Here is a 144179-nt window from a genome sequence, read left to right as displayed (position 1 = left end):
TTCTGGATCTCTCTCTTTTTACGTGTATGAACTGAGGAAAATGGCTTAACTTCTATCGCTCTCTGCTTCCTCCTCTGTCAAGTGGAGATAGCAATAGTACCTTTATCACAAAGTTGTGAGGATTAACTAAAATGATTCCTGCTGAAATACAATTTAATTGAATTCCAATTTACAATTTAATTTCCAGTTTTGTTTTATTTAATACTTTTTTATGTTCAATGTTTATGTGAAATGTTTGGAAGATCAGAATGAGCAAGGAAACTTGTTGATTTAAGGTAATAACAGGGAAGAAGTTTAATACTATCCTGCTACAGTTTGTTGTTACTGGGTCCATGAGAATGCCATGTGCTGATTTTTTTCCTACAAAAGAGAGCTCCTCCTATGTTTATTACAGAAACTCATAATTGAAAGGAGTCTTATAGGCCATTCAGGCCACCTGCCCATCTGATGCTCAGAACCCCACTATGGCACTTCCACCAAGGGATCAACTAGCCTGTGCCTGCATATCTCAAGAGATATTATTCCATGTTAATTACTTTTCACAGTAATAACAAAAATGAGTGAGAAAGAGAAAAATTTCCCTCATTAAAATCCAATTGATTATGGAAGAATACGTACCACTTTTTCAGGCTTTAATCAATGAAAAATTAAATATTGATTAAAGGATCGGTTGGTAAAGCATAGAATCAGATCTTTATTTGGAAATTTTAAAAAGATGAATAAATCTTAACTGGACAATAAACTATATTTTCCAAGTAGGTTTTGTAGTCAGCAGATACTTTGTTCATTGTGGGAAAGAAAGATGGGGATGTTTTACAAATCATTCTTATTGTCCAATGGGTCAATCTGTTTAAGTATTATGAATCCTCTCCTTTGTCATTCCTTTCATAAGACTATATGCCTTATAAAAGCAAAGTCTGTGTCTATTTTGTTTACTGATATGATACCACAATGCCTAGAATAATACTTGACTGACATTCAGTTCAATGGTACTTGACAAATATTAGTTGAATAAATGAATAAATTAGCAAATGAATTGAAAAGTGTTAGAGGATGAGAGCAAGGAGGAAGGAGAGCTCATAAAAGTCACTTTACTTAAGATTGCTAAATTTAGAAAACTAAAAGAACCTTTTTACACCAAAAAAATTTTGGTGTATATCTGAAATTCAAATTTAACTGATCATCCTGTATTTCACCTGGCAATCTTAAACTTAAAAAAGAAAAAAACTAAACAAAACAAAAAAACTAAGGATGAAATTATGTGAAATCATCAATATTTAGCCATAATAAAGAAAGAAATTTTCTTCCAGAACTATGAGAATAGATGTAAAAAAGTCCCAGTAGGAGGCAGGGCAAGATGGTGTCAGAGTAAGTGCATGTAAGTGAGGACAAAATCCTGCCTGAGTGAGCTATTTTGGGAACCCACAAAGCAGGAGGCTTCTGGACACTGATCTGGAGAGAGTATGACCAAAAGAGTGATTGCTCAAGGTAAAACTGTGGATTTCTGGGGCTTGTGCCTGGAGCTGTGGGAAGGCTAAGTCCCTCCCATAGAGCAAGTAGCCATGGCATTCCCCAAACCCTTCCAGTCACATGGTGGCATTCCCCAAACCCCACATTCACCAAAACCTGCAATCCCTGAACTCACATTCCCCAAACCCTGTGTTCCCCAAACCCACATTCCCTGTACCCAGTGCTCCCTGAACCCCAGCATTCCCTGAGACTGCCAGTCTTGGACAAACTCCAAGAGTGGGAGGGTTCTGGTGAAGGGTGCAGAGGTGTCCAAGAAGTATGGGTTCAATTGTTTGGAACCCCCTTTTTGAGCTTTGAGGAGCATACCAACTAGCTTGAGGAGAAACTAGGAAGAGGTGAGAGGCATATCTGCTAAGGCTGCCTGATTTACCTAAATGCCCTGGGATAGGGAAAATTAGTCTGGAAGAAGGTGGAGTCAGGCAATTAACGAGTCTTGTGTAACACACTAAGGGAGTGGGACAGTAGGAGGTGCTTGGTAGGTTTCCAAGAGTATATTTAGAGTTCCCAGCAAGGTGTGAGTGCTCTCTCTCAAAGAGACTAAGAGTCATTATTTTCTGTGGTGAGTTGGTTCACCAGAGTCCCATTTCATGTGGGTTTCCTGCTACCTGGGAGAAAAGGACGTGAGGAAGGGAGAAAGGGGTAAGGACAGACTCCTAATCAGTTTATTCAATTGCAAAGAGGACTCCTTACTTGTGGGCTTGTCTGTTTTTTTGTTCTGTTTTGTTTTGTTTCTTGTCTTTCCTTCCCCTTTATCCTCCCACCCATTTCTTCTTCATTTGTTTCTTGTTTGCTGTGCTTCCTCCTTCTCTATTTCTTCTTTTCTGTGTATACTGATTTTGGCTACCAATGCTATCTCTCTTCCTTCCTACATCTTTCTGTCTTCCACTTTCCATTATTGCTCTTACATTCCACCTCTCTTTATTTAGCCCCCAATTTTTCTGACTTTTTATTTCTAACACTTCTATTCTGTTTTCTATCTTTTATTAACTCTTTATGTTATCATACTTTCTTTTCATTTTCCATCTCTCCTTGTCATGCTGGCCTTTTAATTCATACTACATTCTTCTTCATATTCACTTTCCCATTTCATTGTAGGTACTCTACTTTTTTATTCCTATAACTCTACACAGCTTACATAAGTTTCATATTCTTTCTCCTAGGTCTTTAATGGTTCTTCTGCTAACATTTACTATCAATATTACAATTATACTTTTTCTTTTCTTACCTCTTTTGCTTTCCCTGGCCCTAATCTGTTTCCTTCAAGGGAACTTAGAAAACAGCAAGGAAATAGAATGAGAAGAACAAAGTGTCAAAGAGAAAACTTAACATACACACAAAAACAGGACCTAAATAAAATCCGAGACCAGACAGAGAAACTAATCAACTGAACAAACCCATCAAGATAAAATGATGACCAGAAAGCAACACAAATTATAAATCATACCAATAATCAGAAAGACATGGCCCAATCCAATGAACAAACTAAAAACCAGGAAAAGGAGCAGAACATCAAACAACTAATCAAAGCTCTCCAAACAAATATCATGGACCAATATAATGAAGTGAAGGAAGTGGTTAAGGATATTAAGAAATCACTTGGAGAGCATACTGAAGAAATGGTAAACATACACAAAAAGGTAATGGATATGATGGTGATGAATGGCACAATCCAAGAAATAAAAAATACACACTCAGGAAATAACAGCAGATTTGAAGAGGCAGAGGAAAGAATTAGTGATGTGGAAGACAATATATCTGAAATCAAACAGTAGAATTGATTGATAAAGATAGAAAAAATCTAACAGGGAATTTGGGATTTGAATGACAATACAAAAACCACAAACATATTCATTATAGGCATCCCAGAAGGAGAAGACAAAGAAAGGGGACAAAAGAGGTGTTGGAAGAAATAATGGCTGAAAACTTCCCAAATGTATTGAGGAATATGAATGTGCATGTCCAGGAAGTGTAATGCACCCCAAACATTATAATTCCCAACAGGCCTACCCAAAAATATATACATGTCAAATTATCCAATGCTCAAGACAAAGAGAAAATACTGAAAGTACCAAGAGAAAAGAGAACCATCACATACCAGGGAAGCTTAATACGAATAGGTGCTGATTTCTCATCTGAAACCATGGAGGCAAGAAGGCAGTGGTATGACATAGTCAAGGTACTAAAAGAAAAAAATTCCAGCCAAGAATACTCTATTCAGCAGAGCTGGCATTCAAAAATGGTGGAAAGTTCAAAATATTCACAGGTGAACAGAAACTAAGAGAGTATGCCAATAAGAAGCCTGTCCTTCAAGAAATACTAAAAGGAGTTCTGTAGGAGGAAAGAAAAGAACAGGAGAGACAGAGTTTGGGGAAAGTGTAAGAATAAAAGACACAATGAGAAATAACAACAACATATGACATACGCAAATCTAAAAAAAATATGATTAATGTAAGTAATTCCTTGAGAGTAATAACACTGAATGTTAATGGATTAAACTCACCAGCCAAGAGACACAGATTAGCAGAATGGATAAGGAAATATGAAGCATCCAAATGCTGTCTACAAGAAACCCACCTTAGACCCAGGGATTCAAGGAGGTTGAAAGTGAGTGGCTAGAAAACTCTCTTACAAGCAAACAATAACCAAAAAAGGGCAGGAGTAGCTACACTAATATCAAAATGCAAAACTATTGTGAGAGACAAAGATGGACACTACATATTAGCAAAAGGGTGATCTTTCAAGAAAAAAAGGACAATCATAAACATTTATGCACCTAACCAGAGTGCCTCAAAATACATGGGACAAACACTAGAAAAACTAAGTGAAGGAATAGATGTCTCTACAATTATAGTGGGGAATTTAATACACCATTATCACCATTAAACAGAACATCTCAACAGAGAATCAATAAAGAAACAAAGGCTTTGAATAATATATTAGAGAATCTGGACCTAATAGACATATACGGAACACTACACCCAAATACAGCAGGATATACATTCTTCTCAAGTGCAATGGGTCATTCTCTAAGATAGACCGCATGCTAGGCCACAGAGAAAGTCTCAATGAATTCAGAAAGATTGAAATCATACAAAATAATTTATCTGACCACAGTGGAATGAAGCTGGAAATCTGCAAGGGCCAGAGACCAAGATTAGGCACCAAGATATGGAAATTAAGCAACATGCTCTTAGACAAACAGTGGGTCAAGGAGGAAATCTCAAAAGAAATCAGTAACTACCTTGAAACCAATGAAAATGACAATGCAGCATATCTAAACTTATGGGATGCAACAAAAGCTGTACTGAGAGGAAATTCATAGCCATAAGTTCATACATCAAAAAAGAAGAGCTAAAATCGAAGATCTAACTGGACACCTGGAGGAATTAGTGAAAAAACAACAAACTAAACCCAAAGGAAGAAGAAAGAAAGAACAAAGATCAAAGCAGAACTAAATGAAATAGAAAATAAGAAAACACTAGAAAAAATAAACAAAACAAAGAGCTGGTTCTTTGAGACGATCCATAAAATTAAAAAACCCTTAGCTAGACTAACAAAGAAAAAAAGAGAGAAGATGCAAATACACAAAATAAGTAATGAGAAAGGGGATATCTCTACTGACCACACAGAAATAAAGACTACCATAAGAGGATACTTTGAAAAGCTACAAAAAGAAGGACAACTGTAGAGGAAATGGACACATGTCTAGAAATATATAAGCAATCTACATTGATGAAAGAAGAAATTGATGATCTCAAGAAACCAATCACAAGTAAAGAAATAAAATCTGTCATTAGAAACCTCCTAACTGAGAAGAACCCAGGGCCAGACGGCTTCGCAGGTGAATTCTACCAAACATTCCAGAAAGAACTAACACCAATCTTGCTTAAACTCTTCCCAAAAAATTGAAATGGAATGAACATTGCCTAACTCATTCTATGATGTCAAACAGAGACACCACAAGAAAGGAAAATTACAGACCTATCTCTCTAATGAATCTAGATGCAAAAATTCTCAACAAAATACTTGTTAATCATATTCAACAACATATCAAATGAATTATACCCCAATACCCCAATACCAAGTGGGTGTCATCCCTGGTATGCAAAGATGGTTCAACATAAGAAAATCAATCAATGTAATACACCACATAAAAAGATTGAAGGAAAAAAAATCACATGATAATATCGATAGATGCAGAAAAATCATTTGACAAAATACAGCACACTTTCCTGATAAAAATACTGCAAAAGATAGGAATAGAAGGAAACTTTCTGAACAGGATAAAGAGTTATATGTGAAAAACCAACAACTAATATCACATACAATGGTGAAATCCTAAAATCTTTCCTTCTAAGATCAGGAACAAGACAACGATGCCCACTATCACTCTGCCTATTTAACACTCTGTCAGAAGTACTTGCTCTAGCACTGAGACAAGAGCCAGATATAAAAAGCATCTAAATTGGAAAGGAAGAAATCAAAATTTCACTATTTGTAGATGACATGATCCTATACATAAAAAGCCTTGAGAAATTTACAACAAAGTTTCTAGAACTTATAAATGAGTTCAGTAAAGTTGCAGGTTATAAGATCAATGCACAAAAATCAGCAGCATTTCTGTACACCAATAATGAGCAATCTGAGGAGGAAATCAAGAAAAAAATACCATTTACAATAGTAAATTAAAAATCAAATACCTAGAATAAATTTAACTAAAGATATAAAAGACTTATACACAGAAACCTATACAACACTGTTAGAGGAAATCAAAGAAGACTTAAATAAATGGAAGAATATTCCCTGTTCATGGTTAGGAAGACTAAATATCATCAAGATATTTATCCTACCCAAACTGATCTACAGATTCAATGCAATCCCAATAAAAATCAACACAGCATTTTTTAATGAACTGGTTAAACTAGCTATGAAATTTAATTGGAAGGGAAAGAGGCCCCAAATGGCCAAAGATATATTAAAGAAGAAAAATGAAAGCAAACGAATTACACTACCTGACTTTAAAACATACAACAAAACTATAGTGGTCAAAATGGCATGCTGTTGGTACAAGGATAGACATACTACCAATGGAACCAAATTGAGAGTTCTGATAGAGAGCCTCACATATACAGTCATCTGATATTCAACCAGGCCCCCAAGCCACTCAACTGGGAGAGAATGGCTCCTTCAACAAATGATGCTAGGAGAATTGGATATCCACATGCAAAAGAATGAGAGAGGATTACCATCTCACACCTTATACAAAAATCAATTCAGGATGGATCAAAGACCTAAATATAAGAGCAAAGACCATAAAGACCTTGGAAGACAATGTAGAGAAGTATCTACAGGACCATGTAATAGGAAATATCTTCATGAACTTCACACCTAAAGCACAAGCAGTGAAAGAAAAAGTAGATAAATGACCTCCTCAAAATAAAAGCCTTTTGCACCTCAAAGGAATTTATCAAGAAAGTGAAAAGACAGCCTACCCAATGGGAGAAAATATTTGGTAACTACATATCTTATAGGAGACTTATATCCAGCATATATAAAGAAATCCTATATCTTGAAAATAAAAAGGCAAACAACCCATTCAAAAAATGGGCAAGAGATTTGAACAGACACTTCTGCAAAGAAGAAATACAAATGACTAAAGAGCACATGAAAAGATGCTCAACATCACTTGCTATTGGAGAAATGGAAATCAAAACTATAATACGATACCATTAGACTAGCAGCTATTAAAAATTAGAAGACTGCAAGTGTTGAAGAGGATGTGGAGGAATGGGAACCCTCATGCACTGATGATGGGAATGTAAAAGGATCCAGCCATTCTGGAGGACAGTTTGGTAGTTCCTCAAAAACCTAACTATAGATTTGCCATATGACCCAGCAATTCCACTGCTGGGTATACACCCAGAAGAACTGAAAACAAGGACACGAACCAATATATACATACTAATGTTCATAGCAGCATTGTTCACTATTGCCTAAAGTTGGAGTCAACCCAAAGCCCATCAACAGATGAACGGATAAACAAAATGTGGTATATTCATACAATGGAATACTACTCAGCTATAAGAAGGAATATAGTACTAACACATGGGATAACATGGATGAATCTTGAGGACCTTATCTTGAGTGAAGCAAGCCAGGCATTGAAGGACAAATACTACATGACCTCTCTGATATGAATTAAACAAATCAAGCCATCTCAGAGAGACAGAGCCTGGGACATAGGCTTACAGGAAATGCAAGGGAGGAGAGGAAGGTTGTGAACCAACTCTCACATGGGCAAAATCTATGATAAAATGGAGGTAAGTAGTTGTGCAGTGAAGGGGTAAGACGGGGACATAGGGATACTATTGGGTTGGGCTTTGCAGGCTTGAGGGGGGCCTCGGTTGGGAGGTTGGGTCACATGATCCACAGAACTGGGGGAAGGGTAGGAGGGGAGCAGGGGAACATGGGAGATTGTCAGGTACTTGGTTGAAACTATAATTTGAGAAAACTCTTTAGAAAATATAATAAGAAAGGGTTACTGATTTAAGGTGTTTGACAGGGGGCATTTGGCACAGGGTGCACCTGGAGCAGGCTTCTAGGGAGTGTGTGAGTGCTCATCTTGTCAGTGTGTTACATCAGTGGGTAAAGATCCGTACAAGTGAGAGGGTGTTATGCCCCGATCCTGGGGTGGCCTGATGTTCTCAAACAGAGGAGTGGGTGTCTCTCAAGAGTATGGGTGGCTCCCAATGGGGGAGGACAGACTAGTGTGTCAAGCCCTCAGCAATGTTGCAAGTATCTATGAATCTTGTCCTTCAAGCAGTGAAGCTGAGTTGTCACTGTGGGCCCTGAGGGGAGAGGGAAAGAAGAATAGAGTAGTTGGAAGGGGGGGTAACTGGTGAGCAATGGAAGTGTTCTGCATGATCCTGCAATGATGGATACAGGCCATGTTAAATATCACCAAAATTTATAAAGGTATATAGTCTAAAATGTAAACCTTAATGTAAACCATAATTTAACCATGGTTAGTAGTTTTGTTTCAATATCTGTACATCAGTTGCTGCAAAAGTAACCTCCACACGTAAAAAGATCATTGCTAGGGAAGGGGGAAAAGGGTTTGATGTTGGGTATATGGGAGTCCCCTTTGTTCGATATGTGATTTTACTGTGAACTAACTTTTTTGAAGACATAATAATAAAATAAAATAAAAAGTTTGTAGACACTGAGGAAGAAATGGGAAAGATTGCCTTGCCACTGTACATACAGGGCAACACCTATTACAGTGATGAAAGGTAAACATCAAAAAAATTTTAATGATATTTTTCATTTTTTAATACCCCAATTTCTTTTTTACTTTAGTTTTTCTAAATTTTTATGTATTCTATTTCTAATCTTTAAAACTATCATTACTGTTTCATTTTCCTATTAACTGAATTTGGCAATATGTTAGAATTCATTTTTGAAGAAGTTTTGCATCACAGAGGGGTTCAACTATGGCAGGGAGGAGCACTGATATTGGGTGTCATTGATGGCGGATGCATGGGTGGGAGGGAGTTCTCAAAGCATGCATATAAGGTACATAGATACATTCGTATGTTTGTTGGGTCTTGACATAGAGGTAGAGCATCACATGACAACTGAGGGAGTGCTGAGTTCCCATTGTTGGAAACTCTGTTGCACTCCCCAGTGGAGCAGCAACAATCTCCCAAGTACAAGGGCAAAGACCAGAGAAGAAGGATGTTCCAATGATGTGCCCTTGATATTGATGACTATGCTTATGAGCCTGTGTGCTTAAATTTCAACTAGGCCTAGAACTGCAGAGTGCCTAAGAGTTACTTCCTGAGAGCCTCCACATTCCTCAAATGTGGCCACTTTCTAAGCAAAACTCATCACATAAATGCATTGCCTTCCCCCCAGCATGGGGCATGACTTGTGGTGATGAGCCTGGCACTGAGGGATTACTGCTGAGCACCAGCGGGTGGTGCAAGTAGAAAAAGATCTTGAATAAAAAGGGGAAATGGTAAAGACAAATGAGTTTATATGGCTAAGAGACTTCAAAGTGAGTTGGGAGGTCATCAGAGGGGTCACACTTATGCATGTCTCAGTAGGATCCCAGAGACAACCAAAGTAGATATAATCCCAGTGGTGCTCCTGAGGGCTATGGAGACACCCAGGTCCTATGGTCATGGCAGACGGCTCTGGAGTTCAGTGCCTTGCTGTGGGCCCTACTTTGGAATTTGTGCTCCTGAGTCTGAAGGAGTTGGACACATATGTGACTTCTCTACACATGCCTTTTCTGTCACTTTTACTGAAACTGTGGTTGGTGTTGGGGTGGTGTAAGCTCTGGAGACTTTATTTTCTGGACTACGTGCCAGCTGGGCCCTGCGCCTCAGCAGAGTCACAACATCTACACTCTGGTTCACTGGTCTTACCCAGATCAGCTAACAAGAAGGTGAGTACAGTCAACCACCACACCAGGGAACCAAGAGAGTCTACAGCTGCAAGCAGGAGAATCCCATCCATTAGCCATGTGGGGTCTAAGCCCCCTCTCAATTTAGAAGTGGAGTGGACATCATCATTCTAGGGTCCTCAGGATGGAGGAACAAAATATGGATTAGAGTGGACTTGCTGGTACTCTACTGTAGAATTATTGTGACTCTAGCAATGGAAGAAATTGTATCATTGATGTGGAGACAGTGGCCGTGGGAGTTGCTGAAGGAAGGGAGAGGGAAAAAGAGGTGTGTTATGAAAGCATTTTCGGTACTTGTAATAGTCCTCAATGATATTGCAGGGATAGATACAGGACATTATATATCCTGCCATAACCCACTGAATGAACTGGGAGAGAGTGTACACTACAATGTAAACTATAATCTGTGCTGTGTAGAAATGATCCAAAATGTACTCATTAACTGCTACGAATATACCACACTAATGAAAGAAGTTGTTGGTATGGGTGGAGTGGGGTGTGTGGGGAGTGGGATATATGGGAGCCTCTTCTATTTTTTATTGTAACATTTTGTGTGATTTATGTATCTTTCAAAAAAAGATTTTAAAAAGCCACAATATATTGTATTTAAAAGCAAGGCAAAATTTTAAAACAGTAAAAAAGTTAAAGGTAAAGCCTCTTTAAAAACACAGTTTTGGTGTTTACAAATCTTGTTGACCTAGAAGATGTTATGACTTATTCTACCATGTGTATATGTGGGTGTGTTTTGGGATAAACTCAAAAGCAGCTTGTAAGTGTTTTCCGTATTTTGTCCTTTACCTGGAGGTCATGAGAGGTGGGTTGTTGCTGGTGGTTACAAGCATAATTTTACACTTGGGGTTTCATGATGGCATCTTAGCATTATTACATCAAAAGCAAGATAAATACTGATTCATCACAATGCCAAAACATCAAACAGAAATTCTTTTATTCCCCACCATTGAGAACCTATTGACTTGACAATTCTCTAAGTGTAATACTTAGAAATAACCCTGATCTCCTAGGTTGGCAACTTCTTACTGATCCTTTGAGGCTCAATTTAGTAATTGGCAAAAGTTTAAAATATTCACTATTTGTGAAATTACATGGCTCCCTAACAAGAATATAAACTCCAGGGGTATTAAGAGCCATATCAGAATTATCTACATTTTGTATACCTGAAATTTAGAATGGATCCTGGTATATAATAGATACTCAATTATTTCATTGAATAAACCAAATTTTAGGATAAATGAAACAGAAATAAGAGTGTCACCATCTTTTCTACTTTTTTTAGTTACTTCTCATCAGTATGGTTTTCTTGTCCACTCACACTTTCTTAATATTTATTGAGTGAATAAATTAATGAAACTCTGGTGCCTCCTTTTCTTCATCTGTTGAATGGAGATAGTAATTGTACCTATCCCATATTATTGTTATGATGATTAAATGGGTTAATGCAAGTGAAGTGCCTAGAACAGCATCTGGCACATAATCAATGTTAGCTAGCTAGCCAGCAGGAGCAGCATTATTTATAGGTGGCCTTTTTTCAGAGAGTTTCAGACTCTGGAGTTCTTTTGTCCTCATAGTCACTCCTCCAGTTAGAAGGTTGCCTTTAGTCAGGCCTCAGGATGGACTCTTCTTTAGAGTTTTAAAAGAAACATCACCCCTTCTAGAAGAGTCTAGCCTAAAAAACTTCCTTGAAAAGCAATATGTCCTATCTATGTTTGCTTGAGTATACATTTTTTCTCCTACTTCCCACTTCTTTAGAATTGTCGCTTCATCATTCTTCACAATAGATTAATTCTGTTTAACTGTGCTGCCTGGTCCCTTAATTTTCCCCCTTTCATTCTCAAAGCCTAGTGTGAGGTCATTGTCTCAGCTGCTTTCAATCAACCTACATTAATTGAAAATGGGGAATGATCCCACAGATTGACTTTTGCAGACAAGATCTGTTTTTCAAAACAGAATGGTGTGTATTACAGCAAGATGCCATGGAGTAAGGAGCCCCTAGAATCAGCTTCTGCTACAGGGCATTTAGTAAATACCCACAGCTCTCTGGAGCTAGCAGAAGCACCTGTTTGGGGGCTCCAGGAGGCCAGAAGGACATCCTGCAACATCCTTGAAGGAGTGGAAGGAGAGACTGCCCATCTGCAGAAAAGACTCGTAAGTAAAGCACTCCATGCTCCAAAGGCTGGTGCCCATCCTCCACTGGAGGCACAAGCCACCTCAGAAGCTATTCCGTGGCTGGATTGAAAGCTCCACTTCCCAAAAATGGGGGAGGAAGAGACAGTTGGGTACCAACTTCAGCTACTGATGAGTAAAATTCAGTGGGCTAAAGTATAATCCTGAGAATCCTTAAGTTTGAGCCCGTCCAAGTCAGAAAGAGGCCGGAAGCTGCCATTTTAACTCTGCACCTGGCACAAGGGGAAGCGGGGCAGACTGAAAATCCCAGTGCTGGGGGTGACTGGCTCCTTTCCATTCAGGTCAGATTATAGGTCTAGCCTAAGACCCAACACCACCTCCGACAAGGAGGAAGCTGCAGGGACCTGCACCAGTCTCTCCGGGAAATTGCCAGCCAAGCCGTGGAGGCTAGTGATTGTCCTACTCTGGTGGGGCAAGCCACCCCAGGAGCTGTTCTGTGACAGGAATTGGAAGCTCCATTTCCCAAAAACAGGGGAGGAGGAGATGGTAGACTGCTCATTTCAGCTACTAATTGGTAGACTCAGATGGCTAAGGAATAACCCTAGGAACAACTGCGGTGTGAATTTGTCCAAGTCAGAAAAAGGCTGGTGGCTGCCATTTTGACTCAACCCCCAGCCTGAGGGGAGGCTGGCCTGACCAAATATCACAGTGATGGTAGAAACCGATTTCTTATCTTACATTTGGTGTATTTTTCCCCCAACAGACCTTAGTATTATTTTTTAAATATATTTTTCATGACAGAAGTTGTAAATGTATAAAACAATCATGCACATGTGCAGAATTCCCAAACAACACCCCTCTATCAACACACCACTTTAAATCATACTGCCAAGCTATAGTGGTAAAAACAGCATGGTACTGGCATAAAGACAGACACATAGATCAATGGAACCAAACTGATGGCTCAGAAATAGACTCTCACATGTATGGTCAAGTGACTTTTGACTAGCCTGTCAAGCCCTCACAGCTCGGGCAGAACAGTCCATTCAGCAAAATGGTGCTGAAAGAACTGGATATCTATAGCCAAAAGAAGGAAAGAGGACCTCTATCTCATACCTTACCCAAAAATTAACTCAAAATGGATCAAAAGCCTAAAAATAAAAGCAAGAACCATAAAACTTCTGGAAGAAATTGTAGGAAAATATCTTCAAGACCTGGTGGTAGGTGATGAGATTCTTAGTGGCGATAAGAGAAGGATTGAGATGGAGTACTGATGTTTAATGTATGTAGAAGTTTTAATTAGCTTTACTGTAAAAGTGTGGAAATGTATAGAATGGATGGTAAAAATAGTAATAGCTAGTTTATACATAGGGATGTGGAAGAAAATGGTAGTCTAGGGATATAAATGCCAATTGACAGAATGCTAGAGAATAATTTAGTAATTGACTAGCACAGTAAACCAAGAGGTGGATGAGAATTGTGGTTGATGGTACAGATGCAGGAGTATACTTTGGGAGCTAGAGCAAGTGTATATCACTACTGCAGGGTATTGGGAATGCAAGGTAAAATACAACTGGAATGACCTATGGACTGTGGTTAGCAGTAATAATACAATATTCCTGCATCTATGCCAAAGATACTGTATTGATAATGGGGCAGTATGGAAAATGTGAGCCAATGTTTGCTATGGACATGGTAACAATCATGATATTGTCTTATCTGTAACAAATGTTCCACCACAGTGTGGTGTGTTGATAGAGGGGTGTTGTTTGGGAATTCTGCACATGTGCATGATTGTTTTATACATTTACAACTTCTGTCATGAAAAATATATTTAAAAAATAATACTAAGGTCTGTTGGGGGAAAAATACACCAAATGTAAGATAAGGACTATAATTAGTAGTAAGATTTTGACAATATTCTTTCATAATCTGTAACAAACATCTCACGAAAATGCAAGGTATTGGTGGAGGGTTGCTGTATGGGACCCCTGTATGATGTTATGCAAGTTTTCTTTGTAAGTTCACAACTTTTACTATACACTTAATTGTTTATGTATGTTCATATATAAATGACATAAAGGTAATCATAATAGGGAGGGTTGGGGGAAAATACTTTGGTTAGTAGTAATATTTTGACAATGCTCTTTAATTATTAGTTAAAAACGTTTAACAACAATATAAGGTATTGCTGGTAGGGTGAGTTATGAGAGACCTGTATGATGTTATATATGTTTGTTTTGTAAGTTCACAACTATTATTATACACTTATTGTTGATGTATGTTTGTGTGTGGATGATATATTTCAATAAATTAATTTTTAAAAAAGGAAGGAAAAAACAATACAAAGTCTTAAGCTATGTTAACTATTTTTTAATTATTATATTAGGACTCCCTATCATCTTTTGCTTGAATAACAAGCCCAGATTATGTTTAGAATGTGCTATGGTTTGGGATATCTAATATACTAAACTGGTTAAGTTGGTTTTTCCTGCTTAGCCACATTAATCTGTAATTGCTATATGAAGTTGTTACAATCTTCTCCCCCCATATTGCCAATACACCTTTCTGAATCACTTTGCATAATGGGTAAAGATGTGAGACTATTTCCTTTAGGCTCTCTTGCTAGAGCAACACAACTTTCTGATGAGATCATGTTCCAGTTCTACTTGGTTCCCTACTTGCTGCCTTTCTGCGATCCAGGGGTGGCAAGCCAGCCTCGGATGAGTGCTGCCCAAATTCCCATAATTCACTTACCCTTTAAATTTTCTTCAACTACTATTATCTCTTGCAGTGAATATGAAAACATATGTAATTAGCCTTTAAAAATATTTTTCAATACTAATAAAATTTCCTTTTTTATAAAAATATATAACAAATGTATCTCTTCGCTCTTTTAATTATCCATACTCAAAATAATCTAATTCAGTGGTTCTTAACTTAGATTTTGCAGCCTTTAAAAAAATATATATAAGAAGTGGATGTGGCTCAAGCAATTGAGCTCCCACCTACCACATGGAAGGTTCCCGTTTCAGTGCCTGGTGCCTCCTAAAGAAGACAGAGAGCTAATGTGATGGGCAGGCATGGCAAGCTGATGCAACAAGAGATATGAGAAAAACACAATGCGAGATACAACAAAGCCGGGTGTGGAGGTGGCTCAGGAGATTAGGCACCTACTTTCCACATCAGAGATCCTGAGTTTGGTTCCTGGTGTCTCCTGAAAAGAAGACCAGCACTCAACAGCAGACACAGCAAATGTGAACAATGGGGGCATGGGAAGAAATAAATAAACTAAATCTTTAAATATATGTGTATAGACATCCTGCCTGACTCCCAAAAAGTAAACAAAGCTTCTATTCTAGGAAAGTATGTTCTTTTTAAACCATGAGATCGTTCTGTATCATCCTAATTGAGAATTAATTCAACAATCTTGTGATATTATTATTGTTTACTACAGGCTGAAGATATTTCTTGAAATATACCCAGCTAGACAATAAAGATTAAAGCCAGAATCGAGTCTCATTTCTTTATAATTTAGCACATCATCTTACAATTGGGAGTACCTCCTTCTTGGAAAGTCTTCATATCTGGTCCAAAATGGTAATGTTGGAAACTTGCCTGTGACCCTCTTTGGTTACTTGAAAATATCTTCTACATGAATAATGTTAGGGTTCTTTAGTCTTCAAATACTTTTTTGGTGTGTAAGAATTCTGATTTGCTGGATGATGAAGATGAACAATCAATGTACAGTTACATTATGTAAATGAAGTTCTTGAGGTTAATTATGAGTAATCATTTGCGCTGTGATGAAAAGATGTATTAATATGGACTTTAATGAATAGTTTTTATTCATACACTTTTAAGATAACTTGCAGATTAAAGGAAAATTGAATGAATAACTGCACTTTAGAAACTTTCTTAATCCTGAACATATTGTATACATTTTAAATAATGCTAGACAGAAGATACTATATCATAATGCACCAATTATCCATTTTAATCTTAATAAAAATTCAGAGAATTTGCTAATAAATATGCATGATGATTAAAAAGATAAATTTCCAATTAGTTTTGGAGCCAAACTTTCAGAAAAATCTTAGTAGGGGGGAAATATCCTCTCTTGGAAAGGATGTGTTCCTATGTTTAAATAACTGTGACATGGTGTCTGAGTCATATAATGTATATTAATATCTATATGTCATAGGGATATCTTAAAGTCAAATGTCATCTGTTGAGTCCTAATATCTACTCAAATAGAAGTTAATAACTCTATTATTCAGGGGCCTATTTTCCAGTTAATGAATTATTTATTTCCTTTATTTTGAAGAGGTCATTGTAGCTATCATTACCAACAGAGTAATCAAGTTCCAGAATTTGATGATAATACTCATAAGATATTTAAGGACGGAAGAGGGGCACTGGGTACAAAACCACATAATTTTTAATTTATTGAACAGCCTCTTTATGGATTACTTTTTTTTAAAGATTTATTTATTTCTCTTCCCTCTACTCTCCCCCCCCCCCCCAGTTGTCTGCTCTCTGTGTCCATTTGCTGTGTGTTCTTCTGTATCCACTTGCATTCTTGTCAGTGGCACCGGGAATCTGTGTCTCATTTTTGTTGCGTCATCTTGCTGCGTCATCTCTCCGTGTGTGTGGCGCTACTCCTGGGTAGGCTGCACTTTTTTCATGCTGGGTGGCTCTTCTTATGGGACACACTTCTTGTGCATGGGACTCCCCTACATGGGTCACCCCTGCATTGCACGACACTCCTTGCATGCATCAGCACTGCGCATGAGCCAGCTCATCAGGGTTTGAACCCTGGACCTCCCATGTGGTAGGCAGCTGCTCTATCCACTGATCCAAATTCACTTTCCTGAATGGATTATTGCACAACATAAAATGAATCCTTGAAGAAGCCCCATGTGCCTTTAGTTCGAAATGAAATACAACAGGTAAGATTTTTGACAATATTAGATCTAGGAGAGGGGTTGATGTCAAGAACAGTAGCCAAGAATTTTGCTTGATATCATTAAGAAACCAAGGTTCTGGCTGCCACTGGTTAAGTTTGGCTGCCCTCAGCTCACCAATTTTCAGGATGACTTAAATTTTTCCAAATAAAGAACATTCTGTTCAGCCCTTCCCCATGGATTAAATTTTGGGACAGAAACAGTAGATTTAGAAGCATTTATCTCTACAATAAAGAATCTTGAAATGGTTGTCAAAACATGTTTCCAAAATCTGAAAAACTCTTCTGATTTCAAAACTAATAACTGAATCACTTAGTACAGTCACCACTAAGTATAGCTGAAGTGCAAGATGTTCTTTACAGATAGAAGGCAGTACCATGAGCAGATGTTATTAATATCAAGTACCAATCCAATTCAGGGAAATTCTATATGCTCAAGACTTCTGTGAACAATGTTCAGCTAAAATTTCTCAATAATTTACTTATTTTGAATGTTGAGAAATTTTCAGATAGATTTTATTACCCAAAATGGCAACAAATAGACTAATATCCTGTGATTTTACATCATCTAGGTTTTACATCATCCTTCTTAAGCCATTTTATCAATGTCACCTCTTAGCATATTTAAACATTAAAAAGAGGGATTTGTAACCACATACTAGAAACATTCTTATTGCAATACAGCTCCATTGGACTTAACTGACATAATGAACAGAGTAATTGAATAGTTAAATATGTTGGTACAGGCTTATTTTGGAACTCTCAGCACTTCGTCTGTCATCATCAGAAAACAAAGTTGTTATTTTTTTATTTTACTGCTATAAGTATGCTAACAGTTACTTAAAATATGTTTCAATTCTTTGTATGTTAGCTGATTTCACTTAAGACATTTACTTGTGAGTGATAACAATGTTGGTCTAACCGTACAGACAGCATCCTCCATGGAAGCAGAAGTAGAATGACAATTGTTGGTTTATGATATGGAAAGAAGAACTCAAAACTAAGTCACTTTTCATCCATCTATAACAAATTCTATTGCTTGGACCAACTTAAGCCTACAAAATATCTGTGACAATTGTCCGATGCAGTTTGGACTACTCATAAAGAGCTCTATCTTTTAAATTATTTTTCAGGGAATACTTCTTTTAAAGTTGGTAGACAGTAACTAGAGATGGTTTTATAGTTCTATTATCCCAACAAAAGTACATACTTAAAGGCAAGAGTGAACTATTAGTTTAAAATTACAGTAATAAAATGTGAATGACATCATTGTGCAACTCAAACAATTATCAAAGTTCTCTAGACATTATTGCTAAGGCATTTAAGAAATAAATTATTGTGACTGTAAATCTAAAAGTGTTCTGTCTCTCAAATTTCTAAAACAGTGGCTACAGACAGGTATTTGGGGTCAAATTACAAATTCTTAAGTTAATTTAGAAGAATCAGATAAAATTAAGAAACTGGTAAACTGAAAAGATAATTATTAACAAGAAGAAACTATTAACACACATCTTTCAAGACACGGAAACCACCACAGTTATCATCTATCTCCTCTTCTAACTCTGGAAGAGAAGAAATTTATTTTTTTCTGATTCTATCTGAATTCATGCCTTTTGGAATGATCAGTATCAATGTTTTCCTAAGTGCCAGTCTGCCTGGATTTTGGTGTGCTCCTCATACTACCAAGTCCACATCCCAATATTCTTGCCTTATTCTCAGTCCCTCAGCCTAAAGCCTGTATATAAAATTGGCACAAATACTTTATTGTCTAGAATCCAGGGATCATAAACTCATAAACCATCAGAAACAGGAAGGTAGTACTAATTTATAAAGCAGTCAGAAGTAAGGAGAAGAACCTATGGTAAACTGTAAAGTAGATACCTATATTGAAGCATTACAAACTCAAATTATTTTTTTAAAAAGACTCTGAGCTAGCCTAGCAAGACTGATTAGCAGGCTGGCTTCAGCCCAAGCCCAACTGATCCCATGTTGCAATTTGTAGTCTAGATCAGTGGTTCTCAAGAATGGCTGCTTATTATCTATAGGGACCTGGGTTCTAAACTCAAAATCAGGCATTTAAAAACCAATTTTATATATTTTTTCTAGTTCTCAAATATTACTGTTTTTTAAGTTCCTTATTATTTTTAATAAACTCTCAAATTAAAAAAAAAAAAGACTGGTACAAATTAAAGTCACTTCATGAATTAAAACAAAACTAAACTAAACATGCCAGGTCCTTCCCCAGAAACTGGGGTCAATTGGTCTAGGCAGAGAGCAGGCATTGCTATCTTTTAACAAGTTCCCTAATTAACACTAATGTCCAGCCAAAGCTAAGAACCTGTGGTAGAAATAAATAGATTTTATTGTATCACATGAAGAATACAAGTTTATCTGCTTGGATATTATAGGTCAGTATCAGTCTGATAATCTACATATCCACAGTAAATCCAATTCAATGAGCTGTTTTTTCAAATGCATTTGAGAGATTTCCCCAGGCCATCTTCACTCATACGTTTGTAAGTTAGTTAGCTATGGTTAGACTGTTACTTCAGAACAAAACCACTGAAACTATTCTGGTTACAACACAAATGAAGGATGGAACTACTTGATTTTCATGAAACAGAATTGTGTTCTCAGGAAGCAGATGTAGCTCAAGCAACTGGGCTCCTGGGCAACTGGTTTTGATCCCCATGGCCTCCTGGCAAAGGTAAGCTGGCCCACGTGGCAAGCTGGCCTGCACAGTGCTGGCTCATGAGGAGAGCTGGCACAGCAAGACGATGCAACAAAAAATAATAATAAGAGACTCAGCAGAGCAGGGAGCTGAGGTGGCACAAGAGATTGAGCACCTCTCTCCTACTCCAGAAGAGTCCAGGATCAGTTCCTGGTGCCACCTAAAGAGAAAACAAGCAGACACAGAAGAACACACAGCAAATGGACACAGAAAGCAGACAATGGGGGGTGAAGGGAGATGAAAAAAAAAGAATTGCATTCTTTTACTCACAAATTAAGTCTCTTGGTTGACTATGTGTTATAACCAGCCAAACTAAAAAGCTGTTAAAAGGGCTATCTTTTAAAAGAAACATATACAAACAGATGCTTAATAAACCAAACACAGGCTTTTTTAAATTCCCGAGCCTATACTCCTTCCTTTATATTTTCCTTCAATTAGGAAAGGTTATATTATGAAGAAAATCCTCTCTCTCATGATGCTTAGCATAAAAAATGTACTTGATTTTCTTCTTTGCCTCCTCATCTTTTCATTTATTGAATTAATGTTCACCATAAAGTGATAGTCCTAATTTTAAGTGCCTGGCTCAGAAGCTAAAAATAAAACAAAATAACTTGTATCAGAAGGTTTAAAATTTGGAAGAAATTTTTTTGTGACTCCTCCCATCAATTAATAGAGTCTACCTCCCCTTTCCCTGAATCTGGGAGGCTGTGTGACTGCTTCAACTAATAGAGAACAGCAGAAGTCGTGCAAAGCAACTTCAGGACTAGTCATAAAAGGCCAGCAACCTCTGCCAGGTTTTCTTGGAATGAACAAGCATGTGTTGAATGCCTGTTTTGTGTCTGATTTTAGGTTAGCATAATACATTGCATACATGCCTCATCAATCTATGGCACATCATAGGTCCCATTAAAATTAATTCTTGAATATGGTTGCCAACTTCTTGCCTGTGTATTCAGGAACTCAAATACTTGACCCTTCCCACCCCTTTAACAACAAAAAGGGTTTTAGTATGCACTCCAATAGCATTTTGAACTGTAACTCCCCTCTATCCTCTGCTATTCTGAATTCTACCTTCACCATCGCTGCTAGTCTGATTGCCTAACACTGGCTTCTACTCCCGTTACTATGCATATTACTTCCTGTTTATTTGCAATGCCCATGTTCTCAGTCCTCACCTGACATGATTGCTTGTTCTGTCCTGCTATAGGTAATTCAACTGGAAGAGGTAGGGTCCCATAGCAGGATGACATGGTCTTCTTTACTGGTTAGACTAAGCTCACAATATACCAAATAGACTCAAAAGTTATAAAGCTGAATACAAAAGTGTATTTCTTGATCATGTCACAGGACTAGGTGGGAGAGCATGTTGGTGGCAGCCATCTTGCATATAGTCATTCAGGGATTAGGACTAATGAATGTTTTACCATCTTCAGCATTTGGCTCTAAGGTATCCTGGGAGAGGTCTCCCTTTCAGGCATCAGGAAGGAGAAAATAGTATGGATGAATACCATGTGAGAGTTTTATGAGCCAGGCCTGGAAGTAGAAATATTACATCCTATCATATTTTGTTGGAAAGAATTCAGTCACATGGTAACACTTAATGATAAGGAGAGCTAGGAAATGTAATAACTACTTGGGAAGTTACTTTCCAGGAACAATTCATGAATTTTTGCTGGATTTTTGGCTGTGCCTGCCATAGCCCATAGTGTTTTAGAATATAGTGAAAAAGCTCTTCCAGTCCATATAAAGGATCTTTCAGGTCCCCAGGGTCTATACAAGCTTCCAGAATAGCTAAATAGAGTTTGATTTCAGGACCTGGTGCCACACCACACCCAAAACTACCCTTGCATTGTGATGCTCAGTCCATGTTGCTGAATTTGCAAACTCTGCAATGGTTTCACGTTCTCGCTGAACCCTGGCTTTTAGAGCCTTCCATTTAACCATGAGTTACAAATGAATGTTTAACATTTTGGACAAAGTAAAGTTTTCCACTCACAAGAAAACCCTTCAACCAGCAATAAAGTCAGTGGGAGCAAATAGATAGTTTCGGTAATAGTGTTGCTTTATCTTTTGACCGGTTATACCCATACCTCAACTCCAATCCTTCTGGGATCCTGGTTAGGAATCTGAGATAAGTCTGACCACTGCCTGGAATTTCTGTAAGATTAGAGAACAAAGAAGGAAATTCCAGATAAGAGGTAAATCTTGAGTAAAGATTGACAGGAATTCATTCAAAAAATTGATTCACTCATCAAACATGTACACCTCCAAAGCACATAGAAAAAAATATGAATTTGCAATATATAAGTCAGATATAATACTCTTTACATTAGCTATAAATTACCTTAATGTAAGTACTATTTGTTATTCTTTTGATAGCCTTCAGAGCATTGAGTACAAAGCTAATTCCTCTAAAATTTAAGAGAACATCTAGAACATAAAAATAATACTTGGAGGGGAACAGGTGTAGCTCAATGGCTGAGGGCCTGCTTCCCATGTATGAGGCCCCAGGTTCAATCCCCAGTACCTCCTAAAAATAAAAGAAAACAAATAAATGAACAAATGAAAAAAACCACTTCTCATTGGGGAGCAGAAATAACTCAGTGGTTGAACACCTGTTTTCCATATGTGAGGTCTTGGGTTCAATCCCCAGTACCTCCTAAATAATAATAATAATAACTCTTAGAAACTTTATACTCTGATTTCATTGCTAAAGAGTTCTTAAAATCAAGATCAGAAGTAAGATTAGAACAAATGCAAGTAGATTATAATATTTTCAAGATGAACTCAAGAACAGAAAACTAAAAATAAGGGTGAAAATGAAGATAGTGTATTTTAGAATTGTAACCATAAGAAAGATTCTAAGTTTTGTGCATCTTAATCTTCAAAACACTGGTTAAGCAATGACATTTTGGAAAGTCAATAAGTGGCAACTTTCCAGTCCACCTTTCTGAAAGAAAGGCTGAACAAGCCTGACTTAGCTGGCTGAGTTTGAGGGGCTGCTTCAGAAGGTAGAAGTGCCTCTTGATTACATCTGTGGTATATGGTGCCAGAGTCCAAGTACTAATTTGTGTTCCAAGTAGAGATGCCACATGTCAATTTGGAGAAATGTGCCCAAATATACTGTTAAACCAAAGAACCCTGAAGTGCAATGCCAAGACAGACAATAAATAATCCAGGAAGTCTACACCAAGAAAAATAGGTCAGAAGGAGACATGGGAGATAGTGTAGAAAAATTACAATTATGAGGGCCTTTGGTATCCTTTTTCTAGGTGGGGTTTAAGGTGAGACAAGCCATTGTATTTAATGGACCTAAGACAGAGCACACAGTAAGCACATTTGCTTTAACCAAGTTAGCTAGGATAGAAATTAATTCCATCAGAGAAGATTTCTAGAAATATGAAATACATGGTTACAAATATAACTTGACTTGAAAAAGCAGATAGGTCTTGACTTTTCCTACATCTATACTTTACTGACTCAATTTGCTATTTGAATTTTGAATTTTAACCATTACAGTCATTGGTGTAGATTAAGCAATTATCACCTGAAGATTAATATTAAATCTAAGAACTTTGACAGGAGACTAAGTCACTACTCCCCTTCTGAAACAATTTCATTGTTTTTCACCCAACAAAAAGAAGAGGCCTAAAGAGTAAAGGTCTGATTATGACAGGTTGGGAATTTAATAGCATTATTTATTTTTAGTGCAACTTGCTTCCCTGAAATAGACCCAGAGACAAGAATCCCTGTGCAAGTGAACCAGTAAGGGAGTGGGAAAAGTAAGACTGGGTGGGAAGTGCAAACAGGAGCACAACTTCAGACAAAGCATCCTACCCCAGAAGATAACTGCAACTTGATTCCATTAGAGATATTTGGAATATAGGCTATACCTCCAAATTGTCCTACCCTGAGGTAAGAGAGCTGGCTTTCCTACTCTTGTGCTGCACCAGACCATTATTAGTCAAGTGTTACTCCAGGCTGACAAAGACACAGCCATGTCCAGCTCCAGGCAGAAGGAGGCAGTCCTCCCCTGAACACCAGGACGGGTTGTTGGAAGCAAAAGCACAGCAAACTGGCAATGGGACTCACAGAAACAGTCAAAGGTGTCTGAGGACGTCTGGGTCAGGGATTGACTATGTCCATTGTGGTGGCCTTAGAGGTGATTTTCATGTATGTATATAAATTTGGTTTCCTTAAAACAGTTTTTGTACATGATTGATTAAATATATATTGTTGTAACAAGAAAACATTGTATTAAAATTATTATGGGAGAGCATTTAAGTCAATCACAACAAAAATTAGAAATAAGATACTGTAATTACCAATCATTTGCAAAATCCATAAAACTAGAGATAAAATTCTTAAGAAAAACACAAAAAGAAATGTAACAAAAACTATCTGGGATGACAAATAAATTGATATAACAAGATAATTTTATAATGATTGAACATAGTGTAAATCCACCCATTACCATCAAGGCAAAATGGCATGGATTAGATTAAATGGAAAATCCAGCACCATTTCCTGCACACCGGGCAGACCAGAGCATCTAGGAGAACCTTACCAGAGAGGACAGGCTCATCCATTTGAGTGTGTGGGTTTGAATCTCTGCATTTCAACCCAAGATCTCGAAATGCAATGTGAATCCCACCCACTGGACTGTAAAGTTTATGTGGGTAATTTTGGAAACAATGGTAACAATACTGAATTGAAAAGGGCTTTTGGATATTATGGCCTAGGCTGAAGTGTGTGGTTGCTAGAAACCCTCCTGGCTTTGCTTTTGTTGAATTTAAAGATCCCCGAGATGCTCTCCAAGAACTAGATGGAAGAACACTGTGGCTGCTGTGGCAGAGTGGAACTGTCGAATGGTGGAAAAAGAAGTCGTAATCAAGGCCCTATTCCGTCTCGGGTGTAGCCCTGATCATTATCAAAGGATAATGATCCACCTCGGCCGCATTTCTCCAAGGAGAAGCTTCCTGCGCAGCCAGAGCAGGTCTCTTTCTAGAGATTGGAAAAAAAAGATCACTGTTTGGGGGCAGGGGGATCACAAGCAGTCCTGATCCTTCTGTAGGTCTCCAAGGCATTCTAGGTCAAACGAAAGGAAAGAGAAATCAGTTTGCAAGAGGAGGGGTGTACGGGAAATAACTTCATTTGACCGCAGTATGTATAGAAATTCAACTTCTGGTTGAGACGTCATAAGCGTGGTGCATTTTTAAGATGTTTCAGCTGTTAAAATTTGCTTACTGTTTCTTATAACATGACACACATGAAGATGTAATTCTCTATGGTCAGAAACTGATCATATGAGGCGTGTTGTTATACCAAGAATTTGTGATTTTACAATGTTCCCTTAAGCAAAATTGAATTGATTTGAATTTTTAGTCTTGCATAGACTGATAATAAACTTCTAAATCATGCCCAGCTAAATAAGTTGTAATGTTTTAATACTATGGAAACAAAACTGGCAAAAATTAAGGTCTTTGGTTTTGTCCTTAGCTGGAATATAGTATGCAATTGTAGTTAAGCAGTCTTTAAAAGCAGCTATGAACACAAGCCAGCTGTTTTAGAAAACTCAAATCTGCACTATTAAATTATAACAGAGGTTTTTAAAACTCCAGCTGGTCTTCACATTGGGCAGAGTTGCCTAGTTGGTGTAGAATCTATTTCAAGAAAGTTACCTTTGCTTTAGGTCTTAAGTTCCTTTTGTGATTGCTATGTATGAGTATATAGATGTTTAATAACAGACTTAATTGAGATACCATTACCGTTTTAGGGAACAGTGTGGAGCTGTACTTTGAATTACTGTATAGGATTTCTTTCATGCTGTCATCTGTAATATGTTGTATGACATTAATGTTTTGATTACAAATTGTTGCTTAACTTGAAAACCTGCTTTTCCTTGCAAAACTCAATCTGTGAGCTTGGTACCAAGTCCAAGGTATAACATTCCTATTGGAAGCCATACTTAAATTTTCTTGTAAAGTGGTTTTGAACTAATAAAATATTAGCATAATTGTGTAATATAGTCAGTCAAATCCACGGTTACAATTCTGGTACCATGGAAAGCAGTTGGTTACACAATTCTTACTTTATAACAAATAATAGAGTATGTATTTAATCTTTTGAAGTGAAGGGAATTTTTGGTAGTCACCCAAATGATTGTTAGTAATCCATTTCTTAGGAGTAGAAGCCAGTTGAGGGTGCATGATGGTAACCAATATTTTAAAGTATAGCAAGTCTGGTGCATTGTAACCAAAGTAAATTGCCAATAAAAAAGACTTTTATGTTAGCATGAAAACCTTTTCAAAGTTCAAAAAATTGCTTACTTTTTATATAACTTTAGCTATTGCATGGGAATTCTAAACGGATTCATCCATCCATCATGATGTAAAGTTCACAACATAGTTTAGATGTAACAGTACAGAATCGAATCATTTGGAGACATGCATAACTTTGTTCTGAGAAATTGAGAAAATTGTAATATGCCACATTTTTGTGCAATTAGATTAAATTGTAATGTAACATAAAAATAAAAACTAAAATCCAGCCACATATTACCTACCATATAAATCCAAAGCAGAAGGATTCAGAGAGTAAATAAGTAGTTGGAACAAGATTTAACAATTAAAACCATACAAAAATAAGATAGAATTGAAAATATTAACTTCAGAATGAATTAATCAAAGAAAAAAATTAAACTATCTAGGGACAGTAATTGCATTATGATAAAAGGTATTATTAGTTATGAAAACATGGCATCAATAAGATTTTATACTTTAAAAATAGCTTTACAAATGTCATATAAAAGCTGTAAGACATTAAAGAAGCATTCAATAACAATGATTTTCCAAGTGGGATTTATAATCAACTGTACCTATCTATAACAAATTAAGCAAGAACTAAAACAATCTAAGAAGAAAAAATACACCTCAAAATAATCATTAGGTATATGTGTATAGCAGTTTGATATAGTTATGAATTCCAAAAATAGCTATTGGATTATTTTTGTAAACTGTTATCTGATTAAATTATGATTAGGGCTTTTATTGGGCCACATCAGTAGGGTTTTGATAAAAGGCATGGCAAAAGACAAAGTTGGAGGCTTTTTGTCTGGAGTTTTAATGTTGGAGTTTGATGCTGAAGTCTTAAGCTGGAGCCCCGGAAAGTAAGCCCACAGAGGAAAAAGAAGCAAGCCTCAGGAAGAGAGGAACGCTGAGCCCAGAAAGAAGCAAGACCTAAGAAGTGAGGAACCCAGGAAGCCTGAACCTTGGCAGATGTCAGCAGCCATCTGGCTCCAACGCATGGAAATAGACTTTGGTCAGGGAAGTAACCTATGCTTTATGGCCTGGTATCTGTAAGCTCCTACCCCAAATAAATACCCTTTATAAAAACCAACCAGTTTCTGGTACTTTGCATCAGCACCCCTTTGGCTGACTAATGTAATGCATAAAATCTTTTATACCAAAATAGTGATTACAGCTTTATAAAAAATGACTTTTCTTTAGAAAGTGTTTATCAAGCAGCAGTATGTGCTTCTTATCACAATTGAGGCAATGCAAGGATATAAAGAGAAAATAAAATCTAAATCTCCCCCAAACTTTCCTCCATTTATACTCCCTCAAGTAACCAATGTTAAAATTGTTAGTTGTTTATTCTTAACATCTTTACCATATTTTCACAAACATGGATGTATATGTAGGATTTGTTTTTGTTTATTAAAAATGATAATATTATACACAATACTTTTTACCTTCCTTTTCTTAATTAAATGTATTACATGACCATCCCTCTAGATAATTATAAATGTATATATTATATACATATAAATATAAAGCTCATTTTCAAACCAGAGAAAAGTGCTCAATAATTAGATGACCCAAAATATATTGTCATTTCCCTGTGAATAATGAACATTAAAGATGATTCTTTTTCTATGACACTGAAATAAGGCTACACTAAAAAATCTTGTACCTATGTCCTCCTATGCTTTATCTCTTTTATTTTTTATTTTTATTTCTTTATATCTTTAGGGTAGGTACCCCAGAGTGGGATCTCTGGGACACAGAATATGCATATTTTTTATTTTAAAAGGTAAAAAGTCATGCTTCCTATTTCACTGAGAAAATAGAGTCTATTTTTAGATAGACTTTTTAAATTATATTTCTTTTTTAACTTTATTTTGTACATTTAATAAGTGAAAATATAAACAATTAAAAACTGAAAACAAAACAGTTGAATAAAAACATACATTTCTCCTTTAAATGTACTGGACACATATAAAATTTTTTTGAATCATATAATATTTTACACAATGTATTTGGTTCATGGTAACACAATCATACAGTATTTATCCTTTTGTGTCTGGCTTGCTTTGCCCAACATAATGTCTTCCAGGTTCATTCATGTTGTTATATGTTTTACGACTTTATTTCTTCTTTTCTTTTTTTTGTTTTTGAATAATTATTTTAATTGTCTTTTTTGAAAAGATGCATAGATCACAAAAAAAAAGTTACATTAAAAAATATAAAAGTTTCCCATATACCCCACCCCCCACCCACCCACACTTCTCCCACATCAACAACCTCTTTCATCATTGTGGCACATTCATTGCATTTGGTGAATACATTTTGGAATACTGATGCACTGCATGGGTTATAGTTTACATTGTAGTTTTCACTCTCCCCCAGTCCATTCAATGGGTTATGACAGGATATATAATGTCCAGCATCTGTCCCTGCAATATCATTTAGGACAACTCCAAGTACCTAAAATGCCCCCATATCACATCTCTTCTTCCCTCTCCCTCACCTCAGCAACTACAGGGGCCACTGTCTCCACATCAATGATTCAATTTCTTCCATTGTTAGAGTCACAATTGTTCTATAGTAGAAAAATACCAATAAGTCCACTCTAATCCATATTTTATTCCTCTATCCTGTGGACCCTGGGATGGTGATGTCCACTCCATCTCTAAATCAAGAGGGGGCTTAGATTCTACATGGTTGATGGGTGCTATTCTCCCACTTGCAGTTGTAGGCACTCTCGGTTCCCTGGTGTGGTGTTTGACCATCTTCACCTCCCTGTTAGCTGACCTGGGTAAGTCCAATGAACTGGAGAGTAGGTGTTGCAGTAGGCTCAGGGCCCAGAAAGCACATGATCAGTCCAGAGACTCAAGTCTCCTGAGTATACATCAACCCCACCACAAACCAGTAAAAGTGACAGAAGAGGCATGTGTAGAAAGGTCACATCTGAGTCCAACTCCATCACACTCAAGAGCACAAATTCCAAAGTAGGACCCACTAACAAGACACTGAACTTCAAAGCCATCTGCCTTGACCATAGAACCTGTGTGTCTCCATAGCCTTCAAGAGCACCACTACCAGGGTTGCATCTACTTTAGCTATCTCTGGGGTCCTCCTGAGACATGCATAAACTCAACCCCTCTGATGACATTCCAACTCATTTTGAAGTCTCTTAGTCATATAAACTCACTTGTCTTTACCATTTCCACCTTTTATTCAAGATCTTTTTCTAGTTGCATCACCAGCTGGTGATTGGTAGTAATTCCTTGGTGGCAAGGAGGCTCATCCCTGGGAGTCATGTCCCATGCTATGGGGAAGGTAATGCTTTTACATGCTGAGTTTGGTTTAGAGAGTGGCCACATTTGAGCAACATGGAGGCTTTCAGGAGACAATGCTTAGGCACCCTGCAATTCTAGGCCAAGTTGAAATTTCAGGCACACAGGCTCATAAGCATAGTCATCAGCATCAAGGGCTCATCATTGGACCATCCTTCTCCACTGGTCTTTGCCTTTGCACTTGGGGGATTGTTGCTGTTCCATTGGGAAATGTGACAGAGCTCCCCTGGGTAGGAACTCAGCACTCCCTCAGTTGTCATTTGTAACTCTACCTACTATGCAAATACCCAACAAATATCTGAATATTTTTATATACCCTATATACATGTCCTGGAGAACTCCCTCCCAACCATGTGTCCCTCATCAGTAACACCCCATACCAGTGTTCCTCCCCTTTGATTTGCCATGTGACCCAGCAATTCCACTGTTGGGTATATACCCAGAAGAACTGAAAACAAGTATACAAACCAATATATGCACACCAATGGTCATAGCAGCATTATTCACTATTGCTAAAAGTTGGAATTAACCCAAATGTCCATCAACAGATGAATGGATAAGCAAAATGTGGTATATACATGCAATGGAATACTACTCAGCTATAAGAAGGAATACAGTACTAACACATGGGATAACATTGACGAATCTTGAGGACCTTATTGTGAGTGAAGCAAGCCAGGCATTGAAGGACAAATACTACATGACCTCTCTGATATGAAATAAGCAAATCAAGCTGTCTCAGAGAGCCAGAGACTGGATGATAGGCTTACAGGAAATTGTGGGTGAGGGCTTCTGATGTTGGAGTTTTGATGTTGGAGTTTTATGCTGAAGACTTAAGCTGGAGACCGGGGAAGTCAGCTCACAGAGGAAAGAGAAGCCAGTACCAGGAAGAAAGGAACCCTGAACCCAGAGAAAAGCAAGCCTCAGGAACATAGGAACCCAGGAAGCCTGAACCCTCACAGATGTCAACAGCCATCTTGCTCCAAATAGATTTTGGTGAGGGAAGTAACTTAGCTTTATGGCCTGGTATCTGTAAGCTCCTGCCCCAAATAAATACCCTTTATAAAATAAAAAAAAAGTAATTGTGGGGGAGAGGAAGGTTGTGAGCTGAAGCCTATATGGGCTAAATCTATGATAAAGTGGAGGTAAGTAGTTGTGTAGGAAAGGGATAAGACAAGGGCATATGACAATAGACCTTTAGCAAACAAATCTACTACCCATCATTATCTGTACCATATACCATGTCTTATTTCACATTACAAATGAAATGTCTATTCCAATCCCCTCACATGTAAACTAGATCTCATTCCCCTTTTTGGAGCCAAGGAAATTTTTTACTTCAGCAGTTCTCCCCTCTTTCTCTCTGTCCTACACAGTCCCAATTTTTCCATTTGCTCAGGAATAAAAAGAATGTTGCCATTCTTGGCTATTCTTTCTCTCATTCTACACAAACATCAGCACCTTGAATTGATTATACTTTAATATATATCCAGGATACAATCACTTCTCCTCACCATCAATATTACAATGTTCAGCCCAAGGTAATATCTTTTTCTCTGGATTATGGCCTTCACTGCCAAAATAGTCTCTCTGCTTCTAGCTTTGTTTCCTTGCAACTATTTTCAACAAACTATCAGAGAAATTCTTTTTAATTAATTTTGTTTATTTCTCACCCCCACCCACACACCCTTGTTGTTTGCACTCAGTGTCTGTTCATCTCCTATTTTAGGAAGTAGTGGGAACTGAACCCAGGACCTCCCATGTGGGAGAGAGATGCCCAATCACTTGAGCCACATCTACTCCCTGCTTGTTGTGTCTCTCATTGAGTCATCTCATTGTGTCAATTTATTATGTCAGCTCACCATGTCGGCCCATCACATCATCTTCTCATGTCAGTTCACTGTCTTGCTCACTGTCTTGCTCATCTTCTTTAGGAGGTATTTTCTTTAAAAAAAGAAAAGAAAAGAAAAAAAAGGAACCAACCAAACAAAAAGGCAGGACTCGGCTCCCTCTCAGCAGTTCAGCATGCGTTGCAGATTGACGGGAGGTCTGTTTCTTCATACCGGCTTCGTCTGTGACTGTGATTTGTTGAGGCACCAGGAATTGAACCTGGGACTTCCCATGTGGTGGGTGGGCATCCAACTGCTTGAGCCACACCTGCTTCCCTCTATTTAATTTAAGACAAAGCATATCACTCTTCTCAAAATAACAGTCATTCTTCACTTCCTTCAGAGTAAACGTCAAAGCCTTTACTCACATGTACCATGGATCCTGCATCACCTGCCTCCCCCCAACACTTTACCTCTCTGGCCTGATCTCTTGTTGCCCTTTCCCTTCACATTCTGTTCCAGCTTCACTGGGCTCCATTTTTTCTTTCAAATGTGCCAGGTATGCTGCCACTTCAGGGTCTTTGCATGTGTGCTTACTTTTGCCTATAAAAATCTTCCTCCAAAGTTGAATATAGACTTGCCAGGAGATCCAGAAATACCATTGCTAAGTAAATTCCCAGAAGAAACTGAGAGCAGTAATATGAATGGATATCTTCACACTAATGTTCATAGTGGCATTATTCACGATTGCCAAAAGTTGGAAACAACCCATGTGTCCATCAACTGATGAATGAATGAACAAATTGTAGAGTATACACACAATGGAATAAATTGCAGCACTAAGGAGAAATGAAGTCATGAAATATATGACAACATAGATGAACCTGGAGGATGTTATGCTGAGTGAAGCAAGCCAGACACAAAAGGACAAATACTGTAAGATTGCCCTATTTTGAACTAAATATATTATGTGAAATATGAATATGGATAGAATTGCATCTATAAGACCATTTCTCTTTGAAGTTGAACAAATGTTAGTAGTGCAAAATGTTAATATCAGACAAGAAAATGCATTAAACTAAGTGAAGGAGACCAGATACAGTGTATTACATATTGTATAATTCCATTTATATAAAATGTAAATATAAATCAATTTATAAAGATTTGAAGGAGATCAGTGGCTATGTAGGTCTGAGGAAGGACTGTTAAGGGGTGTAGAATCTTTCTTTTTGGAGTAATACATTTGTTCTAAGATTTTTGAGATGATGAGTGTACAACATTGTGATTATACTAAAAGCCATTGATTATACACTTTAGCTAGAACAGCTGGAAACAGCAGCTATGTACAGTGGGGGAAGCATAGAGGGATTGAGAGGTGAGGAATTTTCTTGTTTGTTTGTTTATCTGTTTCTCATTGGCATTAGAATTCTTACATTGTATTATTTTGTTGTTCTATTTTCCAAGATTTTTATAATGAAAAATTTTCAAACATACTGTAGCAAAATAGAAGAAATTTTACAATAAACATCCCTACATCCATCACTTATATTTAACCATTAATATATTACTGTACTTTATTTATATGTCTCTTTTTTAAAAATTATTTTTAATGTTTTTTTGAAGATACATAGACCACAAACAAATGTTACATTAAAAAATAGAAGAGGTTCCCATATACCCCACCCCCACCCCCCATATCAACAACTTCTTTCATCATTGTGGCACATTCATTGCATTTGGTGAATACATTTTGGAGCACTGCTGCACTGCATGGATTATAGTTTACTTGTAGTTTACACTTTCCCCCAGTCCATTCAGTGGGTTATGGCAGGATATATAATGTCCAGCATCTGTCCCTGCAATATCATTTAGGAAAATTCCAACTCCCTAAAATGCCACCACATCACATCTCTTCTTCCCTCTCCCTGCCCTCAGCAACTATAGTGGCCACTTTCTCCACATCAATCCTATGGTTTCTTCCATTGCTAGTCACTATAGCTTTATAGTAGAATACCAGTTAATTCACTCTAATCCATATTTATTCCTCCATTCTATGGACCCTGGGATGCTTATGTCCACTCCACCTCTAAATTGAGAGGGGGCTTAGATCCCACATGGTTGATGGATGAGATTCTCCTGCTTGGAGTTGTAGGCACTCTCAAATATGGCCACTCTCTCAGCATGTAAATGCATTACCTACCCCCCAGCATGGAATATGACTCCCAGGGATGATCCTCCCTGGTGCCGAGGGATTACTACCAACCACTAACTGGTGATTCAACTAGAAAAAGACCTTGAATAAAAGGGGGAAATGGTAAAGACAAATGAGTTTATATGGCTAAGAGACTTCAAAATGAGTCAGGTCATCAGAGGGTCATGCTTATGCATGCCTCAGCAGGATCCCAGAGACAGCCAAAGTAAATGCAACCCCAGGTACTAGTGCTCCTGAGGGCTACAGAGACACACATGTTCTACAGTCATGGCATGTGTCTCTGGAGTTCAGTGCCTTGTCAATGAGTCCTACTTTGTAATTTGTGTTCCTGAGTGTGATGGAGTTGGACTCAGATGTGACCTTTCTATACATGCCTCTTCTGTCACTTTTACTGAACCTGTGGTTGGTATTGGGGTTGAGGTACACTCAAGAGACTTGAATCTCTGGACTGGCCATGTGCCAGCTGGACCCTGAGCCTCAGCAGAGTTGCAACTCCTACTCCCCTATTCTTTGGACTTACTCAGGTCAGCTAACAAGGAGGAGAAGATGGTCAACCACCTCACCAGGGAACCAAGAATGTCTCTATCTTTTACTTACTTATCACATATGTCTCTATCTCTCTTACCCAGCTACCAACCCAATCTCATTTTTTGATGCATTTCAAATTATATTGCTGACATCAGGTTTAATTCGCATTTCTCTGAATTCTGATGATGCCTGTATATATTATTTTAAAAGGTGTCTGTTCAAATCATTTGCCCATTTTTAATAGGTCTGTTTGTCTTTGCTTATTGTGCTATAAGTTTCCTTTATATGTACTAGATATCAATCCACGTAAGATGAATGGTTTTGTACATTTTCTGTCAACCTATGGTTTGCCTAGTCATTTCTTCAATCATATGTTTTAGTAAGTGTAAATTTTAACTTTAAGTAAAGAGTAATTTAGCAATTATTTTATAGTTATTGCTTTCTGTAACTTAAGAAACCTTTGCTTACACATACTTCATGAGAAAATTCTCATGAATTTTTTTTTTCCCTAAAAGCTTGATGATTTTAGCTTTTACCTTTAGGACAATAATCCATCTTGCTTTCATTTTAGGATATGATTTGTGATATGGTGGCTTAGTTTCCTAGGGTTACCATGAAAAAGTCATAAACTGAGTGACTTAAACCAACAGAAACAATTGCCTTACACTTTTGGAAGTTAAAAGTCCAAAATGCAAATCTGTAGTATGCTGTCAATTTCTTACCAGCAATCCATAGTGTACTTCTACTTGTACCAGAACTCTGCCTCTGTTACAAGACTATCATATCCCTCTATCTGGCTGTGTCCAAATTTCCTCTTCCTGTGAGGACACCAATCATATGGTATTAGGACTTACTATGGAAGAGTTTGCAAATTTTTATTAATAAGTCTACTGGCATTATTATTTGGATTGCATTGAAGTTATAGATAAAATTTGGGGGAATTAACATCTTAACAATGTTGAGTCTTTCAATTCATGAGCATGGTATGCCTCTCCATTTATATAGGTCTTCATATTTCTCTCAAGAATCTTTTGTTTGTTGTTTTCAGTGTAAAAGTTGCATACATATGTTACTTAATTTACCCCTAAATATATTATGTCTTGTGACATGATTTCAGATGGATTCTTCTATATATATATTTATATATATATAATTTAGTTTCCAATTGTTTGGATGGCTTACGAAAGCGTGGTCGATTTTTGTATATCAGCCTATTATCCTGCATCATCATTAAATCAACTTATTAGTTCTAGGAATGTTTTGTAGGTTCTTTAGAATTTTCTATATAAATAATCATGTTGCCTGTGAGTGCAATTTTATTTCTCCTTTCTGACCTCTATATCTTAAAATTTATATTCTTATGTTACTATATGACTAGGACGCATAATCCAAAATTTAATAGCAGTGATGATTTGGAGTATCCTTGCTTTGTCCCCAATATCTGGGGGAAAATATGCATTATTTTACCAGTGAGTATAATGTAGCTGTAGATTTTTATACATGGTTTTTATCAGACTAAATAAAATTCCCTTCTATATCTAATTTACTGAGAAATTTTTTTCATAAAGGTATTGAGTTTTATCAAGTGCTTCCTCTGCATTTGTTGAAATGTTCATATGATTTTTCTTCTTTAGTCTGTTACTGTAATGATTTACATTCATTTATTTTGTAAATACTGGTATTCCTGGGATATATTGGAACTAATGAACCTGGGATCTCATATGTGGGAAGCCCGTGCTCACACTGCCTTCCCTGAGTTGGTTTTTTGTTTGTTTTGCTTGTTGTTTGTTTTTGTTTATTCAGGAGCCTCCAGGAACCGAACCCAGGATCTCCAGTGTGGGAGGCAGGCACTCAGCCACTTGAGCCACATCTGCTCCCATATGCTAATGGTTTATAGTCATTTTGTGTCTATATTAATGAGGGCTATTGATAAACAGTTTTCTGTTTTGTCAGACTTTTTGCTGGTCTCATAAGTTAGGAAACATTTTGTCTGTTCTTTTTCATGACATATTTTGTGCAATATTGGTGTAATTTCTCTGTTAATATTTCTTAAAATTCATCAATGCAACCATGTAGGCCTGTAGTTTGCTTTATGGTACAATTTTTTGATTGCTTTCATTTCTTTAAGAACTATGGAGCTATTGTTCATACTAGTTTAGGATTCACTGAGCATCTCTGAATCTATAAATTTGTGTCTGACTAAAATTGGGAAAATTTTGATCATTGTATTTTCTCTTTTATCACATTCTCTCTCTTCTCACCTTTGGGATACCAATTACACGTATTTTATATATTTTTTGAGATTGTGCTCCATGTCCCAGGACCTCTTTTTATTTTTTAAATCTTGTTTTCTCTGTTTTTCAGATGGATAATTGCTATTGATCTATCTTCAGATTAACTAATTCTTTCCTCCAAAATTCCCATTGTGTTGCTTTAAGTTTTACTGAGAAGGTTGAATTTTTCGGTTCCAATATTCTATTTTTTATATAGATTTTAATCTCTTTGCTTAGTTTTCCTACCTTTTTATTCATTATGAGCATATTTTCTTTGCCATATTGAACATAATTTACCTCATTAAAAGTAACTCCTTTAAAATCCTTCTATGTTACTACAGTTGGGTCATCTTGGAATTGGTATCTGTCGAGAAATTGATTACTCTTGAGAAAGGATTTTCCTGATTCTTCATATTTTGGGTAAATTTAGCATGTATACTGGACATTGTGAATCTAATTTGTGGATTCTGTTGTATTCCCCTGACTGATTAATTTGGTTAGACTCTACTGGAAAAATCTGCAGTAACTCAAATCTCAGTTCAGTTCTACTTTAGCTATAGTCTGATCCAAACATGCCGTTGTCACTGATCAGTGGTAGAAATGTGCAGAGTTTATACAGAGAATTTGGGATACCATTCTCTGACTTTCCTCTTTTAAGAATTGCCTTTGGGGAAGCGGACTTGGCCCAGTGGTTAGGGCATCCGTCTACCACATGGGGGATCTGCAGTTCAAACCCCGGGCCTCCTTGACCCGTGTACAGCTGGCCCATGCGCAGTGCTGATGCCCGCAATGAGTGCCCTGCCACGCAGGGGTTTCCCCCGCTTAGGGGAGCCCCACGCACAAGGAGTGCGCCCCATAGGGAGAGCTGCCCAGCGCAAAAGGAAGTGCAGCCTGCCCAAGGATGGTGCCGCACCCACGGAGAGCTGATACAACAGGATAACGCAGCAAAAGAGAAACACAGATTCCTGTGCCACTGACAACAACAGAAAGCAGACAAGGAAGAACGCACAGTGAATGGACACACAGAATGGACAACTGGGGCAGGGGAAGGGGAGAAATAAAGAAAGAAAGAAATCTTTCAAAAAAAAAGAATTGCCTCTGGAGACTCCCAATCCAGTTCCCTCCAGTTCTCCCAGTGCCAAGGGTCCTAGCAGCTCAGCCAGGCTTGGCAAAGGCTCTCAGTGCACTGCTGCCAAAAGTACAGCCAAGATTCCCAAGAGGAAGGTCAACTTGGCCAAAACGGCCAAGAAGCAGGAGCCCAAGAGGAGGTGCGAGGCTGTCAGTAAACCTGCTCCTGAGAAAGTGGAATCAAAGCCAAAAAAGGCAGCAGGAAAGAATATACTTTCAGTCAAAACAGTGCAACCAAAAGGAAAAAGGGGAGGGAGCAAAGAGAAAACAAGCTGAAGTGGCTAACCAAGAAACTAAAGATTTACCTGCAAAAAATGGAGAACTTAGAAATGAGGAGTGCAGTCTCTGATGAAGCAGGCAAGAAAGAAGTCAAGTCTGTTAATATTGTACACCATGTCTTATCAGTGGTCCCTGCTTCTCCCTTCTTGAATAATCCAGAGGAATATTTTTATCAGCTATTTTGTAAATCCAAGAATTTTAATAGCTCTAGAATAGGGGTTCTTGACCAGGGTTGCGCGAGCTTGAATTGAAATTCAGTTCTTGTGGGGATGTGTTGTTGCAGGTGTAATAAATTTATTAAATATTACACAGTATAGTGTGGACTTAGTCAGGGGTCCATGGTTTTCACCTGACTGGCAAAGGGGTCCATGGAACAAAAAAAGTTTTAACCCCTGTTCTAGAAGATATAGTTTTAAGGAGATTGGAATTCCACCTCATCCCATTTTTTAAACATAAATGCTTTTTTTTTAAAAGAGGGGAAATCATTTGCTGGTTGTTTATTTATTGGTACAACCAGAAAATATTGGAATATTGAATTATGGGAGGCTGTTACTGTCTTGGATGTCAATTTAACATGCCATGGGATAGGGGGTTCAGTCTTTATACCCTATAATACAATGCATAGTAAATGATGACTTGGAGTCAGAGTCTTGCTTTTAATATGTGTTGAACATTTTGAATTGCATCTATTCCCATGTTTTTAGAATTGTTTCTTAAATCCACTCCCTGATCTTGGTTCTCCCTGTCTGAACTGTGCACTCTGTATCATCCTTGGTTGTGGCCATCCAGTTTTTCTAATAACTTTGTTATGTGCTGTGAAAGAGTGGAAATGTGAGTTTGTGGTGTGTATGATATTAAATTGTGAATTAGTGGGATTGAAAGGTGAAACAGCTCATCAATATTTGGAGATATTCGTATTTGATATACTCTTAAAGAGTATATCAATTTTATGCTGGAAAGTCACTGAAATAACTTTAGAAAAACAACTACATGACTTTTTAGGTTTTCAGTATGTACATTAAGAGATGCATACACAGTGTTCATAATGTCTGTGTGCTAATCTTCAGAACAACCAATAAAATCTCTATTATGGAAGACTTTGGTTTTAAATTAAAGTTTTAGCCACCCACATGGACACCAACTGCAGCCTGCCCTCAAGCTAACTCCCCTTGTAGACACTAGCTCTGTCACAGTTCCAGGGACCACCTCTACATTTGAACAACAGTTATCATAAGAAAAGAGGCACTTCTTTCTGTCTTTAAGGAAGGTAGCCAAGAGCCCTGCCTTATGCCAGAACTGTATTATATGTCCATTCTAAAACCAATCACCGGCACAGACAATGGTATGTTATGTTTGTCTCTATGTTACATGATTTTGAGGAGGTTAGTGGGTTCACTAATGAATAAGTGACTGTCACAAAGGAAAAATGTAGTAATAGTTCTTGGATTGTTAGCCAACAGCATTTTCTACATAAACCTCTGCTTCACAAAACTCCAGAGGATACATGTCACATGAATTAGCACAGGAATGATGGTAGAAGGACTTGCCATTTTAATGCAATGCCATTAAAATTTAATACTAGGTAGTTCTATAAACATGGAATTGGGAATCCATAAAGTGAAAATCAGCTTTATTTCAATCTAACTGCAGAGCCAATTGAATGGCGGTGAGATTAGTGTTGGTTAAGAATTCAAGATACACTCTAAACATGGATATATGTGGAACGAAGAAAACATTCTGGAGCAGAGGGCAGAAAAGAAGAGAATAGAGTAATGTATAATTATATTAAGGAAAAAGTGTGGACAAAGGGAACTCATTAGGCTACGATTATCCAAAAATACCTATGATAAGTTTATTCAAGGAAAAAAAGCAAATGAAGTATGTTAAAAATAAGAAACAAAACAAACTTCTCCTTTTAAAGAAATATTTCTTGAAGAGGAAAGGAGCAAAATAGGCAGGGATGAAGTGCAATTAGTTCAAGACTGAGGATGATATTAAGAGTTAAGAGATCTTTCCACACAGACTAAGGGAATACCAAGAATTATTTCCTTGAGATAAATTCCTAGAAGGGAAATTAGCCTGTCAAACATTATATCATTTTTCTGCTTATTTGTGCAGTTTTGTGGCAAATTCTTATCATCAATTAATTCATATTGATTCATATCAATTAATTCATATTGACTGGGAATTTCCCACTGCTCAGATGATTCAAATGTCATTGAGGACTCTCGAATATTAAAAATATTGATAAAAACTCAATATCAAATAAAATAAATAATCATACAGTGGGTCCATCCATTAGTGTTGCCTACTATGTCTCTTGATTTCTTATCTTTAATCAAGTATCTTGAATTTGACTTATAATCCTTTTCCATCTTAAAGTATCTAGATTTATGGTATTTAAAGAAGTCTGCATAAGACTTTTTGAAAATTTACTTATTTGAAAATTTACTTTTCCAAATTTCACATTTATCCAAGTAGGGTTCTCCCAAGAAAAAAAAAAGTCACAGAATATATGTATATTGCATATATATGTAACTCTTAAGATATTTATTCTAGGAATTGGTTCATGGGACCATGGGATTGGCAAGTCCAAATTCCATAGAGCAGACCAGAAGTTGGAAACTTAATGAAGGTGAAATTGAAATCTCCAGAAGTCACAAATTTTAAACTCCCTTAAATTGTGGGGGAGAAGCAGACTGGTTGAAATAGTACTAGAAATCCTCCTTTCTGACTGCTGAAATCCTCAATTCCTGCTCTAAGGTCTTCAACTGATTGGATGAGACTCCCCTCTTTGCTGAAAGCAATCTGCTTTGTTGATTGTAGATATAATCAGCTTTATATGCAGTCAATTGACTAATGATTTAAATTCATCTACAAAATATCTTCACAGTAATAATTAGGCCAGTACTTGCTTGGTCAAATAACTGGCCATCATAACCTAGTCAAGTTGACACATAAAATTAACCATCACATCTACATTTGTATTTACTTACTATATTAGCTTTCTAAAACTAGCAACAACAACCTTTAAATTCTCTTTACTGCAAACTACTAGAACAGTGAAAAGATAATGAAAAGGTGGGATACACAGATTCTCTAGGTTCTCTTACTAATTAGTTGGATAATCCTGGGAATGCAATTTTTTCCTTTATAGATCATAGTTGTCTCTTGTGCAACTTTAGAAAAAAATTGAAAATGGGGTTTGGTATTCAATTAGTTTTTCAGATCCATTATTCCAAGATTTCATGGAATAACTCAAAAGTGACATGCTCAGGCTTTCTCTGACAAATACCATCCATTTTTACTATTGCTATAGTGCAATACTAGAGCAATATATCTTCCACTATTCTGTGTCTCATAGGTTAGGAAATTTTAGAGTTGAAATGTGACTATCCCTTTGCTTAAATAGTGGCCTTAGGCTACACAGCTTTTCTAACTTCCAGGTCCAGTGCTCTTCCTTCTTTTCCTATATACCTGAAAATGTAATAATTAAAAACTATGTAAACCTGACAGACAGTACGAATTAGTCTCTTCTCCCTTCTGTGAACATTGTAGAAGATACCAATAATGGAGATAATTAATGCATATTTTATCGAGCTTTTGTCCTTTTGCGTATCAATTGCATCCTGAATAAACTCAGCTGTCTTCAGTTATATGAAGGTTTAAAAAGTAAAGGTGGAGACATTGTATATTTTCCTCTAAGAAGAAGTTCCAGGAGACATGAGCTTGTCACAGAAAAAAATCAGAATAATATTTAACAGCACATAGCTTACATGGTATCCATTGAGCAAAGACTAAGTTGAGTTTCAAAAAATTGTCCAATTTAAAACACAATACCTTCACACTTCATACATTTTAAGTTATTTTATTATCAAAAACACATACTGGTTAAAGAAAGAGTCTCTCATCCCCAGACAAAAGCATGTAATTCTTACTAACTGTAAGTATATCCATACCATAGTTCTGAGAATAAAACATTACGGTTAGCAGAAAACACTGGGTTCAGTACTTCTAGGTTCTTGGCTACGTCGCATAAACAAATTTAAGGACACACCACAGGGCAGGCAACCGAGTCTAGAGTTTATTGAAAAATAGTGAAAGGAAAAGTACACACCCACATGGCTGCCTGCTGTGCCACTGGGTGAGGTGTGCCCTCGGGGGCCCAGGGCGGGTCTTTTTAAGACCTTTGCTGCTTAAAGCTACTCGCTGTCCTGATTGGTTGCCTTTCTACCTTCCCTGTTAGGTTTCAGGGAACCAATAGGAAGGCCTTTTTGTTTGGAGTTATCGGGGCTTCTTTTGATCCCGGGAGTTTCAAATGGGACCTCGTGCCCAGGGTCTTTGTCGGGCTTATCCGCTGTGCTGGTGAGGGCTTTGTTCTCAAGTAGCTGCCTTCCCTAGGGGCTTCCCTGTGGCTATGTTCTGACCAGAGGGTCCCAGCTGTTATGGTTTTATTCTGTCCAGGCTTCCCTGTTTCCTGTCCTAACCTGCCTCATTACAAGCAAATAAAGTGAATGATTTAGGTAAGAGGTCTTAAAAAGACGCTACTCTTGGAAAATATGTTCAAATGGGGCAAATGCTTTCTTTTGTACTACTATTAGCTAAGCCTCCAGCTCCTTCCACAGGAACCTCCACAATCCTAGAATTGAGGACAGTACCTCCTCCACTTCTTTCCACCAAACAGAAAAGTGCTTGGGCTCAGTTCAGTCTTATTGCTGGTTTAAGGAAAGGCAGGACGGAGTCCCCTCCCTGCTCCATTTCCCACCAGCAGAGCAAGTCCACCCCTACTCTCTTCTTTCAGCCCCACCCTCCCTGTCCCAGCTCCACTGGGAAGGAGTCGCCTGTTTGACAAAATCACATTTCACCTTTTCATACACCCTCAACTGTAATTCTCTTCTTACAGCTTCTGCTCTTTCCTTATGGAGGTTGGGGTACACGGAGCTTTTATCTTGCCCTTCCACCAACATCTCCACATAAAGTCAGCCATAAGTTTCCTATTCTCCCTAATAACCACTCGCCCTTCCTCAGTAGGGTGACTTAGGAAAATTCATTTGCTAAAAAAGACAATTCAAGCAGGGAAAAAGGATTCCCTCCAAATGACGGAAGCAAATATTTTTGGGACCAAAAAAAAAAAGATGTAAATGAAACTGGCTCCCAAAACTTTATACAACAATTAATTTCTTCCTAAAACATTTATCTGCTGTCACGTGGATAGAGTCTTGTGTATTTTGAGTAGGCCTAAAAGGGTAGTGTTTATCAATAAAATGTTCCTAAGAACCAAAACTAATTATATTTTATATTGCTAAATCTGGAAGTTGCTTTATTTGAAAAAAAAAAATCTGAGGTTTCTATCTTTACCAAATATGTGGCTTCCTTGCTGTCTGTATTTCATTTCCCTTGCTTATTTACAAAAGATAAACTAGTCACTTTTTCCCCCTGGCTTTACTTAGTTACTTTTTTTTTTTTTTTAAACTTTATGGGCAATTTTAGTTTGGATTTTGATGTCGGGAGATCCTGTCTTTAGATTGGCTGCATCTTTGTCCTAATTTAAAATTTGACCTAATTTAAAAATGCATTAGCTAAACATCATCTGACAAACAAAAATACCCAAACAGTTGAAAATGGCAGCAGAATTTTTTACCTGAATTCTAATTCTTAAGTAATGAGTAAATACAGATTCCCACCCACTCTCGCCCCTATCCTCTTTGTTCTCTAAATAAAAAAAAAAAAAATTGAATTGGCATCATGCCTCAGGTCTTTAGCTGTCAGATTGAGGTCTTGTTTTAAGAATCTTCACTGAAGGAAGTTCCAAATGTTCACTGGGAATGGGAATGCCGTCAAGGAACTTGAAAAAAATCTATTCTCAGCTAATTAGGTAGAATCTACGCTCAGCTGTCCAGCCTCAGGTTTCTCAGCAAAATACTCCAATTATTCTTCGTCTTGGCACAAAGGTAGCTCAGGAGTCAGGTCTCCTCCCCAAAGGAAAGAAGGAGAAGGGTAGCTTGACTCAGAGCACGGCCCCCAAGTCGGGGAAGAAGAGCTCTCTTTACTGTTCCTGTTGAGAGCGTTCATAATCAAAGTGAAGATAAAGTGTGCAGAACAGACTCCTGCATTTGGGAAAGGGTCGAAGAAATAGAAGAAATCCTTTTGAGTAGTTTAGTATCTATCCAGAACACAGAACTTTCAGGAAAAGAAAACAATAAAAGCAGACACCTGAGAGAAAAAGAAAAGAAAAATATCAAAGCAAAGTATCACTGTCCTTACCCCCTTAGAGCCTCCCAACACAGATCCTCCCAAAGTTTGTCACTTGTCATCTCTGAGATTCAAATACTCAACCTGGGTCCCCAAGGCTTTTCTATACACAGGATCATGTGGGAAGCTGGCTTTGCTGCTTTTGGACAAGTGACTTCACCTTCCCGGGCTTTGACATAGATGTCTGAGGTCATTGCCCCTTTCTACTTCCTAGTGCCTCTAGGCTTGTGAGACTCATTAACAAAGAACTCACATATCTATTATTGTAACACTTGAATTTCTTTGATACATCAAATGTTTATAGGTTCTTCTGATTAAAACAGGATATTTTCCCTGTTCTACTAAGCAATTCTTGTACTAGTGTTTTTGTCAATCTAGAATTTGACCTCTAAAACAGACAGAATCTACGACTAATGAATGTAAATAATATTAATCTGTTATATGTATATACTGAACTGGTGCAAAAGCTCTTTATATAAGTCTTTGAACTTTTTAATTTTTTCCCCCAATCAATTCCAAATGATCTGATTGACTTTATTTTTTTAAGAATTCAAAACAAGACTGGACGTCTAACACATCCTTGCAGATGTGTATTGTGTAATGAGGGTAATTTCCTACAATCTAAGTCTCAAATATACAAAATAAGAGATTAAATCACTTCTCGTAAATATTTCCCTATTTTTACCCACAGCAAGTGTAGGTAAAACAGTAAAAACAATACCAGCAAGAACAAAATATCCAGAAAACGTCCCTATCTGGTCCTATAAAATTGCAAGAATCCACCCACAAATGAGCATGACTTCAGTTGTTAAAAGAAAAATTTTAAGTTAGCCAAAGAAATATTTCTAAGTCCTCTCTCCCTCCTCATATAAATTTAAATATGCCAAATCAAAATAGTTGAACCTCCTCTGATGACTGAAACAGGAATATGAAAGTCAATATTTAGACCTTAGGCCAAAAGGAGCCATTCTATATCCTTGAGTAGCGATGAATTTTAAAGCGGATTTTTTTTAGGAGGTATGGAAATTGAACCCAGGACCTCATATATGAGAAGCAGGTGCTCAACCACTGAGTTATACTTGCTCTCCCTAAATGGATTATTTTTGAACTGCTAGCCTGACAGAATTTCAAGTGAGATGCTTTCTTAATTAAGGGATAGATCAATATATTCTCAACCTCAAGGACATGATGTAAAAGGACACATTAAAAAGGACCCTGGAGAATTTCCCAAACAGCTCATGCTGAACAGCCCCAGAAGTTCTGATTTATCCCTATTCTCCCTCCCTGCTTCACACTCTGAGAGGAGGCTGAAAATCCTTGTGATTTACGAGTTTAGTGTACATGTTATAGTTCATCTTCACCAGCCTTGTCATTCTAAGCAGCTCACTTTGCCTTCCCAGGCCCTTTAAAAAAAAAACAAACAAAACCAACAATTACAACAACGACAAAAAAACCTGGTCAGTCGATGTTATAAGACTGGGAATTAAGGTATTTTCCGGTTGTAAAGACTCAAAAGTCTACAATTGTTCAAGGTGATAAATGAGAAGAAGAAAGAGATTCTAACCTTGATCTGGGCTTCATAGGCTCTATGCTATATTGATTTCTATAACATGTCATTCATGTGTGAAATTTGCCTGTGGAATTATCTGGACAGTGCTCAATGTACAAAATATCTGTATGTATAATTCATCTTGGGATTTTTGGTACTGTCCAGCTTGTATGCCTTTCTAAAATTCAGAGCTGCTAGCCACTCCATTTAAAAATAATTTATCTTTAGAAAAAAAGCAAGTGTCCAAATGACAGCTGTCAGTATGCTAAGAAACAGTGCTACTAATTTCTCTCCTTCCTTTCTACACAGAATACTAAGCTGAGACCAGTATAACTACTCATAAATAATTTAATGATTTTAAAGATTTACATGATGCAACATTTAAAGTTTTCATAGTAAACTGAAAAGTAGAAAGTTCATGTTTTAATATAGAGCTTTTTACTACATTTTTCTAAAAAAGTATGTCATTTTTGAAAATAACTTCCTATTTAGTGAGATCCTTTTCTACAACTATTTATGTAAAAGTGTTTTATTGAACATTTAGCAATCAAAATAATTTGCTCTTTGATTTTGAACTTCAAAATCACCAGCTAAATAAAAAGCTATGAAATATCATCAAAATCCAACACTAGATTGTTTATTCCTTTAAGACAAATACCATTTCTTATTATCTTTCGTACAATTTGAAGAACGTAGCATCTTGCCCAGCCAGCACTGTGCGCTCTACAATGTGCTTTGTACTGAATTGCACATCCTCACTATCATGCATATGCAAAAAAACATATTATTTGGCACTAATGACTTACTGAGGATGGCAAATACCACAGTCATTCTTCTGACTAGGATGCAGAATTCACTCCAGTTGATTCAAGAGAAGGGACTTTAACAGTAACTAATTTAAGAGGTATAGTATAGATGGGATTAAAGGAAGGAGCAAGGGATGGTAACACAGACGATCAAGAGATGAAAGCTGTTACCAGTCCTTGAGTTTTAGGGTGACTGGAGGAAATAGTACCATAGCAACTCTAGTGATAACTGGAGTCTTGAAGAAGGGTCCACCCAGCAAGAAATGTAGACCTGGAGGGACATCGCCACTGCCAGAGAAATGGCACTGAAACAAGAGGAGAGGAAGAAATACCCAGAGTTCTCTTCCTCCTGTGCTCCAGTCTTCTAAAGTGGCCATTCTCCCTTTCATTAAACCAACTGCAAGCCATCTAGCAAAGGAGCAGGGTGATGCACAAAAGTCAGCACAGAGCTGGGCAGAGAAGGGCAGAGGATGGCTATGGGGACCAATCCAAGGAAAAAAACCTGCAGGAAATTCAACATTGCCCCACACAATATTACTTCTGTTCATGCTAATTCATAAAGAACACATCCTTTTGGCCAAAGTCAAAATTTGACCAAAAATAGACAGAAATTTGTCAAATAGAAAGAAGGGTATTATGGGCTAAACCAAGTTCCCCAAAAACATTATGTTCAAGTTTTAACCCTAGTCCTAAACATGAGACCTTATTTGGAAATAGGGTCTTTGAAGATGTAATTAGTTAAAATGAAGCCAAACTGGATTAAGGTCCATCCTAATCTAGCACAACTGGTGTCCTTAGAAAGAGGGGAGAACTGGACACAAATAGGCATAGGGAAGAATGCCATGTGATAACAAATAGAGATTAAAGTGCTGCAAACCTTAGAATGCCAAGTATTGCCAGCCACCTCCAGGAGCCAGGAGAGAGGCATGGAACGATTTTGCCCTACAAACTGCAAGGAGCATGACCCTTCCTCCAGAACTTCCTCCAGAAATGCTGGACAATGCATTTCTGTTGTTTTAAGCCACCCAGTTTGTGGTACGTTATTATAGCAGCTCTTGGAAATTAAGACAATGGGTATTAGATCAAATTATATTTGATAGTATGTATGTTTTCAATAGGAGGTACATAGAACATAAGATGGATTAGGATGCTCTTATTGGCAAGTTATTAAAATAATAAGCTAGAAAGCATAAAATATGGATCCAGGAGTCTGGGAGCAGAAGGAAAGGAGAGCAGGTCAGAGGAGTTGGCAAAAAGGACATGGCTACAATCCCAAGATTGCAAGAGAAACACAGTGAGAAACTGTGTGCCAGAGAAACAAGAAAAGATCACATCTTGTTCCTTCATGAAGTAGTGAGTAGAAGTCACAGTTTTCCTCAAATTAATTGTAGGGAGAAGTATAACTAGAGAGAAATTTCAGGGGTTCTCCTTTCTCCTCCCCAATTTCTCCATCTGCTTTCTGAGTACCCATCACTAATTATGAAGAGCTTAAAATCATTTACCCATTCATTAGTTCATTCATGCTCTTTGTAGGGCATGTTCATCTCTCTTATATATAGGCAAGCCCTGTATCACGAACAACACCTAGCTGGAACATTGTAGGCATTCAATAGGCAATTAAAAAAAAAAAAAAAAAAAGAAATGAATGGACAAAGAAATGAACACACTGTAAATGTCTGTTGGGGTAGGAAGTTACAATTTGCAGTAATACATTATAACTTGCCAATTAATTCATAGGCATAATTGACTGATTTGAGAATGTAGAAGGTGGTACACATCTACAGATGCTGGAGAGACGTAAAACAAACAAAACTCTTCAGAAACTCACAACTCTGTCAAGGGAGGGTCTGTTTACTATCAGCTGGGAGAGGACAAACAGCAGCTTTGTGGAACTATATTGTGTTTGGTCCCAAGATGCAGAGTTCAGTTTCCAGGAATATTTTGATGATTTTTTTTTTTTTGTCTTCAGAAAATCCTTTTCATAATCTTGGTCATGTTTCTTTCCCAATTACAGATCACTAAATCTATATTTGAGGACTAACAGATGGAAAATTCACCTTAGATACAAATTTTGAAAAAAAATACTTTAAGCAATTACCTATGCTTTAAAATATCACACTACTATATGTAAATTTAATATTAGAACACAGAAAGCTGAGTTAAAGTATAAATTTACATGTTTTGGAAGGTGCTATATATTTCTAAACTCAGACTATTAAAAAAAAATTCCTCCAATATCCTGGAAATCTGTGGTATACATCCTTTGCCATACCCATATCAAGATTCATTTTGGCTCATTAAACATTCAATATTGGTCAATTTTATTACTTTGCTCCAGCTAATCTATTGTACCAAAGCTATCTGGGCTTCCCCAAACTAAAGTCTTCTAATCTTTCTCCTCACATCCACGCTGGCATCCCAGAGATATCAGATCGATGAGTGGAAAATGACAAGAGAAGAGGAGCAGAGAAGAGGAGAGAATGCACAGGACAAGTATTGGGAAGTATTGAGGATAATGGCCTAGGATCTATCACCGCAGTTCTAGATTCTATTCTAACACCGAGTGACCTGGGTATTCATTTGGAAAACAAGAGGGTTGGATTCAGTTACTGACGAGGTTCCCACTGGCTCTGAAGTATTGCCTCAGTAAAAAAAAATTAAGAAATCACCTACTTTATTTTCCTCAAAGGCAAATAAATGATTACGGGCATCATCTCTAGCTGCAGCCTGAGAAGAACACAAGTCCTAGAGTGGCTTAACATTAGTATCTCCTGCATCCAAAAGGGAAAAGAGCCTGGGACACATGCTTGCAAAAGCTGCACTACATCTTCAAAACAAGGGCTGCACATGTTTAAGTTGTAGAACCATCTAGCTGACTTTTGACCTGACTTAATATTCTGAATTAGCTTACTGAGACTGCCAATAACATTACACCTAATAGAACACACATCTTATAACCAAACTACAGATAGTGCTGAGTAACATAAAGAATCCAGGAAATCCATACTTAAAATGTAAACTGCCCAATCAGAATAGATATTGAAAGATCTGGTCGCACATAAGCAAATTCCTTTTCTGAGGTTCAGTAGCCACATTTTAGGATTCTTCAATGATTGCTACTACGGTCTTGCTTTAAAAGGTCCCAGTAATTTTTCAAAACATTGCACTTAAGAAAAGGTCATGTCTATATCCCCCAATAAAGATTTAGCCTGATATTACTAGATATGATTAGGACATAAAAATAAAGCATGCCTTCTAGAGATTGGAGAAAACGAGAAAACAGCCTTTTAGAATTAGTAGGTACCACTATAATCTGAAGCTTGTACTGTCCTTTTCAATCCTAGCAGAGAAACAATTAATAAAGGAACCCATTAAGACCTGATTATTGCTGCTAAAAAAGGAAGGTTGAATTTCAGTCCTTTGAAGTAACTGAGAATGATTCAGGCCTCATTACAGAGATATAATCTACATTCATACATTTATGTTAGTGATTCAAATCTATTGAGAGAGATTGAATTCCGTTAAATAGTGCATCTTTCCTGTGGAACTTTTCTCAGGCTTTCTCTGGCTAACCTAAGAGGTGACCTAACAATGCAAAGTAGTGGGGTATTTAGGGATTCAACTGTGCTATAAAAGAAAGGCTGTACAGAAAAGAGAAAGAAGAATGAGATATAATCTAAAAAGCTATGTCAGCTTTTCCTTTGGGCTGTTTTGTAAATGCCCTTCCTGTCATCACGCTGTACAGAGGAGCGGTGAAGGGCTGTAGGACTTTTAAACACTGCACCTGCTGTAACCAGATTTTAATATGGAAGGTTTGAAGATGTCTATTTCCCCCATTTCAGATAGAATAAAAAATAAAACTTCTAACTAAGTGACCTGAGTAGTTTCTTCTGCAGGAGCAGAAAGTTGGTAAGCATATATGTGGGAGTCTTAGAGAGAGAGGCTACCTTGGGGAGGGCGTCTATTGTAATTTTTTTTTTTAAAGGAGAGATCCTAAACTGACATCATTAATGTTGGTTCTCAGTGTAGAAAAACCAACCCCAAAGCAAGAATTTCCTATGTTTTCTAACTTTTTGCAATAGAATCTTCAGTGCATGGTTTTGTAGAACACAATTAAAAACCAAAATGAAAAAAGCAACTTTGTAATTTTAATTAATTGTTAGTTCAAACATTTGGATTCTGCCTAATGATTGGGACAAACCCAATTCTCTTAGAAACACTATACTCTTTCTGGCATTTGTCAGCTCAGGTATAAAACTGTGAACTTGAAAATTGAAATGAGCATTGTGGGTTCATTTTTAAATCTTCATGCTTTAATTAAAGAGCAAGATGTGTTAGACAAGCTCTTTCTTTGCTTAACTTTCCAATTAATAGCTATGGAAATCAGAGCTAATTATATTAAACTTACGTGTCTACTGTGGTGTTCACACTATTGAGCCATTCTGAATAAGTTTTGAGTTATAAAAACTGCAATTAAAATTCTGATTCTGATAGTAAATTGTTTTATTTCAAAGGCTCTGAATGCATAGGAAAATATAACAACTAAATAATGTAATTGAGAGATCATTTTTAATGCCCATCTTTAAAGGCAGATTTTTACTTTCTTTGTATTTTTCCTATCCAAAATGAAAATTGAAGCCAAATGCATGTTAGGGATTCTAGTTTGCTTTATGCATATTCTTCTTACTAGTTCCCATCAAACTTCAGTCGCAGTTGTTTTAACTACCAAATTCATCCTGATGTGCTTTCCCCTTTCATACTGGTTCACTATATTGTGTTGAACCATATGACAATGACACCTTGCAGTAAAAAAAAAAAAAAAAAAGACTGCAAATTATCTCAGTTTCGTACGTTTCAACTTAATGCAAATGTCCAACTGTCTTATATAGCATCTCACAATGCATCTTTAGGCACCCCTTCCGGCAAGCTTTCCCTGTTTAGAGTAATTCCTAAAGACATGGTCCTTTAAGAAGTCTCGTACTCATATTGGAATGAATTATCACAGTAATTCCTGCTTTGGGTCTCTTAATTCTTGGCGGAGGTTTGTCTAGCTTGGGAGTTGTTTCTGTCTCTACCTGGACTGTGAGCCAGTTTTCTGAGCGGTGAGGGGATGGGGGAGAGGTGGTGGAGGAAGAGAGTGAGATGCGAGCGACTGACAGCGCAGCTCTTTTGTAAAACAGAGCCCTTTAAACATTATATTTGAAGATAGAAAAAAACGCTCCTTTATAGAAAAATGCAAAGGAAACTGCACAGAATATAAAACAGACAGAAGATTTTTGGCCAAATTGTATGGTAAAAATCTTTGTAATCTCAATAAAGTGCGTTCGCTTTGAAGTGCACGCGTGATTCAGTAACTGATTCATGTTAGCAATTAGAAATCGGTCATTTGGGTCCTTGATTTCATTTGCGCCAAAAGAGAGGCAACTTTTAAGGGTGACGATAAATCTCCCTGAGCTTAAAAGACAGCAAGGGCCAAAGTGTGAACTTTTTACTTCAGCAACGGAAGCGAGAAATCAGTGATTCATTAAAGCAGAGACCTCCTTGGAAGCTGGCAAAAGAGGAGAAAAGGAAGCTAATTATGTCTCCCTTTTCTGTGCTCGCTCCGGCCAGTTTATAATCTGCTGCTTTGGAAAGTTTATCCTCAGCATCTTCTGCTTTTCCCTCTTTCTGAGAGAGGGGGAAAGAAAAAAAAAAAAAAAAGTCCGCCAAGCACCAGGCTCCAGGTGGCTCTCACGTACTTCACTGCCAATAGGAAAAAAAAAAATCCTACTCTGGAAAACAAGTGAGAAAGGGGCTCCCCAGGGGGAATTGGTTTAGGCTGGAAGACGGCAAAATTAGGAAGGCTCGAGGATACGACCCGCGCCGGTGGCCAGTGCCGCGAGCCCCGGGACCCTTTAGCAGCAATTAGCTAGCGGGAGCTGCAGGCGCGCGGGAAGGCTGCGGCGGCGGCGGCGAGGGCGGCACCCGGCAGCCCCCGAGCTCCGTGCAGAAGCTTCTCGCTCCCCTGCTCTCCAGCCCCCCTCCCGGCCTCCCCCCACCCCCCCACTCTCTCTCCCTGGAGTTCCCAGCAGCCGAGGGTTTCAGATGTCCCACCGCCGTTTGACCCCCTCCCCCCGCTTCTCCACCCCTGCAAATGAGGTTTGACCAGCAGAGGCAGAGCCCACCTCTGGCTTGGAATCACTGACATTTAGACTCCGGGCTCCAACCTGTTTACAAGCGGACCTTCCAAAGGCAGGGGGTGGGGGAATAGAGCCAAACAAAACACCGACCGCCATCCCCCCCAAACAAGAAGTGACTTTCTGGAGGCTTCAAATCAACAGGCACCACCAAAAAGAGAAAGCAAGAGGGAGAAGAAAACAACGGCGACCGGGGCGCTCGGGCAGCTGCCTCCCGTTCTGACAACTCCAGAGGGAAGCCCTTTCAGAACTGCCGAGCAGGCTGGGGCTCTGCAGAAGGGACCAGAAGGTGCCAACCGCGGAGGGGCGCAGACAGCCCCCCAGACCCCCACCCCACCTTCTTTGGGTTTTGTTCATTGTGCTGTCATCTGCTTTTCAGACCTTTTTTTGCCTCTAACATGGTGAAGAAAGGAGTGAAGAAGAGAACAAAGTAACTCCTGGGGGAGCAAAGAGCGCTGGTGACCCTCAGCGCCACCGCCGCTACCAGTTCTTGCGGCCACCCACGTCCACCTTTCGCAGGGAGACTCGGAGGCGCACGGCAGGGGATCCGAAAAAGGAGCCAGGAGAGGCAGCCGGCCCTTCCGAGGAGTTATGGATGTTGGTGCATTCACTTCTGGCCAGATCCGCGCCCTGAGGGAGCTAACCAGCAGCCGCCACCTCCAGCTCTCTCCTTGCCTTGCACGAGGTCTTACCCTTCCAGTATGTTCCTTCTGATGAGACAATTTCCAGTGCCGAGAGTTTCAGTACAATGTGGAAATGGATACTGACACATTGTGCCTCAGCCTTTCCCCACCTGCCCGGCTGCTGCTTCTGCTTCTTGTTGCTCCTCTTGGTGTCTTCCGTCCCTGTCACCTGCCAAGCCCTTGGTCAGGACATGGTGTCACCAGAGGCCACCAACTCCTCTTCTTCCTCTTCCTCCTCGTCCTCCTCCTCCTTCTCGCCTCCTTCCAGTGCGGGGAGGCATGTGCGGAGCTACAATCACCTCCAAGGGGACGTCCGCTGGAGAAAGTTATTCTCTTTCACCAAGTACTTTCTTAAGATCGAGAAGAACGGGAAGGTCAGCGGTACCAAGAAAGAGAACTGCCCGTACAGTAAGTAACAAATGCGTGCTCCCTTCCTTCCAATTATCCACCCCCACCCCACACGGGGGGGAAAATCTCTTCCAGATGTGGCCAGCTAAATATTTACGTCCTCAACCCCTGTAAAATGATTAAGTGGAATACTTTCACACTAAATCACAACCGCCCCCCCTCCCCCGCCCCGTGTATATACATCGTGCTGCCGCACCCCCTCCCCTCGGTGCGCCCCCTGCACATCCTCCACCCCGGGTACACCCTATCCGCTCCTTCCCTCCAGCTTGTCACTCGCGGGACCACGCAGGGCGCCCAAGAATTGTTGCAGTCCACGGATGTCCCCCTCTCACCACCGCCCTTCCTCACCTCATCCCAAGGTCTCCTTTCCTTCCCTTCTGTAAATGGCTCGAGTAAACACATTTGGTTTCTTTTCGCTGGCAATCTTGTTAAGGCAGGCTCCTCAAGCTGAAAATAATTATCCGCTGCCGATTATAGGTATATGGTAACTTTAAGAAGAAAAGTCAATTTCACTCTCCCCACCCCCGTCCCTTTACCCCACCACCTCTAGATAGGAGCGAAACCCATTTGGGGGGTGGGAGTAAGTGGGAGGGGGCTCTCTCATGTTGGTTTGAGTGATTTTCAGCTCATGAAGTTAGTTTTTCAGGCACCACCGCTGCTATTTGTCTTCTGCCTGCCTTCTCTCTTGGTAACATGATGCTCTCGCGTCTGCATTGTCAATAGCATATGCGCTGCTTTGTGGTGTCCTGTTGTACTGGCTTCTTCTGAAACCTCTCATACTGCAGAGCCATACTACTACAGCATTGTAAACATCTGGGACTAGATTCACACAGACCTCACACAAATCTCGTTGTCATTCTTCTATTTTCAAAGCAAAAGTCATATGTCTGTTTCCATGACTATACTTTATCCCACAGGGTGAGCTCCTCTCACTACAAATTATGCCCTAGATCCTTTGGATTGCTTTCTTTCCTCTTTTCTTTCTCTCTCTTTTCTTCTTTCTTTCTTTCTTCTTACGGAGTGTGGGCTGAATAGGCGGAGGGAAAACAAGAGGAGAAGGAGTGGATATTGTGGCTCTTCTTAAATCAGTCCAGCAAAACCAGATTATGCTGCTGTTGACTTCCTTTCCTAGTAACTTTCAAGTACTGAGACTTATTCATCCTCTACTGATTGTTACTTGAAAGGATCCTGAGGCTGTGTAATGGCACATTGAAGACAGTAGGCAATGACATTTAAACATCTTTAGTGGCCATTTAGCTTTATCTCAATGGTAAATTCAACAGACTTTTTTTCCATCAGTTGTTTGGGAATTACAAGAGGATATTTGCCAGCCAACAAAATGTATGGATCACACATTTCAAATTCCTTGTCCCTGAAAGCACCAAGTCCTTCTGGGAATGATGGTTGGCCAGAATTTAGCACTTTATTTTTAGATAAAGATTTACAAGAATTAAGACCTAGTTTCTTCTTTGCAGACTCACCTACACCCAACTTTAGCATCTGTTCCTCCTCAGCTACTGCTTTCATTTACTAAAACTAGCAATATCCTTAAACGCAATAAAATCGTTTGGCGTATTTTGAACCGTTCCATTTCATGTTTTATATTAGAGATGTTAAATAGCCCATTATTCATGTTTTTCCCTATTCTGATTCATAGAATATGACAAATGCCATTAATGATGAAGACTTTTTTTTGCCTGAGAGTCATTTGTTACCTAGAATTCATCAGATAATATTTATAGCCTTCATGGTTGTTGATTGAAAATGTAATACCTTTGCTTACTTCTAAAACAAAATAATTGTGGTGTCATCCAGTTGGAGAATGGGGAAGAAGTCTTCCAAACACTTGTTCAAAAGTGAGATGGGAATTTAAAAAACAAGAATTACCATGGACTGAAGTTCCTCATTGTACTTTTAGTTCATGGATACGTTTCAAAGTAATATAATAAAATTCCAGAGTGTTAACTATGAGCAAACTTTCTCTTTTTAAAATTTTGATGCTAACTTGATTATGCCATCTCTCTATTTTAAATGTCTCTATGATGTGATGCAAGAAGGACCAATCTGTGCTATGTATACAATTTAAATTACTGTTTTTTATAAGATGATCACTGTGTGATTAACTATTTACTATTATAAAATGGTTTTCCAGTGCATGCATTGAATTATATTTCTACAAAACAAAAACTATCTGCAAAGAGAAAATTATACAATTTATTGGATCAAAAATTCGCGTGGAAAATTTCCATCCTAACTGTTCAAAGTATACAAATATCTCTTCCATATGACAAAGTGTACAATAGCCCTCATTAAAATTAAAATCTAAATATCTTTTAATGTATCTAATATATAATGAAACAATCTTGATCAATGGTTAAAAATGAAAGTGGGAGGATCTTACTCTGTTAAATAATGTCAAATCATAAATATTTTAGGCTCTCTAAGAACATCTGTATCAAAACATAGCAAGTGAAAAATGGAGGTTCAAAAAGTCTTAATTTACATGTGGCCAAATAATCAGAAGGCTGCTACAATTTCCTGCAGGACTGATTCATCTGAGGTATATGGTATCATTAAGATACTGTCTAAATATTGTATAATTACATGTGAATAAACTTTTGCCATGCCTACAGGGTAATCAACCAGCCAGCCCACCAAATGGTAGCCTGTTAAATATTAGGGTATCTAACCTCTGAAGAGTGTCAGTTCCTTTTCCAAAAACCACATTTCAGTAACATTTTCCTAAATAAGTTATTAATTACTCTCAATACACAAGCTGTTCTTTTGAGGTTTGTTTATTTGAAGATTAATTTTCTTTGTTACTTTTGACCCTAGTTTTATCACTGCTAAAATACAGTAACAGCTTGTCTAAGAGGTTATATGCTTGTGATGTCCTGGGTAATTAAACAACTGTTTTACTGGCTTTTTGCCAACAAAATGCTAACAAAGGAGAAGTAAGGAAAGCACCCATAAGCATTTTTAACTTCTGCCTCCAAAACTGGTTCCCAGAAAATAAATGGTTCTAATAACACCATATATGTTAAGAAGAATCTTCTGAGTTTTGGTGATTATTATAATTTCTTTATTGAGAAGGACATTTTTGTTTGCGTCATCATTATATGAGAGTAGACTAAAGGTCATAGAGATGAATTATGTGCCTTCTGTTAAAAGTCTAAGAAAGCTTGAATAATTTAGAATAGCTGTGGTATATCTGTCATGAGATATGCGCAGGATCATGTAGGTTTTATGTTATCAATCTTTACATCTAGAGCTTTGTCCTTGAAACTTTACCACTCAGCTCCAGTTCTGGCCTCCTAGAAAGGCTGGGTACAGCTGTTAGGTGCCCTTGTAGCTGGGACTGGTGGAGCCATTTCTGGAAGTGAGTAAAACAGCTGTGGGCTTCTCCAGTGTTGTCACTTGTAGAAAAGGGGAGTCTAGTGAAAAGAAAATGTACTCCTAAATTTGGGAATGCCAAGTATGGACATCCCCCAACCAGAAAGCCACAGAGCTTATTGGCCTTTCTGGGGAAGGAGTCTGGGAGACAGTAGTGAAATCAGATTTTACTGAGTATGTAGTATGTGCCCAAGCTCTTTATTTATTTTTATTTTTTTAAAAGATTTATTTATTTATTTCTCTTCCCTCCAGTTGTCTGCTCTCTGTGTGCATTCACTGTGTGTTCTTCTGTGTTCACTTGTATTCTTGTCAGCAGCACCAGCAGTGTCTCTTTTGGTTGCATCGTCTTGCTGCATCAGGTTTCTCTGTATGGTACCACTCCTGGGCAGGCTGCACTTTTTTTCATGCTGGGCGACTCTCCTTATGGGGCGCACTCCTCATTTAATATCATAAGTTCTATGATGTAGGTATAGCTATCAACAGTTTTCAAAAATGGACATTAAGTCAGAGTAAAGTAATTTGCCCTATTCAACTGGCAATTGGCAGAGTCATAATTCAAGCTTAAGTCTATTTGGTTATAATTTCTTTCCTTATCTCTTCTACCTCTCTGTTGCTGACACCATTGATAACCGGTTCATTAGAATTAAACTCCACAAAACTCTAAAAAACAAATTATTCAAAACCTTCATTGTTTCTTGCAAAGAACACCAACAGTTCTTCAGAATGAAATTGGAACAGAAGTAAAATGACAGTAGAACAGAAATGAAATATGCCAATGATACATCATTGCAGATACTCACTTGGTATCAGGTAATGCTAGTGAAACCCCGGTTTGGTATTATGTTTGGGGATATAATTACTTATGGACACAAAAAATATACATACATCAATCTCACTTATGTTAACAAAGGTCATTAGGAATACATGACTATTTAAGAAAAATCCATGAATGTAATTGTCTATAGTAATTGTTTACAGCTGAGGGCCAAATGTTTAATTGTTCCCATGTGTAATAAAATAATCTTATTGTAGATACCAGTGGGAAATCAGGCTGTTGCAGAAACTCTTGATACATGACTCTGATATATAATATAAAAAGCAAAATCTGAGACACCTACAATGCTGTTAAGAAGGATATTTTTAATTTCCTTAAAATGAGTCTACAAGTCAAAAAGGTGAATCAGTACCTAAAAATGATAGATGGTTGTATAGGTTTAAAGGTTTACATTATTACTTTTTAATCAAGACTAGAGCTTATTGTAAGATAAGTTAAATGCAGTGAGAAAAACAATTGTTAAGGTAAATATGGACTCAGATGTTATCTCCTAATAAATACTTGAGAGTTTTCTGGAAAGCAAACCTGTACACAATTTCTGACTTCTACTAGTGTCTTTTTTTTTTCCTCCCCTGCCCTGCTGTTTTTGCTGTCTGTGTGGATTCACTGTGATCTTCTATTTCTCTTTTGTTTTTTCTTCTTGTCTTTCTCCTCTAGGATTCACTGGGATTCGATCCTGGGGACCTCTGATGGGGAGAGAGGTTCCCTGTCAATTGTACCACCTCAGTTCCTGGTTTCTGCTGCACTTCACTTTGACTCTCCCCTTCGTCTCTCTTTTGTTGCATCATTGTCTTGCTGCGTGACTCACTTGCACAGGCACTGGCTCACTGCCTGGGCACTTGGCTTGCTGTGCGGGCACTGGGATCACTGTGCAGGCACTGGCTCACTGTGCAGGCACTCATATGGACACTCGGCTCACCACGCAGGCACTCTCACGGGCACTCAGCTCACCACATGGGCACCGGTTCACCACACGGGCACTGGCTTACCACACAGGCACTCACGTGGGCACCCAGCTCGCCACACAGGCACTTGGCTCACTGTGTGGGCACTTGTCTCACTGTGCAGGCACGCTTTCTCTTCTTTTTTCACCAGGAGGCCCCAGGGATCAAGCCTGGTAGGCGGAGGCCTTATCACTTGAGCCACATCCGCTTCCCCTGTTGTCTTATTTAAATTGTGGTTGTTTCTTGAGTTTGGTTGCACAATTTATAGCCAGCAGGGTTTAATCATGAGCATCAAGGATTTATGAAGATGGAAGGCACTGTATTTAATGTTTACATGACACTGTCCTGCTACCTTTATTGCATTCCTACCATATGGACCCTCCACCTTGATTTTTTTCAAAATCATAAATCCATTAAAATGCACAATTTGAGAGGGTTTCCTCTTCATAAACCTGATTTATAACCAACTACTAGAAGAAACAAAAACAACAGTTGGCTGGAATTACATGCTGGTATTGTGGTATGAGAATTCAGAGAAACCAATCTCTAAGTCTTGGGTATTGCAATAATCTATTATCCAAAAGTACAGACCATTCTTAAAAACATCTGTCTTCAAAATGATATTTAAGCATGGAATTTTAAGAAAAGAATCATATAGAATCAAGGAAGCCTCATTGTATGCATATTTTCTTCTACACTCTTACTATCCAACTTAGAGGGAAAATCCTTTTTCCAGTGCATTTCTTCAGTGTGCAATGAACTTTTAATAGAATAGGAATGAGCACTTTAAATTCCTGTACAATTACCTTAATCTTCAGAGGCAAACCCCATTTATTATCCAAAAGTCTGATTTCCACAAGCCAAAATGTTGGGAAAAAAGTTAACAGCTCATTTGAAATAGAGCTAATGTTCCTCACATTTATGAGCTGCCTATGAATATCTACATCTTTTCTGGGCCTTAGATGCCAGTTTGCTTATCCAAAATTGTATTACGAATGCTATTTCTTTATTATGTTTCAGAAGGAAGAGTAATACATGTGTTCAAAATGATTTTAATCTACCTTAACTTTAATTCTGTGAACTTTCCAATGAGGAGTAATTCAGATGATGTTTTTAGTATTAGTTTCCAACATTTGCCAGCATTCATTTTGATATTTTCTTAATGTAGGCAAATTTTTAGTATTTTGCTCCAGATTAAAGATCTTTTATAGTTCTCCAGTAAGATGGGGCATAAGATTCATGTTTATGTAATTGTATTACAGTTTTATCACATTCTAGAAATGTAACGAACCTCATTTGTCTCAAGTCCTTTACGCAGGATTATCTTAATCTTTCATATTATAGCAATATGATTCAAGATCACTTCCATTTGGCATTTAACCAGTGGTGTTTATTACTTGGTTTTGTAGATTAAAAATATTTATTTTTCATTACCTGCACTCCTTTTACCAGTGTGCATTACCTTTCTCAGTGCCATTCAACCAATGTAACAAAGGATAACCTAGTAATGTGCCTTGAAATTAGTGAAAGAAAATACATCTGCATCTTGGGAAGCCATCAGGGGCACATTAATACTGAATTAATGCTAAAAACAAAATGCTGATGCTTTACAAAATTGGTTTAAAACCAAGTATTTAATTAGTACAGATTTTGTGCAAATTGCAAGTTTCACGATATCTAAAAGGGAGCCAGGTTACCCACAAAATAATGGTCTTAAAGGCCTCCATACTTTTAAACCAGGTCAGTTGTGTTCTTTCTTTGAACACTGTGTTCTAATTGGAACAATAATTCAAAGAAGACACTCTGAATAGATTCCCATGTAAGGTGGACAACTGGACAGTGACTTTTTACTGCTGCTAACACGTGCATCCAATTACCATTTGATAGATTCATAGTGCTAGCAGTTAAGCATTGCCTCATTTTATGTTTCACCTAATAATTCTTCAACCTAAAACTGTCTACCTTTACCTATAGCTAATCTGTCAGTATGTGTGGTGTTGTCATTAATGAGGAATTTTCAAATGTTTGACAATAATGATGATAATGAGATATTATTATATACAATGAATGATGCTAATGAGATGTTAATGAATCATCTAAGTAACCATTACAGAAGAGGTAAAGTATTAATAAAGTTGACATGCCACCAACTCCAAATAATTGCCAATTAAACATAATCTAATAATTTCTACTACAACTATAACTCATTTTGAATCGCATGGGTTAACTGCAATATTAAGAAGTTTTTTACAAGAGCATCTTTCTATTTTTTCCTAAAATTATTATTACTTTCTTTCAGGGGACTTGTGCTAATAGACTATACTAATAAATGTGTTGGTTCATCCTTAGGCTTTTCTGAGGCATTGCCCTTGTATTGAAAATAACTTGACGTATACAAAGTCTTTAGAATTCAAGGCTCATCGACTTCTTTCTAATAGTTCTGTCTTGAGGGAAATATACATCTGTAAGGAGAATTGCCCATCTGTGACAACCTGCCTTTGAGGTGTTACCAATCCCTGATCTTTTATCCCCCCTGTTCATGACTATACTATTTTCTCCTCTTCTTCTTGTTCCCCTCCCTTTTTTCTGATTTTTAAACTCCCTGCATACTTTTGAGACCAGGGAAAGTCATCCATTAGTCTTGCTGAGAACCACAGGTAACATTCACAGGCAGGGGCCTGGACCTTTTTGGATGTTCACCATTCAAAATAGTTTATATTTAGTACATAAAAATCTTCAGCAATATAAATTCCACATACTCCATCAGGAACCTCCTATTATTTTGAATCACCAATGAGTTCTGTCTTGTCTCAGCACTCAGGCAAATTTCTTACAGCTCCACCTTTAGTGAAGCAGATGAACCACTGATAAGCACCCTTTGGAGAACGGAGGCTGATTATTAAGTCATCGTTCTGCATTTTTCCATCCAGACTAAATATTCTGCTCCCAATAACTCTCTTTACACGTTCATTTTATCTTTCTTTTAGACCATTTTAGTACATTCAACACTCACTACCTACTCATTTTCCTTATCTTTTTGCCTTTGTCTAAACTCCTATAAGAGAAAGAAAGTGAAGATGATGTAGGAAATCTTATAATTATTTCTCTTCTACTTTAGTCATCACTTATTTCAAAGAAGAATGCTGATTTGGGAGTTGTTGACACTCTCAACTTCCAGAATTTCACTTAGATTATCAAGCTTCTCTGTTAGATTTTTTTGTCAAATGTAGGTTTTTAAAATGAAATTGATGTTTCCATTAATAGTGATCATCAGCAGGAAAACAATGTGAAAAATCATGTATATATACTCCAGGATGACCCTATAGTACAAATACCTAGATCTTAGAAAGATATTGAGACTCTGGAGTTAAAATCTTAATACCTGAAGAATGTTCACATACTTCTTTAAAGGAAGAACCTGTTGGCACTGACAGATGAATTAGATTTGTTTTAATTATATACAAAATATGGCTCTTTTCATAAATTAAATTGATCATGGATACTGTCATAATTATTAAAAGCTCAGTTTCTTTATTAAATTGTTTTCAAATTGTATATGTTTTCAAAGCTTAAATAGCTTTGATATAATTGTTTTAAAAGAAGAATTAGTAGTCTATAAAATGAGGAAAATGGTAGCACAACACTGATTTAAATATTAATTATGATCTAAAGAGATCATAATTAAAGTGAGATATTTTAATAACAGTACTTAATGCAGTAAACCAGATTTCTAGGGAATTTTTTGTAATATCTCTGTAGAAGGATGTTATTCCATAAATACAAAAAGAAGTGTGAGGGATGTTAGTTAGGTTATAGTAGAAAAATTAGATCAACAAAACTACAGAGCATTTTCAGGTCCAAAACTGCTGGCATCCAGAAGTAAGAGAGAAAGTAAAGAACATAAAATGAGAATATTAGAAGTCAAAGGAAAAGTAGAAAAACAGAAGAGGCCACAGCATTTAGAAACATACTGTGAAAAGAGGAGGAGATGCTTTGCTGGAGTGAGGAAGACAAGGGTTTTTGAACTCTAGGAAAGAGATCAAGCTAATAAGTAGCAATGCAAAAGGACTGACATGACAAGAAGGGTGTCAGGGAAATATAACCCAAGTCCAGACATTCGACTGGATGTTAAATTAACTGAAATGGGAACCCACGATCCAAGAGGAATCCCATAGAAGGAATCTCAGTCACGGTATCTAAGTAAAAAAGGCTAAGCCCGAGTTCCTGCCAAAGAGGCAGTTGATAAAGTGATTAAAAGTGTGAGCTTTGATTCAAAGTGATTAAGAGTATGGATCAAGATTAAAAGTAAGCTCACAAGCCACATATCTGAGACCCCAAACTGCCAGACAATAGTGTACAATTTAATGCAAGCCCTTATCAATAAAACAAGGATATTAACAATACCTACTATTTTCATTTAATCATTTCTTAATTTATTCAATAGAAATTTATTTAGTGATTCACTAGATACAGTGGTGAAAAAAGGTGACATTTTTTGCTCTCACAGAGTTTATACTCTAGTGACAGTGTCAAAAAACAAACAAGTAAACAAAGAGCTATATGACAAAAAATTGCAGTAAGTACCATTGTACTTACAAGGAACAAGGGTGTTGTAACAAAAAACAACTGGGGAACTATGCTAAACTGTGTGACTGGAGAAGACTTTTCTGAAGAGGTGGGAGAATAAAAACAACACAGAGGGAGCTTGATGCCTCTGAGGAAAAAAGAAATGATACAGTGGGTCCATAGCTTGGTAAAAAGATGGGAGAAGATTGAGTTGCAGGTAAGCGGTTTACATGGTGCCTGACACATAATAAGCCCTCATCAAGGCTTATACATAAAGAAAAAGTAAATATGGTACTTCCCCTAGTCTTAAGGGAAAGTATCAGGAAACCAACTAACAGATTATTTGATGCATGAAAATTATTATTGGAATTGAAGAAAGAGGCAGGAATGGAGAATCTATTGGCATTTTTGGAAAGGGAAATATTAGAACACCTGAAATTATTTAAGAATTGAAATTGGAGTGTTCATAATGTTCTGAAGTTTTGGGGAAAGAGTGGAGGCCTGGCTCTCTAAGAGACTGGTAGCAGATATTTGAAAATGGAAGGTTACTTGAGGAGAGAATGAGGAGCTGAAAATAAAGACGATAACAAATCTTTACAGAACGCAAACCACAAAAGAGAAAAAGAAAGAAAAAACACAAACCACAAAAGAGCAAAAAAAGAAAAAGCAAGAATAGGAACAAAACAGGTACCTGTGGAGATCTTAAGAAGCCACATGTAGGATAAAAGGCAAAAGGAGAAAGGTCACGTAGTTTTTACATACTTAAAAGCAAATCTGATATTTCAGGTTATGATGTGGTTTTGAACCAGGATTATCATGGATTCTCAGCTCTCATTAAATTCCATAGTTAAGTTTCTCATCCCATGACTATGAACTATGAACTTTCTGGTCCATACTCACTTAAGGGTTTGCAATCTAGAAGACAACATAAGGCAGTTATACTAACTGCCTATTAATCAGGCTAAAAATTAAGTGAAGAACAACCTCTGAGAAGCCTTCCTGCCCACTCAGCTGTTCCCTCAAAATTGGGTTCATTATCTCCTCCCCAAACACACTGTATCTAACTCTATTATAACACAATATTACACTTGTAATTGCTTATCCATCTAGTTTCCTCATAGACAGAAAGCTCTGAGAACAAAGACCATAGAACACTGACTTTTGTGTGCAAGCACTTAACTGTGTCTGGCATATACTAGGTCCTCTATATGTATTCAGTAAATTACTTTTCTTAATCGCATGACCTTGATCAAGTCACTTAGACTCTCTGGTTCAGTTATCCGGTCTGGAAAATGTGGTTCCCACCCTATTTACCTGAAAATAAATGATGTCCTAAAATTCCAATTCTAAGTTCTACAATTCTGAGAACTTGGAAAATAAGTTGTAGGACCATCATTACTTAGACAAATATTAATTCCTGAAACCCATACAAGCTTCTGAATGAAAATTGTATGTTCATTGAAGTGGATTGTTTTCCATTTCTCCCAATTAGTCTATTTAGAGTTACTGTTAATTATATTCAGTTCAGGTAAATAATCACCTTCCTCCCTTGTAAAATTTCTGCTGACTGTGAGGTAGTTTCTGGTTTCAGAGTTTCACTTGAATTCGGGGATAATTTGATGAAATTTAAGAAATCAGTGATTCCTAATGATTTATTTAGAGAAGAAGAATGTACTACAAAGAATGGGGGTAAAGAAAATAGTTTGTAGTCTTGGATGGTTCAAAATATTTGTTGTGCGATCTTAAGCAAGACATGTACTGTGTCTTGGCCTCAGAATATTAATCTATGAATTGATTGTATTGATCTAAATTATTCATTCTTTTCACAGCACTATGAGAACAAATTCCAGCAGCACACTTAGAAGAAAATAATTTTAGTCGGCTGAGTAATGGCCACCCGGAGATATCAATTTCTAATTCCCAGAATTTCTGAATGTTACATAATATGGTAAAGTTTTCGCAGATGTGTTAGTCAAGAATCTTGAGATGAGGAGATTCTCCTGGATTATCCAGGTAGAACCTAAATGCCATCCCAAGAGTTTTTATAAAAGGGAGGCAGAAATATTAGACAGGCCCGGAAGGCAGAAGGTGATGTGAAAATAGAAGCAGAGAGAGAGATTTGAAGATATGCACTGCTGCTTTAATGATGGAAAGAAGGGGCCACGAGCTAAGGAGTATAGTTCCAGAAACTGGTAGAGGCAAAGAACAGGTTCTCCCCTAGAACTTCCAGAGGGAATTTGGCCCTACCAACACCTCGATTCGGTCTAGTGAAACTCTTGTTGGACTTTTGGCCCTCAGAACTGGGAGACAATACATTTTTATTGTGAGATGTTACCAATTTTGTGCTAATTTGTTGTAACAGCCCTAGGAAACTAATACAGTAACTACGACAGCTATCTTTGAGGTTCCAAATTTTAGTTGAATCTATATTGATGAAAAGTTTAAATGACTATATATTTAAATATTGTGGTTTAAAAGTGTATAATTTAGATGCACATAGCACATTGATCTGCTGGGCACTACAAAATCAAAGGTCTTTGTGATAAAGAAGGTGGTCTGTTTTCCCTTCTTGTTATAAGGTTGCTCTAACTAGTTTAATATGTCTCTTTTCCTCTTCACTGTACAAGAGCCATTCTCCTGAAGGAACAAGATAAATCTATGGGACTTTTTCAATTTAAAGAGGCCCTATTATATTTAAGGGTGAGTAAGGACCTATTTAATAATCAAAGTTAGTGAACATTTGCTCTTCTTGGAAAAAATATACTGTGTCATCTGTTCTGTCTAAATATAGATGGAATTTATATAGTATCCTGTATTTAAGACTCACACATCTCAAAATGCTTTCATAATAATATACCTTTCTTAAAATTTATTATCATAACTGTTTATATCACTTAAAACTTTAAGTCCTGTGTGTGTGGGGGGGTGTTATTCTAAAAGTGGCATTTCCTCTTATAGAGAATTAGCTTCTCTCACAGTAGTGGTTGCTATGAAGTTGTAGACAGTTCATAAATGTTATGTTGTCATGTTTTAGGGTAATGGGGCTTTTGTCATGCTGGGGCTGACAGTGACAGTCCTAATTTGGAGTGTTACAGAGCTCATTCCTTTTTCTTCTTAACACTCATTGTCAACTGAGCACTGGGGTATGGTAATTTCCCAAGGGGAGTAATGGTGGTGATTCTGGGAAAGGTGAGTGCAATTAGGAATAGGGCTCTAGTGCAGGGCAACTGTGAAAAAAAAAATGACCCAAGATTACTTTGAGCACAGTGAGTGTGTTGGAGATAAGGATCAATCTTACCAACCCTGGTGACATTCAAAGATTTTCACTTAGATTCTCTGAGGTTGGGCAAAGTAGCATAGATGCTTGCAAATCTAAGGTAGTATTCTGAAACTTTCTTAGCAATAGGATGGTTATGGAGACAAATTTAAGTTCTGGTTTGAGATCCAGTCCCTACAATTTTTATTTAATAAAGATAAGATTCATAGAAACAAGCACTTTGGGAAGAGATTTCAAGCAAAGGGAGAAGGAAGCGAGGTTTGAAATAGGCAATAATACCATATTCCTAAAGTTGGGTCTAAAGTCCACATGATCTGAATGAACTGTGGTGCTTATTCAAAATGAAGATTACCAGAGCCCCATTCCAGAAGCAATGCATGGGGGGGGGGGGAGAGGGGAGAGGAGTGGGGAGGGGACAGATAAGGAATCTGCACTTTAATAAACACTGGAACTTGCTTTTTTTAACTTTTTTAAATTTTGAAATAAAGTAAAATTAATTTGAAAGTTGTAAAAATAATACAAAACAATGTCGAAAACTCCAATATATCCTCTACCCAGATACCCAGATTTATGAACTTTTAACATTTTGCACATTTGTTATATCATTCTAGTATCTGTTTCTCTATCTATCATCTATTTATTTTCTAAATATTTGAGAGTAGATTGCATACATCATGCATTTCCATGCAAATTTTCTAAGAACAAGGATATTCACTTATGTAACCACATTAAATGCAATTATCAAGTTCAAGAAATTTAACATTGATATAAAGAGTGCTGTCTATATTCCTATTATTTAAATTTTCCCAGTAATGTTCTTTTGGGCATTTTCTTCTCATATTATTAGAACCAGTTCAGGATCTTTATAGCATTTAATCTTCATCCCCTCTTTTATGTCTTTCTGATTTTAAAATTGTGGTAACATATATACTACATAAAATTTCCCATCTTAACCACTCCCAAACATACAATTTAGTGGCATTAATCACATTCACAATGTTGTGCTACCATCACCAGTAACCTTACTGAAAGTTTTCCATCACCCTCAGCAGAGACCCTGCCCCCTTTATGCATTAACTTTCAATTTCCCCCAACCTCATAACCTGTACTCTACTTACTGTCTCTGTAAATTTGCATATTATAGTTATTTCATGTAAGTGGACTCATGCAGTATCTCTCACTTTGTGTCTGGCTTATTTCATGCCATGCGATGTCTTCAAGGTTCATCCATGTTGTAGCATGTATCAGAGCTTCCTTCCTTTTTACAGCTGAGTATTCATGTTTTGTTTGCCTATGTTTTCTTCTAAGAGTTTTATAGTTTTAGTTCTTATATTTAAGAACTTGATTCATTTAGAGTTAATTTTTGTATTTGTTTCATTATTTGCATTGTGGGTATCCAGATTTCCCAACAAGATTTGTTGAAGAGACTATTGTTTTCCTATTGTGTGGACTTGGTACTCTTGTCATAAATCCATTGGCTGTATGGGTTTATTTCTGAACTCTTATTTCCATTGCATTGGTCTATGTGTCTGTCCTTGTGCCAATACTACACTTTTTATTACTGTAGCTTTGTAAAAAGTTGAAAATAGGAAGTGTGAGTCTCTACATTTGTTATTCTTTTTCAAGATGGTTTTGGCAATTTTGGCTCCCTCCCCTTCCATATGAAACTGATGATTAGCTTTTCCTTTTCTGAAAAGAAGGCTGTTGGAATTTTTATTGGAATTGCTTTTATTTATTTTTTATTTTATTTTATTAATTTTAATTACTGTGGTCTTTAGCACCAATATTTCTATTTGGTTTCTTTTTATGATTTCTACCTCTTTACTGAAAATCTCTTTTGTTCATCTATCATTTTCTAGATTTCCTTTAGTTCTTTGTTCATGTTTTTCTTTAGTTTTCTGAGCATATTTAATACTATTTAAGATAAATTTTTAAAAGTCTTCTCCTGGTATGCCCAAGGTCTTGTCTTTCATGTAGGTAGCTTCTAATTTTTTTTATCTTGCCCCTTTGAGTGGACCATGGCTTCCTGTTTATCTGTATGCCTAGTAATCTTTTGCTGCACACTGGACATTTTAATATTTTTATGTGTTATCTCTGGAATTTAGTTACTAAGATATAAAAACTTAAGGGAGGAAGGGTCACCCTTTTCGGTCTTTGCACATTGGTCCATGTGAGTTCTCTCCTTCAGATTAGCAATCTTAAAATTGGCTCCAAGGAAGTGGATGTGGCTCAAGCAGTTGGGCTCCCACCTACATGGGAGGTCCTGGGTTTGGTTCCTGGTGCTTCCTAAAAAGAAGACAAGCACACAACGAACAGACAAAGAGAGCAGACAGCAAGCACAAAACAGTGAGGTGGGGGTTGGAGAATTAAATAAATAAAATATTTTTTTAAAAATGGCTTTAAGGAATAGCCCAAGGCAAAAGCTTAGGATCCTCCCCGTCTTTTATGAACATATGTCTTGTCCTGGGCATGTGCATGTGGCTTTAGGAATTCCCCAATTTACATATATTCAGTGTTCCCTTTTCCCCTAGGACATAGCTTTTCCTCTCTGTCCCAGGTGCTATACTGTGTATCTTAAAGCTGGTGAGCCTTTGCTATAGGCAGCTGTAATTTGATTGCCTTCTTGCAGTGTGTTAGCTGCCCTGCAGCTTTCTTCTAGGTGCTGAGCAAGTTCTAGGATGGTGAGCCTGCAATTAGTGTCCTGTTTCAGTCCTGCTGACTGCTACCGACAGACTGGTACAGTCGTACATCCTTCCTAGTATATGGGACGAGGAACCTGCACCGGGAGCAGGGGCTGGCTCTGCACTGAGCCGAGGAGAGGGTGAGGAAGGTCCAGCAATGGTGCTATGAGATTTACCTACCATTTTTAAGTTGCCTTTTTCATGAATCAGTGCTTGCCCAGTTACTGCAAACCTTCAACTATTTTCCACAGCTTTGAGAAAGATGTTTCTGTCTGTGTTTGCTTGTTACTTAAAACTTCTGTGGGGGACAGAACCCTGGAGTATCTAACTCTACCATCCTGGTGATGTCAGCCCCATTGAATTTTCCCCAAGTCATTCTTAAAGCCAGCTAACTTCTAAGAAACAGTAAAACTAAGGGTGACACTAAATTAAGTGTGGAGGTGATAAGAGGAAAGGCCAAAGGTGTTTTGAGCTTGAGATAATTTGAACTATTTGGCAGAATGAGTTTCATGCACATATTTCATGTTTGCACATTTCTTTTTCTGCACATATTCTGTGAAATGAGAAAGTACCAGCATATTCTGTACCGAGGAAGTATCTTTTAAAAGTAAATGAAAACATATGCTAATGTTCAAATGCTCCTAATTGGTGAAAGAGATTTTCTGATATATCTGAGATTAGCTTAGTTTCCAGCTCACTATTTTAAGTGTCTGAGTCTATCTGTGTTAAATCTGGGTTGAGGGGAAAAGATGTGATATCCTTCTAAAGCTATCTGTTTTCTCACCACGTCAGGTTGCTCCACCATACTATTTATGAGGAAGAGTTTGGGATGCTACAGCAAATGACAGTTGTGTAAACAAACTTCTAGAGATTCAGGGCTCCTCCCTACCTTTTTTAGTTTTTTAAACCACAGGAATTTGTGCATGACTGCCTCTAATCCCAAGAGTGTTGGCAGGAACCCAGCCCTCAACGTGATCACTTGAATTTGTAGCACAGCTTCCAAAGCAGGAAACCTGAAGATATATTGATGAGATTTTATAACTTCCTCAGAAACTATCCTCTAAACTCTTGCAACTCCATAATATCTTACTCTTTTCTGAGAGGAATTCCTCTTTATTGTGAGGTATTCCTCTGTTCAGCTGTGAAATTACTCACTTTCAGTTCCTGTGTATGACCCTTTTCTCAGATGGTTGGAACTAACACTAAAATAAAAGCTGTGATTACGTTCCTCTTGGGTGTTCCATGTGTATGCAAATTTATAGGCTCCCTTCTGGTGTTAGTGACATTTCTTTACACCTACATATGATACCATGTACCAGATTTACATCTCATATAATTCATGGAAGGTTTCTTGCACAGTCGGGGGAATGTGAATCTGGAAATGTTAAGAAAGAATTAACAACATGTAGCACACCCTCTGATACATATTTTTTTCTCTACATGTTTTCCTTTTTAAATATTTTTTCTTTGTACTTAAAGCTTCCAAGTCATTTAATAGATTAATCAGAACATGAGCTCAGCAACATGTAACCACTGACATTGACCATAATTTATGAGCGTGAGGTGGTTATTGTACTGAGCAATCCAAAAGGCCTTATGGGGGGTTGAAATTATTTCTTGTAGCCTGCTTAGCTCTGTCATATGAGGCACTTGGCCAAATGCATTTCTGGCCTCCTATTTTGTTCTCCTAAGATGTTTCGAATTAGTTAAGTTGGAATTTAAATTCAGGTCTGGGTGGAGGTCCCATGCAACACAATGGGAACCCGAGGCCAGAATGCATGAGAGAAAAATAGTGTTACTCATGGGTCCCAGAGAGAGGGGTGCCATGAGGGTTTGACAGGAAGCACAATCAGCTCAGTTGACCCAAACAGCAGGTGGGGAGCACACAAGAAAAGCAAGAGGGATCTGTGGACTTGTGCCTTTGTTGTGGAACAGGAGTCGAGTTTAGTAGAGTCCCACAGGAGTTAAGGATTGGTTAGTAAAGGAAGCGCACAATGAAGGGGAAAGGGACTGGGGACCAGAGGGAGGTGGGGACAGTTAGCTTATCATTTGGGAACAACTGCGAGTTTTGAGTGAGGTGTGTGGGTGGTAGCTGCAGATGTGATTTTGGACTCTGGGAAAGTTTATGCTCCAGGGCTGGAAAGCTGCTTCTTAACTTGTCCAAAGGTTATTGTTGAAGTAAGTGGCATAGCCAAAGTAGGATGGATGCCAAAGCAGAACACACAAATTTTTCGGTAGTTATAACAGATGACATCAAATTTTTTCAACTCTTAAAGAATCTGATTGGCTCACTGCTGATTTTATTCGCCAGAAAAATGTCATTCATCAATTGTGAGATTATTTTTCCTTTTTCATGTAAATGATTATTGAATAAAAGCGTGCTATGTTCTAGATCATCCTACCTCCTCATGTCTTTGTTCAGTGGCTAATATTCCAATTGGATGCATAAACTTTTCAATTAGTGATACATGATATTTGTTATAAAGAAATAATAGATTTGGGGAATAGAAATGAGAAAATTAAAGCTTAAAATAAGTCACATTATTAAACTCTTTCTTTATATTTAAAATAAATGAAGTATTCAATAATATCATTCCTATAATCTTTTAGATTGACTATAAGAAAGATCCTTGTTATCCTGTGTTGATCATGGAATCATGGAAAAATGTCTTGAGGCAGTTCAGTTTTAATCAATACCTGGATTCAAGTGTCATTGTTTTATTAATTTTGGATGTCAGCATAATCTATTAAATAAATAGATAAAGATTTTTTTAAAAATCTGTGTGAGGATTTATTAGGCAGTGTTGAATGGTTGAATATTCTCAGCTTCCAATGTGTATCTCCACGGTTCTTTATATTATTTCAGCTCTGTCCTCAGAATGGGATAAAATAATAACCAACAGTACTGAATATTTATAGTTAGTCCTAAATTCTTCACATGTGTCCTAGTTTAATATTCACAACTTTGGGGTAAGGATACTAGTGTCATTTCATTTTACAGATGGAAAAATTTGAAGCCACTGAGAGAATGAGTAACTTAACTGAAGTCATGAAACTGCTAGGTGATGGAGCTTGGATTTGAACCAAGGTAGTTTAGCTCCAGTGTGCTATACTATTTTGCCCTACAAAAAGAGATAACTAGCCTAATTTGAAATCCTTTAATCAATCAAAGGCAAATCTGGCATGCTGGTACATCTGCAAATTGAATCTTGTAGCCAGAATTGTATTATGCAGTATTCCATGATGTTTTAACTGGACTTTGCCTACATAAAGACCAAAGAATATCTTTCTTTGGAATTTATAAATTTGTGCCTGTAGCTGCAAAAATCTAACTCCTGACTGCTTTTATCCTAGCACTTATGATGATTGAAATAGGAACATATAGACAAAATTATATCTACTTTTCATTAGTAATCTTTTTAAAGGATGATAAAATGAAAATTGTTTAAAAATAAACTTTTGTAGTATGAATCTCTTTTTCTATTAGTTGTTTTACTTGAAATTCCTGATGTCACTTCTTTAATATCAAAAATGATACTTTTGACCTAATCACATGTCAATTGAAAATATTTATTTTGCTTCCTTGCACTTTGAGAAATATTTGTCTTGAGGCCAAACTGCCTGGAGACATATACTTTCAGTAGGAAAGCAACATTTTAAAGAAATTTACTTAGAAATGTTGATCTTTCCCCTTTTATTTAATTTCCCCTTGTTCCCAAGTTAAAGACGTGTTAAAGAAAGTCCTTCCTATTAAACTCCCACAGCTACATGTAGCCATTTCTAAATCCAACGGATAATTTATAAGTGGTCAAAGTATTGGATCAAATGAAAGGTTTATCTCTCTATCTTAGTAAATGCCTTCCCTAATGAATTTCAACCAAACTAACCTAGAATCAGCTTTTGTCATACTTCATGCTAATGATAGATTTGCTTTTTGCTTTTGAAGGCGAATTGATATTCACAAATCATATGTCACAAGCCACTAAAAGTGTCAGAATCCCACAGCAGGCCCTTGGTGGCTTGTTAATCTCTCCTGTTTAAAGGAAACAGACTAATTCACTTAAATATAATGAAAGCCATGCCTGCTCCAGCCTAGTCCCTCAAAGAGTATCAGCCCAAGCAAGTCCTGCCTTCTTTCTTCACCTCCTTCTTTCCTGGCTCTGACAATTAAACATGAAACTAAGAAACAATCATTTCCTTAAGTGTTGCCATGCCTGAGTTATTTCAGATGTCATGTGTGAGGAACATAGGATGCTTTTTTTTAAATTGAAAGCTATTCAAGAAGGTATCCCTGCCTACCTCTCAACATTGTTCTCCAGAAAGCATAAAAGATAAACCAGAATGTTAAATGGGAGGACCAGATGTATATCTAACCTTTTGCCCTCATTATTCTAATTGGCTTCCATTAGGGAGAGGGAGGAAAAAGAAAATAGTACAAAATAATTGATACAGAGGTGAGAAGTGAGCTTTTACACTGGGCTGGCTAAAATCTATGTATATTATAATCAGAATGATGGAAGAACAGTTTCAAAAAGATCAAATAAAAGTGTTTGGTATAATCCAAATGGGACAAAGGGAAATGCTTTATCCTAATTTTGTGCACCCAGAAAATATCTAAATGTGGGCAATTGTAGCCCATCTACACTATTTTTGATATTTCTCATACATACATTTATTTTTATACTTCGAAGGTAGAGCCACTGTTCTCCAACTCTTAGAGCTAAATATACATAGTGCACACTTTGGCTAATTATGTTTGTAATTAGCTCTCCCTTTTACCTTGTGTATGTTTTTTCCTTTAATAGTATTAATCAATATTAGCTATATGTTGTTCTCCACTCTGAAACTAATGGCAATATGTAGCAAGGTTAGATCTTCCTATCAAATACCGTAGTGACAAAAGAAGGAACCAGAGACTGGGATGAAAACTCCCCAGGATGAAACAGATTTTTACTTTCAATGTATGTCCTAATCAGGGCTTAGAGTCAAAAGAGTGAAAATCTGGAGCTAGGATATTTAAGGGAAAAAAAACAATTTTCATTACAAGCATGCTGTACATGTTAGTCATAGCTCAGAGAGGAGTAGGAATTTTATGGAGCAAAAAAAGGGAAATGAAAGAAAGTTTTGAATTTCCTTCCCAAAGTATTTTAAAATAGCATTACAGAATCAGGATTTATGAAGAAAGGAAGATAATGAGAAAAAGAGTGATTTTTCTTTTGACAAATTACTTGAGAACTGAATTGACCAACAGGAATGGGGCATGAAGAAACCAAAGGGAGACAGCAGATTGAAGAGCTCCCAAATGTGGCAATGTCTGGAATCTTACAAAAGAACCTGCCAGAGTCTGCTGACAGCTGATCGTTGGGATGTAAAGTCTGAGTGGAGGTCTTAAATATGGAAGGAGCTTTCGGAGACCATTTAGGCTACCTCCAATCTCTCTCCACAAGCCACACTCCATCATTTCAGATGTCTCTCATGCACACTGATTTTGACAATAGTCATCATAGTTGTAGAATCTACAGTAGGCATTAATATTCAGTTCTAGGGTTTGGCTATTATATCTGGATATGTAATGAATTTTTTAACTAAAGCACATGGTTCTCTGATTGTAAATCATTTCTTCTTGATTTCTCCTCACTGATGATGGGAAAGAATTGACTCTAAACAACCTACTTAAATAGATACATTTTCGATGTAAAAAGCATCCACAAATATTATGTTCCCAGACTTCTATCTTGAGTTCCTTGAATCAAAGTGATTCCTATTGTGGTTCAAATCCTAACAGCTTTATCAATCAGGCCGAGTAGGTGAGAAAATTAACCATATTGCATCTAAAGTGGAATTCTTTTCTTCTGGTTTCTAATTCATATTCTTTCCACTGCACTGTTGTATTTCTCCTAAATCAGAGTTTCCTTCCTGTGGTACTATTGATATTTTTGACTGGATATTTCTTTATTGCAGGATGTTGTCTTGTATTACAGGATGTTCAGCAGCATCTCTGGTCTCTACCCAGTAGACACCATTAGCACTCCACCCTTGGGTTGTGACCACCAAAAATGTCTTCATACATTGCCATAGGCCATGGGTTAAGAGACTGACAACCTGGTCACAGTTTGACAATAACTGTATTCAATTGCTAAGTAAGATGTGCGTCTTCCTATTAATATACATAGAATTATTGAGTTAGCATTTTTTTTTTAATAACCATTGTGCTTGTGCATTCACAGTGGTTATAATCTGGTACCCTCCATTAGTAGTCTAAGGCCTTTATTTGCCCATTATAAAGTAATATTCCTGCCTTTCCTTTAATCAGAGTTACAGTAAGAAATGTTATTTACTTTTATTTTTCCTTAAATATTTAAACTACAAAAGAAGAAAATGTAACTCAGATGACCTTTAGAAGTTTCTTTGCCATCTAATCCATGGTCTATAACTAGGCCCTGAGACCTGACCTTGTCTATCTTTTTTTTTGCAGTGCTTCCTGAACCTGCCAATTAATATATGTATACTGAAATATAAAGTGGCATGGTGAACTCTAGAATGCAATACAAATATAAGAAAGTCATGTTTATACAAGGGCTAATCGTTGCCTCATAGCCACACCATGTGGTCCAAGTTTATCTTATTTGTGTTGTTTGGGGGTATATGAGAGAGCTGAAGAGACATAAAATATGATGGAAAATGTATCCGATGAACAAGAAAATGCCTAATAAAAAAAGAATTAAGGATTCCCATAGACAAAAAGTGTATACAAAATTAAGAGTGATTTCAAGTGGCTATGTAGCCTGTGACACCCCTCCCTCTGAGTTAAAATAAATTTCCTGGTGACATAGAACATGTACCAGATTGCCAAAAATTACTTTCTTCATATTGAAAAGAGGGTCTTATTAATCCACTGAAGAAGATGTTGTCATTGACCAAGCTTTCATCTATCCATTCCCTTTTTCCTACTTAGAAATCCACATTGTATGTAACCGAGTCCTTCATGTTATATTTTCACTCTTCAACAAGTGTGGGTTTTTTATTTGGTACTATATGGGTGTGTAAGACATTTGTTGTGAAACTCCAAATGCTGTTAAACTTGCTTGGTCCAACGTTCTCACAGAAAATTTGGAGAAGTTAGTATTTACTTGAAATGTCTTCAAACCTTCCAAGATATGTATTTGAAATTTCTATTGATTTCAAGTATGCATAATGACTGAATCTTACTGGTTCACTGTGAGTATAATTTGATTATTTTCTGAAAAGTTAAATTCTTGTTGTCATTACTTCAGTTTATCTAAGTCTGCCACATGTGAGTTACTGAAAAGGATTTTCTTGGTGACAGTTGCAATTAGCTACTAAAAGAGACTATGTTTAATTGAGATTCACCAGTTATTTTGTTCATGTGAGTTAATGTGCAACTTAAAGGACCATAGTCTTTTGTATCATAAGTTGAAATGTATATTATTAGTCAATTAAATGATAGAAATGTAGAGATCTGAAGCCAGTGAAATGAAATATTTCTTATAACATGTAATGTTTAGATAAATTATATTCATCTATTATCTTTCCCAAAATGAAATTAGAAGGAAAATTGATGTAGTCATGGGATACTGGAAAAGTTATAGAGTACACATATCCAAGAGTACATCCATTAGTCAGTAAATTTTTATTGAATGCCTGCTACATTCTGGGCTCTGTGAAATGTTTTGGGGACAACAAAATTAATATTTAATGCCTTCCACATGGAACTCACAGTCTGAAACCAGAAACAAACATATAAACACACTGTTGCATAGGACAAAGTGCTAGAATAACAGTGCAATGAAGGTGTTAATCCTATCTTAGTGTTTTGGGTGGGAACACTCAGAGATGACTGATGTCAAACAAGTTTCTCCAAGTTTCTATTATATTTAACAGAGTAGAAAGGATATATAGAATATCTCCAAAAGATTAGGGACATTTCAAGTAGAGGGAGAGTAGCACACATAACAGTAGAGACAATTGAAACAGTTTGGCCTACTTGGGGAACCAAAATAGATTTGATTTAATATTCTCTAACAGAGTACACATTGAACACTTGGTAGCATAGAGAATATGATAAAATTCATATGAGACCAGTTACTGTGAATAATCTTTGTGTTGTCAAATATGAGGAAATAATAGGAACAACTGCTGTATATGCTGGATTATAGGAGTTTTACATACGATTTTATAGACCCTATCAAAATTAGCATGGAACAGGTGATATTATCTCAGTTTGTAAGAGGAATTAAGATATAGCTTGCCCAAGTTGAAAAGGATGGTGTGTAGCAGAGCCTTGATGCCAAGTTAGTACTTCTTGACTCCAATAATGAAGAGTGGAAGAGTGTCTTTCTTCTAGAGTGCCCCATGTGTTTTGTCTGGTTTAGTAAGAATTCTTAGACAGTATAGTCTCTGCATGGGAACTTCAGAAGTGGAAGTAGGAGTCATAAAGTCATGGAATTTGAGCAAAATTAACGTAGATTACTTTTTTGGTAAAAGAGCAATTGAGAGAAGTGTAGGAAATGGTTTTGTGTGTATACATATTTGAGAGAGAGATTTTTGCAAATATAGATGAATCAGAAATGGAGACTTACAAAACTGTGGAGTAGACAAACCAAAATCAGTGAAAATTTGCAAGCAAGCTCACAGAAGTATCAAATGCATATTTATTAAGTGCAATATAATAATGAGTTTGTAAGGCGCAAAGAATCTATAGAAGCCCAATGTTTCTGTGTCTTGCCAGACTATGTAAGACAGACCTCTCTCTCCTCCCTGGCTCAGCTCCTAAACAGAGCTATTATCTGGGGAGATAATTCCAGATGCTACGACTCCTTCCAAATTTTTATTTAATGATCAGTTATCTGGAGTGGAACCCTTATTCCCCCTTGAGCTTTCAGAGTGATGCACCAAGATTTGCTCTCTTAATTAACTTTTCCATGCACCCAGTAGTTTTTGGAGGCGGTCAGACTCAAATCTATGACATTACCCCTGGGGAAAAGAGGAATGGGTAGACCCTTTGAGTGGCCTTCAAATGCCTTAGCATTAAAACAGACAGCTCTCATGAGTGTATGAAAAATCTCAGCTGTTATTTCTCCAACTTAAAAATTTTTGAACTTAGAAAGCAATAAACTACGAGCTAAGATTGAGGGAAATTCTGTAGGGCAGCAGAAAGTGCATTTAGCTGAACAAGCTAACTGTCATTATTCCAATCAAGATTCCAACACTGAAGAATAATCTTGACACAGAGTTGCCTCTGCAATTCTTTCTGTTTAGAATTTTAATTATTGCTTGTGAGTGTCTGTAGTACTAATGAGACACTTTAGGGTACTTTAGTTTATGTTCTATATTGGGTCAATGAGATAACTAGGAAGGCATTCATTCAAAAGAGTTAGAAGCTGGCTAGGAAAATTTTGGAATTCACCTATGCTTTCAGCTAGAGTAGCCCTCCTTAGAAGATCCAATTCTTGAAATATGTAAAGACAGAATATTTTCAAGATAAATTCATGCCATTAATATTCTTGACAATCAGTCACTTGGTGATTGGGTTGCTAGAGGTGCCTGGCTGCTTTAATGGTGGTGATAATGATTGCCATCATTATTAATGTGTGCAAATATTCATTAAGTTCCTACAGGTCTAACACAAAGAGGCATAAGATTAAAGCCCCCATGCTTGAGAGTCTTGGACTCTAATTTAAGAGACAAGGCAGGTAGGATAATGATAAGTATAAAAATCAGTGGGTATAGTGGAATGGCATATAAAATCCATACAGAGACAGGTGTGAAGAGCCATAGAGGTAGACATGCTGCTTTTTGAAAGAAGCCTGGAATCTAGAAAAGTGGCTGAGCTGGCAGGGAATTCAAGGTAGCAACAAAAGTTTAAGTTAAAAAGGTGGATGGTTGTTCTAGTTTGTTAAAGCTGCTCAAAGCAAATACCATAAAATGGATTGGCTTTTTACAGTGGGAATTTATTAGCTTTTGAGCTTACAGTTCCAAGATTGAGAAAAATGTCCAAATTAAGGCATCATGCAGCAATGCTTTCTTCCTGAAGACTGGCTGATACCGACCTTGGACTCCTTTCTACCAGGGCATGGCACATGGCGGCATCTGCTGGGTTCTCCCTTCTCTCCTGGGTTTCATGGCTTTCAGCTTCTTGCTTCTGTAGCTTTCTCTCTGTCTGAATTTCTTCTCTTATAAAAGATTAAGACACACCCTGAATGAGATGGTCACATCTTAACTCAAGATTCTACTTACCAAAAGATCCTACTTACAATGGGTCCACACCCACAGGAAGAGATCAACTTCAAGAACATACTTTCCTGGGTAATACATACAGCTTCACACCTTCACTCTGGTATATTCAGGTATCAAGGACTTGATGCTTGTGGCAGAATGAATGGTTGCCACAGGTTAGGGAGAGTAGGAGCAGATTACCAGAAAAAGCTAAATAGGCATATCCAAAGGTAATAGGATCGCAAATATCAAGCTAAGTAGGAAAGCTCAGTTAATATATTAAACGTCTTGCCCTTCAAAACTAATTTTCTTGAATGGAGAATATTTTAAGCAATTAAATGAAATCTGTTTTAATTAAAGATGATTCTTACGTGATTAAGATAATGTTATTTTATAATGGAATAATGAGTTGTAATATTTGGACTTCAAAGTTCACCAAGTGAATCCTGGAAAATGCCATCCCACGAAGCCATGATGTGCTATTTTGAACTAACCCATCAAGTTAAAATGTTCAATGCAATTAATTTTTGTGGTTTTCAGGACTGTGAGAATTGGGATGACTTGAGGGGTATCCTTTAGAGTTCATAAAAGGATAGAAGTATTCCAAGAAGGTGATTCAGTCCAAGAAGATGGCATTTTCTAAACAATTACAAAGCATGTATTTTCAAGACAGAATTAGGTTTTCCAGTCCAGTGAAATTAGACTATCATTACCTAGCCAGCACAAGCCATATTGGGAATAAAGAAGCAAGGTAACCAATTATTAAGAAGTATTGTTATATGCATAGCATATGATTTACATATATACTACTATTGTATCAACCCCTCCAATCAGCCAATGGGCAAAGTGTCATTATCCCCACTTCATAATTTGGAAAATAAAATTTTGAGAAGTTAAGTCAATTTAATGAAGTTACTCAATGTATGAGTATTGGATTTAATATTTCAGCCTAGTCTTTCAGACTGAAAAGTCCAATATGCAACAATTAACCTATCATCTGTCAGAATTTTTGAATAAGCATCTGATTTTGCTCTCTATGCAGTGTGTGTCAATATAATTTTTCCTTACAAAATCCCTTATCCAAAGATTGCAAGTTGAGAACATACCTGATAGCAAGAAGAAAGCCCTCAAGAGCTCATTAGTACCGGAACTAAATATAAGCTCTCTGCAAGGTACTGTGGGTGGTTCAAAAGAAGTGCAAGAGGATACCCCATCTTTAAGGGACTTAGAATCTCATGAGGGGGCTCACATTGAGATGTAAGATAGCAGATAACCAAAAAGGTATGGGGCCTTGCGCATGGTGAATTTTGAGCATGTGTGTGCTGCATCACACAGAGAATAAACGTACCACAAATGCAGAATCTTTCTTGGAGAATAGTATTCTGAGATATGAGATCTTCTATTTGGGGAGGCTAATCCTAGTAATTACATAATTTTCATTTTTTACCTTGACTTTAGATATATCAATAAGATACATGTACTACTAACTTTTAGGGTTGTCATGGGTGGAGAATGTACCCTTAAAACTGATGTATGGAGATAATATGTATCACATGGTTTCTTCCTGTCTATATGCCTGGCTTTAATCACAGATTCTTCATGAAATGTTGTAATCCTGGGTTGAGCAAGCTGTTGGATTCTTCTGCTGTATGGGCTGTGGATTATAGGTGGAACTACATTAGGAGGCTATTGAGGATAATTATTTCTGAAAGTTTCCAGTACAATCCACATCCACTGACACTCTGTGCAGACTACATAAACAATCTAAAGGTAAACCTTCATTAGCAAGGTTAGAAAGCAACTAGCTGTCTGTATTCTATAAAGTCCTTTTGTTTTTTCAGAGCTTCTGAGTCAAGTAGTTCTGTTTTATTGAATGTGTGCTTAAGCAGTTGTATACTTAGTAAAGCAAATAATTAAGAGCCAAAAAGATTCTATCTTAAATATAAATTCTGTATCTCTAGGAATAGTTGTTTATTTAAGAGTATGTACCTCAGGACAAAATTCCACCGCACCTCAGGGAAAGCATGCCAGCATTTACCCAGAATTTCCAACTACCTGATGCAGCACTAGGAATCACCATGACCTCAAGAAGTTTTATAAAGAAATTAGTCAAGGAGTATCTCCCCTGGGTATGTTCTGTCTTATGTGCTGGAAACGTCTGCAACCCTGAAGCCTCATAATTCTTAATGAGCCATAATACTCTTATCTGTAACACTGTACCTAAACAAAGGGACAGGAGAAAACACTTTGGGCCCAGGTCCAAGCTGATCTGGAAAAGCCTTTGCCCCAAAAAAAGGCCCCCTGATTAAAGTCTCTCAGCCTCTGGAGTAGGCTAGTTCCTCTTTCCTCCTTGGGCTCTGTGTTTTCATCTTTTAACGTGGTGGATTTGGTCAATTCTGGAGGCGATGAAAGGAAATGTAATTCCTGCAGGTCTTCCTAAGTACCTCTGTGGCAGAAAAGATTAGGAAGCTTTAGGGTGGGAATTACTTTGTGTAAATGGAAAGGTAGTGTCAGTGATCTAAATGGCATCCCTCACCTACATGTATAATTTTTTTTTTTTTAATAATCCTTTTTCTATCAGTTTTGGCAATTGAAGCAGGAAGAGGTGAAACATTAGATTTTTGAAAGTAAAGTATATGGGGGGGGGCGGGAAAGGGGGGAGGCCGGTGGGAAGGGTTGTAAGGTCACCCAGTTAGTCTGAAGCGTATAATTCTCTTCTCTCTCACCTCATTCTTGTTTCTACAGAGTAGCCGTTGGGTAATACTGCATCAGTTTGATAAGGCTCCCTTGCCCTTCCTAACAGCTAAAACCATCCTGGACACCTTCTCATGGACACTCTCTCCATTAAAGCATCGGAGAACTTTAAAACTGCTTTTTAAATAACAGATAAATTAACAATTTTCTTGAGAAATACTTTGCACTAAAACAGTCTAACTGAGAAACACAAGTGATAATGTCATCTAAAATCCTTACACTGAATAAAGACCTGGAGCATTTCTGCCTCCAGAAACATGCTCAGAAAAGAACACTGGGACACTGATATTAGAAAAGGAACAGACACAAACTCTATTACTTTTGGCTGCCAGTAAAAAGCTCATTTTGTTTACATTATTTCTCTCCAAAGAAGACAAGATGAGATTGCCATTATCCAAATGTTGTTCAGTGTTTTCCAGCTCAGTTTTTGAGCTAAAGTAAGAGATTGCCAAAAATCATGTTTACAACATTGAATGTATTGTGTAATAATGTGTTAGGTAGATCAGCTAATAAAATTACTTATTCTAGACTTAAATCTAAGTTGAATTTGGGTTTAATTCTATTCGTCAAAGGGGACAAAGAGAGCTGATTTTCTGATAAACTGAAACACATCCAATTTTTTTTTTTTTTTTTGATAAATAGGGGGCAAAATCCTTTATCTAGATATCACCCAAGGGAACCATTCTCTTTCAGTGGGAGAAGCTGGCCTATCTCACAGTGAATTGTTAACAGTCATCTATTTAATTGATTCTGATTCCCAAATTTGTTAAAACTCAATTGGCAAAGAATATTCTTAATTCTCCCTGTTGGCTGACCTCTGGACTTATAACTGGAATGGAGCTGGTTAAAGTTTAGAAATGGAACTGAAATTAAATCCTTAGATTCTCATCATTGATCTCCTAGGGGACTTTGTAATAATTTCACCTCCCACCCTTTCCTGACACTGAAAGTTGTATGATCAGCATTCCCTTGTTAAAGTATTAATGGACCAAGCCTCTTGGAAATGGCAGTCATGTGCTTTGAATATCTGGCCCAAAGTACCAGTTAGGATCATTTATCTCAATTTACTCTATTTATAAAATGCATAATAGGAAAACTGGATCATGATGACTTAAATATAAATGCTCCCTGTCCTGAAAAAAGCTTTGCAGAGTCATATATAAGTCTTCTCTTTCATACCATTTTGTATTTCTATTGTCATTTTAGTTTAGGGAAAGTATTGTGGGAAAGTATGGACAAAGGATTCTGCTTGTTTTTGTGGTACCATCTGCCCACTAGCACCTAATTGGTTTTCCTTTGTTTTGAGCTCCAGAATCTGAGATACTTGTTAAAGTTCTCTGCTTCCTTAATAAATAGTGCCATTTGTATATAAATTATAAATAGATAGCAGGATATATCCACACTGAGAGTCTTCAGAAGGGTCCTGTTCTACTTCAAAATCTTTTTTATATGCTGATTTCTCTTTTGGTTAACCTGATTCTTTCCGTTCGATCCTTTATTTTATCATGTTGCAAACAATCACTACCCTGTGTAGAACAGGACCTCACTTTGACTTTTCTATGCATATCCTCTTTAGAAGATCATTTTTAATATTAGGTTAGGGACACTAAATACCAGGGAAATGAATGTTCTTGTAAGTTCTATTTTCCCTTTCATGCCATTTAGACCATGCTTTTATAGTACACGGATGCGTAATTTAGAGACAGGGTACATGAAAAGAGGACAGTCACTGCCTTTTTAAGGTCTGAGTTTACATCAACATTGCAAGCCAGATAGAGATCCTAATGAATGGAAATGGGAACTGGTATTACAACGGTAGTGAATCATGAAAGCTAATAAAACCAAGATCCTACCAAAGCTCCATCTGGGAGTGAGGGTTTAAGGAGCAGGCAGGAATGTGTACTAATTATCAGATTGTTAATATGTTACATGTGTTTTGGAGAGGAGATAGTGTGACTAGGAGCAGGCAGTAGTTGAACCGGTAGCCCTGGGTCTTATCCATCACAGATTTAGTATTAAAAGTCCTGCTGCGCTATAATTCTTCTAACGCAACAGATTCCCCTATGTGACTGGGTGCTACAACAGAACAGAACCACTTTCAGAGGTTTTCATGCCTATGTGAGGACCAGGGTCTATCTGGATACCTGCTGAGCAGGATGGAACGTTTAAATAAGTCAGTTAAGTGATGTGTACAGATCTGCAGTGAACAAAAACTGGGGGGCTCTCAGGGTCTTCAAATGCAATTAGATTTAAGATTATTTGATTATTTGACTTACAAAAAAAAATAATTGTTTCGTATGGGAAATTGGAGAGTCAGGGAAGATTTATTATATATAATATAATCAAGATTAGACTACATTTAATGATTTAGAAAGTACTTATAATTTAAAACAAACCTTCCTCTTAGCCATTGTGAGAAATGCCATTAATTAAAATACTAAGGCAATACATAAGCTAGATAAAAACACTTTCATAAGAACTGCAAACACGGGCAGTTAATGTGATGCTAACTCACTAATTTTTATATAAGAGTTTTTCTTGAAAAGGAGATCCAAATGTTACTAGAGATGCAACTTAAGAATCCATTAGGTTCTTTGTTAAGTCGTCCATTTTTTCTGTATTTTTTAAGAAAAGGGAAATTTCTAACATTCTAAAGATAGAGTAAATATATTTTAATTCATATAAACTAAAAAAAAGAAAAGAAAAAAAAAGAAAAGCCAGAGAGTTACAGCTTATTATCCACCATCTTATCTTACAATTTGCATTGTTGTTAGTTGGATGGCTACCAACATAAGAGACAAAAAATAGAAGAAAAAAATCCTCAAATTATATATGAAATAATAAATGCATATACTACTATTTCATTTCATTACAGAAATGAAAACATATGAGACAACTGGATAAACTAGTAGTGGTATTTCAAACCTAGCTCCATTCTTGCAGGGAAACAAGAGCCTTTTTCTTTATGATAAATTACTAAGTTTTCATTCCCCAAGAATGACTTAGAACACAGTTTTTTCTTTTCATCTCAAAGCTAGTAGGAAGAGATTTCACAGCCTCTGGTAGCTTTCCTAATTCCAGCTTCTTCTGGTGAAGAAAAATTTTCCAGATACATCCCAATTTTACTAAAAGAATCTTCTAAATTTGGAAGATATTTGAGAAGGTATCATTGTGATATGAAAGTTCCCTCAAGTTTTCTTTGATTTTACACCCCACCAAATTGCCAAAGGATTTCAGGCAACTTAAAATTAAATATATTGCAAATCAAAATCAGTAAAATAAGGATATAAAAATAGGAGTTGTATAATGAGGGTTTAGGTGCAATAGTTTTGTTGCAAACTGTGCTAGGAGTTGCTATTAAGCATTACATTTAACTCTAAAAAAGCTTTTGGAAATATAAAAAAGAAAGAACTGTGTTCAAAGCCTTGTCCCAAGAAAAGGACTTTAAGCATTGATATGACTCTTGGAAATAATCAAGTTAGGCATAAGTTCCTTCTGTGGCAGGTTTTACATTGTATACAAACATCTCTCTTAGTGAACTCTTCAGCTCCGAAAGGAGATTTCAATGACATCCTTGGTCCTTATTTCAGAAAAGCCCCTCAAAGCCTTTCCCTTTCTACTGGGTCAACTGCATGGCATTATCTTAGCTCTTCAGCCCCAATAGAGTGGCCACTGCTGAATGACGGTCACCTGCATAAATGCCAATGTAGCCCCAAATGCTTTCCTGTTTTGTGAGCCATGATTCTGATTAATTTAACCTGAAAAGGAATCACCAGTGATAGAATAAACAATTGATTATTTTACCACTAAATTCAAGTTAAAACACAGTTTCCAGTGGTTGGAAAATTCAGAACTTAAAAGTAAAATATTCAAATATAAATCAGTAAATATTCAACTTTCAGTGTTTTGTTTTTTTTTTTTAATTTGAAGAACATACCTGCACTACATCTTTTGGCATAAAATATTAAGTTGAATCATATGCTATTGACTATGTTCATCCAATTTTGATCTACAAAAATCGGAACTTATATGGTTCAATCCAGATATCTCCAAATATCAAACTATTAATAGTGACAAAATGTAAACAGAAATGCTAGTATAGAAATTAGTCATAGGTAACCTGGATGTCATCCTTCCTTAAAAAGAGAAGATTCTAGAGATGAGGCTGTCCTGGAAAGTATGTATTTCTAATTTTCAGAAAGGTGGCAAAATATGGAAGCATATATCTCTGTTTGATAAAACAAATTAAACAGTATTTTTCATCATCAAATTCAGTTTTACTTATTATTCTCAAACCCTCAGAGGTTTTTCTGTTTTTAAATCTTTAAAAAACCATTTAACTTTAAGAACAAATCAGATCATATCAAGTCATATAAAGCAGAGAAAGTGACATGAATCTCAATAAAACCCTTAATCAAATCACTGACTCATTTTATCTAACATCTTTTGTTGCATGATAAATAAAATTATTTCTTTCAGTAACAAAGATAACAGAAACAGTCATATTTTAAAGCCTATCTTGTGCAACTTCTTAGTATACATTGAAGGAGATGAATTAGAAGTTTGTATCATGGATTATCTTCTCTCTAAGAAAGAGAATCATCATGTTTTGTATGAAGAGAACTGAAACTTTAGCATAGATTAAGTGCAATTAGCTTATTTTTATTCATTTAACAGTGCCAGAATAAACAGTCTGAACCTGAGAAGACTGATTTTAACAAATGGACATTTACTTATTTTAAGGTTTTTAAAATTTCTTTGACAGATCTAATATAGTATACATAAAGGTTCTCATTGAAGATTATTTTCTAAACTCACTAGTGCCAGTTTAGAAACATAAAAAGATGTTTTCTTAAGTGTAGATAGTGTCCATATCAATATTGTTTTTTTAAAAAAGCTTCTTGGTTTAAAACCAAGAAAGAACCATAGTAATTTGGTAACCTAAAACTAAAATACTAATTTATTTTTCAAACAATGAACCATAAACAGAAAAAAAAGAGTAGCCTAAATAGTTAAAATATTCACAACAATCTTAGAAGTTCAATATTCTTATTACTCAATTATCAGATGAACAAATGAGGCCTAGATTTTCCATAGCTAGAGGTGGCAAAATTAGGATTTGAACCCAGATTTGTATGAGTACATGCTCTTAACCACTTGCTTTCCCTCTCTTCATATGATTTCCTAAAGCAGACTTTATCGGTCAAATGGTATTCACATTTTTAAAGTTAAAACATATTTCCAAACAGTTTTTCAGAATTTTTTTAAAAGATATTTAACCAGAGCAAAATTAGAATATCAAACTATTTTCAAAACCAAACATGGATCAAACTGATATGACAGCGACACATTGACCAAGTCTAACTTGTGTTTCTTAAGTCCCAGCAAGGGGAATAAAATGGCTTCTCTAAGGGTAGTGAGGTTGTACATATATTAAAACTAAACACCTGGTTTTTATAGGTGTTTTTATATAGTTATTTTATATATGCGATTTTTCTTCGGGAGAGTTTTTATATTTAGTAAAATATAGACATTTATAAAATCTATATACATTTTTATATTTTATAAAATATAGATATTTTATAGATATATGATTTATCTTAGGGAAGAATTTACATTATTTAAAAGTTAAGGCATGAAGACATAATCTGTAAAGTGATGATGAAAAAAATGAGATAGCTAAATTGCTTTGCATTTAAACTTAATAAAAATTTAGCTGCTGGGATAAGTAGCAGAACAGGAAAGAAGGTTGAAGAAATAAATGAGGAAGTGGAACAAAATAGGAGACAGAAAGTATGGAGATGAGCTTACAATGAGAAATTTGCCCAGTAGAAAGTGGAAGGGGCAGGCAGTGTGACCAAAGTGTTCTGGAAAATATGCACATCTTTTATTTAATCTTAAATTATTTACACTGCTATGATCTATATCTCCTCCCTAGTCCCTAATGTTCAGCAAAGTTAGCTACACACAGAAATGCTTTGAATGAGTTTTCAGAAAAAATATTACAGACGAGAAGCCCAAGTTCCCGATGCAACCAGTGTAAAGCGTAAAGAAAGGAGTCATGGAAAGTGAAACTGAAATTTTAGTGGACTCATAAGATTGGGAGATGACTTCAAATAAGAATTTAGAGCCAGAGGTGATGAGGAGATGCATTAGATGCCAAGCCCCAGGTCATTCCATATGTAGGGATTCAGAAAAAATACAGGACTCCCAATTAAATATGAGTTTCAGATAAGCAACAAATGATAATTTAGTGTAACTATGTCCCAAATATTGCATGGGACATATATACACTGAAACACAATTATTATCTGAAATTCAAATCAACTGAACATTCTGAGTTTTTATTTGCTAAATCTGGCATCCTACCCCTAACAACCTTCAGCGATAAGAGGAAGGATACAAATTTCCATCTTATGTGATACTTAGAGGTATGGAAATTTGAATTCAATTTTCTTCACAAGTCAGAGGATAAGGTGAGCACCAAGTTGCACAGTTAGTGTCAGAATGATTATAAAATCCAGATCCCTTGTTAAGTACCCTTTTTCCTGTCCCTAGTTTTGCTTCCATTTATGGCAGGAGTATTTCATTAGTAAGTTTTATTAGCTTTCACTTTGTTTAATACTTAGAGAATATTTTTTTCCCTACTATTACTAGTGGCTTCATAAAAGAAAATTACATTTTAAATAACTCACTGCTAGCCTGTCCTTAAATGCACAACTCTTTAGGATAGTTGATACTTGCTTAAAGAAATGCTGCAAGCCTAACAATGCCGTGTTACGCGCTTCTTCCATGGTACTGCTAGTAGACAGGTAGAATCCTTGAGAATGTCTGTTAACCATTTTCGTATTTGTCAATGTTTTCACTCACGCACGGTTCTATTTACATTTTAATAGTAATTGTCTCTATATACTACATATATATTGTATTGCCAAATTATAATGGTATTAGGAAAAATAGCATGCTGAAGTACAGTTATATGGAAGACTCCTATATTTATCCTCTAAATTCAATAAAAGTAAAAATATAGTTCCAAAGTAAATAAAAACCTTCAGCCAGAGCCACTGGGTCCCATCCAATAGCACAATGGAATCCTGCAATAAGGGATGAGCTGAGTTTAATTCAACAATTATTGATTGAGCACATACCACAAACTACCCTTTGCTCTGTGCTAAGGTTACATGTAAGTCCATCTCCACCAGTAGGTATGATTTATTCATGTAGAAGAATGGGCAAGGTAAAAAAGGCACACAGAGAAAAGAAAATGATTCTCAGCAACAGAAGGGGGGTTTTTGGGGAAAGGATTATGAGCAGCCCTTTCAGGTTATTGATGGATGTATGGGGTTTGTTAGACACGAAAAGGGATTGCGTTTCAAACCAGCTTTAATGTGTGTGAAAACGGGCAAGGACATTGGTGTCACCTGAGTGTCAAATATGAGGTGAGAGCTAGACTAGGCAGAAGTAGCCACCTCATCCAGGGATGCTTACACTTTCTCGTGATGGTGACACAAACACCAAAAGGTTTTCAGCAGGAGTGTATGACCTGATCACATAGGTAACTTGGAACAATGACTTTGACAATGACACAAAAGATAGTTTTGACTAAGGCAGGAGTAGTCCCAGAGGGTCTAGGAAGGAAGCTGTTATAATAGTCTGAACCAGAGATATTGTGATACAGACTTAAGTTCAGCCAGAAGCAGAAGGGATAGATTCATCCATTCATTTGTTTATCCATTTTTCTGCAAATATTTATTGAACAACTGCTAAGTGCTGGGCTCTCCTAGGCTTGTATATACAAGCAAACAGACAAAGAGGCCCCCTCCCTCATGGAGCTTACATTGTAGAAAACAGAAATAAATTCTGCAAAAGTAGATACATTAGTAAATAATAAATGTATATAATTTTAATTTCGGGTTTGAAGAAACAGAATACAGTGCTGTGCTAGAACCATATTGTTCAAACTGGTAGCTACTAGCCATATGGAACTATTATTTAAATTAATTAAAATGAAATAAAGCCATTGGGTTCCTCAATAACACTAAACGTATTTTAAGTGCTCAGTAGTCAAATCCTGGACATCACAGATTATAGAAATTTGTATCACTGCAGAAATTTCAGGATGGAGCTTTTAAAAGGCAGATTATTATATAACGGTATTATGAGGAGGTATTATTTGCACTGAGACCTGGACGATGAAACAGAGCCAGCCATATTAAAATCAGGGGAAATAAAGCTAAGGCAGAGGAAAAACAAGTATAAGAACCCTGAAGAATGAAATCAGTGTACCCAAGAAAAAAAAAGAAGGTTGGAGAATAGTGTGTGAGGGAGAAAGTGGTGGGAAAGTTTACAAAGTAGATTGCGGTTCTGTAAACTATGCTAAGGAGTCTGAAATTTATTCTAACTTAATAAGAAGCCAGCAGAGGGATTAATGTAGGTGAATCACATGATATAAATTATGTTTTTAAAAAGGAACTGACTACTTTGGGGATGAAACATTGTTGGAGGGAAAATGAAAGCATCATTCAATTGAGAAAAGAAATGGTGGGTTTGGATAGCACTGACATTGGAGATGTAGAGAAGTGATAAAGTCAAGATATTTTGGACATAGGAAAAATGAATCTCCATAGTTGACTATAAAAATGGGTGGGAGATACGGAGGTGAGAGAAAGAGTGAATGGCATTGCTTTTTAATAAGTTGAAGAAAGCTGTGGGGTGAGGAACAGCCTTGGGAGGAAAAAAATCAGGTGTTTAGTTTTGGAAGTAATAAAATCACTATTAAAATTTCAAAGGCGGTTGTAAAGAAGTTAGGGATTGTGAGCTTAGGGAAGAAGTCAGCACTGGAGACTTATGTTTGGACGTCATCAACATGTGGACAGAAATTGAAGCCACGAAACTGGAAGAGATCACCTGTGGCAAGGTAGAAGAGAACACACAGGTCTGAGGCCAACATTTGTATATTGTGAAAAAACAGTTCCCAGAAATATGGAGAATCAGCTAAGTCATATGCCATGGAGAGGAGGAGTAAAATGAGAAGTAACAGGAATATTGGAATTTGGCAGTGTGGGAGATGTAGACGTCCTGATGGAAGGTGGTGTGGTGGAATGGTGCAAGTGGATGCGCAATATTATTGCTGAGGAAATAATAAAAAATGATGAAATGGAATTCCCATGCAACTTTCATGCCTTCTTGTGAAGGGGGCAAAAAAAAAAAAAAAAAAAAAAAGAAGAGAAACTAGAGAAAAACTTGAGTTCACAGGAAGAGGAGAGATATTCAAACACGTTGTAGAGGATGATCTTGCATGTGGGCAAAAACTGATGGTCATTCATTTGGACTAAGATGAATGGCACCTCAATAATAATAGAGAATTTTAATATATTAATATCTTCTTGTAAACAGAAGAATAAAAAATCTTATTGAAATATGATTCTTGGGGAATACAAGTTTCATTGTTTTATGACTTCTTAGAATTTATGACTACTTAGAATACTTATTTTTCCCAATGTATATTCAGATTGTATCCCTCCACTTTCTCATTCTATCTTCCATATATTCTAATATAACAAAAATATGCTGTCAGTAATTTTCAAACTTTTGGCATTTGAAGACCATTTTTATTAAGTTAAATTATTTTTCAAACTCCCACATGGAATTATTCCACTTATATAAGGATAAAAAGCTATTATGAATGCTTTAAAATAAGTGTACATTTTATCACTAACAAATATCCATTAGTATTTGAAAAATAGCATATATATGTAGCAATGATGCTTATTCAGGTTATAAACAATGGGAAATATCTAGACTGCAGTCTTTTAGGTGCCCAAGACCACAGATTGAGAGTCAATATGTAATTTAAGAAGCCACTAAATAATCACATATACTTTATGTAACCTGAATCAGTAAAGTTACTAGGAATTTACAAGTGTTTTTATCCAAATTCAGAAAGTTATTTTTCAAATGAAATATTTTCAAAGTCCAAAAACTTCCTTTCTTTTATTGACCCCTAGAAACCACTGACCCAGTACATACCATAAAATCAGAAAAATGCTAAAACTTAACCATTACTATTAGCAAACATTTCACAGAAAATCATTTTGAAAGTAGAATCTTATACTCTCTCAATCCTAAGTATTAAAAATACCAAATATTTGTTCCTGGAGGCAAAAGAAGGTCAGAATGTTGGTTTTCAAAAATCAGTAAACTAACCTTAATTTTGGTGAAAAAGAAAAATGTTTTTAACAGTTGCCTAAATTATAACTCTGCTCAAAACTGACTTGTTTGAAATGTGGAAACCAATAAACACTCATTTTACTCTTTCTGTTCTTTTCAAGTGATATATCCCATGGTTTTATAGCAACCTTTTGAAAAGTACAGTTGCTCGAAATGCTGTTTTCCTAGCAGTTGCATCTTTAATTCAACATAGTATCATCGTCTCCCTGATTATTCCCCAGAAGACATGAAGTTTCCTTAAGCTCTTAAGTTCCACAACTACACTAAGGCTTTGGATGCACTCAGGTACTTGAGCTAGAAAAGGAATTTGCCTTGGAGCTGAGACACTTTCTGTGTTCTCTTGCTCACCTGCATGTTGTTCTCTGTGCACATCCTTTTGCTTGCTGTCTTGCCCAGACTTCTGACCATCCAACTTGGCTGTCTTCAGTGGTCACAGTGTTTGGATTCACATCTGTCCATCTTTCTGGTTCCTGCTCTGCTCTGTCTGCATGAAGCAGGATTTTTTACTCTCCTGGGATAGTAAATCATCACCTAGCAGTGTCTCCCCAACTTCAGTCATGCACATACACAAATTTTCTGTCATATTGTCAGTCCCTTATCCTGTTATTGACTAATTGACTAATCTTTTTTAAAAAATGGACTCGTTTTGTTTTCTAATGTTAATTTACTTTAAAAAAGAAATGATCATTATTATGTCTTTCTTACAAATGGAAAACCAGTTCCTGCTGCCAGAAATGGAAGGTAATTACAGATTAAATACAATAAAACAAGACATCGTTGTTAAGTTTTAGCTATATATTGCATTTCTGCACTAGAATCTAAACCTGAGGCCTCAGATTCCATTTGTTAGAAAGGGAGAAAAGCATGCTTTACTGAAGTATAAGGACACATTGGTACTAAACTAAGACTTTACAAAACATAATCAAAAGGATTATAAAAGAATAAGTACCTCATTTTATAATTCAGTGCTATTTCATGCAATATCTATGTGTCACCTCATGTGCCTTCTATGTATCACATCTAGAATGTTATGTGCTACACATTTTAGGTGATGGTATGTTAATATAAAATTATACTATTAGAATGGTTATGCTAAACATTGGTAGGACTGGATAATGTCATCTGCTTTTGCATGATCCTCATCCATATTTCCTAAAGTTGAGCTATTGCATTAGAAGTAGACTTCAAAAATCCAGATTTAAATTATGATTGGGGTGATTCTCCTTTCCCCCTGTCCGTTGTTAAGACTTTATTAGGTCCTCTAACACAGCTTTCAGTGGGAGGTGGGGGAGGATGGGTACTTTGTACCAAACTCATATATAAAGTGAAACTTTAAATGAAAAAATCCAGTTTTTAAGTGGAAGCTTTAAATGAAAAAAATAAAAACGACGACAAACTTGTAAAGAAAATTCATATTATTAAATATCACCTCTAGACCAGTTCTTTTTATTTGCTCATGTAAAGATGCCCTCCATTTGCGTCTATGCCAGTCTCTGAAGATGTTTCTTGCTGAAGTTGGGAGGAAATTATTAAGCTAATGAGATTCTAGGAATTTATGTGAGGCAATTTTGGGAAGAGAGTTAGTGCTTTGGAGATAGTAAAGTAGTAAAGGTTAGAGAATGTCTTCATTATGCTAGAATTACCATAATGTTCTAGGTTCCAAGTATGAATTTAAAAGAGAGAGATTGACATCCCTAAGTCTGCAGACATCACTGTACCTGGGGAGTAACAATCTACATTATAAAAATATCCTGACGCATGTGATTGGTTTTTCTGTGGGTTTTCTTTTCTTTTTTTTTAAGTAGGAAAACTTCAGTGTGGGTATGGTTTTAAAGAATTTCCTATTTTCATTTCACTTACTGTCAGGTTCCCTAGACTCTCTCCTTTTGCTTGTGCTTAGTTACTAGAGTGTATGACCTATAGCAATAAATGCTTAGAATAATAGTTTGGTTTTTTTTGGGTTTTTTTACATAAAACCTTAATCCAAAACTTCCTTGTTCTTTTGAACACTTATTGAAGATATTGTTTTTAATATCTATCTGGAAACTCCTAAATTATAGATGGATTTTTGGCATTTGTTAACTTTCATTAATTTGTTTTGCCTCTTGACAGAATATTCTAATACATTGTTCAGAGAATTTCTGTGTCTGAAGTAAGATTAAGGTATAGATGCTGAAGTGTGTCTTTTACTTCCTTGTATCCTGAAGCAAATAATACAGAAGTAATATTTAAGTAGTTGTCAATTTGTCCAAATTTGTCAAATTTAAGACTAAGGATATTATTTTATAGTAGAGTCAATAAATTAAGAAATACCAAGAGGTAGCATGGACTATAAATATAAACCCACTAACTTCCAAATAAGTTTGGATTCACAAAAATTAATGGTATAATGGAATTATTAACTGATATGTACCTCGTTTTTGAAACTCATGTTAGCAAAAACAATGCTGCCTCCCCAGTTCTGCCTCTCATTACCACCAGTTGGTATTTCTGCAAAACATATTGGATTAGTTGGAATATAGAAATAAAAATAGCCACTATTTGTTGAACACTTTGAATTAATTAAATAATTTATTCTTTGTATAAACCCTATGATGTATAGCTGTTCAATATCAACCAGAATAGTAAAAGGCAGACCTCAGATCTGCGTGATTATAAAGTCTGTGATCAATCCATTATGCCATGCTGCCTCCCTGGTCACCTCAGGTCATATTTAGGAATGTTTCTATTTTCACATTTAGGTCTTGTAGTAGTATTGGGCAACTCTAACAGTACCCTAGGTGACTTTGGGTGTAAAATCTCTTCCGAAGTGAGTCCCTTACAATAGGGGGGATCTATTATGGGCACATTATAAAGCTTTCATTGCTTTGTCCCCATATCCTGAATTTTAAAATAACTCAACTATTTGCTCAGTTTTATGTCCTTTTTTTCTAATGCTGGGAAAGTGGGGTGTGAGTATTGTTTGCTCTGTCTGTCTATCTATCTATCTATCTATCTATCTATCTATCTATCTATCTATCTATCTGTCTGTCTGTCTGTCTATATCTCCCTACCTACCTACCTGTCACAACATGTAGATTAAAGAACCACATTATCTTGGCCATTCACTGTATTCAGTAAATCAGACCAGTGATCTAATGACTAGGTGGTGTAGTTTTATATATTTATTTTAACTTTTGCCCCTTTCTAAGAACCCCTAAAAGCTGGGTTGAACCAATTATTATATAATCAAGTATTTATTACATATATGAAATTTTCAAGATATATCCAAAGAATCTCTACTACATAAATAGGAATGAAACAAATTCCATTATAAAATGTAATTCTGTAATAGTTATTAAGTTGACAAACACTTATTTCTGTTTATTTCACCTGGCACTCACGTGCAAACTTTTACTTTGGAACCTAGAAATTCAGGCAGACCCCAGAGATGCTGAAAATTGAAAACAAAGGAAAAGAATAAATTATTCTCTTATTAGATGTTAAGTATATTTCAAGTCATCAAACAAACCAATCCTTAATCTGAAGTGCCTCTCGTCTTAATTTCCAGGATTTATATCGGGAAGTGGACTTTTTTCCCCTGGGTCAATTATTCCTTTGACTGCCACTTCCTTTTTCCTTTTTGGGTAAAAGAGAACGAATAATTCTCTTGTCTTTCTCTTGATTCTTTGTCTGTCTGAACTTGCTTAGGGTAGAAAATGCTAAACCCTAGAGAGAATACCAGTTGTGTATATAAAAATGTTATTCCACTGGAGCCTAAATTCTCAATAAGCATTCTCTTTCACAATTTCATGTTTGTAATACTCTCCAGTGAAAAAGGGAGACCTACAGACAATCAAACATTTATGTTAACATTGAAAGAATAATGAAAAGTAAAGCTATCACAAAAGATAATACTAATAGCCTTTAAGGTAAAGAGACATTTAATTGTATTTTAGGATTAACATCACGTGTCTTAATGCCTGCAAAAGCCATACATCTTTAACTTTTATTTAGTCTTGTAATAATTTGATATTGTTAGTGCTGTGTGCTTTTTAAAAGAGTACCAAGATGCTTAAACAATGGGACTTTCTGGAGACAAGGGTAGATTACAAAGATCTATTACCATCAGCCAAATTAATTATTCTCAGACAGTTATTGCAGGGCTTAGGAAAGAAGCTGGCCCAAAGAATGTCATTCCTGTTCTATGGGCCATTTTCATTTCATTTTCCAAACTCTGTGTTGATACAGATCCCTGATTTTTCCCTCTACCCACAACTTCTGTCAGTCTGCTGCAGTCATCTTCTTTCCTCAACTTTCTGAAGGTGTAAATGCGTATGAAGTGGTCCTATCATACAGGACAAATTCACGGTCACTTTGGCAGTAGAGGCACTAGGTGAGGGGGGCAATAATATGACTCTGTTGTAAAGTTACTCCCAGTCTCCCATAAATCCTGATTTCTTACCATTTTCTGACGTTAACAAAACAGTGGAGAAAAAATAAATTTAATTAAGGGACATGAGCACCTTGTTTTAAATAGACGTATAAAACTGGAGACCTAAGTCTTCAGAGACAAGAGATGGATGTTGATAGGAACTTGAAAAGAACGAAGGCAGATGGCTTGAAGTGCTAGTCCTTTGTCTGAGATAATAAGGAGCCTATAACAACGGAAGAATTCAGTCAAAAGTGGGAAGGTGAGGAACTGAAGAGCAAAGAACAGAAGGCAAGATGTTAAAGATAGGGGTCAAATGGCCAGAGGAAACCTTTAAGATAAGAAGCCACCATTCAAAGAATCTCGAAGTGGAAAAAGAAGAAACAAGTGGAAATTTCTCAGCACGGACCTAATAGGTTGTTGGCTTCACTTACAGAGTGTTGATAGGAGGTTATCACTGCACTTTAGATTATTTGCAAATATACTACTTGGAAAATTGTCTTGCTATAACAGAACAAAGCCCATTCATATAAAGAAATAGTAATTTTCCATAAAGAGTTCCATATACTCATTTATGGGTTTTTTTGTTTATTTGTTTTATTTTTCAATTTCCTACAGCCCCAAATTATTTTATTTTACACTGTGAGGACAGTATCTACATTTGCATGTTGAAAACTTAAAAACCAATGAAAATTCAAGTATTTGTAATTTGGGGGGGTGGTGACTGTAGATTCACCCATACTTACGTATACTCCTGAATTCTAAAATGATTGAACTATCTGATCATCTCTTCCAACATTTATAACTTATTATGTACAGGCTTCAGATAAAAATAATTAAATTATAAATGCTCAGTGACTTGGATTTAAATCTCTCTGGAGTCAAATTAGCTATTTTGAAAATGTTCATAAAATATCTACATTTAAATCATATATGTTTTGTGCTTTGATTGCTTTTAGAAAAGAAAATTGTAAAAGGAAAGGAACTTTTAAAAATTAAATATATTTGGTCCTAAATAAACAGGTAATTAGATTCATTGGTTTGACTTTACATGAACATCTATCCATATTCTTAACTGATGTTCTTAATATACTTTAAATTAGTTATCAAGTAGCTGATTAGATAATCTCAACCTAGCTAATAGCTTGCTTTTCTACATTAATTCTCTGCATTATTTTCCTACATTCCTCTGTGAACAATAAAATGGCTCTCTTCTTTTGTCTTTAGTTCTTGAAACAAAATATATTAATCACAAAAGGATAATGAAAATGAAGAGTACTTTAACTCAGCTGTTGGTGCATTTCTGATAAAGTTATAGAGAAACTTTATATTATAGTCTAAAGCTGGGAAGAGCCTTTTGTTACGATTTAGCCTCTTCATAATAGATGTTTCTTTGACCTTGTGCTGCAATGAGGGAAGACAAGGGGAAAGCTTTGCTGATCTTTTAAACACATCAAAGCCTTAGGAAGTTAAACAGGCTGGACACATGCTTTTGTCAACCTGAATGGTATCTGCACCCCCACCTTCAGCTGCAGATATGGCATTTATCTCCTTTAAATGGCTGAGAGGAGCTCTGATCACTGGAAGAACTCTAGGAAGTCTGCTTTGAGAATCATGATTTCTGTTTCTTTTGATATCGCTCAACTTTGATTTCAATTTCGAGAGGTCCATTCTACCTCTGAAAATTGATTTTTGTATACCCATCTCCAAAAACAAAAACAAAAACAAAAAAAACTTTCTAAATATGGTTCTGGAAAATATAGAAAAGTGTAAAAATCACTGGTAATAACCATCATCACTCAGAAATAATCACTGTTGTTTTAGAATAACTTCCTTCTATTATCTATGTGACATATAAGATATATCCTGAATATATAATGATCATACAGTATTATCATATAGAAAGCTTACATTATTAGCAGTTCCTCCAATCATTAAATAATGCTATTTCCAGTCTTACTCTAACATATTTTCTGTGACAGTTAGTGGAAATATAATAATCAAATATGATAATCAAATGTTAGTGGAAATATAATCAAATTTATCTAGCACATATTTTAGTTAAATATTTAGATTGTTCTCAGTTTGTCAGTTTTATAAGTAATGTGTCAGTGTTCTTTTTAATGCATAAAACTGTTTTTGGCATTCCTGATCATTTCTTTACATAGATCTCTAAAAGTGAAATAATTTAGTGAAAGGGCATAACAATTTAAGGCTTGCCTAGCAAGTTACTTAATTGCTTTTAAAATGTTCCAATTAATAAACCTATTGCAATTTACCCAACCCACACCAAAATTGGTTATCAGTTCTTTTTCATCTTAGTCAATTTTATAAACAACATACTTCATCTTGTTTTAATTTGAATCTCTTTTATCAATTATGTGATTAAATATTTTATATGCCTAAAATTTGTATAGTTCTTCTTTTGAAATGTATTTTTATGTTTTTCATTTTCTGATGAGCTTCGGTTTTTCTTTTGTCATCAATTTATGCAAGCTCTTGATAAACTGGAGTTAGTTGCCTTGTCAAACCTGTGGTAAAAATGTTCTTTTTTTTAATCCTTTCTTTTATTTATTATGTTTTTTGATGTAAAGAGTCATTCATTATTTTTATACTCAAGTATATCACTTTCAAAACTTCGAGAGTATGTCCATTGTATTTTATGCTTTTTCATCCTCTGAGATTAAATTATTTCCCTATATTTTTACTTTTGATTGTCTTATGGTATTTTTTTTCCTAAGATAATATAAGCATTAACTTGGAATTTGGTATTGATTTGAGGAAAGGGTCCAACCACCTCCCCTTTTCCTCCAAATAGTTAATTTCACCATTTCCCTATAATAAATCTATTTCTGATTTTTGATGCTACAATAACAAAAGCTAAATTTCACATACTAAATCATTATATATTATTTACATGGTGTCTAGTTCCAAACTACTTAAGAAAGCATATAAAGATAAATAAGAAAACTGAAACACAGAAAAATCATAATTCAAATTACAGATGGAGTCAGGAGTGATTTAACACAATTTCTCCCTTCCCCCCATCCCTTCAAATGCTATACATATGGAAAAAATATATCAAAAACTGTCCATTAGGTTTATAAGCAGATAGTAAGCAGAGGCAAATTTAGTGTATTGTGAGATTCAGAATTCACAGAAATGAATCTAATTGCTCTTCAAATAAAATCTAAAAATTATCTGCTTAATGCGACCAGAAAGGAAGACACTGTGTAATATGGTGGAAAAATTATTTTCCGTATTTTTAAAACAAACAGTACAACACTAAATAGAAATCTTTGTACTAATATGTTATTTTTAAGCCCATGGCTTTTTGATGACTTTAATTCAAGTATAGCTTTTAATGTCATCATATTCAGGAGTAGATTTCATACCTTTCATAATTTTTGATACTCTGCTACAAGTTTTTGAAAGATATTGAGTAATCATAAGTTCAAGAGTATTCAAAAGGAGGAGTCCTTGGGGTGCCACTAATAAATGCAGTCAGTTGAGGGCAGAATGAGGATTAACAGTTTGAAGAGTTGGGGATAGAACCGACATCCTCTCTTGTGCAAACTGAGGCGTGTTAAAAGGTCATATCATTCTTCTGAATAGGTGTCCACTCCATCTTTGCTTGAAGGAAATTTTTATATGTGGTACAATTAGTTTCTGGGTTATCTATCCCATCCGTCAATCTATCTTTATACCATTGTTCAAATTGCTATGTTTGTATAATATACTTTAATATCTGAGAGCTACACTTATTTTTAAAGATGAAATTTGTATATTCTTAACCATTTATTTTTCCAAATGAAATAGAAGACCCTTTAACAATTAAAACTGTGATTAAAAGTGCATTGGAAAAATAATAGATGAGAAACTGAATTTTTGCTATATTCTTATCTCTTTATATGCAACTATCCTTTTATATACCTCAATAAATTTTATAGCTTTCTTCTTTAAGTCCTGCATATTTTGTTTATGATTCTATGTATTTTATTTCTCATGTTTTCATAAAGGGATTATTTTCATTTTATTTTCTATTAGTGGTCAGCACACAGAAAACCTATTGATTTTTAATATCTTGACTTCAACTAAATTAAGAACTATTCAGGTTTTCAATAGATTGTTTTGATGTTTCAGTTAAGTAATCATACGATATGAAGGTAACGACAGTATGGCTTCCTCATTTCAATAATTAAACTTTTAATTTTTGTTTAATGTTATATTACATTGATTTGGACTTTTTGGTTAATGTTAAATAATACCCGTGTCAATGCATGTAGTTTACCTAATTTGAATTCTTAGGATAAATCTCAATTGATTATAATGGCATTTTATCATTCTATACTGCTGAATTCAATTGATTAGTATTTTATTTAGGATTCAGTAGTAGCTTTCATTTGTATTATCTGTATCACATTTTGGTGTCACAGATATGCTATTTTTGCAGAATGAATTGAGACCACATATACATTATGGGCTTACCTGTTTTAGAAAATTTAATAACATTCAGAGGTAAAACCATTAGACCCTAGAGGCTTTTTTAGGATTGGAGAAACTTTTTCCAATAGCAGTGGTAGTAATGGTATTTGGACCTTTTTTAAGTTGGACCCTTGTTCAATTTGGTTTGAAGGATATTTGAGGCTCTCCTCTGGTTGTTTTCCTGCTTTCCCATTTTGCCTTAACCCCACCCAAATTGGTTAAGCTCTTGGTTCTTTCCCTGTCACTTCCTCTATCTAGACTTCACCTTGTATAGTAATTGCTGAAGTATGCAATGCAAAGAGGTTCATTACAATGATAATAGTAATAATAATTGTCATTTTTACCATGTACATGACTTAAAGAGAGCATCTCATTTAATTCTCATAAAAGTTCTATAAATAAGTTCTATTTTTAACCCCATGTTTGGGATGAGGAAACTGGGGCTTTGCAGGGGTAAATAATACACCCAGATCATAAAGCTAGTAAGTTGAGACAGGATTTGATTTCAAGCAGTTTATAATTTCTAAAACCCAACTGTATAAACACTGCTCTATTTAGCCTCCCCCTCAACTATGTAATTTATTAGGAAAATCTTTTCTTGTGTGTCTTCTTCCACAACGAAGTTGGAAGAATTTGAGAAATAAAGTGATATTACTACAACAAAACCAACAAAAAATAGTGTTAACCAGTGATTTCTATCAAGGTGTGTACTTGAGGTGATTATCTCTCATAATGAAATCAAACCACAAAAATGCATTAGGAAAATTTGTAATATTAACTAACGCAAAAAGCATGCATTAAAATACCCTCAAAACAACTTAGAGAAACATCAATATTTCTTAGACTGTTTACATAATTTTTCAGATAGAAAAAAATTATATCTCATGAGGCACATTCATTAATGAGACTAAATATATTAGAAATTAAAAGTACAAATGAATATATAAAACTTAGACTCATGTCTGAATGCCCTAATAATTAACAATGATGGAAGCCACAGCATTCCAAGTACATTCATGAAATGCTGCTGAAAACTTGTTTTTAAAATATGTTGAAAAACGTGTATTCACCTAAATGGAATGATTAGGATGAGGAAATACTTTCTTATTCATCTACAAATGTGGCCCAATATCCACACAAATAGAAATGGTACATCTTTTATATTATCTTGTCTAAATTTTATTCTGTATTATTTTCTAGTTTGTCAAAATCTGAATCCATAGAATTGTCCTGTTTTTTAGACCTCTGTTGAAGTCATTATCATTAGCATTCATTACTTACGATATTTTAAATATTCAAGAATATGAATGTTTGTATGAGTTATTCAAATGAATATGCATATGTAAAATAACTTTTTCTTTAAAGTTTGTTTATAGGATCTCTTTTTCTATTTTCACAGGCTACACTTTTTCAACATGTGTAGTCAATAAGGAGGAAAACTGAATTAAAGCTCAAATTGCAGGCAAACTCAAAGCGTATACTTTATCTGCTATGTGAATTTGTACAAAGGACTTGTTTTCCATGATTGGCTTCCATGTGTCAAAACATGAATTTAAATACTGACCTAAATAAATAGAACTGTAGTGATACCCGTCAATGATTCTCAAGTTGTAAAGCAATGAATACATTTAACATGACAAAAATTATATTTGGCATATAATTTTAGGCTCATAAAATCTGAGTAATTCTTTTTCCCAGTAGAATTCCCAGGAGGACTTTTTAGTTTCTTTTATTTTGTTCCAGTGTACCTAATATGCACTTTATATGCAAAGAGATTTTTATGGTATATTAACATATATACTAAGCAGAACACTACCTATGAGCAGAATTGGAGATACAACCAAAATTGAAGCTTACTTTGATATAAAGAAGAGAAATCTGGAAACTTTTCCATTTAATAGCTCTTGGTTAAAGGAAGGGCAATAGGTCATTTCCTATCATTTAGAAAAGATTCATGAATGATCATTGTTGGGCTGTGATCCACATATTCCTAGCTGTAGGCACATGACCTTATAACTGATGGTGATTTTTATTGTGTTCTCTGGCTTTTATTCTTCAGTCTTTCTTGTTAAGGCTAAATTAATGTTAAAGAGGTTAAATTAAACCAAATGCAGTATTATTTCTTTTTAAAAATTCTATCACACTAATGGAGGAAAATGCTCAAATAGGAATGATCAGAAGAGAAAGAAAAGTTCCTCTGAGCTATTGAGAATTTTCTTATGCACAGATATAATAACATCAGCCACCCCCCAACGCACACATAATTTGTGATGAAATTTATGATCACTTTCCACTGAGCCTTACTGGTGTTTCTTTATGACTAGTATCTTTATTTTATAGCTGACTGAACAATGTCAGGCATCAGCACTCTTGTTCTCCTGGCATTAGCAGATCAGGTGGTAGCTATTTTACAATATCCTCATTTTTCTAGGGTTAGTAGAAAGAGCATTAGGCTGAGATTGAGAAAACCTGAATTGGAATTTCAGCTGGTCTAACAACGAACTGTGTAAAGCTTGGCAATTCATTTAACTATTGTGGATATCCATTCTTACAGCCTAAGTTATGGTCCTTCTTTAATATGATCTCTGAACATGGATCCAGTAATAAGCTTCTAAGGCATTTCTGAGTTCAGTTTTTCTTGTATGAAGTGACCATATCCCCCTTTGTAGTTGAGATGACAAGATGATAGGCATTTCTTTTTAGTTAATGGGAGGGACCTTATCTTACTTACTGGAGTTGAAGTTACCTTTGTAGAAGAGGCCAGAAATATTTTGGACACACTTGAGGGAAGGACTAGACAAAGTAGGAGGTTCAAATGGATCCCCATTCTGGCATGCAGGGATAAGAGTGTAAGATGAGAGTAGATGGAAGGTCTCATGATGTGGGCATAACAATAGGGCATTTTATCTTCATCATAAAAATGATTTGAGGAATCACGAAGTTTCAAAACAGCTTTGGCTTGCCTGGGAGCAGGCAGCTGGGAAGATAAATTTGAAGTAATACTCACCATTATTTTAAGGAAAGGGTCTCCTTCCTACTTGTAGAATCGCCTTTTGCCCCATATGACAAGTATCATTTGTTTCTGAAATTAGGAAAGGTAAAACCCAGAAGAGTTAGTAGAAGGAATTTCAAGGTGTAATGAAGAAGTAGAATAGGAATCAGACTTGGGACACATTTGAGAGTCAGGCTTTGTTTTCCCTCTTCCCCCAGGTCTCCCTCTTCTTAAGTCACACTACCCACACATAGAACACAAATGAAGACATGCTGGAATTCACACATTTATTTTTCAAACTGGCAGCTTCACCATCATCCCCTTCCATTGCACTAAAGAGGCAGCCATTGAGAATATGGAAAGCAAATCACACAAATGGAAATGGGCTCTTTTACCTGCTAGTTAACTGAAGTTAACTTTTTGGAAAACGGTAGAATGCAACATGATCTAGCGGTTCAGAACCCACACTTTTGGTGCTTTTTATGAATTTAGATGTTGACTCTGAGGTCTCTCAGCTTAAGCCTTCTTATGTACATAATGGGGTGCTATATCAGGGTAATAGTCACAGTGTGCTTAGGGGCAGTGTTGCCTACGTAGTAATAATCCATAAAGGGGAACTATTATTAATCTCCTATAAGATTCGTAGGCTTGGCCACACTTTAACATAGTTGTATGTTCATTTTCTCTCTTCCCTTCTGTGAAATGAACTCCATGAAAAAATACCATTGTGACTTCCTCATTCATATATATACTGCCAGTACCTAGCAGAGCAGAGTGTTTTGAACATAGAGTAATTCATAGCTATAGCTTCTTGTTGCTAAAATTAGACCATTTTTCTCTTTGCTGAAAGAAATCCCGCTTGCAAAAGTTCAGTGCATCTGGCCATATGTACTCATTGTCCTATCAAGAGAGCTTAATTCTGCAATAAAGTATATAAAAATGGTAAATATTTTCTCTTTAGACTGATTTTGATGTGTGTTTTTAAGCAATTGTAGAATTCTACAATCCTAACTTGAGTTCGACTAGTTCTCAGGTTTTTGGGTGTGGCTTATTTGTTAATGAAAATTTACTAAAACATAAAAAATATAAGAGGAACACAATGTAAAGGCTTATGCATATACTGTTCTGTTAAGCCTTGGCTTAGAAACTTTCTATGGATTGCTAGTTATCAAGGCAATGAAGGTTTGCCACAGGAGCCATTCCATCTGGTGGGTGTATTTTCTTCTTGTCTTGCTCCTCCACCTCCTTTTCCTCCTTCTCCGTCTTTTCCACTTCTTCCGTCTCCTCTTTTTCTTCCTCTCCTCTCCCTCTTTCTCACCTCTCCCTTGTCTTCCTTCTCCTCTTCCTCCTTCCTCATCTTCTTTTAGCTAGAAACTTACTTCATAACATATACTGAATATATTTCCTTCCTTGAACCATTTATGTACCAAAGGACATTAATGACTTTAAACCCTTGCTTCTCAAAGTGTGGTCCCAGGACTAGAAACACTGAAGTCACCTAGGAGTTTGTATTGCTTAATTTCAGGCCCCTCACAGGTAGTTCTTAATGTGTGTTAAACTTTGAGAAGCACTGTCAGCCAATCTGTGGGTGATGGAGGGAAGATATGATTCCACCCACTAGAGGGCAGTAGCATATGTACACCACTAAGCACTGCATTAAATTCCTGAGCATGTATAAAAAAAATTTTTTTTTTCAAGAACCACACAGAGTTGCCAAAGGGAGGTAAACTAACAAAGTCAAATCAGGTTACACAGAGAAATGCAACATGTGAGAATAATGAAATAAGCTACTCCAGAGCACTAGCAAAGTATAAAATCAGGTGCCAAAACCTAAATTGTAACTTTGGCTCCTGTTCATAGATCATAGAATTGTAAAGTTGGAAAAGGCATCGATAATCACTTCTGGGGCAACCTCCTTATTTTACAGATGAGGAAGGAGACTGAGAAGTTAACTGGTTCTGCCAAATTCATATGGCTTACTATTGGTCAAGCCAAGACTAGACCTACTATCTACAGGCAGCCTACCAAGAGTAAAAAGAGATTGAGTAAGATATTAAGCACATCTCTACATTATTCTGTTGGTACCCATCTGGTGGATTTTAATATTGTTGTCATTTCTAAAGAGGGAGGGATTTATAATTTTTTTCCTGTTATTTATATTCAGCTGTATTACCATCAGAACACACCCTGTAAGTCTCCATCTCAGGCCCAAAAGTGTCCACATGTAAATATCAACTCAATCAATAAGTACTGAGTAACCATTAAGATACATGGCACTGTTTTACATTCCTTTTAGCTAACATGATTTCTGCCCTTGGTGGTCTCTGGTTCTGTGTATTATAATAGTTGGCCTGGCAACTGCTTTTAATTTTGATTCCCACATGTTTTTGCATGCAAAATGGGATCAACAACACTTTGTCAGACCCTGAGATACAGAAGGTGATGAAAACTGAGCTGGTGGATCCTCATTCATCTAAGAAGCTGGCAAGGCTTTATAGAGAAAGGAACACTAATTGCACATACAACACTCTCAGTACAACTTGCTCACATGTCTGCAAAATGACCTTTTAAAGACTGTTTTAAATGCCAATGCTTTTAGAAAACATTCAACCAAACTTGGAAATTGCATGAGAGAACGTTTTCTGAATCTCCAATTAAAAGACCCAAAGAGCCACATTTTCAATTTCCTTTTTCTTTTCTTCTTCTCTTACTTACCAATGCAATTAGTTAACCAAAGCTAAAATTACATAAAATCTGTGGGCACAGCATTTGGATGATGGATTTAAAGCAAGTGGTTTCTTAGAGTCTCAATTTTTGAGGAAAGTTCCATGATGATACATATGGAGAAACAAAGTCTTAGAGTAAATGACCTAGCAGCAAAGAAGCCCCTAAAATAAATGCATAACTGGGAAGCAGACTTGGCTCAATGGATAGAGTGTCCACCTACCACATGGGAGGTCCTTGGTTCAAACCCAGGACCTCCTTGACCTGTGTGAAGCTGGCCCACGTGCAGTGCTGATGCGCACAAGGAGTGCCGTGCCACGCAGGGGTGTCCCCCGCATAGGAGAGCTCACACACAAGGAGTGCACCCCATAAGGAGAGCCGCCCAGTGCAAAAGAATGTGCAGCCTGCCTAAGAATGGCGCTGCACACACAGAAAGCTGATGCAACAAGATGACGCAACAAAAAGAAGCACAGATTCCTGGTGCCGCTGATGAGGATAGAAGCGGTCACAGAAGAACACACAATGAATAGACACAGAGAGCAGACAACTGGAGGGAGGAGGGGAAATAAATAAATAAATAAATCTTTTTTTTTTTAAAGCATAAAAATTTAAGGAATATCCATCCTCACTTGACTTCTGCCTTGACGAAAGGAAAGGCGTTGTCAGAAATTCAAATCCAGCTCCCAAATAAATTTTTTAGTCATCTGTTCAAACCACAGTAAAACACTTTCCATTTCCCATCTCTCTTTTCACCTTTAATTATAGTATATAAATATCATGGCCAACTAACATAATTTTATAGGCCATAACTGTTTATAATGAGTTTCTTCTATAAGCTCAACTTTAACTGTCAAGAATATGCAGTCAGTAAAATTGAGTTGAGGGGGACAGATATGACTCAAGCAGTTGGGTGCTCACCTCCCACATGGGAGGTCCCAGGTTTAGTTTTCAGTGCCTCCTAAAGAAGATGAGCAGACACAATGAACAGACACCAAATAGACACAGCAAGCAGACAACAAGCAGAAACAGTGAGCAGACATAGTGAACAGAAGTGAGCAGGCACAACGAGCAGACACAGTGAGCAGACAACAAGCAGAAACAAGCCATCTAGGGGAGTGGGGAAAAATTGACTTGAGTCTGAAGCAAAAGATCTAAGTAAGGTTTTTTCCTTGGGTTTAAACTAAACAGGCAATAATCTGAGCCAAAAAAAAAAAAAAAAAAAGTCTCGTCAATTGAGCTAATAAACCATTCATTACAATAGCTCAGATTGTAATTTGGATATTTTTCTAAGGGAAAGACCAGATTAAATACCATTTATATAGTATATGCATTTTCTCTACCATAATGACAGTACAAGAAGCATGAAAACAAAAGTAGCAATTCATAAACTTCTTTTTTAGCGTTCACCTAAAAATGTATATGCAATTATTATGTGAAAATAATAGTCACATTTGTATTTACACTAGCTACTTCCATTAATACTTATTTCTTTCTCCCCATTATAATAAAGAACAGCTCTCAATCTTTACCAATAATATTAGTGACATTCATTTTTCTGTCTCGAATATGCTTTTAATTTTCTGAAACAGAGGCAAATTGCTGGTGATATACTAATGTTTTAAGGTAGTTAATGCAAAAGGCTTGGATCTCATCTTAAACTGCATATTTCCCAGATGTATGACAAGGGAAAAGGCAGAACAGCTAATAGAAATTAACCTCCTATCCATGTTAGACTTATTTAGGTGAATTTCAGTAAGGATTAATTAGACAATGAGACCTTAGAAGCAGTCAACTTCACAACTCCAAGAGATAAAAGCTGGGGGTTTGCTCAGTTGTAACATGAGCCATATATTCAGAAAGAGAAATATCAGCTGCTGTTTTCCTCTTGCATGTTGTTGACAAAGGCTTTTTAACCAATTTCTTTTGAAAACGCAATACTTTTCAAAATGTTGAAAAGTCACTCACTAAAGGATTAAACAAGTGACAGTTTTTGAATAAGTATAGATAAACATTGAAGTAACAAAAATATATGCAAATCATTTAACTCATAAGGGATGGGCTCATAAATATACAAGGACAGCTTAAGAATGACAAGAGGAAACTGCTATTAATGTGGCTTATCCTAGACAAGCTTTGTCCTGGCAGGTACCCTGGGGATACAGCTCTAAAAACTCTGTCTGTGGGGAGCCAGGCTGCCTATTATAGGAAGAGGAATTTGGCACAAATTCTCAGTTGTTTGTCCAGATTCAGTACAGACTGAAGATGAATTGAAACAAGGTCTTGCCAATTATGCATCTTAAGGGTTGGGTGCTTCAGCTTGACAAGACTTTGCCACCTAAAACAGCTGTTTTGTGTTGCAGACTAGAGGATAATTTTGCCGGAACTACTTAGAAAGACTGTCTGAGTCACAAATTTCAAAGCAAATGTTTCTGATATTGGGCTCATGCTTATTTTGTGACTTTTTTTTTTCATTTAAATTATTGTATGAATGTGAGTGTTTGTCTGGGTTGGAGGTGTCAATGAAGTTGAAGAGAGTCATGAAAAATTAAATAGCAGTGATCAGAATATGTCAGCCAATTAAGAAGAGATTTGCTTCAACAAACATAATAAAAACTAGACTTGGTAAAACCAAAAGATAAATGTATCAATTTGCTAACAGGAAGAGCAAAAATCTTCATAGGTAATATTAATTCTTCAAATAGGTGAACTTGTTATTCTGGATAAAATCCACTTGAAATTATTCTCCTTACACTGTTTCCCTCTCAGCCTTTTAAAAAAAAAATCTATAAACATAGGTGAGATTGTGAGGTCATAGTAAAAGCTAAGGGAAATCTACAAAATCTGTTTGAGAATGTGTCTAGCAAAGAAAAATAACTGATTCTATATATATATATTTTTTTTCTGCCTATAATAAATTTGCCAATAGGTCTGGTGATTTTGTCTCCCAAAAGATTGCATGTGCCAATATTTTGCTTCAATTCCAAGGAAAAAAATATCTCTGACTTTTCAATGTGATTACCTTACATAGCAGTTAGCTAACAAGGGCAATTGAAAAAAAACCTATCAGATTCCAATGAGTAGTACACTCCACACTCTACATGGATGCCAGTATTTTTAGAAGGGTTAATTGAAGGTGAAAGGACAGAAAAATCACAAAAACAATTTTCAAGTACAACCACTTAACAGTATAGTGTGCACATCCTCTGGAGTTTGTGAGTGGAAGGATAGCTAAGAACATTTCTCAGGCAGCTCTCCTTTATGGAAATCAAGTTTGTATAACTGGATAAGACATGTGGCACAAGCCTGTGCAATTAAATCACATAGCCCAGTGCCACAAGCATAATTATTAGCGGCTGTCTTTTGTCAATGAGCAGGTTGGAGAAATAATAAAAAAGGAGCAGATGATGATGAAAGAGGAAGGGTGTGAAATGGTTGTCTTCAGAGCAGCCTTGAAGGCTCAACATAAAGAAAAAATGTTGCCATGCTCTCCAGAGTTAAAGGGTTGAATGAATGAGAAGGCAGAAGGCGATGAGAAGCCTGTTTTTGTTGGCTAGAGGGAAAAAGATAGGATCTCCCACCAAGACAGAAAGCAGTTAAACACTCAAGATGAAAACACCCATCAAGGTTTTAGAGTCAACACCCAATTGTTTATATTTGGACACTTGCAGCAGACATAATTACCTTGACATCCTTGATGAAGTTTCTGAGGTAAAGAATGTCCAAGTTGTGAGTTGAGATACCAGACTTTGTGGTTAGGGGTATTTCCTATCTTTAGACTGGTAACAGGTTCTTATGACTGCATACCTAAGTGGTCCTTAACTTAAAAAAAAAAAAAAAAAAAAATTAGTTTTATTTACAAATACTCCATACCTATCACATAAACACTCCTTGATTTTGTTCTGGTTGAAGCCAGTGGAATTTAAGGGAAAGAAATTGAGCAAAATAATTCCGGACTTAGATTTGAGACTCCATATTTGATTCTTCTTCTTCCTATAACATGCAAATCAAAGTGGTTTTTTTTTTTTTTAATGCTCAGTAGGTGGCCTTTATACACAGTAACAATCAAATATTTGTTGGTGTGAATTTTATAGGGTTACATTTGGTATTCAGTTCCATGGGTACTGCATTGAGATAAATGTACATATGCAAAATATGTGAGGGATCGGTCTCCAAGTGAGAACATGCTGAAGAGGGAAGACAAGAGAGGGAGGAGTGCTGCTCCATACTTCAATTTATCCTGGAAGGTGAAGGTGACCTCGCTTCTGGGTTAGCCCACTGAGAACCCTAAGTAGAGGTGACCCACTCAATTAAAGAAGGAAGCCTTCCCAATGAAGAGCAGCACCCTGCCCTTCCTTTAGTGCCCTCTTTCTACCTGAGAATTGAACAATGGTAGACAGAAAGGACATCCAGCCATGTGTTCTCCTTCCCGCTTTCCAGATTTAAGTGAATTCACCATACTTATAAAAAGTACTTTGTACATAAACTTCATCAGATTAATTGCTTAATTTGTTCCATGACTATATATTGAGTACCTGCTATGGGCCAGGTGCTAGAAAGCAGAGCATCAACTAAGAGACAAATGTGACTTGTGGAGAAATACTAGAGCCAAGTTTTCAATAAATTAAGGGCATGTTGAGTTTCTTCCTACCTCTAGCCAAATGTACTGTTTCTTTCTTCACCATAGTTCTCAATTCTGTCAAGTGATCAAAGTCAGAATTTTCAAAGACACTGAAATTTGCATACTGCACATTTCTCCTTTAAATAAATATATGCCTAGTTATTGCATCAGTGATGGCTAAATAAGTTCAGCTACGAATTAGCTGTAACCTATCTATAAATAAAACATGCTTCATTGAGTTCTATTCCAAAGTTTTATTTCCATGGTCTGTCATAGTTTAACCAGGGTTTAACACTTTTTAAGGATACTTCTACTTTTATTTATTTTGGCTTTGTTCAGCTTTTTAAAATAGTTTTTCTAACCTGTTTGTTTCTACATGACAGGTGTGTATATGTATCTGTGTATGTATATGTATATGTATTTAATAACAATGAAATCTATGTTGTTTTATTGTTTCTGAATTTCTGAGTCTATTATGGTGAAATAAGAGGACTTCAAATATGCCTCCTCCTAACTCCTAAGTATATGACACTAAACTTGACATCGATTTGGACATCATATGTAATGATTCTTATATTAAAACAATTAAACAAGGTTTTCTTTGAATCTTATCCAAGAATAATCTACACTGGAATTTTTCAATATGTTCTAAATTAGATTGTTAAAAAAACATTTTTTCCCCCCTGACTTAGAATTAGCAGGAGAGAAAGAAACATTTGCAGTAGAAATTGAATAGTATGAAACAGTTGTATGTCGCTGGCTCTTCCTTAGAGGGTTTCCAATAATTTATTAACTTGGCTTGCTAAAAAGTGGACCACCTTATTAAGAACCTCATTTTGCCATTTTGATGGTAATAGGGCAAATTATTTTCAAATTCGTCCAGTCTTTTCTAGCTGCTGATTTTCACAACTCCATATCTAAGCACCAAAACTTATTTACCATAGATTACTATAAATTAGTTATGTTATTTAGGTTGAATTTAATAAATATCTGACAATACTTTAAAAACTAGTCAGGACTGAGCAAGTCAAGTCAAATTCCTTCTTGCAAAAGACTTATATATGCTAAATAGTATTAAAAGATTCTCTTTTGAGGGGAGGGTGTGTTCAAATTTTTGACAAATTTGAATGGAAACATTCTTCAAAATACAATTGGGATTTTATCCAGTTGAACCTAGGTATACTGCAAAGAAATTTGAAAGAACTTTTCTCTGAATATTTTTCTATTTTTCAAGATTTTTAAAAGTTTTCTCAATTTTTACTAACATTTGAATTGAATAAATGAGACATTTGCAATAGGCGTGGTTTGGATATGTATTTTAATACAAGATATACAAAATCAAGTTAGTCAAATAATTTTATTTCCTTCAGTGTTTCTTCTCTGTTAACTTTAATTTTGGGTTTCCCCTTGACCTCTTTTGTCCTGTAATGTGGATTCCTGAAATATCTTAGATGCATGAGAAATCAAGGATATAGTAGTGTAATCTATCTTATACTCTGAAGTGCTGAACTTTCAATATGTTTTATTCATACCAGTTTATTAAGACTTGCAGTAGGATGAGCATGAAATAATCCTTGTATGAATATATATAACTAGCTACACAGTTTTGCTCCACTTTTTTGCCTCTCAGCATTTTTCAAACCTCTGTTAAGTGTTGTTTCTGATTACTTGGGACTAACACCTACATATAATGTTTCCCAATAATTTTCACTTTCAAATTTGGAGCAGATAGGTCATGTTTTCTCTTAAAAGGTATGTGTACTTTCTCAAGAGCATAATATGTTATAAGCACTTTTAAGCACTGGTTAAATAAAATGTGGTATTGAAATAATCCCTGGTCTTTGGGCAAACACATAATGTGTCAGGGAGAACTCACTCCGTTTAGAAATTTTTTTATAGATAGTTCATTGACTCAGAACTTGTAAAAACAACAGAAGTATTCAATGAGAGTAACAAAAACCATACCTAACAGTCTGTTTACCGTGTATAACTACAAAGGAAAATAAAGGATATATGTTAGGCTCTAATATCAATCTTTTATTGCACTTTACTAAGGAAGAGTTATTACCCACCCCAGCCCCAGTGTGGTTAAGGTAATAGCATAATAGGGTATCTGTTCTTAGAACATCTTCCCTGTTTCTATGAAAGTACTCCCTCCAATGTGCTCTGCAAAATTCTGGCTGCCTCCTTTAGACTAGACTAGACTAGACTAGACTAGACTAGACTAGACTAGACTAGAATGTGTGATATTGTTGTCTTCTCTTTCCAATCTGAGTTCTGTTTTTTTTGCCTAGGCATTTGCATTGACTTTGGGGGTAAAGAATCACTTCTAGTCTGGCCAAAAAGGGCAATCTTTAGTCCAGAGAGATAAGAATTTATGAATATTTTGATTAAACAGTCCCTTTTCAGCAAAAGCCATAATTTTTTTTTATTTCTCCACCCCCCCCCCGCCCCCATCTGCTCTCTGTGTCCATTTGCTGTGTGTTCTTCTGTGTCCACCTGCATTCTTGTCTGCAGCACCCAGAATCTGTGTCTCCTTTTGTTGCGCCATCTTGCTGTGTCAGCTCTCTGTGTGTGGGGCACCACTCCTGGGCAGGCTGAGCTTTTTTCAAGCGGGGCGGCTCTCCTTGAGGGGCGCACTCCTTGTGCATGGTGCTCCCCTATGTGGGGGACACTCCTGCATGGCACGGCACTCCTTGTGCACATCAGCACTGTGCGTGGGCCAGCTCTCCACACAGGTCAGGAGGCCCTGGGTTTGAACCCTGCACCTCCTATGTGGTAGGTTGACGCTCTATCAGTTGAGCCAAATCTGCTTCCCAAGCCACAGTTCCTTAGTGCCCAATATCATAAATGTTGGAGCAACATATATTTTTATGTGTGGCAAATACATCAATCAGTGTTGCAATTTGGCAAATATATATGAATAGATAAATTGTATTTTGCACAATCAAATATATTTCTTATATTTATATTATAACAAATATAAATAGCAATAGTAGCATTTATATTTCTTAGCAAATATTATAATTACCTATTATCTAAGTGACCTTGGAAATAATCCTTGAAAAAGTTAAGAAGCTAATTATGCATTATTCCATAGCATGTTGAAAACTTGGCAAATTTACAATATACTACATGTTCACAGTAAGTCTGATCTTGAACTCTAAAATGTCTTGCTTCCACATAAAGTATTGTAAACTGCTTTTGGCTTAGGTAGTTTGTGAATACTTCAATGCATCAAGTAAGGTTTGTTTGTTTGCTTTGCCAGAAACCAACATCAATATGTGCTCTATTGAGTCATTTTATTCTTTTCATTAAATTCACAGGAGAAAGTATACTCTATAATAATTGTATTTAAAAATTAATTAAAAGCTTAGAAAGTGTGGTAGACTTTTTATAGCAATATCTTTAGGGTAAATATCTGTATTAGCATGGTGGTCATTTATTGAAATATGCCATGAAGTAATTCCTGTTACCTCTTATGTTGGTTTTTAAATTTTTTCTTCCTTAATAAATAAAATGCAGTCATTGCTCTCAAATAGAATGAATTGTGTCTCTGCAAAGAATAAGATAAATTAGTCTATAAAACATTGAGTAGATATAAAATCTGGCTGCCAACAGTTTGTAAATATTTATGGGGGCTTCTCTTGGTGTGGTGGAAAGAACATGGGCAAAGGATTTCTTGAGCTGCTTGAATAAGCCCTTCATATCTCTTTGGGTCTCTCAGTATCCTTACTGCTACGGAAGAGAGTGGAAGACAAACAAGACACTATCTAGGTTTCTTTGTGCTCTTTTCTAATTCTACAATTTTCTCTTAAGCCATAAATTCTCCCTTCTGCTTTGTTATATTTCCCATTGTTTATCTCATTGTAACGTGGGATCAAATGTCCATTATCTTGGGTCACAGAAATGACTCAAACATGTGTTTCCAGTGTTTTTTCCCCTAGTTTGCTGGTGGTTGAGAGTTGGGATGAGTTTCCTACCTCCAGGGGCACATAGCTTTGCTAGATATTTATTTCTCCCCAAATTAGCCACAGAATCTTTTCTCACTTTGCATGTTAATCAAATTTATATCAATACTTATTTGGAGAATTCCTAAGAATTTCCTCAGAAACAGTTCTTTTATGTCTCATTGTGACTATATCCTAGGAACACAGAAGCTAATATTTGAGAACACGGCACTGGTACAATATTTGTAAGTGATTATCCATATTGTGACATATTTCCATAAACTTTAAATAGACAAAAAAAAATACCTACTGGTGAATGAAAAATTAGAAAGAAAATGTCACGTTTACTAAATCCTATGTTCCAGTGCAATATTGTGAGAAAACACACTAGACGGCTATGTGCAAATATTTGTTGACTAAGGATCAGGGTGGAAGATCCCAGAGTCGCATTTCATTTGTAATAAAAATGCAGGAAGAAATCTGTCTTTAACACACTTTAACAATTAATTTACAACTGGAAAAAAATTGTGTTTGGAAGGTTCTGATGTAATGTTAGGTCAGTGGCAATAATTAAACTAAAATACTGGCCAGTTAAATTTAGCCTGAAATTGAGAAGCATTACAGGATTTGCCAATGAACTTGTCAATGATGCCAGGATAATCAATCTATTTTTTTTCTGTGACTTAATTATCAGGTGAGAATATAAAAAGACCATTTTGGTCTTTAGAAAATTGGGAAAGATATAAATTCTTATACAGAGTATTAAGGATTTTCTGCTAATGCAGGTCCTGTTTCTGTCTGCAATTCTAAATGAATGTCAAGGGTATCTGAAAGAACTGTGGCAATTAGAGAAACTAAATAGCTCTACTGCATTATGCTGAAAAGGTTGCCAGAGTCTATAATAGCACAAGGTGGAACAGATCTAGATAAATGATTATCCAGTCTTTTAAAGGGGATAAGATCAGTGAGATCATTCTAGAGCAAGTATATGCCTTCCACTCTGGATAGAGAAATAGGGAAAAGGGTTGAATGAATCCCTACTGCTCTGTAGCAGTTTCTTGGCCATGAGTATGACTTTAAAAGGGTCAATTAGTTCTTTGTGAATGCCTATAAAACACTTAAAGGAATAATTAAAGGCACTTAGTTTCCATTGACATTTTCACACTCTTACTAAGGAAAAGATAATAAAGATACTAATAGTAATCTAATTGCAAATCTTAAAAAATTGACCATAGACAACAATGTAGCTTATTTGTTCACAAATACCAGATCCCCATTATCACAGTTATGCAGATGTTGAGTCCCATACCTATTAAAAACAAGCCAAAGAAAAACTCAGTACTTCTTTCCTCGTCTTTAAAAATTGTTCTTTGTGTTAAGCTGCCTCCACTATTTGCATCCATTCCCATTTGTGTCTGCTTCTCTGCAAATGCTCCTGTTCATGCTTTCTTACACCAAAGGCTCCTTTGTTTCTGGAATCACAGTGTACAGAACAGTGTGTCGTCCCTGGGCCAGCAGCATCAACATTGCCTGGGAACTTGCTAGAAATGAAAATTCTCTTGTCCCACCTTGATCTACTAAACACCAAATCCCAGTAATCTGTGTTTCAACAAGCCTTCCAAGTGATTCAAGTTTCAGAACCACTGGTATAGAAGATTGGTTAACTTGCCACTGTTCTGATTCAGCAGAAAGTAAATACATATTCCAAAAATACCTACGCTCTCTGACTCTGGAATCCTGGGAACTTTAGGTAATTAGTCCCACTTAACAAACGAGGAAACCAAGATTCAGGGAGTATAACTGACTTATCCTAGGTCATGTAGCTAATTTAGTAGCAGAGCTGAGATGTAAAGCCAAGATTTTATGTTTTTTTAGAGAGGCCAGTTATGTCCTTTTCATTTACAGCCAAGCTCCTTATTAATTTCATCTCATGAAATGTTTCTTTGCTATTCCCTTAAGAAAGTTGTGTGTGTGGTTATTAGTGACCTCATCATGATCATTTGGTAGAGAGGCATATGTAAGAGAGAAATGAAATGGGGATATAAGTAGGTAATAAAAAAATAAAATTAATATCACAATGTTGTTGCTCCATTTACTCTCAACATAGAAAAATTACTTAGCGGCATATTAACACTGTTTCAAGTCAGTTACTCTAGAATGTGGATGCACTTTTTTAAATCGTTGAATCCACTAAATATGCAATCCCGAACAGGTCTAGAGCATGTGGGTCACATGAGCTAAAAGACAGTTCTATTAACCCTCAGCTAGGTGCCTTCCTTTAGCAGTCTTCAAAAACCTGTTTTCCTCTTCATTTTTTCATCCCCTGCTTGTGGACTAATTTGCTGGACATATGCCACCTAGGAATTTGGAAAGAGTTTTCTACTCCATAATCTCTGTGCGATTTTTTAATCTCATGTACTGTTTTGAAGCTTTAGTTAATTTAGCTCTATTTCACATTTAAATGGAGACAAAAAATTGTTACTTTTTAAATTTCTGATTATTATGCTAGAAATGATTTAGATATTGAAAACTGCTATGCATTTTCTCTGGGCATGATCATACAGACCTAGAATCTATTGGATTTCCTGGACGTAAAGTAGCATTATACCATTAAGCACCATAAGTAGAATCATAGATATTTTCACTATATTTAAGGGTCTAAATAACTACTAGCTCAAATAATCATTGCAGTATAATTTTTCTAATACCAGTTATTATGAAGCAAAATTATACCCAATTAGATTATTTGCAGTTTATTTATCTGAGAGTCTCCATTCTCTGGAATAAAGCTGAGAGCATATCAAAATGAAATGCTAGCATCTGTAGACAAAAGTTCAGGCTCTATACTCAGAAAAGAGTATCCCCAAACCTTGCTTGGAGTTTTGACTCAATTCTAACATGCTTATATATTAGTTTTTTAACTTGTTTGAAAAACAGCTCCTGAGTGCATTACTTTCTTACAGCAGAGAAAGCCATCACACTTATGCAAATGTCCTTGAGTCATCAAGAAAAACATTAAATTTTGCTTAGTAATCTCCATAAATGAGCAAGGAAATTAATGAACTTAAATATTTAGGTACCACATTATTATTTTTTTCAATCAATATAGTTTGGGTGCTGAAAAATTAATTTATATGGATGTTTATCCCTTTGTGTTGACAAAATGGTTTGCTGCTATAAAATAGTTTTGAAATCTATCAATCAAGTATTTGGCAGAATATAGGGTAAAGTATTTAAAATGGATAAAGCTACCTTTATCCTTGCCTTTATTATTTATCTATTGTCAACTGTACTCACAGAAGCTGAATGTAGTGGAAAGAAAATAGTCATTGGATTCACACACCAAACCTACCATATCCTAGTTGTACTCTCTCAGAAATTTACTTAAATTCCCCGAGATTCTGATTCAACATTTTTAGAATGTAATGATACATAATATACATGTATACATTTTGTGGAGATTAAATGAGATATAAAATGAGATATAAAAGTGTCTGACTCATGAGAATCACTCTGTATTATTTCCTGATTTGTGTGCTCTTTACTTTCTTTAATTTCATTCTACCCCAAATGATGCTTTCATAACCAGAATTGTTGCCTTGACCCCGTACTTTACACCATAAATAGTCCTTTTGACCCATATTCAAGACCCTCTTTCTCCCAATCTTAATAATGAATAGTTTCAGGCCATATGTTTACTATTTATAAAATTAAAAAGAATTTCAGATTTATAATAATAGACCATTAATTGATATAAAACATTTATAATTTATAATTCATTGACTTTACCTCTGAGTGTACAAGTTTTGATGTTTCCTTTTGCTCTTACCTTCATTTTATTTGGATGTGGACCTACTAATTCATTTGAAGGTTTGGCAAATATGACTCTGCTATCAAAAGAAAACAAAAAACTTCTACATATAATGAATATTCATTTTTCCTTTACTCACCCAGTCATTGGACTGACCACGCATTGATTCATTTATTCATTCAATAACTGTATATTGAGCATTATTATGTGTCATGCATTGCTGTAGTTAAAGGAAAAAAATCTCTTTTAAGCACTTAACAAAAACTATTGCTTTTTCTGTTTCTTTGAGTAAGGTACAATGAATGACATATAATACCTACAGTGATTCTGAAATGAAGAACACATTTGGAGTCATTTAGTCCCGTACTATTGGATATGGCCATATAATTCCTGAGGTATATAGTATGAAATCCCTGAGGTATATAGTATGAATATGACAGCAATCCCCAGGAAGTCCCTAGGTCTTTCTATGTTAGAATACAAAAGATCAGTTTGAATCCCTCACAATTTTGAGAATGAGAGGGAGAGAGAGAGAATAGATTTAATAGTAGAGAGTTTAGTATTGGTGCAATTATACTATTTCAAATATATTTCACAATCAAGCAATATATAATTATCTATTTTGAGTTAAAATGTTTAGAGAAAGATAGAAGATGTGACTGATACTGAATTCATGAGACCCTGATATTTATTTGGCTGCTCCTGAATTTCACAGTACCTTTTTTTGAAGAGTACATTCCTCACCCAAGAATATACCACTGTTCCTCCATCAAACAGAGCCCTTCCTTGTAGTGAGAGTGACCACCACAAAGTGCTCTTGAGAGGGAAGGGGAGGGTGTGGATGGAGAGAAAAACTGTGACCCAAGCACAGACTGAACTCTTTTCTCTCTCTCCATAAGTTGCTTTACTAGTATATTTTTCTCTGCCTAGAATGTTTCCCTCACCTTTCCATATTCCACCAATGAAACTCCTACCCTTGAAAGGTCAACTGCAAACACAACAATCTTGTATAGGAAGACTTGTTTACTGTATAGAGTCATGACAATGCATTTTTATCTCTCATATAGCACTTAATATATGTTCCTTATATTGTAATTATTTAATTATTTGCATCCTTGTCTTACCCAGTGTATTAGTCAGCCAAAGGGGTGCTGATACAAAATACCAGAAATCTGTTGGCTTTTATACTTGAGGTAGAAGCTTACAGTTACCAGGCCATTAAAGCATAAGTTACTTCCTTCACCAAAGTCTGTTGGCATGTGTTTATGTAAGACAGTGAGCGATGTCTGCAAGGGTTCAGTCTTCCTCCTACACCTAAAGTTCCATGGTCCCAGTTTCTTCCAATCTCAGCCACAGGCTGGGACAAGTCTTTTCCCTCTCCCGGGGCTCCGTTTCTCTCCAGGCTCAGCTGCTCTGCTTTCTCCACAAGGCCAGCTATAGACTATCAGGCAAACAGCTCGTCTGTCTTCCCAGGGCCTCTGCTGTGTCTAATGGAGGCTTCTCTCCTTCCTCATGTATCTGCTTCTCTGTGTGTTTACTTCTTGGGGCTCCAATATCAAAACTCCAACATCAAAAAACTCCAACTAACTCCTCTGCTCTGCCATGTAGTTTTCTCTGTGAGTCCCCGCCCACCAAGGAAACAGGGACTCACTGTCCTACTGACATGGCCCAATCAAAGAATTTAACCAAATAAGAGTGAAACCTCTGAATCCAATCCAATCCAATATGCCCAGAGGAACAGACCAGTTCACAAACATAATCCAATAACTATTTTTGGAATTCATAAACAATATCAAACTGCTATACCCAGTTTTATAACTCCTGAAGAGCAAAGACTGTGCCCTGTTTAACTTTGCATCCTTCATAGTGGGAACTAATACAAACCCTCTATACTCATGTCAATACATGTTAGCTGAATCAACTCACCCAAATAATCTCTAGGATTCCTTTGTATATTCATGTTCTATTTACCCAGGAGAAGATAATTGGATTTTGCTTTTATTTTTTATATCTAGCTTTTCCCTTGTCTCTATCCATTTAATTAAATAAACATTTTGCCCTACTCTTTTTCCTTTTATGTCCATAAATACTTTTATGAGATGTTACCATCCAGGACAATCACTTGTTTATTCTAATAGCCTGAAGAGAGAAGCTGTCTTGGCCCACCATGATTGCTAAGAGATAGAATGGGACAGGGGTAAGGGTAGGGGAGATGATATAGGTCTGACGCTCCTTTTCTGGAGAAGAATAAGAAACATAACTGGGAAAAGTATTGTGAAGCTTACCTCCTCAGATTACGTAACTACTCAGTGATTTATCAAAACACAAGCAGTCTAAAATATTATGTACTTATGCCTTGTAAGTTAAAAAAAAAGATGATTTATATGAAAATTGTGACTTCTAGGTTATTTTCATTTGAAGTTCATCAATTTATAAAATTCTCTTCATTACTATGGTAATGATCCATTGCTAGATTCAATTCATCTGTTAATAGGAGCTGACTTGTCACTAGCACCTTTGTAATGTTGTTTATCAAACTTTATTTTTCAAGATTTCAAATATAAATCCATAATAAACTTTTTAGGTTCTTAGTTTACTTAAAATAATTTGGTAAGTGTTTGTGTGTATTTAGTTCTATGCAATTTTATCACGAGAATAGTTTGTGTAACTACCACCACATTAAAAAGTGATTTTTCTCATAGGGCAATTTTGAAGAAGTCAATTTAAGTCACATACTGACTTCATTGTTATTTACTGAGGAATAATTCTGAATAATAGAATTCATGTGACCACATAAATACAATTTTTCCCATAAAACTAATGTGAGTGAGATTTTTAGGAAAATTTCAATTCTAATGGCAAGACCATCAATCAAATCAAATTAATATCTCATGCACAAATAAATGCCTTCAGTTGGCATATAATTTTGCCTCAAAACATACATTTATAGAACTATAACAGTTACTAATTCAATGACCATTACACAACATTCTGGAACTCCTTTCTAAAAATATTTTTGTAGGAAACTTCAATCATGCTCATTAAAAAAGAGAAAGAACTGGAGAGATCCTAAATGAACAATACAGAAGTCCTCCTAACTTCAGACCCCCAGAAAATGACTCTCACATACACAGATGTTTATAATAAATGTGGCCATTGTCCTTACAAGATTATCAAATTGTAACTTACCAACATATGGAGCATCCCCAAAACATGTATTTTCAGAATTCAAATGGATTTTGAATCATCTAGGACTTTCCTCTTTCTATTTTGAAGGAATTTTAAAACTTTTCAACCTACTTGCCCATTGCAGAATGAGAAAAATGTTTAGTTGATTGAATTTTTGAATACTGAGTTCCTTTTGGGATAAAACACAAAGATACTCATGAGTATTCAAGCTACATATGATTTACCATGAACAGAGCACTTGGAGATGTAATCAGTCAGTATTTCTACCACAAAGCTTTTCCTCTTACCAACTCAGTCTGTTACTGTAGTTTAATCCCATTACTTCTTGTTCACTTCCAAAAACCTTGGTTTGGTCTTTGCTAAAACCATCCTTCATACTCTTCATTCTTGCAATTTCCAGTTATAAAAGGGTGCATAAGGGGCACCTTGCAATTAACTGACAGCACTTACTTGCCTCTTAGGCAGGCAAATAAACAGCAGTCTAAACATTTTGCCCAAGATTTCAACATTCTGTCCCTCTCCATTCTTATGCTTGTGATATAAATGAAGTGTATTAGATTTTCCTTCTCTGAGACTCAAACATAATTCTCTGTGACATACCAGCATCCAACATACCTGAGAGGAATAACATGTTAAGTTGTTAAGACTGTTATCTTGATGATCATTTGGTCAGGTGGTTTACCAATAGGATTCCCTTGCCAAAATGGGAAAGAGGTGGGAGGATTGGTGGAGAGGGAAAAATAATGAAAATGAAAGATAGAGGCTTCAGTGAAGTGTCCATCATTACTATGTCACCTTATCAACTTGAGTGTGAGTTATATAATCTCATTGTCCTCAGTTCTATTGTGTGTAATTGAATATAATGATACCTCCCTAGAGGGCTGTTTGAGAATTAAAGAAATAAACTATTAGAAAGTACCTTTTAAAACATGCAAATAAATGTCTGGGTATGTATTTGTATCTTAAGAGCAACCTTTGCTAGCATAAAGGTAAGAGATGTTAAAAATATAGATACTATCTCTTGTCCCTTCGCCACTCTTTCCTTGGTCTTGGCTTGCCGATTGAGGTCTACCTCATTATATTAATGAGGGATGTGCAGTCTTAGTTCAGAGGCATTCTGCAGATGGAAGACTGGTCCATGGCATTTAGGACTGTCTGGCACAAGTTTCTCTGGTTACGTCAACTTTGCAATGGGGACATCAAAGCCACCAAAAGGCTGGTCAATCTGTGAAGGAAGAAGAGGAAAGAAGGTTTTCATGTCTTGAGAACAAGGCACTCTTGCCCTATGGGAAGAGTGTAAACCTCCATTTGTAGATCACATTAGGATGGTGTTTCTTATGAAAGGACATACACGATAAGTAAAAACATGATCAACTTTCAGATTTTATGGATTAAGCCAATGGTAACTTGTATGTGCTCTTCAGGATTTATACAGCCACGTTGAAGAGAGAAGTTCTAAATTCTAGAACCGTTTGGAGGAAAACTTCCCTTTAATAATAATTAAGGGACACTAAGCTCTAGGCACTATTCTAATCATTGTGTTTTGTGTATATACCATCTCATTTAATCTTCACAAGGCACTAGAAGGGAGGCGTTATTATGTTGCCCGTTTTACAGATGAAATGGAGACATGGAGCAGTTTGGTGACTTCGCGTGTGGTCATTCACCAATAAATGCCGAGCCTGGACTCAAACCCAGACTCTCTGGCTCCAGCGACCACATGCTGACTGCAACACTGCTTCTCTGTGCTGAGCAAGCTTTCCCAGGAGTTGTAAAATAAGAAGCAGCCTGAGTTCCTGTGGCCTTCTTAGTCTATAGTTGGTGTACACTATAAGTAGATCATTGAATGACTGTCTTATTGCTATCTACAAACATTTCTGAGGAAATTAGCCTGAGATGCACTGACAGTCTCATATAATAGGGTGAGAATTCTCTCTTCTATTTTCTATTCCTCCTAGGAAACAAAAGAGATCGTTTTAAAAAATAATAGTGGTGATGGATTTTCCCAGAACCCACAGTAATGATTCTGCTATTTTAAAGACAGTGTGGATGTTGGGATTAGTCTTTCTATATCTCAGACTGTCAACATATTTGCCCAAAATGAATTTACCAGCTAAAGGTAGCCAAGAAATTTAGTTTTTCTAATTGTCATACATAGAAGAAATAGTTTATCATTGTTTTTGCTATTGAGATATATCTGACATGTTATTGACATATCCTATTGATTTAATTTAATACCATAGTACAGATGTGTGTTCTGATAAGTGTGAAATCTAGGCTAAGATGAGTACAGTTGCTTCAGTATTTATGGGGTTGAAAATGCAGAGTTAGCAAAGGAAGCATTTTAATTAAAACAATATTTTCCCATGTATGCTCAGAGTAAAATGGAGAAGAATTCTATTAAAACCTCGCAATTTGTTTTCAAGTACTTGCTGGATTTTTAGGCACTTTGTAAGAGTTGTTCTCAATTTTATTTTTAGTATCATTAAATAAATTCAATAGTTTCTGGTGTTTTTGTTTTTTCTTTCAACTAAATTTATATGACTTCTTAAGTTCAGCCCTTTTAAATTTTATATTTTCATTTTAGGTATCCTGGAGATAACATCAGTGGAAATTGGAGTTGTTGCTGTCAAAGCCATTAACAGCAACTATTATTTAGCCATGAACAAGAAGGGGAAACTCTATGGCTCAGTAAGTATGCTTCTCTTGTTTTCAAAATCCACTGCAGTAAATCATTACCACAGTTTTGGAATGTTTCCCCAGACATTGAATAGCTTTGTTATGGTTCCATTGCTAGCAATAGAGCCACAGTGAGCTGGTCAACAGAGATTCAAAGGCTGGCAAAACAGCTCTTCTAACTCTATAATCTTCTCTGTTGTTCACCCATTAGTCTACCACACAGGCTGTTGCTGGCATTTGCCAGTGACTGTTTTGAACTGCTAACCAGTCATACTCTCATGGAAGCATCCAACCAGACTGGCACGAGAGCTACAGACAACTTGGAGAATAATTGTCAAAAACAATCTTGAATCACCTGGAAAACCATATATTGTGTGTATATTACAACCAAAGATAAAATAGGGGCATGGATGTTTTGTATTCTGTTCAAATCTGAAGAGGGGAGATAAAAGAAATTAATCATTTTGTGTGCTATTTACTGAATCCTTGACGTTTACCTAGCTAGATCATAGGTATTCATTTAAATTATGCCTGAATATCATATCTATGTGCAAATATCATCACTTGAAATAGGGTCCTTACCAGCTGGTACTTTCAGGTTTTCCATACTGTGTATATTCCATGCCAGGTGTTAAGTATTTTGAACATCATCTCTGCAACCTGGCATCAAATGCATTTAGACCAATTTCCCTAGACTGAGATCTCACTTAAAATAGTAGATGATTATTTTCTGAGTTAAAATTGTAATTGTAATTTATATTAAAATGTAAACAGAACAATTTATCATGTTCAGGTTTTTAGATGACTTATGACACAGTCATAATAAACAGCAACTATTTACCAGATAATGTTTGACATGAGCTTAAAAAGAATTATAGGGAATGAGCCTTACTTACCTTCAGAGAATTTACAGTGTATTTAGGGGCAAAAATTTAGCACATATGGAGTAAGTATGGGATAATAAATTGTTAAATGTTAACGACGGAGTAGGAGTACTACAGTAGCCCTATGTTAAAGTTAGTAACTGAACTTCAACCTCTTACTTATCATTTAAATGATGACAGGAGTAGATTAGTTTGTGAAGATAATGTGGGTGCATTTCATTTTACCAGTCCTAGATCTAGTTCAAGAGCAGGCTAACCAAGTTTAAGGACTTTTTTTCTGGATTCCACACGAAGGGAATACATAGAAGCCATTTAAAATGTGTTCTTAAAAAATTTTAACAGGATTATTTGGACAGTATATAGTGATACATTTGGCCAGGAATAAAACCAGAGAAGCAGAATTCTTAAATAATCTCATTTTTTTCCATAACCAGATCATGTGGCATTTTTACATATTTGTCATGGGAGCAAAAACAATTTCACTTTAAAATATAAATAATTTATTTTGTTTATTAGCCCAAGGATGATGGCAGTGGCTGTCTAGAGCACTGGTTCTCAAACTTGAGCGTGCATCAGAATCACCAAAGGGGTTATTAAAACACAGATTGATGAGCATCACCTCCAGATTTTCTGATTCAGTAAGTCTGTGGTAGGGTCCAAGAATATGCATTTCTACTGCTGTCCCAAGAGTTGCCGATGCTGTTGGTACAGAAACGACAATTTGAGAACTGATGGTCTAACTATAGGACAGCCTCACCTTTCCTTCGTACCAGGTCTGCTTGTAAGTGGCATGTCAGGCATACTTTGGATAGGTCTTCTTGGCTAAGGTAAATGCTTCTTGGGTGAGGGTCGGAGGAATCGTTGTCAAATTTCTCTGTTATGCATGTCTCAACTAATGAGTCTAGAAGAGTAACAGACCATTTTAAAAAGTGGTTCCATTAGAAGTTCATTGTGAGGCATTTTTGTCTTTTTTTTTTAATTAACATGCCTGGATCCCTCCTTGATCCACTACATTAGATGAATACATACCTAATGTAACCTCTGGATAAGAGGACAATGAGATACACTTTCTTTGAAGAGACACTGATACATATATAGCTAGTTAAAAAAACTAGCACTTAAAAGTAAAGTCATCTGACACTAATTTAGGTCGAGGAGAAAAATGTAAATAATTTTTACTTGTTATAAACTTTGGAATAATTTTCAATGGATAAAGTGTACTTTGAAAAAAGAGTAACAGCAAGGAGAAAATGACAATTCTCAAATAAGCTGCAACATAGAAATACTAAATCCTTGTCCTCCTATTTCCACATTTTTTCTTCTACTCTAGCACAGCTTATGTGCTGTGCTTATGCTTCTTTTTCTTGAGCCCTAAGTTCCAGGAAGCATTTTATGCCACCTGTATAACTAAAATAGACCCCCAGATGCCTTCTATCTCATCACCACATTTTAATTTCCTACAATGGCATGTGCCTGATATCTGTCTCATTATTTTGTTTGTTGTTGATTGTCTTCTTCCAATAGATGGTGAACATTAAGAGGTCAAGTTCCATCTTGCTTCCCACTATATTCTCAGCACTTAGAACCATATAGAACATAGAGTCATGGAATGCATAAATCTCCTACCTCTCCTAGTGGCACAGCCCATTACAGCATAGAGTCTGCACTTCCAACCTATGCTTTCAAACTCAGAATTTACTTTTTGCCTATGCATTTACCCTGCATTTTGCTGGTGTTATTATTGGGTATTAAGTGTACAACTTACGTACAAATGGCAACTACAAACAAACCCTTGAACTAGTGTTCTCTGAAATGGTTTGTGTCAAATAGAATTAAGTATCATTGCCATAGGAATTAAGATTATGTTTTCTTTTGCAGAAAGAATTTAACAATGACTGTAAGCTAAAGGAGAGAATAGAGGAAAATGGATACAATACCTATGCATCCTTTAACTGGCAGCACAATGGGAGGCAAATGTATGTGGCGTTGAATGGGAAAGGAGCTCCAAGGAGAGGACAGAAAACACGAAGGAAAAACACCTCAGCCCACTTTCTTCCAATGGTAGTACATTCATAGAAGACAATATTTGCGGATACAGTAGAACCAAAGGCTGTTTTGTAAGGAATGGTTGGTAATCTTCATGAAGACAGTAGCTCACAAGGCAAAAACACATTGCAGATGTCTGCTTGCTTGAAAGAAAAGAAGCCTTTGAAGGTTTTTGTACTCACTGCTGACATATAATATTCTTTTAATTAGTTTTGTGTCATGCCTTATAATCGAGATGTGGGCAGATCAAATGGATGGCAGTTATTCCCAAGCAAACAACATTGGGCTGGGGTTTTTGTTTTGTTTTGTTTTGTTGTTGTTTTTATTTCTTAACCTCTGAGATAGAACTTAAAGGACACAGGACAATCTGGAATGATCATCGGGGAAGTTATTTATGGAATACAAACTCATATCAAAGACTTTCATTGCTCATTCAAGCCCAATGATTCAATGAGCAGTAAAACACACAAGCATTAATTGGAAAGCACTTGGGTCATATCATATGAACAGCCAAAGGAGTTTTGGGTGTGGCATCATGGGAGAATTGGATAGGATTAAGAAATATAAACATATTAGTGTAAAAGTGTTCTAACAAAACTAATAGTATGGTATGCTTGTGCCTTCTGCCTTCATCCCTTTCTATTTCTTTCTAAGTTATTTATTTAATAGGATGTTAAATATCTTTTGGGGTTTTAAAGAGTATCCTCAGCAGCTGCCCTCTGATTTACCTTTTCTTTTTCTTCAGCGCATCACATGCATGTTCATAATAAAATGTTTTTAAAACTTGGCAAACACTTCAAGAATAGGAGATGAGATTAGGGAAGCAGGATGAGTGCCCCATGTGGTATTAGTAGCCTTAATTTGCACTTATGCAATAAGAACCATCAATGATAAATATGGCAGTGCCGTGGCATGGCTTGAGTGAGAGATGTCTGCCATCATTTAAAAACATGTTTTACTCCTGAGGCTTCCTTTTTGAAGAAAGGAAATTCTTCTTTGCAATACATCAGTGAGTTTCCATGAATATACAAAAAGAAGAAAAATTAATTGTTAAATATGTTTTGGTACCCTAGCCTCATTATTTCCTAATGATCTTTTGCTATGTGTCATAATGATAAGTGATGAAGAGGCTGTCTGCATATATAAGAACCCTTTCTAAGTCCCACTTAATGCATCTCCCCCAAAGGAGCTATCAAGGAATTTGGTGTAAAGCATGACTCTCCCAGGGGCTTAAAGTGAGCAAATATATCCCGGTATATGTGTAACCATATACAAGAAACCTGTTCAAACTGTATAATCTAATCTTTACAAAACCAAATAAAACTTATTTTCTGTAAATTTAAAGAGCTTTGGAAGGTTCCATAATGTAACCATATCAAGATTCATTTTAGAGCAGGTAAATAGAAAACAGTACATAAGTGTGTACCATCATTGTCACTTGTATTCCACTAAATAAGCACATAAGCCTTATTTGCAGTGTCTGTAGTGATAAAAAATGTAGTAAAATATTATTTGCTCTAAATACTTTAAGTGATAGCTATAAGATTATATTGATGCTGCAGTTTTATCTTCATATTTCCTGTTTTGAAAAAGTCTGTTTATTTTTATTGTTTGGACACAGTATTTTGGTACAAAGGAAAAACTTGCTAAATGTGTCTTTTTACTAAAGTTTAGGAAGTCTGGTGTTTTATGATTTTCTTATAACTTATTTGAGTCAATGCTTAACCAGCACTTCCAATTAATCTTTTATTTAAAAATTAGCTTTCTTAAGAAACTTTCCCATAAAGTGATACCATAAATGATCATTTTCTTCTCATTCCTTAAAAAAATAAAGTCAGTATTTCAAAAGAAATACAGTTGAGGCACAGTACTTTGGCTTATGGCTAAGGTTGTGTTTTCTGATGCTTCGCTTCCAACTTGCTTTTTGACAAATGGGATTCTAAAAATGTTTAATTTTTGTGGTTGTAATCTGTATGTTAAAATGTAATTGGTAACTGAGTCTGAAGGCTATAATGTAATGAATTTCTATCAGAACTAGATATCGTTTTTTCATTTTAAAGTAATAATTGCACCTGACATGTGATCATGGACCACCTACAACCGAAGTCAAATGTTTGGTGAGACAACAGTAGTATTGGATGACCACAGGAACAGCAAATACAGCACAAACTAGATTCTTATTTCACACAGCCATTTAGATTACCAAAGAGACTATGTTGTAAACAGACATCATCATAGTACTCAGAACACTAAAACAGCTTCTAGCAAAATGTATCAAAGCTTGCAGAGGTCAAAAATAGAAAACATCTCCTTCCCTCCTCCCTCCAGACACACATCAACAGAGATAAAGGCAGAAACGGTTTGCTAAGGAGTAATGAGATTCTCCTGTGTTTAAAAATGGCATCTCTGCTCCATATTGAGATAGAATTCTGGTCCCCTTTGCAGCTGGACTGTGCTACTGAAGGAAGAGCAGTGCCAGCCCAGGAAGGTTTTAGGCTTAAAACGAAACCCATTGCGGTTTGGGGAGCTCTGCCTCTGTGGGAAGTGCGGGTCCTGGCCCACAGCATTCAGGCGCGTCAGCCACAAACGTGCGGCCCTGAGAGTGTTGGTCCTGAGGAGGATCACTCCCTCCTCCTACCTCCCAAAAAGGCTGAACAGTGTATAGTATGTTACATTTAAATAAAAACAATAAAATGCTGGGAAAAGAAAATAAAACTATTGTCCTTGTTTGTTTGATTAGCCTAAAACTATAGCTGCTTATAAAGAAAGGAGCTGAAGTTCTGAGCGCCTGGCAGGATGTGGTTAAATGCCCCACAGCCCCAAACAACAACAGAAGAAAAAAAATCACTCAAACATTTGTAAGGTTTCTTTAATGTTTTACATGTGTGAGTCAGCTATCCTTACGCTAATAACAACCAAATGCTTTAGACTTTTCCTAAGGATTCAGGTCCACCTAGTTTACATAGTGGATAAAGAACGATGCATTGAAAACAAGAACGGCTTGTGTGAAACAATGGAAGGCTTTTGGAGGAAAGCCAGGAGACTGAAGACGGATTTCTAGCTGGTGGGGTAGGCCAGTGAATTTGATTTCAAAGGAGAAAAAACAGACAAACACAGTACAGCAAGTTGAGTCCAGGGCCCAGGCAAGATCATGGACACTATTTAAATGGATCGCCATTAATGCCGCACAGTTTTAATAATTTGGGTGTTATTAATTCAGGATTTATGATTATGCCAAAAAGTAAAATTGTACCATTTCCTTATCAGTGAAGGCTTAGCCGGTCCAGATTTGGCCTAAATAAAGATATATGTAGCAAGCTATAAAATACTCAAGAAAAAAATATATACTAGATATTTATGTGCAAACAGATACTGCGTTAATTAAGAATTGGTGTTGTCTGTTTCACTAGCGAGGACTTTTGCAACTTAAACTATGCTGTAAGGAAAAAAAGTGGATATGTTGGAAGGAAACTGCAAAGAAAAGGGCAGCCCTGGATGCTCGGACATGAAGCAACCAAAGATCCACCTCCTCTTTTTTTTTTTTTCCCAATTTTGTAAGAATTTAATTTGTAAACAAATACAGAAAAATAAGCATTATAGCAACAAAAAGTTTTGCTTGTTTTATAGCAATTTTAAAGACACTTCACCAATAAGTACTTTTTTATGTAAAGCTGTCTCAGCTTTAAAGTTTATATTACTATGGAACTGAGATTTTAGTCTCTGAGATTTGAGCCACAAAAATAAGATTTCTGCCGATAAAGCACCAGCAAATACTTCCTGCCACTTGTTCTCACTTTTAGCCTCTTTTATAATTGTAAAAAAATCTTCCAAAGAGGAGAAGGCAATGCATGCAAGGGAAATGGCTGGTGCCCTCCCTGAGTAAATCCTGAGGACCAGCAGGGCTAAAACGATGGTGATAAAGTAAAAACTAGGAAAGAAATACCTTTGCCTTTGGTGTATTTGCCTGATTAAGAGGCTATATATGGATTTACAATACAGCAAGTAAATAAAATTGTAGAGACAATGTTTCTATGAATTAAATGGTATTTGACCAAGATACTAAAGAGGGAGGATAAAACACTTATGTTAATGATCAATCCTAAATGACAATCGTATTTGCCCATTAGTACTGAAAATTAATGTGAAATTTCTACTCTAAGCACAGTAGATTGCTGCTTTAAAGTACACTTGTGTTATTTATGTCTTTTATATTTTTGGCAGGCTCCTTTAAAGGAGAAGTAATTCACATATAATCAAAACAGCACTAACCTGATAATGGTCCTCATCCCACCTTGAATTATTTGAGGAAGTATTGTAATTGAAAGTGATCTTTTCCCTAAGAAAATCATGTTACAAAATGGCACAAGACAATTTAAATTTTATCCAATTTTCCTCACCAGAATATAAGATGAAAAAACAGATTACAGTATATTTTGTGGGGAAAATTTCGTTTCTTAGAACTCTGTTTTCAATCATTTTCCAAACTAAAGTGTTTTAGAAGGTGAAGACCAAATTTAAATTATGAATAATTTTTACAAGAGAATGATTGTATATGATAAGTTTTGTTTAGTGTTTAAGCAATTTTTATAGGAAATGATTTAGAAGTAGAGAAACTAAGGCGCAGAAAACTTAACCCAAAATCAGTTTCAAGGTTGAATCTAACAGTACAGGTAGAAATAGAATCTAGGTCTCTAATTCTCAAGTTAGAGGGTAATGGGTATGGTAATTTCCCAAAAAGGGAAAATAATTTTTCTTTCTTTTGGTAAGTAATATTAGTAAATCATCTTTGAAATGTATAGCATGAATTTCTTTGGAAATCTTTGGCATTAGTGAGAGTTTGGGGAGTCTGAGATCTTTAGGTATTTTCTTCCCCAAATATTAAAAGTCAGGGGAGCTAGCTTTCAAGTAAAACAAAAAAGATGTCTTAATTTCACAATGACCCAAGTTTCATTGTGCCTTATTATATAAGTTAATTGCACAGCTTATGAGTCCAATGAACATACAAGAGGTCACTCCACTGAAATACAGATTTCACACGTATGCATTTTAGAGACATTTATATGACTAGAACTTACTCCACACTTTTGTAAAATACAAAATTAAATTAAATGTGTCAATACGATGTTTCAGAATCCCAATTACTCAAGTATGTCAAACTTATTACCATGCATTGATTAATTCACATATCTTATTGCATGAAATTAGCTACAAACTCAAGAATTTATCATATTCATACCAGGTAAAAGTCATTTTCTACTGGCTGAGATGTGAGCTGTGAAGTTCATATTGCTCAGATTGGCATTTTTCCCTGTGTGTTTGCTTTCAATCACAAAACTTCCAATCTCCAGACTCTGCATTTGTAAGAGCACAGGAAGTTTGTGTAGCCTTAATGTACTAGTAGAGAACATACAATGAAAGTAAAAAAAAAAACTATTTTCAGGTTTCTTTGTTTTTAAAGTACTACATGTGCAGTATTAAATCAAATTTTTTAGATTAGAGAAATCCATTATGATGACTTGCAATAGTTTTATCAAAGATCAGTAGTTAACAATCATTTGTTCAAGTTCTTATGTATAGATTAAGAGATACAAAGTCTCTTTAGGAACATTTTAATCCAAATAATACTTTTAAAATCCTTTTGAATACATAAGCAGAATGGCATGACAGAGGTATTAGGAGAGAATGTCAGAGTGTCAGAGATTAATTTGTGTGCTAACTGGTATATAAACTCAAAATAGTTCTAGAAGTTTTAGTTACAAATATTTGTCCAATGAAACAACAACAAAAAATAGAACACTTAGCTCACTCCTTAGAAATAAAATAAAACACATCTGTCCCAATATTCAGAAGCTACATCATACAATTTTTAAAAGAAATTTCATGGCTAATAGGTTGCTTCATCCATGTTGTCATCACTTCCTGCACCAAAATCATCTCCCTTGTAAAAGTATGAATTAATGTAGTCATTTTCCTCTTCTGGTACTTCATTATACTCCTCATGTTCAGCAGTGTCATAATCATCATCATCACTTTTACTTTTCTCTTTGCTTTCTTTTTTCTCTTCGTTTTCCTCATCTGATTTTTCACCATCGCCTTTCTTTTTCCAATTCCTCAATTTTTTTCAACACATCGGCAATATTGGTGAGTGAAGTGACTTTGCCCATATCTCTTGTCTTTTTAGATTTGGGACCTTTTTGGTATTTTCTCCTTGGCACATCTCCTTCAGGAATCTTCCCCAATCTGGTACCCTTTCTTCTTTGTCCACCTTCATGTATCTTTTACTATACATGTCAATATCTTGTTTTTCTTCAGGTGTTTCTATGAAAAAAGGCATTCTTTTCACGGTTTTTCACACCTCCTGTTTCAAAGCCAGCATATAATCTTCCTCTTCTGCTGTTTTCAGTGGTACTGCATTATAATCTGTATCAGGAAATAGTGGAGGTGTTTTCAGGACTACATCAGGTAACTTTTCACTTGTGGTAAAGCCAACTGCTCCTATGTTAAAGATGTAAGCAGCACATCCTCTTCCTTTATTTCCAGCCATCGGAACTGGTTACAGCAGAAAAGGGTCAAATTCTACTCACTAAATCTCCCAGTTTGGGCAAAAGTGTGCAGCGGAAATGCCAGTTGGCAAGGAAAGGGTGTGGACAGATCTCCACCTCCTCTGAATGGCTTTTCCTCTTATCTCTGATTGGCTTTTCTTTTGTTAGCTGCTGCATGTCTCCAATTAACTTCTTTTCAACACAAAAATCCCAAATCTGAAACTTCTTTTTCCCAAATGTGGAAACATCCTAGGAGTGGCCTTTATTGGCCAGAGTAGCAGAACACCGTATATCACGAATGGTAAAGGGACATGAGCATTGTGATTAGCCAATTGTTCTGCCACATGACCACAGAGCAGCCAGGTGGGTTTTGGCAGAACCATGGCCATTGGAGCTGGCAAAGAACTTTGTCCCAATAAAGATTGGTGCTGGACAGGTGCAAAACCAAACGATTGTTAGCTACATCTATTTAAATGAGACTGCTGACTTGAATGCTCCTTTTGATTCTGTATTTCCCATTATTTCCAATTAGCTTTCACTTAATTATCCAAATTGCAGCGCTTTTAAGAACTTTTTACCTCATGCATTTTTCAAAGGAAAATATTTTGTTTTGTTTTTATTAAACCAAGGTTAGGCCCCTGAATTTAGCCAGGTCCTGCAATCTTTACAGAATGACAATTAGGATGAATGAAAGTTTTGACAGAATAAAAATCTTCCTTCTACTAAGTGTTTCAACTTCTAACATCACATGACTGTATAAGAATTTCTTTAAGTTTATCCCAAAAAGTATGTACTAGTGCTTTCAAGTATAGCAACATATGGGGATAAAAATCTGAAACTTTAATGCCACTCATAAGAAAAAAAATATTTTTACTTAAGGAGTAAGAAATTTAAAATCTGCTTTAAGTTTTTAACTAGGCCTTATATACATTCAAAATGTAGTGTTCATTGTTTGTCCTTAAAACATTTATTTTTGGGGTACATAGGTCATGTGACATTAGGACATCTATGGAAACAAGAGAGAAAAAAGATAGGCTTTGAGGGAGTCACGCTTCCAAATAATAAGAGCCACCCAACACAAGGGCTTTTGGCCTCTGATGAAGACTTTGGGATCTCACAGTTGAAAACCCATTTAGTTGGAGCAATCATGTTAATCCATCTTTCAGATTTGGTGAAAATTAAGAGAGTGTAACATTCTTTGCACACAGTTGTGGCACTAAAACCAGCCCCATGAGTTCCTGATGCTCAGTCTTCCACCATGGGTTCTGTCTACTCTGCTTTCTGGACTCAGAGCCAGCTCTCCAACTTTGACCAGACAAATGTGAGAGGACTGAACAGATATCACAGATGTGCTTATTAGCAGGTGTGCAACGATGTTCTACTGCCTTCTTCAAAACCACAGCATTCTCAAGGTCCCCAGGCCACCTCTCACACAGTTTCACTGAGTGTCTACCCACATCATCTCTCAGCCGTTCAAAACAGGGGGATTAACTACAAACCCTCAGGTCTGGAAATCATTGCAGAGGGGGGAGAAAAGACAGAGACAAAAGTAAACTTTATAACCTGCTTTCTCTTTCCTGTCACTGATTAGGAGGAAAAAAATACACAAAATGTCCTTGCAAGTAGATAATCACTGAAAACACCTTTATAAACATCATGCACTCATTAAAATGGAATAATCATGATCAACTAATGAGATCAAAGGAATTGGTCTCATTTCTTAAGTGGCTAATAATGAGTATTTCCATGTGCCTGCTCCATGATAGCAGCTAAAGGCAACAATTCCTTACTCAAAGAGAAAAGCCATATGCCAACCATACATGCATATGGCATGTATTATCTTACACATTTTATTATTCTCCACAAAAGAGCCTATGTTCATTTTTTAATATAGGCACTTGCATCCTCTAGAGATGAGCACAGCAAATGAAGAATCAAAACATCCCATGTTCCTCATTACAACTCTAAATTGAACATATGCCTTCGTACAACCCAGGCAGTGACCCCAGCTGTAGAGTAACCATCTACGGTATGGCCTTTCTCTCCTGAAGTTTGGTTTTAATTACCTTATACACATCGTAAATGCCTAAATCATCTTACAATTTTCTAAATTATTTAGTTATCATTTCTGTGGTCAATTTAATCTGCTGACAATGCAAATATTCTTAGAGAGGTCTTTCCTGGGGAAGTAAATTAAAACCAGTGTTTTATGAGGAATTATAAATCAAATAAAGTCTGTCTTTTATGGTTACAGGAAGTAGTAGAGTTAGGGGTCACTTATCAATTCAATTCAACATTAAAACTATTTGAATGACTGGTGTTTAAACACCCTTGTCAATAACCTTTTTTCTTTACAGCAAAAAGATCAATATGTACATGTATCGGTGGTATTTAAGCAAATGTCTATAAAGATGACATAAGAACAATACCTGCCTTTAGGGAAATTTCCATCTGAAAAAATCAAAACAAAACAAAAACAGAAGCACTGAAAAATGGCATTGCCTATAAGTAAAGGTGCAAACAATTTCTTATTTGTTATCCTGGCAAATTAAATCCTGGATATGAAATGCATTTTGCCATGCAAGTTCACCCACACAGAGGGAAAAATTGAAACTGAATAGGCTTTATAAGACAGTATCAGTGATCATCCTCTTCATCTTACCCTAGGAAAAATTTGAATCCTATCCTCTCCAATTTCGTGGGAAATAGTCAAATCTGCATTTTTCAGTTGTAGCAGTTAGTTTATATGTCTCCTCCTCATTTTACACACCAGGTGATATTGAATAGCTATATGACATGTATTTCCTTATTAGATCCCACTAGAAAAAGATGGACCTTATTTAGACCAATCACTGACTTCAGCTACTTCAAATGAGTAAAGGTAGTTACAGTAATGTTAATAGAGATTGTTTGGAGCTATTATAGCAGGCACCTGGAATTGTTGTTACTTCGTCCTATTTTTTGTTTGTTAATTTCTGTTTCTCTCCATACATACAGATATTTCTCAGTGATTAAATTAAAGGGCCCTAATCATACAAATTATTTACATGTTCTAGGAATAGTAAGAAACAAACAAAACCCCTTAAAGAAGGGCCTATTTAACTTAACCGCAGAACTCAGAGCTGACCAGCTGTCTGACACATCTGGAATCAGGAAGCTTGCATGTCAACACAACAGAATTGCTTAACATCAAACTTCATATTGATAAAGCAACCTTAAGTTTAACAAGCTCCTTTGTGTCACTACAAAGCCCTATTGGCATTTTCAACCCAAACATTTAATCAACCCTTATTTTTGTAGTATCCCTATAATTGTTCTATACTTTTCAGCCCATATATACTGTATAGTTTTCCCAATGACCTCAAACATGATAGATTTAAGTAACTGCATTTGGACCTAACTCTCAATATGCAAGTTAGATGAGACTGATGTAGAGTAGAAAATTTAATGAGGAATAGACATCTTATCTGGGCTTTCGGTTTTTAAAAATCTTGACTGTCCCTGTTTACAACTAAAAAATGAAATCTTAAACTAGTGCATATAAAAAAGAATCTATTTAAGGTACTCCTCTTATTGCCTAATAATTTATAACAATTTTTATATGGTTTAACACCTCTTAACAGAGAGTCTTACACATAATAATATCTATTAAGGAGATATGCTTCTAAAATAATTGAAGTTTTTGGCTAATATATCAAAATATATTCATGCAAGTGAGTATTGCCCACTTCAGAGCAGAAAATCAGAAACTGTATTTATACAAATAACATTCTTTGTCCTAGAAAAAGGCTGGTCTCTAACTAGCACCTAACTCCTTCCAAGACATATTTGATCCTAAAGATTCTGTATAACCAAAGCAATATATACCAGGCATAGTTACCTGGACCCATGCCTAGCTTTTGTTCTTATTAGTCTTAATTTGCCCTGTAGAATTGAAGAACCCACTTTTAAATCAAAGTGCATCACTGAATTGGCTCCTTTGATCTTACTATTGGCAACCACAGGATAATCCTCCTCCACACATATTAGTAAATAGAATTGCAGTCTGCAACAAGATATAAAACAACGGAATGCTACCTTTATGTACCAAGATTTTTTTGTAAATATAGTCACATTTACCAAACCTACTCTCCTGATTTTTTTATTTGTTAAATAATATTAACGGACCATTAACCTCTATTCAAGTTTAATCACCACCCAATGCTTCACAGATTTTAATCCATGGTTCTCTTTGGTAAACACAAAATTCTCAGACCTTCTCTTAATATCTTGATTATCTTGACTAAAAATCTTGACTGAAAATCTGAACAATGGCTGAGGTATGGCTTTGTTTTCACACTACACTTGATCCATGCAAGATTCTATGTTAGGCTATTTCTTCCATTGTGTATACTGTTCTAAACAAGAGCTTCTCAACCTCAGCACTACTGATATTTTAGACTGGATAATTCTTCATTGTGGAGACTGTCCTCTGCATTGTAAGAGGTTTAGCAGCATCCTGGGCCTCTACCCACTAGATGCTCATTGCACATCCCCAAACCTCCGAGTCGTGACAGCCAAAAATGTCATTATTTTGAGGGAAATTAACATTTTTATAATATTGCATTTTCTCCAAGTATATGCTATACCTTCTCACTTACTGGAGTATAATTGTATGGTCTGTACATTTCTCATTAAGTTTACAGCTAAGTATTTTTAAATTTTGATTTCTGTTGTGGATGTGACCTTTCATTACATAAAATGACTACAGGTGTACGTAATTTTACGTTCACATTGGAGGATATCTTGTGGGGGATGTGTAGTGAAGACAAAAATTCATCATCCTCAAAGCTGTCTCATGAGGCCAATAATGTCCAGGATTCCTGTAGTGCTCTGTATTTCATTCTCCTCTTTACCATCTGAAACACCGTCTTCTCCGGTACGGCTAGTAGTTAAAGAAACACCAGCTAGCATGCCAACCACAAAATAAACCTCTGCTGCAGAAAGAAAATTACTCTGGTATAACCAAATCCTAAATCAAAGTTGCACGTAACCACAGGAGCACCCAACTTTCAAAAATATTATCATGATACATTTGAGAACACAACATAGTCCTGTCACTTGAGAAAACTTGTTCAAGATTTGTCTGCAATATCAAATGCAGCAAATTAGTTGAAATGTTACATCTCTATCACTATACTTTAAAATTCTAATTTTATAAATTAGAAAATTGAGGTTCATTGTCTTTCCCAGAGTTAACTTCTAGATAATGATAGCAGGTCCCATCACTCCCAAAGCAGTTCTGTTTCCTTTATATGGGCACAGTGCAAAAAACATATCAAATAAGAAATCACACCCTTTATAACCAAATGTCTTTCCAATTTTTTAGAAAGAAAATTCTAAGGAAAATGAATGTGTTTCATTTGAACTTCACTTCTCTCTTTGTGGATACTTGTTTTGGAAGGGATAGCATGTACTTTGAATCAGAGACATATAATTTTTAATCCTCACATTGCTACTTACTGTGTAAATTTAGAAAATAAGGAAGAATGAATGAACAAAAAAATGAAGATAATAATTCCTAACTAGGGACAGATGTAAGGATTGAATGAACTGTTTTGTATAATGCTTGGCAAACAATATGTGCTCAATATATATTGGTTTTCTCCCTCTTGTTGGTCAATTTTGAAAATTTCTAAAAAATTTCCTAATGTGATAAAATGAGTGACTTATCCTCAAATTCTCCACATTCACTCAAAAGATTACTTCATCACACAGATTTCAAGGTTTACTTTGGGTATTGTTTCTTTCTTTTCTAGAAAACCTTTTTCTGATCATTGACTAGACCATCGTTTTATATTAAAATCATGCTTTTCACTGCCCTGTGGATTTCTGGGCACTGAGTCAGTTCACAAGGAAGAACTTTGTGCCTGAACCGCTACAATATTTCCTTGTAGGAAGATGGGTTTTCTGAGGCACGGAAAAGCAGGAGGCAGAGATAATAATGTACAAAGCACATGAACACGGGCACTGCTTTCATACTTCAGATAATGAGGTGACATTATCTGTGAGAAGTTTGGTTTAAGAAACAGGAGAAACCAATTTTTCAAAATATTTCCTTGGAAGTAAAGGTATATGCTGCTAACATAAGGGCTTCTAGAAAAGGTAGATATGTCTTAGTATAATAATGGGTTAGCAACAAATCAGTTTTGCTTTCGATCATTGTAACGGACCACTTTCAAAGGGAGTGAATGTGGCAATTCTCCAACTTACAGATAATCAGCAGCAGAAGAAAATAGACAAAGATGTCTTGCATAGTCTGCCCTGGACAGCACCTGTCTTCTACTAATTTCTTAAACCTTATCTAAATAAATGGGAAAATTAGGGAAAATAGGCCTATCATCTTTATTTTCAATAAAATGATACAGTTTTCAGAATCCTATGAAATAGGTGGGTCTGTACCAACCCAGATCTCTATTCAGGATCTAGCCACTCATTCCCCAGCTGTTGAAGGCAAAGTAGACACAGAAGAACACACAGCAAATGGACACAGAGAGCAGACAATTTGGGGGGTGGAGAAGGGAAGAGAAATAAATAAAAAAATAAATCTTTAAAAAAAGAGAGAGTGAAAATGAGAGGGGAAGCAGATTTGGCTCAAGTGATTGGGCTCCTGTCTACCATATGGGATGTCCAAGGTTCAATTCCTGGGGCTTCCTGGTGAAGGCAAGCCGGCCCATGCAGCGAGTTGGCCTGAGTGGAATGCTGACCCATGCAGGAGTGCTGACCCACATGGCAAGCTGGCCCAAGCAGAGAGCTGGTGCAGCAAGATGACACAACAAAAACAGACACAGAGGAGAGACAATAAGAGACGTAGCTGACCAGTTTGCTGAGGTGGCGCAAAAGATTGAGCACCTCTCTCCCACTCAGGAAAGTCGCAGGATCAGTTCCCAGTGCCACCTAAAGAAAAGATAAGTAGGCACAGAAGAACACACAGTGACTGGACATAGAGAGAAGACAAACAATGGTGGGGGTCGGAGGGGAGATAAATCTTTAAAAAATAAGAGAGAGAAAATGAAAGATGTGTAAGTATTTGAACTTCACTGGAAGAGAATTCATGTGAATGCATTAAAAAAGCAAAGGATTATATTCTCAAAACTAAGAAAATCTCCAGAATAGTCCTCCAAACAGTTTCTGAGTTCTGCCTATGTATTTGCATTTTTGTAAAGAAAATCACTGATAACAATTTGCTATTATTTTTTCCAATATGCTGGGTTGAAATTCCATTACTGGGAACCTCAAATATCATTATCCCAGACAATGCCCTATTATTATGTTGGAAATGGAACTTAATTTTAGGTTTCCAATTCCAAGTCCCAAGTGGGAACTAAATGTCACAGAACAAAATGTCTCACAATAAGATCGGATACTAAAAAAATGTGACAGTAACCAGATGTTTCCCTAACCATTACCACATAGCAAAAGCCAGTCAAAGGAATGAGGTAGAGTGCTACAAGTCAAAGGGCACTCACATTGCTATTTAGCATCTTGGTATTTGCCAGTTTATAAATTAATGACCACACCCTGGATGCCTCTGAAGAAATAAATAATAAAACATAAATTATGATGATTTCCATCAAAGTAATTTTTAAGAAATTACAAAAATAGATCCCAAATAGGAAGACTCATATTATCAAAATATAATCCAACTTCTAATTAGATTATTAAGTAGAGGGAAATATGATCTCAATTACTAAGACCTTATCACATCATCTTTTTCCCCAGTACACTCCCATTAACTACTTTGTGATTTGTGAGGCATGAGAGGTGGCAAAGAGAAGGGAAATGGAAAATATGAGAGGGATGTTAAGCTCTATGAAATGAAGAAGCAAATTTAAAGCTAACCAAAAAACAACAGCACCACTACTTACATCTAAGTCATAATCTTTGTATTGTTTCCTCAACATCAACAACAAATTGCCAATCTCAGAGAGAAAATCCCTTTTGCCCCTCTCTATCCAGCTTTACCACTGTGGTAAATCCCTAGCTGGTACTGGAATCAAAGATTATGAACAGAAACACTCTTCTAGCCCAATGGAGAAACCCAAACCTCCATGAGACAGGGTAAATATTAGTTTAATGGATTAGAGAAAATATCCTAATAACCAAAAGTCATAAGAAGATATAAGGGTTACAAAACCTTTTGAAATAAAAACTTATATTAAAACAAGCACTAGAAGTAGTCACGTGGTATAACTAAGAGGTTGACCCAAGAAAATAAAATATATTGTACACTTAATTCACCTTACACATGCAGTGTTTCTTTTCTGAGTACCCTAAAATACCACATGAGCTAGTAAATTTTTAAATTTAATAGGTATGCATTTAATATACGATAGGATTTTTGAAAGTGTTTTAGATTCTAAAATGTACCCTTGTTTTTTAAAGAACTGTCTTCAGTATACTCAATATATCACTAGACAGCTAAAATACAATATGCCATAGAGAGGATTTTTTTTTAGAATTCTAAGTTTGCTAAGAAATCTTAAGATATCAAAGTACATGGAGTCCTCTTTTTTCTACTTTCACAAAATCTTTGATGAAATACACAACTGCGTTCAGCAGACTCAGTATGCAACATGCTAAGTTAGTAGCACCACGAGCTCCTAAAATAAATACCATACCATGGGTTGGCTAAAAACAGGAATTTATTGGCTTGTAGTTTCAGAGGTTAGAAGTCTTGCTACCCCTGGCTATCTTCTCGCTGGCAATCTTTTGTTTTCCTTGGATTTTCCATCATATGGTAATATACAGGGTGGCATCTTCTCCATTCTCTTCCTGCTTTTGGCTGCTTCAGCCATATTGTATGCAAACTTCTCTGGGTACCAAACTTCAGCTGTAGCTATTCATGCTAATTTGTCATTTGTCTACTCTAACTTGGTGCTGTGGATGTAGCACTACTGTGCTAGGTACTATGGATGGAGTTCATAAATTTGCTTGTTGTTCTTAATAGTGTTTGGACTGAATTGCTCAAAAAGGAAAGAGAAGGAAAGAAAAGGAAGACAAATTATCATTCTGGGATACTGATTGAATTGTTCGAAATTCATAATTTCGTAGAATTGAAATATTTTCTCCAATTCCTCTCTTTCTCTGGTTTAAACATACTTTCTACCTCTTCTTGTGTAATTAGGTTTCTTCCTTTTTTATTACAGCCCTGACTCTATGTGCTTCTCTGTTTCCCTAATTCTCTCAAGGCCTTGCTTATTGACATCCTCAAAAAGGACTGTGTCATTGTCCACACAGACCCAGTCATAGTTGAGCTCTCTTGGGAGTGTTCTAACAGTTGCGATACCA

At 36.3% G+C, this 144179-nt stretch overlaps 1 protein-coding gene and 2 pseudogenes across 1 annotated transcript; 2 read left to right on the top strand and 1 right to left on the bottom strand.

Moving 5' to 3' along the window:
• Nucleotides 1-24475: 24475 nt before the first annotated feature.
• Nucleotides 24476-53145, top strand: LOC101444373 (serine/arginine-rich splicing factor 3 pseudogene; annotated as a pseudogene).
• FGF10 (fibroblast growth factor 10) lies at nucleotides 52418-130344 on the top strand. Its single transcript, XM_004472916.4, has 3 exons — nucleotides 52418-53602; nucleotides 125286-125389; nucleotides 128140-130344. The coding sequence occupies exons 1-3, from the start codon at nucleotides 53260-53262 to the stop codon at nucleotides 128335-128337; spliced, it is 645 nt and encodes a 214-aa protein (XP_004472973.1). The 5' UTR covers nucleotides 52418-53259; the 3' UTR covers nucleotides 128338-130344.
• A 3847-nt stretch (nucleotides 130345-134191) lies between these two features.
• LOC101442578 (DNA-directed RNA polymerase III subunit RPC7 pseudogene) lies at nucleotides 134192-134851 on the bottom strand (annotated as a pseudogene).
• Nucleotides 134852-144179: the final 9328 nt, after the last annotated feature.

Source organism: Dasypus novemcinctus, chromosome 2 (genome assembly GCF_030445035.2).
Source record: "Dasypus novemcinctus isolate mDasNov1 chromosome 2, mDasNov1.1.hap2, whole genome shotgun sequence".
NCBI classification, from domain to species: domain Eukaryota; kingdom Metazoa; phylum Chordata; class Mammalia; order Cingulata; family Dasypodidae; genus Dasypus; species Dasypus novemcinctus.
The sequence above is the reverse complement of the archived record's forward strand: the minus strand, read 5'-3'. Positions and strand labels throughout refer to the sequence as shown.

Bases quoted from the DNA above. Each gene is read 5' to 3' on its own strand.
- FGF10 (XM_004472916.4), top strand. From the start codon at position 53,260: ATGTGGAAATGGATACTGACACATTGTGCCTCAGCCTTTCCCCACCTG. The intron at 53,603-125,285 runs GTAAGTAACAAA...TTTTCATTTTAG, and splicing joins GAAAGAGAACTGCCCGTACA to GTATCCTGGAGATAACATCA. The intron at 125,390-128,139 runs GTAAGTATGCTT...TTTCTTTTGCAG, and splicing joins AGGGGAAACTCTATGGCTCA to AAAGAATTTAACAATGACTG.